We start from the raw sequence: 124861 nt of genomic DNA on the forward strand, positions 1-124861 counted from the left end.
ATCTTCAGTAAGTGACACAAGGAAGCAGAGGGTTATTTGTAATTCATCCCAGAAGCAGCAGTAGCCAGTGCTCAAGGTGGTGGTAGCTGTGTGGGAGATAGCTCTCAGAGCCCAGAGACTCTGGCTCCTTAATCAGGCTGCTCTTGGGACAGGTCTTGGCTGCCTAGTTTTTCTTGGCTCCTTCCTGCTTCCTGAGCCTGATTTTTGAGGCTTTCTGTCAATTTTGGGAGCTGCTTGATGTCATCCCAGTAAATTCCTCTTCTACTTAAGTGAACCAGAGTCCATTTCTGTTGTATACAATTAAGAACCCTAATTGGTACAAAGACCCATTGAAAACTGCAGTCAGAGGAAATGACATGATCAGAGCACTTTATGGGAGAGAAAAATAGAAAAATCTGATGGAGATAGATTGAAGAGGGAGAAAGAGGAATGAGAGAGGCCATTGGGAGGCTGTTGTGACGTTTGAAGTATGTGATAAACCATGATATTGATCTGGGATACTGTCTGAATGGAGTGGAAAAATGGGAAGATCTTGGACACTGATTGAATATGGAAAAGAGAAGAGAGAGGGAGAGTACACACTGACAGCAGTTTTGAGACTCAGTGACTAGGAAAGTGATTATGTTACAAAGAAAAATAAGTCAGGGAAAACTGGTTTGGAGGGAAAAGTCATTCATTCATTTATTCAACAAATATCAAATGCCCATTCTATGCCAGGCACAATGCTAGGCATTGAGAAGATAGCAATGAACAAAACAAAGTGTCAGTTCTTAAATTAACAAATACGTACATAAGATAATGAATCTGCATTAATGAAGCTTTAGTCTGTGGTCCCACAGACACACAGCAAAACATGTTCATCTAGCAACAGAACTTCAAAAAAGAATCTAGGAAAGAAGGCTGAGCCTGAAGACAGAGATTGGTAGTCATTCCTACAGACATTCATTTATTTATTCATTCATTCGCTTACATTTATTGAATGTATACTATGTACTCAGTACCATTCTTGGCATTAGAAATACAGCAAAAAACAAGACAGTCTCAGCTCTCGTGGAGTTTGTATTATAGAGTTGGGAGGCAGGCAGTAAAAAATACACAATATGTCAAATATATGATATATATTATGAAGAAAAATAAGGCAAGAGGAAGTTTGCTATTTTATATAAGCTGTTCTGCCAGGGCCCCTCTTATAAGGACATATTTAAGTGAAGTTCTGAATGAAGAGAGGGAATATCCATATGGTTATCTGGAGGAAACCTATTTCAGGCAGAGGGAATAAATGCAAAAGCCCTGAGGCAGGTCAGTGTTTGGTTTGTTTGAAGAATTTCCAGGATGCCAATGTGGCTGAAACAAAATGCAAGAGAAAGTAGTAAGAGATGAGATGAAGGAGGTAGCAGGGAGTCCATCTTGTAGGGCCTTGTAAGTCATTGTAAGTACTTTGGCTCTGGATCTGAGTGAGATAGAAGACTTTGGAGAATGTCAAGCATAGGAGTCACACTACATGACAGGCATCCTAAAAGGACCACTCAGGCTGCTGTGCATAAAATAGACTGGGAAGGGGGGTGAGGGCAGAAGTAGGGAGACCAGCTGGGAGGCAATTGTATTCAATCAAGGCAAAAGATGATGATGGCCTGGACCAGGATGGCAATGATGGAAGAGGTGGTATATGATCTGACTCTAGATATAAACTGATGGGTACCAACCAGACCTGCTGGTGAATTAGACGTGAGCTATCAGAGAAATAAAGGAGTCTGAGGATTCCAGGGTTTGGGGCGGGAATAGCCAGAAGAGGGAATAGCAGTTGTCATTTACTGAAGAGAGAGGATTGAGAAGTATATCTAAAGCTCCAAGAGTGAGTGAAACTGTTTTCAGCCTGCCTGCCTGCTTTCTTTTTGAATAATTTCACTCAAAAGCCATGATGTGGGGCCAAAAAAGATGAGGCATTCATGCAGGGGCAGAGGAAACACTGGGGCTGGCATTGGTTACCAGAGCCCAAGATGGAAGAAGATGATGTCTGCAAGGGGCATGGAGAGAGCAGTAGTAGTGAGGAGAACCAGTTACTTACAAAGAGATTACTCCAATAAGAAAAGAGAAGGAAGTTACAAAATGGAAAAGGAGAAAAATAAACCCTGTGGCATTGGATTGAGGTTGAAGGTGAACTCATTGTTTTCTACATAGAGAGATCAATAGAAGATAGATAAATGATAGATAGATGTAGATATAGACATAGATATATATGTGTACATAATAATACATATATTTTCTGGCACTATCCAGAGAGCAATGACACTCCAAGAAAAATAAGCACATCTAGCACCCAGATCTTGGCTTCTACATATCATTCTCCATTAAAAGAAACAACGGTCCCTTGGAGAAATGGCTCATTCCAGGAATGGGCAGAGAAAGTACAAGATGAGCCTGGAATATCTTGCTGTGCCAGAAAGTAAAGAAGTACTCAAAGAATTATGATGATAGAAGCCAGCTTGGCAGCTGGACCAAATCTGAGAAATTTTGAACATCAAAATAAATAATGAGGCAATGAGGAAGACACTCAACATCTGTAATATTGCTGCCAAAGATGCATAACTGAAATCTACTCATGATGACACAACAGATAAACCCAAATTGAGGCATTCTTCAATATAACTAGTCTGTGGTCTTCTAAATTGTCCTGGTCATGAAAGCAAAGGAAAGTCTTAGGAATCATCCCAGAAGGAAGGAGACTGGAAAGACATGGCAACTAAATGCAATGAATAATTCTGGACTACCTCCTTTTGTTACAAAGAACACCATTAGGCCAACTGATGAAAGTTCAGTAAGGGCTGGGAGTTGGATAGTACAAATGTATCAATGTTAATTTCCTGATTGTGTCCACTGTATTAGGTTATGAAGGAGAATGTCCTTATTTGTAGGAAATACATACTAAAGTTTTAGGGAGTAATGCGCCATCATGTAGGAAACTTATAAGTGGTTAAGGGAAGGGAGAAGTTCTTTGTACTATCATTGTAACTTTGCTGTACCTTTGAAATTATTTCAAAGGAAAAAGACCAGGAAAGAGTGAGTGGAATCCCTGAGGCAGTGGAGAGTGAGAGGCAGTGGAGTGGAGAGAGGAGGACCAGGCAACGCAACATCAGCCACTGACCAGGAGGGGTTGCATATGTCTAAGGAGAGGGCAGTGAATGATTTGCAGTGTTGCAAAAAGACTGCAGAGAATGAAGAATGAGAAAAAGCTATTGAACTATTTACAAATTTTCTGTGTCATTAATCATGGCAGCATCTTCAGTTATTTCATTCACAGACAACACTGGATGTGCATATGAGGGAAGCAACTAACAACTTCTTGGCTTCCCTGAGCCCTGAGATTCAGAGGTTGGAAACCTGCTCTCACTACAAACCATTACACTTTTAAAAAGAAAATCCCAATGATATAATCATATTAGCTCTTTTCAAGAGGCCAGATCTCCCAATTCGTAGTTTTAAAAGGGTTCTTTTTGAAATTTAGTGTATTCTAGTGATATAATTTGATGCTCACATTTTGGGTTAAAATATTCTGTATATGGAATTATTACTGTGCACAAGTAATACATTTCATTATGGACAAATGAAAAATGCAGACAGAGGACAAAAACAATTTGTTAACATTTTGATGCCTATTTTAGACTTTTAAAATGCAAATCACATCTATAAATTTTTATTGCAGTAAAAAAGGGACCCTTCCCTGTGCTATTTTGTATCTTGCATATACCCTCCTCCCCCAATGTAGAGCAAACACTTAGTCTCAGTAACTAAATATACTTCAATTGCCTCATTTTTAAGGACGCGGTGAGGAATTCCATTGAGCACATGGGCGGTGACTTATGTAACCATGTTCCTATTTTAGGACTTTTACGTTGGGCGTGGTGAGATTGTGCCGCAGAACCTGCGGACAACGCTCAGACTACTAGAGAAGATGGGAGGTCAGGGGACCGCTAGATCTCTGGGCACGGTTTTAAGTACACAGAGGGGAGAGGAATGAGGTTCAGCAAGGCCACGGCCAACAGAGAGCAAATAGCCCGTGGAGTCGGAGTTGGAATCCACGCGAAGCAGAGGGCGGTAGTACCCAAGGGCAAAGGGCACCTGGGGTAGAACCCGAGACTCACCAGCTGGAGCGAGACCCCAGGCCCGAGGCAGCGGCGCGCAGTCCAGGCACCAGAGCCGGTGCGCCACCGCTTAGCACCAACAGAGGGTGCTGTGTCCTCAGCAGTTAGCCGTGGGCGGCTCCCAGCTGCAGGCCAGATGTGGACAGCTGGACCGCAGGAGGCGCGAAGCTCTATCGAACCCCTGCAGACCGGCAGGCGGGTAGGGGGAGAGCAGAAAAAGGACGGCAGGGGGCAGGGTGGTGGCAGAACACTCCAACGTCGCTGCTTCTTGCAGACTCCCGATTGCCTTCCTTTGTGGGGCAGAAGGGGGGAGCCTCCCGCCCAGAGGGGGCGCCGTTTTCTGATTCCCAGAAAAGTGCAATATGGCCTGGCAGAGGCCCTGGGGCTGTCTCAGCAAGACAGAGTTGGGTCCACGGGGCGGGGGCGGGGCTCGGGGTCAGGAGTCTGCGGCGGGAAAGTGAGCCTGCCTTTAGGACCTTGAACTTTTTGAGTACCCAGCCCTTGAGTCCAGACGCTCCAACGCGCGCGCGCGCGCACACACACACACACACACTCAGATATCCTCCCAGCGCTCTTTCTGCCCTGGGTGCAGTGTGCTTTCGAGGAGTGAGAAACTGAGGCACAGCAGGATAGAGCACTGAGTAGACCCCTTCTCCCCATATTGTTTGGAGTGGAGAAGTTGGGCTGGAGGGCCACAGTCCGAAGCTCCAATTAAGGACCCTGGGGCCAGGGACATCCCCAGGGCCCCCACCCCCTTGACCTGCCTGCTGTCCCCCCACCCTCCGGCAGCTTCCCAGGCTCCGGCTCGGGCGTAATCAGCTGCTGCGCGCTGCCGTAATTGGCAGCGCAGACCCGGCCTGGCGGAGGACTCGCGGGCGGCACAGGGGCGGGCGAGGGGCTTAATTGCAGGGCTTTGGCCCACAGTCTGGCCTGCAGCTCCACCGGGGGGAAGGGACAGGCCCCTTAGCTCGGTAGGCCCAGCTTTGGAGGACGCCAAAAGGCCTTTGGGTTGGTAGTTGGGGATCCCTTCCCCGGAAACGGGATTGGGGGAAGGTTGAACCCCAGCAAGAGGGTGGGGAGCAGGATGCCTCGGGAGAGCTCAGGGTGGTGGGGGACAGATTCCAAACTCCCCACCCAAACCCCAGAAGCCCTGGTTCGTTTGGTCCGAGACTCCTCCCTCGTTCTGACCGCCCCCCCCGTTCCCCTTTCTGCCGCCCCCATCACGCCCCTTCTTGTATCCCCAGGTCGCTCCCACCCTGGGGAAGAATGTGCCCTCCTAGCGCACCCTTGCCATGGTAACGGCACACCCCCACCCCCGCGCACCGCAGCGGCCCGGCCGGGCCCCGCGGGCGGCGAGAAAAGGGGGGCGGGCGCCTCCCAGCCCCGAGGACACACCTCGGCTGCCCTGGTTGCCACAGCAACCGGAGGCGTTTCGAAGTGCGCAGCCGCGAAGTGGCAAAGGGCTCTCCTCAAGGTCCCTTACCCCTCTAACCCGCCCTGAGAGTCTCCGGAGAGAGATGCCTCTGCCCCGCTTCAACTTCAAGGACAGGTCCAGAGAGGAACCATGGGGTGTCCCAACTTCTGTGCGGGGCGATACTAGGGAGCAAAGGCAGCTGGAGGGCCCCAGAGAGCCTGGAACCTGAAAAGAGATCCCCCTGTCGCCAGCCCGTCCCCCTCCCCCAGCAGAGCCTGAGAGGGGCGCTGGCAGCAGGAAGCCGGGGAAGGGCCGGGAGGCGCTCAGGCCCCACAGCAGAGCGGTGATTACAGGGACCTGTCCCTCCCGCCCCCGGCTCCCACTCTCATTAAGTCATTTTTTCCCCTGTTGGAAAGTCCCCGTGCCTTGAGCGCAGGAGCTGGGGCGACCGCAGGCAGCTGCCGGCAACCACATTAGAAGGGGGGGGGGGTGCGAGGGGAGGAGGAAGCCGTGACTAGGGCCTGGCCATGCTCCAACTCGGAAGGCCCCCTGCCAGGGGCTAGCTGGGGGCCCATTAATTCGGGGAAAGATGGGGAGCTCCCGGATAGCCCTGACCTTGTTTCCCACCCGCCGGGACACTCTTGCAACTCCAAGTCTGCCTTTGAAAGCCTCTCCCGTCCTCTCTCTTTCTAAGCCTGGGACCTTGCGCAAGGATGCCTGTATTCTGATCCCACCTCCAACAGGCAGCCGCTCTCTGACCCTTAACCCCACCACTGCCTGCTGATCTGTCCACCACCCTCATTCTCTGTTAGTTCCCTCCCTCCTACTTCTTCCTCCTGCAAGGAAGTAACCTCGTGTCCATCAGGTGAAAGGTGTTGGTGGTGGGGGAGGTCCTCTAGTCCTCTGAATGATCTCTGGCTACCTTCTGTTCCCATTTCCAAATCTCACCCTTGATCCTTCCCAAACTATTGGCAAGTTCTTCCTGCCATCTAAACTCCACCCTCCCGCTTTATTTCAGCTTATATGTCCTATTTCCAATGAGCACATTGATGCCTGCCTCACCCTTCAGCCCAGTGCCTCTTGCGCCCCATTTCCCACTCCTCGTCACCTCCACATCTCCCTAATTTAGGGCCTTCACCCAGTCCCACACACCCCTTTTTAATTATGGGGTCCAGCTTTGGTCCCATCACTCTAGTCAGCTTCTAGCCCAGAGAGAGGATGGGGTGAGCAACACCCTACTTGCTCCTTCCCCAACTTTTCCTCCCCTCCTCTACAGGTCAGGTTAGGATATATCAGATCACCATGACTTGACTCACTAGAACATGTCCCCTCCCCTACAACTCAGTGTCCAGCCCCCTGCTCCTCCCTACCACCCACCCCTCCTTCTAGTGGCAGCATGCTCTACAGTTGCTGCTCCTACCTTATTATCCCAACCCTGATCCTCTATCTCTCATCTTCATTCTTCCCTCCCCCAGCTCTGTTCTCCTTAAGCCTGGAAGGCAGAGGAGGGTGAGGCCAAGGTTAATGCTGCAGTGGACGCACTGCTGGGTGTGTGAGCACCCCCCCACCTCAGGCCTCCAGTTCCCCCACAGCTCCTCTCCTTCTCCCTGGAAAGGGAGGGAGGAAGGGGGTGGAAAACCCAGCCCCCACAGCTCTCTCCTGGGTGAACAAGAGGAAAGGAATGAGGCAGGTGTGTCTGGCTGCTCCTGCCTACCCCTCCTCCTGGGGGACTCTCACCCGCCTGCCTGTGGGGCTGTCTTTTGGGGGATGGGGAGAGAAAACCCTGTCCTCTGCAGAGCAGCAGAGCTGAGCATTTGCAAGGGTCTGGTGTCTCAGACATGTCTGGGAGCTGTGGGATGCAAGCAATTGGAGAGCAGGGAGCTGAGGGCAAGCTAGTGGGGACAAATCTCCCAGCTGGTGGGCCTACAGGGCTGCATCACCATGACAGCCTCCTCTCCTTCTCACCCCTACCCAGGGATAAGGAGACATAGGATGGGGTAGGGAAATATGAGGGGATGGTGCGCAGGCCAGCAACTGAGGAAAGGAACAAGTCTTTGTCCTTGTCTGGTTCATCAAGAGGGGTGTCATTTGGCCATAAACTGAGAGAGCCAGCAGGATCCCTAGGTGGGAGCAGCAGGAGGCCTGGAGGAAGTAGGCGAAGTGTTCTTTCCCTGACACCCTGACCCCATGTCCCTCTCCACCACCCTTCTCCTTGAGGGTCTGTTCCAGAAAAACATCACATCTGAGGGCCAAGGAGAATACGATATTGAACCCAAACTGCCAGCTCAGCAATGTCCTTGTGAGGACATGAGAGTGGGGAGGGACTATTCACCTGCTAAGGGGCACCCTGATATGGGGATCTGGGGGCACAAGAGGCCTAGGAAGGATGTCTCTCCCCCGCCCCCAGACTTACTTATATACCCTGCCTCTCCTGCCTGCACTCAGAGAGACCAGAATCCAGACAGTGAGTCTCCGGGCCCTCCCCCGCCACCCTCTTCCCAGCCGCACCTCCTGGCCCCACCTGCTCCCTGGGGCGCTGGGCTGGGTTGAGCTGGGTCTTGCCCAGGATTACTCCTCTCAGAGTGCCTCCTGTCTCTGCCGACGGTTGCTGCTGGGCATGGCCACTCGTCCTGGCTTGTGGCAGAGGGCTCAGCCACAAGGTGGGCGGTTAGTGCTCTGGTACCAAGGGCTCCAGATCCAGCCCGTTCTTGACATCCCCACTGCCTTCATCCAGTCCAGGCCCCATCTCTGGTTTGGAAGATGGTTGTAGCCTCCTCAGTGGCCTTTCAGCTGTCATTTTGTCTCCCCCTTCAGCCAGTTCCCCATACAGCAATCCATGTGGGAATCAGACCATGACACACCCTTGCTTATGACTCTCTGAAAGTTCCCTTTTCTTGTAAAAAAATCCCCAACCCCTTACCTTGGCCTAAAAAGACATGTGATGTGACATTTGCCCTCCTTCTGGGCTCCTCTCCTGCTGATCTGCCCCTTGATTTCTTCACTCCAATCACAACGGCCTCTTTGCTGTTCCTCCAACTGGCAGAGATCTTTCTCACCGCAGAGCTTTTGCATTCACATGGCTTCTGCCTGGAAAGCTCTTACCCTCAATCTGCATGGCTCTCCTTCCCATGGTGCAGGTCTCACCATGAGTACCACAACTCAAAGGCCTTCCCTGATCAGTGGTTTCATCTGAGGGGCCCTGCTCCCCACAAATCACTGTCCACCCAGCAGCCTACTTTATTTTCTTCATAGCACAGAGCATTGTCTGTATCTGAAAGGACCTTGTTTGTGCATTTACTTGTTTATTGTCCATCCCCCCACAGCAAGAATGTAATCTCCAAGAGGGCAAGCGTTGTGTCTCTCTTATGCACATCTGTATCTCCAGTGCCTCTTATCCTCCCAGAGTGCCACAAAGAGTGCAAAATAAATATTTGTTAAATGAATGATGGGGGACATGATAAGGTAGAGGCCAGTGGGAGGATGTCCAGGGCCTTTATAGAATCACTTCAGCTCAATTACGTCCATTTTTTCCTTTAATTCTCTTCCCCCTGCCCATCAGCTTCCATTCATTCCCCTCCCCACTCCAGGGGAAGGGGGAAAGGATGAAGGAAACAAGCTAAGGGGCTGCCTGGCTGACACTTGTCCCAGGGTGTGGGGCAATCCCCAGCCCAACTGAGTGTCTGCGCTTGGGGCAGGGATGGGGGAGGCCAATAAGTCCTAGAGTCCACAGAGGTGAGGGGTGGGGTTCAGAAAGGCCTGGACTGTTCTGTGATTGCAGACCCTCAGAGCCAGGAGGGTCCTATAAGATCCTGTGGTCCAACTTCCTCTCCCAGGAGCCAAGGTGATGCTGCCTGGCCAAGATTTCCAGCCGCAGAGGGCCAGGCTCAAGGAAGGAACCTTGCTCAGGGCCCAGGGGACCCCGAGCCGCTCACTTGCAGACGCTGACCCACTCGGTGATGCGGCACTCCTCGCAGACCACGAAGCAGCACCAGTGGAAGCGGCAGTGGCAGCGTTCGCTGCGCGTCTGGCGCAGGATGTTGTGGCCGCGGCCACAGCACATGCTGCCGCAGCCATCCGGGCCCGAGCTGCTCTTGTTGCATAGGCGGCCTACGGTGCCTGCCGAGTCCAGGCGCGGCTCGCGCTCGCAGAAGTCGGGCGACTTCTCGAAGTAGACCAGGTCCGCGGGGCTGGCCCGGCGGCGCGGCCCCGGAGCGCCCGGGGCGGGCGAGGGTGCCCCCGCGGGGCCGGGCTCCAGCTGGCCTCCGTTGCGGTTGTGCGGCCGGATGAGCGTGGCGCGCTGGAAGCGGCTGCGCAGCAGCGCCCCCACGGCGCGGAACTCGGGCGTCACCTGCCAGCACGTCTTGAGCTGGCAGCTCCCTGACGTGCCGTGGCATTTGCACTTCCGCCGCATGTTCTCCATCACCGCCTGCGGAGGGAGGCACCGTGAGGGGTGACGCCTGGGGCCAGCCAGCTGCCCTTCTCCCGAGGCTGAGCCTGGCCTGTGAGAATCTCAGAGGCTTTTGGAACCCACTCCCATCGCGAAGCAGGGGACCCAGAGCCGGACAGTCAGGAGAACTCCTCTGCCTGCCCTTCTGCCTCTCCCACCAGCCTCCCACCGGGCCAGGCCCTGGGGGAATTCCCTCCTCTGGCTCTCCTCCTCTCCTGCCTGCCTTTCCAGCAGCTGCAGGGGGCCCTTGGGGCTGGAGTTCTTGCTTCCTGAGGGGGGATCCCAGATCATCAGGGAAATTCCCTATCCTTCTATCACTGGGGTAGGGCCCAGGAGCAGGTGGGTGCTGGCCCACCACATCCCAGCCCCAAAGCCTCTGGCCTCATTCCAGGCTGTGAGCGGGATTTGCAGAGAGTCTGAGAAAGCCCCTTTCTACACACCCCCCACCCTCTGGCCCTGCCAGCCTTTGTAGGGAGTCAAAAGAGAGGGGACAGGAGCTGAAGGGACTGCCCCTTCATAATGCTGGCTGGTGCTTAATTCTGCCCTATGCTGAATGCCAGGGTTCCTCCTAGGAAGTGAGCACCACCAGGAGCCAAAGCTCTACCTGAATACAGAATGGGACCCAGAGAGATCCAGGCTCTCTCAGCCCAGTGAAAGTGGGGAGAGTTCCCAGGCCTCCAAGGGAGGTGGTTATGGGAACACAGCTACCCACCTCTTGCCCAGCCTGAAACTTGCTCCTCCCAAAGAACCCCTTGGCATTATCCTCACCAGAGACCCCAGAAGAAGTTGGCCACATCCTCCTTTCCCTCACTCCACTGCAAAAAACACACCCTCGGACAGGGAGAGCAAGATCCAGGGCCCTTAAACCTAGGCAGTAGGACCCTAAGAGAGGGACACTGCCCCTCCAGGTCTGCAGCTTATATGTGCAGCCTGTGGTGTCAGCACCACGTGGGAACCAGCCCAAGCCTCCCCAGGCCAACAGCTCCAGAACATCTGCTTCCCACAGGCAGCAGCCATTAATTAGCCAGTTTAATGAGGAGGAGAAGGAGGAGGAGGAGGCACAGTTGGTATGGGCTGGGATGGGAGCAAAGCTTGGGAACAGAGCTGCTTGGACAGGGTAGGCTGGGTGGGAGCTGGACATGACCTGAGGGTGAGTGTGCCTCAGTTTACCCCACCTCTAAATCAAGATGGGAATTGCTGAATCAGCTTAGAGACTTTGTGAAGGAAGACAATGAAACAGGCACGGGCTAAGAGGCCAAGAGAAAGGGGAGTGAGATGGAGAAAGTGCCAACCAGAGTGAGAGGAAGCCAGGAACAAGGCCTGAGCAGGCTGGGCAGGGTCAAGAGAAGGGATGAGGATGGATGCGCAGGAAAGAAGGGTGCTGAGCTACCATAAGGGTTAGCATCAAAGAGGAGACTGACACTGTGAAACAAAAGAGTACAGGCTCAGAGCTCAACTACCCAAGGATGAATCCTGCCTCTACCACTTTCTCACTAATTGTATCACCTTGGGCAAGCTTCTTGGTCAATCTGTGCCTCAGTTTCCATATCTGAACATAAAGTTAATAATAGTGCCCACCTCATAGGTAGTTGTAAGGATTAAATGGGCTAATATGTAGGAAACTGCTCAGGACAGTACCTAATACATAGTAAGCACTCGATAAATGCAGGCTATTATATTACTTTCCTTTCTTCTTCTCCTGTTAATTTACTTAACTTATTTTTAATGAATGACCTTTGAGGTAGTATAAGCACTTGAGGGAAGGAGAGAAAGAAGGCAAGGGTAACCATGTCCACAGTGGCCCCTAGGAACCTCACTTAGCCCCCTTACTGCAGGGATCCCTCATTCTAGACTGCACAGAAAGGCTGGGAGAGATCACCCAGTCACCGAACATTAGAGTTGGGAATGGGTGATCTAGTTCAACCTTCTCGCACTAGAGAGGAGACAGGTGGCAGCACCAGGCCTACGGTACTGAGGTGCTGACTGCCACCTTCTCTGTGATCACCCTCATGCCAGAGGAATTGAGAGGAACAAGTTGCTTGGCAGGGAGTGTGCTCATCCGGGGATGCAAGGACTGTTTCATCCCTTCCCCAGGCCTACCCCAGTGCCTGGCACACAGTAGGTATTCATGAATGTTTGTTGACTGAATTAGGAGGGGCAGTAAGAAAGCTGCAGAGGTGGGGGAACAGTCCCCAGAAGAGAGGTAGGCCTGGGGGAGGGCGTGCCCTAGACAGAGGGATTTTGAGCAGCTCAGAGGGCGGGGCTCTTACCTGCCTCCCAACTCGGTTGTTGTGCAGCCTCATGCGCGCGTGGATGTCTTTGTGAGGCTCCCGGGAGTCTAGAAAGTCTTTAGAGAAGCGCTCCCCGAAGCCCACGTCGGGGCTGCAGCCGCCCCACTCCCAGGAGTCCTGCAGGCCGGGGCTGGCTGGGGGCAGGGCTGGGTGTTCTGGGACCCCGTGGCTCAGGCCTTTACCGCGCTGCAGCGCGTCCAGTTGCAGGCGGTGCAGCTTCCGACGGAAGGCCTCCTCATCTCCGCGCCTGGAGGCATCGCACCCACAGGCCTGCAGTTTGCCCAGGGCGCACGCATTGGACACCGCGTGCACCACGCCGGCTGCCGCGATGGCGTAGGCGAAAGCGCTCTCTCGGAAACCTGCGGTCAGAAACCCAGAAAACACAGACTCCGGAGGAGGCCCGACATACCATTTCCCTGCCCACCCTGCCCAACCTTCTTATCATACCAGGGAGAAACTAAGGCCCAGTGTGAGGGACGATCTGGTACAAGGGCACAGAGTCAAAGAAGGGCAGAAATCACGCCAGAAGCTGGTGTTCTGCACACAGGGTCTGGGGAGGCAGGTCTCTCTGATAGCCCTATTCCTGTTGCACTCCTCTCCTTTTCATTAGCGACACCTTTAGCAAGCTCAGAATTTGTGTTTATATCTCTCCTGTAGGGCAGAAAGTACCTGGTAAACACATTCTTTGTAAGATCAGGGACTTCATCGATTACCTCTCACAGTGATATCTGCAACTTTAAAATAAGCCTGCAGAAAGATGGCAAAATTTAATCCAAAGAATAAATTGTCAGTGATGGAATTCTAGAACTCAGGTGATGTCAATGAACAGAAGAGGAAGGAAGAGGAGACTGTTGGCTCCTAATGCACCCTGCCCCAAGATTGTGCGTCTGGTGTGTGCCCACTTTAGGCCCAGCACAGAACCCCAACCCCAATGGCCAGAAAAATGAATCTGCAGAGTTCCCCCTTCCTTGTCCACAGGACATCCCTGAAAACCACTCAAAAATGGACACCGCCCAGCCACCATGCCTGTGGTCTGTGTAGACCAGCTAAAGGGGTTGTTTGAGGGATGTTAGAAGTAAGTCCAGGGTCGTACCCCAGGTCCAGCATGCAGAAGTGTTGGACATTGAAAGGCAAGGGCAAACTAAGGCAAACACCTTCCACTAGGTGCCCAGGAGGCACGAAGACTCTCCCTAACCAAGCCACTCTCAGGGCCATGGCTGAGCTGGCCTGGCCGCTGACTTGTCCACACTGCCTTCCTGCCTGGTGCTCGAGCTGGTCTTCTGGTAATGACCTGGATCTGTGATAGGGGGAACCCTACTTGCAGGGGAGGGTCCAGTTTGGACCTTGGACCTTGCTTATTCTGTCTGAGAACGGACCAGTTAGAAGCAAATTCTGGTACAAGTCTCTGACCAGCCTTTGGACACCAGAGACAGGACAGGCAATGAAAGAAGCTGGGAGCAAGAATAGCCCCCACACAGGGAAGAAAATCCACGTGTGCCATGGGCCCCTGTGGGAGAAGCCCAGAACCTGGCCAGGAGGCTGATGGCTTTGGAGGAGTTTAGAAATTCAGAGGAAACAAAAACTCTGTGTCCTTTCACCATCAAAGACTGGGAAGACATGTTCTCAGAGGCCTCACAGACCCCAGAGAGCCAACCAGGACTGGACAGAGGCCCTAGCCCTAATCCTTAACACCACCCCTCCCAGCATCACAGAGCCCTGTCCTCCCCTCCCTGCCCAAGCCAAAAAAAAAAAAAAAAAAAAAAAAGACAAGCTGTTTAGCAGTTAAGAACTGTATCATTGAAGCCAGATTGCCTAGGTTCAAATTTTGGCTCTTCCACTTACTAAATGTTAATAGCTATGTGACCTTGGCCAAGTAACTAAACCTCCCTGGCCTCAGTTTCCTCATCTGTAAAACAAGGTGGTTATCTACCTCTGCCTCATTGTTCCAAGAATTAAGTATGTTAGTAAAAATTGTTTTCGAGACAGGGTCTCACTCTGTTGCCTGGGCCATAGCTCACTGCAACCTCAGACTCCTAGGCTCACATGATCCTCCTGCCTCAGCCTCCCCAGTAGTTGGGACTACAGACATGTGCCACCACTCTTGGCTAATTTTTCTTTTTTCTTTTTCTTTCTTTCTTTCTTTTCTTTTTCTTTTTTCTTTTTTTTTTTTTTTTTTCTGTAGAGACAGGGTCTTGCTGTGTTGCCCAGGTTGGTCACTAACTCCTGGCCTCAAGCAAACCTCCCCCCCACCACATCCCAAAGTGCTAGGATTAGAGGCACGAGCCACTGTGCCTGACCAAGTTAGTAAATTTAAAGTGCTTAGAATAGTGCCTTACTCATAGTAAGTACTACATGAACATTAGCTATTATTATGTTCTTCCTGCTGTCTGACTTCACTCACTCCTGCTGTGTTTCAAGCCATTGTTTTTTATTTCACCCTGATCAGAGACAGAGCTCAGAAGCTTGTGACCCATTCTAGCATAGATCACCTGGGCCACCAGAGGCCCATGACAGCAGACTCTTCCTCTCTATCTTTCCTTTCCAGCTCATGGTATCTCAGTACCTTTTTCCATAAGGAACCCAGCTATGAACAGACAGGAGAGGACAGGGATTGAGCTGGAGCCGTCACTGAGGATGCTGGGAATTGGCAGGAGCTGCAGAGGAGTAGAAACTGCTCTGGGGAAGTGGGGCCTAAGGGGCATGAGGGTGGACCTAAGTCCCTGGAAAGTACACCCTACCTTTATCCCTTTCCTTTTATCTGTGGAACTCTAAGCACTTCTCTTACTGCTGGGGGAATCTGCAGCCATGACAATACCCAGACCACCAGAAGCAGCCCTGGCCTCAGAAATCACCCCTCTCCCAACACACACACCACTGGAACCACCACCAAACACACATGCATTATGCAAAACGGGAAAGCCCAAGGTCACAGGGATTATGAAGCTGGACCCAGACCCCGCTCTTCCAGCTCCCAGGCCTGGCAACTTTCTGCTGAAGGACATTTGGCTCAAGGGAGTCCTACTGCTGAGAAAGAAACACAGGTAGCCCAATCTCTAGTTCCTATGGCCTTGTCCACACATGGCACTAGGAAGGAACAAGAGTCTGGTTCAGAGAGGTTGTGCAGGGCCAGCCACCATCCATCTTCCAGGCTCTGCCACATTCAAGGGTAGGTCTGGAGGAATCTGGAGAAATGTAGCCCACAGCCTGCGGAGAACACTGCTACCCCATGCAGCTAAGGACATATTCCCCTACACCACCCCATGGCCTCTGACAGCTGTCACAGCCACATGTAGAGGTGACCAGGCAGGGCCTGTGTGGCCACTCTCTGCTCCAAGCATCCAGGCCTCAGAGAAGTCCAGCCCACTGGGTCTGCCCCCAGTTCCCGTTCAGGGCCCCAGTTTCGGTCCTGGCCCCGACTGTCTGGGGCAGACGCAGGCACTGTGCCATCTGGCCAGCTGGAGGGGGAGAGGGGTGGGGCCATGGCCAGCTGGGCTGCCTGGAGCAGAAGGGGGGGGTCGTTAAGACGCACAATTAGCCGCCCTGCCTTTGATCTAGGACAGGGACTGCCAGCATCTAAGTGGAGTCAGCTGCTGCTACAGGCCTCAGCCAAACGGCCAGGAAGGGGCTGGAGGAGGAGGTTTGGAGGGCAGGGGAGTGTGGAGGAGAGAGGATTTGGGAGCCAGTGGGAACTAGGAGGGGTTAGAGAAGCTTGAGCCCTGCCCATTCAAGTCAAAGAGGGAGGGAAGGGGAGAGGTCTGGTCTCCATTCCCTCCACGCACATAATCTGTGCATGCTCGTGCCCTGAATGGAGAGAGACTAGTGCACATGTGGGAACACTTAGGTGTGACACTGAATGGAGAGCCACACATTTGCAAAAACAGGGGTAGGTGTTTGTGTGTTTATGTGTGTGTATGCACAGCAGTATCGTTTTTTGGAGAAATCCCCCATTGCACCAGCTCACCTCTCTGGGCACACGGTGGGAGTTCGTGTCGGTCTTGCAGCTTTAGAGAGTAAAGCAGGGGATTGGGTGCAGGCTCTAAAGTCAGCTGGCCTGAATTTGAGTCCTGGCTCTAGGGCTCAGTTTTAAGCTGTGTGACTAATGGCAAAGTACCCAACCTCTCTTAGCTTCATTTCTAAAATAAGGATAAGAATAGGACCTAGTGAAAGGGTACTGTTTGAGGATCCTAAAGCATAGATGAAGTGCTATAGAACTGTGACCAACACACAGCAGGTGCTTAATACATGCTGGCTAAATTATTGGATGTCATTAAAATAATAGGACCTTAGGTGATCCTGGGATATGAGTGCCTGTGCCTCATTTTCCCCATCTGATCACCACCCCAAGCCCCGAAGGTGAATGCAAAAGGTAGGTGAGAAGAATGAGCCAGGGCCTTGGAGAGCAGATCCTGGACACTCAGACTGCTGACTTCCCCGGGGCTGGGAGCCCAGCTGCAGGCTGCAGGGCCTCACACCCTCTTTTTCCATCCATTCCCAATGGGTCTGGGCCTTAGGGAGGCAGTACCAAACCATGTGGGAGCTCCTTGGACCTGCTTTGTGAATCTACTGCACTCCCCTCCATCAAGCCTCTCCCTGACCTCTCATCCCTCTTTCACTGCTCTGAGCCCAGCCCCCTGTAGCCCCGTCCTCAAATTTCCCTCCTGTCCCCACAACCTTAGAGAGAAGGAGAGGTTCTCTGTTCCTCATAGTGAAGAGCTCCCCTCTAACAGATGTTCTGCCCAGCACCTAACCCAGGCACCAACCATCTGGGTTCTCAGTACAAAAAGCTGGGGATAGCAGTGCTGTTGGCACTTAGGTCATTGCTGCCTCTGGGCTAGGTGAAGCAGCTAGCATGGGCTTGGGGCCCTCCCACAGCTTCTTCTGACCCTCTCTAGCCCTCTGGAGGCCCCTATCCCTGCTCCCACCCCAGCACCTCTCTCCTTGGCTAGGTAAAGCCCCGTTATCTACCTCACCTTCCAGGGTTTGTCCACTCCAGGTGCTCAAGTGCTGTTCTCCCACCTCCTTTATCAGAACCGCATCCCTCCAGCCCAACCCATCTCGGGGAAGGTGTCAGGACAATTAGATGACAGTAACAGCACTAAGGAAGACCACCTCCCCCACCCCCAGTAGTCTCTGAAATTTAAACATGGCATACATGTTTAAGAGATCCCCATTGGTAACCTGGGTCAGAAAAGAGGTCAGCATCCTGATAGTCCACTTGAGGGAAACAGAGGTCACCTGCCCCCACAATGGACAATCCATAGTTTGAAAAGAAGGGAGACTCCTCCTGGAAGGAACTAGACCAGTGGCTGCCTGCCACCAAGAGTAGCCTCATGGGATTCAGATTTAGCTAGGTCTCCAGGAGATAGGCTAAGACTGACCAGAAAATGACGCTGGAGGAAGGTGAACTGGGATGTAGGAGTGGGGGAGGGGTGTAGTGGTAGCCAGAGAAGGGGAATGGCAGATTTCTTTCCAGAAGCCTAGAGTCCCTTCTGAGGAGGAGAGGTAGAAATGAGGTGTGAGGTGTTGGGGTTGAGGGGAGCCAAAGCCACAGAAGTAGGCGTGTGTTCCAATGCCCAGGGAAGGAGCCCAGGCCGCTGCCAGAGCCCAGGAGCTGCTGTCCCAAACCTCCCCGCGCAGGGTGCCTCCCCGCCCTGGCTAGCCCCGGCAAGTCTCGCCCCTCCATCCCTAACCTCTCCCCCCACTCGTCCCCCCAGCTCACCTCCCGCTTATTAAACTGCAGGTGAACCCGAGAGCGCCTGGCGCCCAGCCAACCCCGCGCGGTTGCACCGCTCTGATCTCGCCCCCAAGTTTCAAAGACCCCAGGTCCTTCAGCAGGCCGCACGGGTCTGACCTGGCGCGCTAATCGGGACGCCTGGGTTCACTCAGTCCAAAAGGAAAAGGACCACAGGGGACGCCAGAGGAGAGGGATAAACAGCCTGACTTGCCTTGCCTAACCCCAAGCGGCAAGGGTGAAAACCTCAGCGACTACCCAAGTCCCCAGTGAGCGGAAACTGAAGCAAGGGCTGCTGAGTCCTCTCGGGGACCCGAGGGCCTCAGAGGGAAATGGGGCTGCGGGGAGCGCGGGTGACCTAGAAACCCGAGGGTGGGAGCGGGCGCGCAGCGGCGGTGAGCCCCGGCCCGGCCCGCCGGGGCATGAATGATGCAGAGGCCTGTCACTTCGTGTCAGCGCGCGCGGGCGGCGGGACAGGGAGGGGCGCTTGGTCCGAGCTGGGCAGGCGGGCGGCCGGGGCCCCGGCAGCCTCTCCTAGACGGCTTGAGGGGCGCGGGCTGCAGCGGGGAGAGCGGGGCGGGAGCGCGGGGCAGGGTGGGGGGCGCCCTCTCCGAGAGCCGCGCGGCTGGGGCCAGGAGCCGTCTGCCGCGGCCCGCGGGGATTAGTTCGCGGCTGCATGCCGCCACACGCGTCGGGCTGGGCTCGGCCCGGGTAGAAACAGCGCCCCGGGCGCGCGGGGGAGGGAGGAAGGAGCGCGCGGGGGCGGGGCGGGCGGCCTGTGGCTGGGCTGCGGGAGGCTGAAGTGGCCCCTGACTTGGGGGCCCACGGGATGCAACCGGGGTCCTGGTGAAAAGGGAAAGGCTCTGGCTTTCTGAGTTCTTTCCGAAGTTGGGGTACATTGGAGCCTGACTCCTCCAGAAGCCTCAGGACCCAAGGCTACAGGATATGGGTACCCCTCCGCCTCAACTGTCAACTGAGAATTGGACAAGTCCCAAAGACCCAGGGCCATGAGGTCACCGTCCCACTCAAGCAGCTGAAAGGAGGACAGATAGATACCCAGCTAGGGCCATCCAAGAGGCAGAGCCCCCATCTTTCCCAGAAGACCTGAGTCAAGGCCTAAGATACCAACCAGGCCAGGAGGTGGATGTGAGCAGAAGTGAGTGACAAAACCTCCTGCCCTCTTCAACCCAAGCCACTCTAGGGATTATCAAGGTGGGCCTGGGTCACCCAGAAGTTGGGGAGGGAGGACAGGGAGTGGGCTGTGGCTTCTCTGAGCTGTGAGGGGAAGAGGGGTTGACAGGGCTGTCAGGCCTGCTGGGCAGGAGCCGCGCACAACCGCACACCTGCACACAGGCACACACGCCCAGTGCCTCTGATTCAGAGATCGGTGTTTTCGGGGGCAGCAGAGGATGACACACAGGCTGGTGGTGTACCCCACCAGGAAGAGCTTCTGCAGAAGTACAGACATTTCACCTGCCCAGGCTTTCCCACCTGTACCATTTGGCAGAAAGCCCCCAAACCCTCCTGGTGCTGATTCTGGGTTCTTTCTCACAGGCTCTCCATCCTAAATGCAGTTTACTAAGTAGAGAGTAAATAGAAGGAGGTGACAGATATGGCTATTTCCTGGCCCTGAGACATGTGGTGTCAGTGATGGACCAGCATGACTCAGGAGTCCAGTTCTCAGGCATGGCATCTGCCGCCCTCGGCCCACACAGCCCAGCCTGGAGCCACATCTGCCCCATTCGTATGCCCCTGTGGCCTTTCTGAGATCAGAAAGAGGCAGGAGAGCAGCATGGCTGCAGATAGGCATATAGGAGGGGGTGCTGCCAGCTTGAGGGAGTGGGTTAGGGATGGCTGAGAATGGATTCTGGGATGGAGGTGCTGGATGGGGCAGGCAGGGGAGCAGGGTACAGGGGTGAGGGGTGCTACCTCTGCTGAAGATGGGACTCTCGTAGGGGATCTTATTGCGAGTCTCAAGACTAGAGCAGTTCCAGCGCTGGTCCCGGAACTGGTGTTGGCACTCGTGGATGGCGATCTGGATGCCCTGGATGGCTGAGGCGGCCACGTCAGGGTGACGCACACACACCTCCATTTGCCGCCGGCTCAGGCCTGGCAATGTCAGGCACACTGTGTTGGCGTTGAGCACGGGCTCCGGGGGCAGGCGGAGGCCCAGGATGTCGTTGGGTGCTGACCTGCAGGCATGTGGGGTGGGGTGGGTAACTGTTCTGGGGGGCCAGGAGGGCCTCATCTAACAACACGCTCTGCCCCAAAGGCCATAATCACTCTGTTCCAACTTCTGCTTCTGAAGGTTGGGCCCATCAGTACACTCCTAAACATTCTTCTTTCCTTGACCTCCTTACTATTATCCACTCCAAAACAACCCACCCAGCTGCACACCCACACACACAGGTAAACATGCAAAGGCACACACATCCGCTATGCCTGAGCACATAGTATTTCGTAAGTACATCCCCAGGCATAGATGCCCATGTACATAAGGTCCTCCAGGAGCCCAGTCCCAAATGCATGCTTCAGATAGTCATATTCACGCAGACACACATCTGCACACATTGTGGTGGACACACAGACCCAGGAACACTTAGACACATGCACACTGCATCAGACATAGTTGCAGACACACACAAAGACACATTTACACATATGTTCATCTTAGCATACATTGATCCATGAGATCTCACAGTCACACATGCGCACCCATATAAACTGCTGTTTACTGACAGCTTACTGGGATCATGGGCTCACTTGATCTTACACACACAGACACAGACACAGACACACACAGACACATACACACAGCTCTTCCAGCTGCAATTTCTCACTGACCCCACCTGGGCTACACCCTTCAAGCCCCCCAACCCCGGCTCCTGCCAGGAGGTGATCTGCAAGGTAGAGTGAGGCAGCTTGAGCTGACTCCTGGGGTGGGGGTGCATTCCCCCAGCTTGGCAACGGCTCCAGGTTGGCACTTGCTCCCCCCACATACAGCTCCCCTCCTAGTTGCCATCACTCTCCTGGGCACTGCCCTGACTCCCTGGACTACTCATATCCTGTCACCCGTCCAACTCCCTCCTGTGAGGGTGCTCACTGTCTTTCGTTTGGCACCAGCACTTTCCTGTGACCCTGTCCCTCCCTCTTTCTAGGGTCTTTTGCCCCAGCAGGAGCACCACAGTCCCTTGCGGCTGGCCCCCAGGGGGTCCCAGCTCTACAGGAGGCGGAGCATGAGGTGAGGGCTCACCTGGGCACGGCAGCAGCCAGCAGCAGTAGGAAGAACAGGAGCGCCCAGAGCTCGGGCCGCGGCTGGGGCCGGGGTCGGAGCCGCAGCCAGGGGCGAGGGTGGGCGCTGCCCATGGCGCGCGGGCCGTGACCGGCTGGAAGTGGGGGGCTCACAGCCCGATGGGACTGACGAGCCAGGGGCGGCGGCGCATGATCAACGGGGGTCGGGGCGGCTGCGACACACGGCTCCAACTCGGGTCAGGGCTCCCGGAGTAGACGGCGCCCGCCTCCCCGCTCCATGGGGCAGCGCCCCCGGGCACCGCCCTCGGGGGGGTGGGGTGGGGGGAGGGTGAAGAGCGGGCGAACCGGGCACCTCCTGGCACAGGGGTCCGGGGAATTTCCCGAGGCCCCCCTTCGACAACTCCCGGTGTCTCTCGAGGATAAGGGGGGCCCGGAGGTGCAACAAGCTGGGGACTTGAGGCCGGGGTGCTGGGGACCCCCCCCAGCGCAGCGCCGGGAGCCTGCACTTCCAAGGGCGCGCGAGGCGGGCTCGGGGGCGCGGCGCTGTCGGTGCCCGGCCCCACGGCCGGGAGAGTGAGTGACTGTCCCGCTCGGGGAGTTCTGCCGCCTCCCCTTCCCCCCCCCCCCATTTAGTGTCTCAGGGCTCTACCCTACGTGACGTCACGACTGAGGGGTGGAGGCGTGTACGCGTCCTGAGGCCACTGCGTCCGCTTGGGACTGGGGGTGGGAGCGGCTGTGCCAAGGGCGGGGAAGGAGAGGTGTTGGGGTCCTTGCGCGGGTATACGTGTTTGCGGGGCGCTAGTTTGTGCGGGGAAGGTGTATGTTACCATGAGGTGTGTGTGCCTGGCGGAGAAGCAGCTGCTGAGGAGCGCCCCCATCCCCCCACCCCAGCACACACACCTGCAGAGGCTGCAGGGGAGGGGCTGGCCCCTCTGTTTCGCCTTGCTCACCTGAAGAGGGACTTCCCCCCAGGCCTGCAGTGTGTGAGGCAGGTGTGGGGGCCTGTAAAGGGGTTTGACGGCCTTTGGCTCTTTCTCTCCTTTGCTGTGTGACCTTAAACAGGTGCCTCTTGGTCACTGAGACACGTTCTGTCATTTTGGGAAATGAGGTTAATAAAGCCCACTTAATCTAGTCAGTGAACCAATGAAGGCGAAAGTGTCAAGTCAGGCCTCCAGTAAATGCTTATTTGGTAGCAGAGCACCCTGGAGTGGCACACCCTGGGAAGGGGGGATTAGAGAGACTTTTAATCCTGGAAGAGATCATCTTATTTAGCCCCCTTTTATTTCACAAGAAAATACTGAGGCTCAGAGAGGGTCATGTCTTACTTAAGATCACACAGCAAATTAGTGGAAGAGCTGGAATTGAATCCAGTTCTCCTGCTCCCAGTGCAGCCAGTGCTGCTTGCTTGTGCCTGAGGATGCTCTGAGTCTTGTCTTGGCCCTGCGCTGGCCCCATCTGCACATGGTCCCCTATGAGTGCCCCAATAACAGCATCCTGGCTTAGGCCTACTCCTTTCTGGGATCCCTTCCCGTCCCCCGACCCCAGCTGAACACTGGGCCCCTCCTCAATGTGGAGCAAATGTGCTAGGCCCAGGCAAAGGCCTGAGAGCCAGAAGGAGAAATGTTCTGGCTTCTGTTTCTGGTTGTAACCTGGGCCTGATAGTGGATCCTACTCTTGCTGTGGCCTCAGCATCCTCTTCTGTAAAATGGGCACAAACCTCCCACTCTATACACACACATCCCTCCCACCCCAGTGCCCCGTCTCTCTGAAGAGAGCCCCTCCTGGCTTAGGGACAGAACTCCAACAGAGCCTCTGGGCTCAGAGACAAAAGGGGCCCATTCCTGGAATTGCCCATCTCTAGGGAATTGGAGGAGAAGGGTGGGGCCTTCCCTGTCCCCAGACTGTCAGGTGGTGGGGGCAGCCTGAACAACAGCAGGCTGACGGCATACTTCCCCCTCCTTTCCCCCATCTCTGCCGGCAGCCACCGCAGCTGTCAGGAATTAAGGGTTTGAGGCTGCTGGGGGTGGGGGTGGGGCAGTTGGGGGGAGCAGTCTGGCTGGACAGCAGGAAAACAGCCGGGGGCAGGAAGCAGACTGCGTCATCCAGAGTCTTATTTGACCCAAGCTGCCCCCTGCCCTCCCCACTCTCCCCGACCATGCTACAGGGACAGGGACAGCTTGGGACTAGAGTTTGGGAAGGGAATGGGTGGGGACAAGGTAGGATCAGACTCAGCACAGGAAGGAGGCAAGAACCCAGGATGGGAGAGGGCAGCAGCAGGCTGGAGAGTCTTGTTCTCACTGGCTGTTGGGGAAACTGAGGCCCAGAAAGGATTAGGAACAGGCCCAACATGACACAGAGAAAGGGTTCATAATCCAGTCATAGACCTCCTTGTTCCCTATCCAGTGCTCACATTAGCATTTCCCAGGCTTGAGGCATCATACATATTCCCTGGGGGAGGTCATTGTGGGAAATACTGATTCCAGGCCCCACGCAGCTGAATCAGCCTTTCTAGGAAGAAGGCCCAGGGTTCTGCATTTCTAACCAGTAACCCAAGTGATTTCGGTGGGGCCCACCTTTGAGGAACACTGCTAACCTGGTTGAGGAGCTAATTTTTTCTTTTGGCCTCCCTCTCAAGAGGGAGGGTCTCTTGGCTCCCCCACCTCCACTTTGCATAAAACATAGAGGTGCAATGGAGACAGAAAAGACCTTTTCTTTGAAAAACCCAGAAGGCAAATAATGATTCCCAAGGCTTGCATTCAGGCGTAGTTCTGGCCTGATGTCATGAGGGCCTAGGAGAGCCCAAGTCTGGGGCACTTCTCAGTCCAGGGAGCAGAGGGTATACATAGGTGCAGAGCCTTGGCATGTATGTGGATGAGGCCCAGAGGGCCCCAACCCCATATGACCCAAACCATGGCCAAGCCCCTATCAGCAGCCTCCAGTCCCCGCCCCAGCCCTGTCCCTGCTCTGGCCCTCAGCCCAGCCCCAGCCCCCGCAGCCGCCGCCTGAGACCACAATTACAGGGGCCACTGGGGTGGGGGAGCACCGGGGATGAAAGGCAGCTTGGAGAATGGTTCCAGCTGTGGCAGCTCTGGAGGAGGTCGCAGGGAAGGAAGGCCAGGGGAGGCACCAGGGTGGGAACAGGTGGGACCCTCACAGCCCTAGTCTAACCCAGTCCAGCCCTGGCTCAGTCCTGATGCTCAACTGAAGTTTGTCTTAGTGAAGAAGAGAGGGAGGGAGCCAAGACTGATAGGGGGCTCTTTGTCCCATTGTCCAGGCCCCAGGGACACCCCCCCAACAAGGTAAAGGAAAATAGCTTGCTGCTTCAGTCTCCGAAACTCCTAATATGTTTGGTCATTGAAGGGAAAGGGAGATGTTTGCTGAGCCCTTGGCCTCAGGCTGATCCTAGCCTTCCACCCAGCCTCCTCGCCCATCTGCCTGCATTCCTCCTGTTCCTGATGTGGTCACGCACACATCTGGGGTGGCTCTGTGCTCTTTTCCTCCATCTCCCTAGTTCCATATGTTGCCCACTACCCAGCCCGCAGGGGACCTTGATGGCTCAGACTGTGCCTGGGGCTGAGCAGCTGGCTGAGCAAGGGGCAGGTGATGGTGATGGGGCTGAGCTTTGCCTCCAACCCCTTCCCAGGCAGCAGCACGAGAACACAGGGCCATCTCTGAGCTCAAAGAGGACCAGGCTAATGGTCCCAATGGTGCCTGCTCTCATCCTTCATAGAAGGCAGTTCCCAGTCTCCTTTGGGGCTTGATCACAGAAGATGGACCATGCACAAGTGGCTAGCAGTTTAAAAAGTGAAATGAACTCTCACAATGTACTAAGATCAGACACCCCTATTTCATGACAGGAAGACTGAGGCTCAGACAGGTCAACTGACTTGGCTAAAATCAAGGCCTTTTTCACGGTACCATACTACTTCCTCTGGACTGCTTTTAACCTGCTTGGGGTGGTGTTAGTTCATGCCACTGCCCCAGTTTCCCTCTGTGGCATCATGGAGAAAGATATCCAGAATCACCCATCCCATCTTACCCCTGCAGGACCTGACAGTGGTAGCAACTGGGAGGCTGGCCTCCCAACCCTTTGCTGGGCCAGCCCAGAGGTCCCAGACAGTCTGGGACCCTGGAAACTTGATCCCAGTGATCCACAGGTCTCCTTGCTTCCTTCCAGTCACGCTGTCTGCTACCCACCACTCTCTGAGTTCCCCAGATGTCCTGCAGGTCCTGTCACTCCCTGTTAATATGGAAGCTGGGCTCTGCGTGCCCCCTGGTGGTCTCTGAGAGAAATGCAGGGTTTTTTTGTTTGTTTTTTAAAGGTCAGCACAGAGCTTTGGGGAAGGCAGACCGGTGAAGTTCCCTGCCCTCAGGGAACTTCATTTCTCTCTGTGTGGCCCACAGTGTAGCTCCACTCTCCACTCTACCCCTTGGTAAGTAAACAGAGTCTCCTTTGGTCAAGAGGTTCTGAGTCCAAATTCTTCATGACTTGCCCAAGGCCCAGGCATTTGACCTGAGGGAGCCAGGAGGAGGCAGGAAGGAAAACCCAGATGCCCCATCCTTCCCACTGCAACCTGACATTGTGGGGCATTGTGGGGGCGGGGCGGACGTACTGGACAGTAGGTTAAGCTCATCCAGGATGAGTTCCGCTTCCTTTCATTTCATTTGAAGAACTCTACTTTCCTTCCTGAGCCCCACCGCCCACTCCATTCTAGGAGACTGCCAATCCCAGTCATGGTTGTACATCTCCCTGCACACCATTATTGGTTCAGGGTTAGGCAAATGACCTAGCTGAATGAACTGGGGTCTTCCTTGGGCCTTCTGCTGGAGATAACTGGGAAGACCAGTCTTCTTATTTTGAATCAACAGCTCTAAGAACATAGGCATAGAGCTGTCACATGGAGAAAGTCTGCTGAGGAGAGAATGAGGACAGTATGCAAGGAGAGGCAGAGATATGCAGAAACAACAGATACCAGGGCAATGAGGCAAGGAGATGAGAGAGACCTGTGACATCATTTGAGCCCCTGATTTCAGCTGTACCTTAATGCAGATTTATCTCTGGACTTCCCAGGTATGAGAGCCATTCATTAATTCCCTTTGGTCTCTGCTAAAAGTTGGGTATCTTCATTTTCAATCAGGGTCTGCTCAACACCTGCAAAGCATCACCTCTCTGTACTCATTTTCACAGTAACTACCAATTATTAAACATAAATTTGACATAAATTATTATGTGTCAAATGCTATGTTAAGTGCTTGAATATCTCAAAAAAAAAAAAAGAAAAGAAAAGAAAAGAAAATCCTTCCAACAATCCTGTGAGGGTGTGGGATGGATTATAATGGCTGCAAATTCTTTGCCACTCCTTCCATGGAGAGGTGTTAGCTATTTCCCCTCCTTTTGAATTTTGGCTGGCTCTGTGACTTATTTCAACCAATAGAGAATGACAGTGATGCTATGTAACTTCCTGCATTGGACCTTAAAAAGAGGTTCTGCCTTCAAGCTTGGTACACTCTCTTTGAAAGTCAGTCTTATGTAAGGAGTCTGATTACCCTAAGGCCACCATGCTGTGAGGAAGCCCAAGCTAGACATATAGAGAGGACCAAGATCACTGGAGAGCTCTGAGGCCCAAGACAAACTCACTTCCTCTTCCTCTAAGAGTGATTAGAATGCTGTTTTGGACAGTCTTTGCAATGCTAATGGGGGTGAAGCTAATTTTGACAGTAACAAAATCTGGTGTTGTTAATAACATATTTCCATCACATTATACAGTTTATAAAGTGCTTTAATCCTATGGGCTTGCATGGCCTTAAAAGTCTACCCTTGAGTTCCCCAGGGGTCACAGAAACAGACACAATCCCCTAAATATTAAGACAAGGGTTCACCCCAGAGCTGAGCACACCACCAGAGACTTCTGGTCCCCTTTCCTGGACCCTCCCTTTCACTCTGTCCTTTTAATAAAGAGGAATCGCTATTTCTTTCCCAAATGCAGATCCAGGCCCCAGACGGGTGGCAAGAGTGAACAAGAGTGCCAAGGGAGGGTTTCCAGGAGAACCCAACCCAGTTAGAGAGCGATGGGACAGAGACCCAGTATAATGTCCCCGAGACCCTAGTTCCATCAAAACCACCTCCCTTTACACGCTGCTTCCGGAGCCTGGCCTTCTGGAAGCCCACAGGAGATCAGCCTCCTCCCAAACTGTGGGTCCAGTTCTATTGGTTTAAATATCTTTATTGATACTAAATTCACCCGCCTATCCCATGGCCAGCAGTTCTGAGGAGCCTCACATCCAGGGGCCTAGAGACTGGCTTTTTGGTTTCCACCTGGGGACCAAGGACAGGAAGGGCTGGTACAGTCTTCCTCAGAAACTCCCCCAGCGCCTTTCGGGGGCTGCCAGGCGCCCGTGGCCTTCGCGGGCAGCCGTACTTCTCAAGCCCCCTGCCGTTTCCAGAGGCCTGGGAGATGATGGCCTTCGGCAGGGAGAGGCCAGGCCGGCCAGCGCCCCCTGCTGGAGCCCTGAGGTCCCGCAGGTGCGAGAGGCGGCTCTGCGCAGTGAGTTTAGGGCCAGGACCGCGGGTCAGAGGCAAAGGCTGAGCTCCTTGCGCACGCGGCAGCGGTGGCACTGCACTACGCAGCACCAGTGGAAGCGGCACAGGCAGTTCTCCTCCAGCTGCACGCTCTCCTGGCGGTGCCCGCGGCCGCAGCACAACAGGTCGCAGCCGCTCAGGTCCGGGGCGCTGCTATTGCAGGCGCGGCCGCGAGTGCCCGGCGAGCCGGTGCGCCGGTTGGGGGCGCAGAAGTCCGGCGAGTCCGCCGCGTAGAGGAGGTCGGCGCGGCCCGGCGGCTTGAGAGTGCGGACGGCGGGCAGCAGGGCCTTGCCGTCGTTGGTACCCATGACGCGCGAGGCGCCATGGAAGCGCTCCAACAGCCGCGCGCCCACCTCGCGGAACGGGGGCAGCTTCTGCCAGCAGGTGCGCAGCGCGCATGAGCCGGACAGTCCGTGGCACTTGCACTCCGTGCGCGTATGGCTCCTCACGGCCTGCGGGCAGCAGAGGGGCGGGCGGATGGGGACACAGAACGGACAGAAAATACGATTGGGGGTGGTAGGTGAACAGAAGAGAGGAAAATGCAGACCAAAAAGAAAAAAAGAGCGCAAGGTGGGGAGCAGGAAATCAAGGAAGAGACAGTTCAGAAAGGAGGAGGAAGAATAAGGATGGAGGGGTAAGAGAAGTGAGGAGTGGGAGGACAGTATGTAGCGCAGAGATTCCAGGATCCAAAGACAGGGGGTGGGAGAGAAAGCAGAATGGACGGCAGGGGTGAGATTCTAGAGGAGGGGGAGAGGTGGCAGCTGTCGAAGCCTAGCCCTCCTGCCAGCCCAGCCCCCTCATTCCTGCCCCTCACGCCCCAGGCAGGGCTGAGCAGAGAGAGACGCAGAGCCAGCCGCCTGGGCGTCTGTCTACGCCACCCCTCCCCAACTCTCCTCAACAGGTATTTGGGCCTGTCTGGACATTCTTCTCTGGGCCCCTTCCCCCCAACCCCCCACCCGATGCCTCAGGCCCCAAACCCTAGAGGACACAGGGTGTGTGTGGTGGTGTCCCTAGAGGACCCTAGACCTGAGGTATAGGGTGCAGGAGGGCCTACTGGGAATGCACTACAGAGAAGGGAACCCAGAAACTCTCTCCCTTATTTGCTGTTCTTGTCTCAAGCTGGGGTCTAAGATTCACAACCCTACTAGAGATTTATGGGTTAGATCATCCAGGAAAATCATCCCTGGAAGCTCAGAGTCGGAGGGCCAACTTGACCTACAGACATGTGCCCCCCTTGCCCCCCACTTCTCTCCTGACTCCCTCCTGGAACCATCTCACCCAGTCAGGCTTCTTGCCCCTAAACAAGAGCTCCTGGGGTCCTCCTCATGTCAGAGGAGAGGGGAGAGGCTGCCATGGCTCTGGGTAGGTGACACTTGGTCAGGGGTTGCTGGGCAGCCAGTTGGCAAGTGTCCAGCAACAGTTATGGCTGTCCTGGCCTCTGCCTGACCCCAGGATTGGCTCCTTGTCCTTCACTCCTTTTCAAGCCCATTGTCCCTCAGCCTGTTCTAGCCCTTTCTAGGTCTCCCTCACTCCCCGTCTTCCCTACCTCCAGGCCCCAGACCTTTGTTCCAGCTTCTCTCCTATCTTTCATCTCCAGCCTTGCCTCCCTCTTCCCCTCCCCTGCCCCTCATCCCTCATCCGTCCCCTGCCCCTGCCCTGGCACCCCAAGCTTTGCTTAACCTGTCCTGTCTCAGAGCTATGTCCTCCCTTCCTTGGATCACTACACGCCCTCAGTGCTATTCCCTGAGTGTCCTCTCCCCACTCTGCCCACTGTACCATCCAGCATCAAGCCTTCCCAGACCCCCAAGTTACCCCTTTTCTATGCAGGCACCTCACCCCCCACATGCTCATCCAAGCTCCCAGCCAATCTAACGCGTGCCCCTCTGCCCATGCTCACTCCCACACACATTAACACACCCCTACACCTACACACCCGCACTCATGCCCACACTTCCACAGACACACCCCTACACACACCACACTCGCCCCCCACACACTTCCACTTTCCTGCCGGTACGCACCAGCCGGCCCGCCTCGTTGTTGTGCAGTTGCACCAACGCGCGGATGTCTCCGCGTCCCCGCTTGTGCCGCGCGTCCATAAAGAGCCTGGACTTCTCATCCCCGAAGTCCACGTCGTCGCCGCAGCCTCCCCATTCCCACGCGGCGCTGCCTTCCTGGGAGCCCGCGGGGCCGGGGGGCCCTGGGGTGCCGGGCAGGCCAGAGGGCCGGGGTGGGGCCCGCCCGCGAGGCGCCTGGCAGCCGCACTGCAGCAGCTCTCCCATGGAACAGGCCTGTGTGACCGCGTGGCTGGCGCCCGCCGCCGTAATCGCAAACACGAAGGCCGTCTCCCGAATGTCTGCGGGTGCAGGGAAGAGCAGTCAGCGCGCAGGACCACAGCTGAGGCCCAGGACCTGCGGTGGGCGGGGCGGTGTGGAGGCCTCAGGAAAGGCCTGGGAGACAGGGCCAGGCAGGGTGCCCAGCCCCCAGGGGGAGGTGGGTCTCAGGCAGCCTCCCCAAACCAGTTCCCATCTCCTCTGGTCCCCCAGCGAGAAGAAAGCAGCCCCACTCCCAGCCCCTCCCCACACTGACCCTGCTGCAGGATGCGGCCAAAGGCCTTGCTGTGGCTGGAGCAGTTCCAGCGGCGGAAGCGAAACTGGAACTGGCACTCTCGAACCCCGAGCCTGGCGCCCCGGGCTAGCTCTGCCACCACTTCAGGCTCAGCCTGGCACAACTCGGCCTGCCGGCCAGCCAGCCGCCGCGCCTTCCTGCAGATGCTGGTAGGGTCCATGACCAAGGGGCTGCCCACGGCCCTGCGGAGCAGAGAGCATCAGGTTAGGGGTGTAACACAAAAAAGGGGCTTGGGGTGGAGGGGACAAAGACCAGCTCCACTCAGCCCACAGCCAGGAGCTGTGACATGCCTCCCCACCCTACCCCCAACTGAGCTTGAGATTCCTTTCTGCTTTCTTACCATTCCCTGTCTGTGTCCCCTCTTAACAAGATTCTAGACTGAAAATTGCTATAGAGCAAGGAATCAGTCTTATCCTTCTGTGTACATCTTCATTAATAAATCCTTATAGGAATTTGACTCAAGGTGAAGGCAGCTGGCCAGGTAAGCCAAGGTTAAAATTCAATAGGCCTAGCCCAAAAGGGAGACAAGGAGAAAATTAGCAGACAAAAGAGCAAGAAGGCTGTGAAGGGAAAGAAAGCATGTGTCATAAGGAGACACCAAAGAAAAGTAGGCAGTGTCAGGGAAGGATCTGGTCCTAGTGGACCACAAACTGGATATGTGTCTGCTGAACAGATCTGATGAAAGTCAGGGCCAATTCCAGGGAGATAGAACGCCATGAGATATTAGCATGGCTAGGGAATGGAACCTCTGAGGAAAGTCACACACACCCCTCTGGCCCAAGTTTCTCCTATAAAATGGGAGGGCTGGACTTTGATCTCTAAGGTGGGCTCTCCCACCCTGATAGCCTCTGCTTCCCTTAACTGGGGAGCAGGAAGAAGGAGCTGGGGACCAAGTCTCTGAAGCATTATTGGGAAGTAGGGGACACTGACCCTTCTCCTGTTCCAGGGTCTGTGGGCTTCCCAGAGCAGGATGGCAGGGAGCCAAGCCCTGCACACTGGGGTGACATAACTGATTGGGGAAGGGGGACAGTGTTTGGCTTGGTGGGTGATGACCTCATGGGAAGTTCCACACACTTTCAGGAATTCTTCCACTCCTGGCCTTCACTCGGCCTTAGGAGAGAGCTGCCACATACCAGACCCCTGAAGGTTAAGTCAAGTAGGGATTCATACCTGGGGGGGAATTGCTTTAATCCGATTGCTTCTATTTGAACACTTAGCTGGCATCCCTGTCTTAGAGAATAAGTGAGCAAAGTACTTGAGAACCAGGACTAATTTAAGACCATCCAAAAACCCTTCTGCAGAGGGCAGAAAAAGGACCCTGGGTGGGGAGAGGAGGCACCAGGAGATAGAAATTGTAGAGGAGAATGGTGGTAGTAAATAGTGTCAAAGGTGAAGGTGACCTACTTTCTGGTTTTGTTTTAGTGCATATCCGCCCCACTGTCCCCATTTGCTCCACAAGCACAGGCTGCCCAGGCATGTTCTGGCCCCACAACAATGAGATGTAATGGTCTTAAATAGCAGCAAGAGGAATTTAGGTCTTAAGGTAGAACTCTCAACACCGAGGAGTAAGATGCTTAAAGAGGTGGTTGCAGAAAGATGTGTAAGCTCAGTCCTTTAAGGTCTACTACTACCCGCCGCCCCCCACACACACACAAACACACATGATCAGGTTGCTGTCATCATCCCTACCCAAGTAGCTCAGGAACCAGACATCTCTCCTCAGGGGAGAGACTTACAGCACAGACCTTCCCTCCATGTACTTAGGACCTGCTCAGCACCAGCTCCCACCCTTTCCCAACCTAGAGAATTAACAATGGAGGGAGCAGTGGAGAGTGGGCTGGGGTAGGTTCCCAATGGCCCGGTGACTTTGACAGTTGATCCGTCTCTCTGGATCTATCCATCTATCTATCCCAACTAATTACAAAAAGGATTTGAGGCAGCTTCCAGCGTGGTTGTCCAGTGTCAGTAGACATGAGCTCCTTGAGAGTTAAGTCTGTCTTATTTTCCTTTGACTCCCCTGGCAGATTTTTAGGTTCTTAATTCATACTTCCCCCCCAATTCTTATTATTAAAATTTGCCTATCATGAATTTTATGTTATACATGAATAATATTAATACATGTAGTACATTATACTGCAGTGAACACCATTTAGTACACATTTTTGAATGAATGAATGAGCCATCTGGGGAGAAGTTCCTCACTTGAGCCCAAGCCCTTGTCCACATGTTATTTCATGACTTCTAATTCATTTCCTCAGACATTTTTTTCCCCCATTAGGATTTGGAGGCAGAGAATAAGTCCTCTCTGCAGTTGTCCAGCTCATCCCATGGACTTGTATGTCTAGGACTCCACCTGGGAGTCTGGGGCTCTGCAAACTCATCCTCCCCACCCCTACTGCCCCTGCTGCTAAGTTCCTCAGTCCCCCTCCTCAACCCTGCCCTCTGCTAACTCCCTGCTTTCCCAAGGTTGACTGGCCTTATCTTCCCAAGGTTACTCTGCCCCATCCCTCTCCTCTCCCTCCTCCTCTTCTCCTAGGAAAGCAGGAAGGAGTGAGGACAAGCAAGGGAGAAAGGCGAAAATCTCCTGAAAATCTCCTGACCTCTGAAAATCTCCTGACCTTGTCTGCTTCCCAGGGGCTAGAGATAGGGGAGGAATCGTGAGGAGTAGGAAGAGCAGGGCCTGTCAGGAGGTGGGGCTGGGGTTGAGGGGCTGCCCAGAGCCAGTTTCTGGTCTGGGTCTGGCTCCCCAGGCTGGCTGGCTGCCTGGGAACTAGACTTGTTTACGAGCTGACCAGGAGGAGGATGGGCAGTAGTAGCAGCTAGAATCCCAAGGGACCAGCTCATTCCCTGCCCTCCTGTCCTCGCTCCCATCCTAAATACATAGGAAATAAAACTCCAGAAGGGGCATGGCAGGGGGCACTGGGCAAAACACCAAGCCTTGCTTCTGAACCCTGGTTTCCGTCAGCTCTGTGAGACCTGAGCCACTCTGGGCAAGTCAGTTTCCTTTCTGGGCTTCAGAAAAATGAGGAGTTAGCATGAGAGGCTCACATGGCCCCTCTGACTTTAACAGCTGACTCCACATCAAGAAATGATTCCTCCGCCTCCCCTCTCCTTTTACCTCCCTTCCTTTCTTTCTTTCACCTTCCTTAGAGAATGAACTCTGCACTTTTGCACTTCTGGGTCTGCATTGGCCTGGGATCAGCCCAGAGAAGATGTGCCCCTCTGGAGCCTGGAGCACAGCAGTGGTAGGGAATGCACAATATATAGGACCTAATCAAGCAGCCATTCCTGGGCATAGAAAAGCTGAGGCCAGACCTCAAAGAAATCAGCATGCGGACCAGAAGGGACAAGCTTAGTGTTGGTCATCCTAACTGGCTTGGCCTGCACCAAGATCTCCCTCCCAAGGACCATGATTGGTAGGATCAGTGGCATCAGGGGCCAGCTAGTTCCTACTGGCAACATCTGTAGACCTAAGCCCTGGAGGCCCTTTACCTTTCTGCCTCTGGATTCAGAGGGCCAAAGAGAATGCCAGGGATCATCCAGTCCAGCCCCACCCACTTCACCCTTGTTATACAGATGAACAAATATGAAAGGAGAGGTGACAGAGGCTGGCCACTTGGTGGAAGGATCTCCACTGTAAGAAAAGTAAGGTGATTATTTAAGACACCCAACAGGGCTGGAAGGAAAACACAGGTGGCCTCCCACACCATCCCCCACATAGCTCCTTACTTCTAGCAGGGATTCCTAACTGAATCCATCCCAGATCACACCACAAAGTTTCTGGACTCAGAGCCACCCCCTCTGCACCCCTAAGTCATCAAATCTTAGCCGGCATCTCTCCAAGCTCACCTCTGATCTCACTTGCCCTAAGGAGCCTCCTCTGGGTCCCAGCCTGCACCAACACCGCCATCACTCCAGGTGTCACTCCTTTGGCGAATGCTTGTTATCCTGCCAGTGGCATAATTAACTTTTCATGTTCGCTTGTCTTCTGTCTCCAATTAGGTGGAAAATTCATTAAAGACAAAAATCTCACAAGTGGGCATGATGTCATTAGCAGAGTACACTCAGGGCTTTTGTGGGATCCACCAGACTTGGGCTTGGATCTGGACTCTGCCATTTACTGGTTCTGTGATGCCGAATGAGTCCCTAGCATGTGGTGTTGGCACTTAGCATTTGTTGGCTGGATTATGAGACTTAACTTCCCGAGCCTCAGTTTTTTCAACTGTAAAATGGAAATAATACCTTCCTACCTCCAGGTTACATATGTAAAGGACCTGTCTGGCGGGTGGCCTTCGACAACTATTTTTTGTCTTCCTGCTCGCACTTTTACACATCTCTTAGACCTGCACAGTGCAGGACAAACAGGTGCATGCAGGCAGCATTGGTGGATTGCCGAGAACACCCTTTGCTCCAACTCTCCCTCCTCCTCCATCTGGCCCTGCTCATAGACCAGATGCACCCAGAGGACCCTCCCCGCTTTCCCAGCAGGCAGTCCTGGTGGATTATTGAGGCTGAAGGGGCCACAGGCCGTTTGGATACTCAGCCTTCTCTGAATGGTCTCATAGCTGTCCTCCCTCTATTTCCCCACCCCCACTCCCAAAGTCCCTAGACTGACCCCACCTCCCAGAAGCCAGCAGAGGGAGCCCTGAGCCCTGGGGCTGTGGGTGGGGGTTGCACGGGGGTGGAGGAGGTGGGTGGTGGAGAAGGGGCAGAAAAATGTTGCCTGACGGCTGCTGAGGCGGCTGGGCCCGGGCCTGTGCCCGGCCCGCCTGTCCTGTCCTGCTCTGTCTAACTCGGTAATTACTGCTCCCCCTCCCCCAGTCCCTACCCCCACCCCAACCACCACATCAAAGCTAGTGATGCCCCAGCCCCATTAACCCCTGCCTCCCCACTGCCCACCAGCCACCCCCATACTGCCCCTCCTCACTCCGGTCCAACTTGGTTCTGTATGTCCTTCCTTACACTTCTCTCCTCATCACTCTTGGGAGAGGCAGGGGCTTCCCCTCCTGGACAGACATTGCTGTGCATAGGGGCTTCCTACTGGCCAGGGCTGGGGGAGCAAAGGAATGGGTGGATGGGCCTCTTCTGGACGCCTTGAGCAGAGTCTGTCCTGAGCCCTCTGCTCTCTCAGGTTGGGGTGTGGGCACCCATGTGAGGGTGGGATGGGAGAGCAGGAGGGACCTGTGGAAGGCTCCATACCTCATCTCTGATTCCCCACCCCACACCGCACACAGGGATGAGTGCAGAGTCAGCCTCGGCTCTCAGCTTCCAACATTCTGGGTGGCCTTGGGCAAGTCACCTCCTGTCCCTGGACCTTGCTGTCTTCACTGAGTAGGTGAGAATATTAGACCAGGTGATCTCTAAGTCCTTTCTAGATCTAACTTCTGAATTAAACACAGGGCTCAGAGCTGGAGGAACTAGCCAAAGAGGCCAAGATGGAGAGCGGGAGAGGCCTCCCAGAGACCTTTGGCTCAGCTCCTCCTCAGGCAGTTCTGGGGAAGCCCCAGGTGGCACTCTGCCCAAGCAGGAAAGAGGGTGCAGGCTAGGGGGCGCTCCCCACCCATCCTCTGAGGACAGGCGCCTGCGGTCCCGAGTGCCTCCTGCTCTGGCTGGCGGAGCCCTGCTGCCAGCCTGCCCATGGCCTGGCCACCCGCCCTGCCCTCGTCTCATCCCCTCCACAGCTGCGTTTCTCCATCAAAGTGCACACTCTGGAATCCCCCTCGCTGGGCCTGGTGATCAAGCCTCCTACTGACCTCCCCCCACCAACTCCTGGCTTCTGATGAGGACGAAGAAGGAGGGGGCTGCACCCCCCAGGAAATGTCACAGTGCCAGGACTCTGGTGGGCTCGGGGCATGCTCTGGCTCGGATCAGGACAGCCTCCTTTTGCCCCTGCCCTTTTCTGCTCACAGCCCCATTGTCTCCCTCCAGGGGAAGCTGCCAAGGCGGGAGGCCTGGAGAGGGGAATGGATGGCCACCCCACCCCACCCTAGAGCTTGGCAGGGGCCAGCAACAGGACTGCTCCTGAAGAGTCAGGGGCCCCCAATAAAGACAGGATGAGAAAGGATGGCCAGGCCCAGCCTGGGGTGGGAGAGGTAGCTGAAAAACCTGGGTGTCACGAAGAAGCCTGGGACCTTTCCCTGCCTCCCTGTGGAGCCAGAGATGAGGCTGTCTTAGGCCTCTGGCTCCTGTTTCCTTTCCATAAGTGAAGGGGGAGGAGGGTGAAAGGCAAGATGGGATGGGGGCAGGGAGTGAGACTGGGTGGTATTTTCCCTAGTGGAACAACGGGAGGGCTAGTTTCTTTCATAAAAAATATAAAACAGAAAGAGGAAAGAGGAAGAGAGAAGACAGGAGATTGATTTGGCTATTCTATGAAAGTGAGCTATTTTCTACAGCCACTGATTGAAGGTATAAATAAAGATGGAACAGACATTGTAAAGAACTTCCTGGGGGCAGCGGGCAAGAGGAGAGCAGGGAGCAGAGTGGCGGGGTGGGGGAGCTGGTGACCAGGAAGCCATGGTCTCTCCCTCTCTGCCTCACTCCGAAGACAGGGTCTATCAGGGCCAGAGCATAGGCTGGCTGGCTGGGAGGCAGTAGGTTAGACAACATGACCTCAAGAGAGCCTGGCCAATGTCCTAGAATCTGTGATTCTGCGGTTCACAAAGATATGGTTACAGATGGAAAAGAGACAGATGGAGTGGCTGGAAGCAGAGTTGAGAAAGCATGCATTGCATTGCGGGAAGGCAGGGGAGTGTGAAAGAAGGTGGAAGGGAAACTTCTCAAGAACTTGAAGCCAGGTCCCGGAGCCAACTCCAGGATCCCCCTTTTCTGACCAGGACAGTTGAGTCACTCAGAGGTCCTGGGGTCTTCTCGGCTTTCAGCCTGGCTGCTGCTAGAATGTCACAGTGGGCTACAGTAGGCTGCTGCAGGCCTAGGTGTTTTCCTGGCCACTGCTGGAGCTCTGACCCAGCCAGGATTCCCTGAGAAGCAGGGAGAAGAGGGCCAGCAAGCAGGTGCTAAACATCAAGGAACAGCATGGAAGCCCCGGCCCAAAAGCTCCCAGCTGAAGTGATACCGAGGGGTGTGGGGAGAGTGGCAGGAAGCTCAGGCCAACAAGAATGCTTGGTCCAGCCCATCAACCTAAACCTGACCTTGGAGGGCAATGGTGGGGTGGCGTGGGGACAGGAGTGTAAGTAGAATGGAAGATTCTGAGAAAGGGAGTCTGGGCTCAGACCAAAGAGATGAAGTGTCAGGAATAGACAGAGGAGAGTGAGGGAGCCTAGGCAGACAGGAGAGGCACGTTCTGTCTGAGACACATCTGAGTGAGGCAGCCGCCGGACACCTTATCACCGCGGCCTCTCACTCTTCACCCTGCCCTCCCTGCAGCTGTGGCCATGAAGGCCTCTGTGTTCTCCCACACCTGCCCTCCTCCCCCACTCCCTGCTTCCCAGCTTCAGGGTCAGTCTCCAAGGGACCAGGCCTCTCTCCCTCAGCTCGGCTCCCACCCAGCAGTCCCTCCTGAACAAAGGAACCCCCACAGATACAACCCCCAGAAAGGGGAGTCAACCAGTTCAACAACACTCCACAAACCTATCTCCCTCCAGCACCTACGCTGTCCTGGGCCTGGAAGGTCCTAAAGACAAAGGCTCTGCCCTCCAGGAGCAGTGAACAGAGAGACTCAAAAGGAGATGGTTGTCAGTACAATGCAGTCACTAGCACAGTTGCCCAATGTATGAGGTAGAGTGGCAGCACAGAGAAGGCAACTGGAGGCAGGACAAAGTGACAGCTTCGTGGAGGAAGTGGTATTTTAACTGTAAGAATAACAATTTAGACAGATGAGGGAGGAAAGGGAATACGATGGCCATCAGGGAATGACTCTGTCCCCACACCTTGAAAAAGGGCAAAAGTAGGAAAGGTGTGTATGGGAGTGGCAGGAGAGAGATCTCTTTACAAAGTTTTGCTTGAGACCCTGAATTTTAAATTTAAATTAATCGCCCTTTTCACTCCTGGGGACCCCTAGCCAGAAGAAGCTGGGTTATGAAGAAGGCACCACATTTACTGAGTACTTCCTAACGTCAGATCATTTTGTAGATCGTCCCACCTAAACTTCCCAGCAAGCCTGCCAGGTAGAGAGGCTGTCATCCCTACTTTACAATTGAGACTGGGAGGCAGGGAGAGGAAGTGACTTGCCCAAGGTCACAGACATGTTAGATTTCATGTCTGTCTACTTCAAAGCTGCTACTACCGCGTGATACTGAGCCAGGATCAAGGATGTATGTTCCCTAGATGGAACCTGGGTCGTCCTCGATTTGCCCCCTCACTGACACCGGTGAGAGACGTCTCTCCGCATCACGGAGGAGGGAGGGATCGTGGCCCGCCGCTCCCTGTGAGGGCATCCTACTCCCTATCTCTCCAGAACAGAGGGATCTGTCTCTTCCAAATCCGGACAGTGGGGGAGGAGTGTAGGATAAGAATCCAGCCAATCACGTGCCGATATGCAAATAGATAAGCCCCTTTCTTCTTAGGATTGGCTGATCCGTCAGTGCTATTGTCCAAGTCCCTCCTCTCTAAACACTGAGCTATTCCAGGCGAGTGTTTGCGGCTCTGGAGACTGAGGGAAAAAAGTCTTCAGGATCTGGATCCCCAGGCTGTCCCCGCCGCGCACCCACCTACCCTGCCCTGCGCCTGCCCCACCCCCCAAGGCTAGAGCTCCCGCAACCTTCGCTGCCTAGCTAGGGCCAGGTCCAGAGGCCAGGTCCCATCCCTTGGCTGGCCAGCCCCTCTCCCTTTCACCAGGTCTCTCCCCGGTTCCCAGATCTCACCCCTGCACATTTTTTTCATTCATGACCCTCAAGTCTGGAAGGGCCTGGCGCCTGGGTCCCTTTCCTGCCTTTCTTCCTCTTCCTTGCTCCAGGAGGAGGAGATGGAGAAGCCAGGGTCCTGGCTCAGTTTCCCCTTTACATTCCCTTTCTCGCCACTACAGCCCACTCTGAAGAAGCCCGGAGAGAAGCCGGTGGGTTGCTAGGCAAAGTGGGGCGGGGAAGGGACAGCTGTTTGACCCTCTCTGTCTTGTGGCTCCCCAATTTGTTCCTCTCTTTTCCCCAAATCCAGACCCCTACCCTAAATCCAGGGCCCTCCTCACACATTCTTTTCTTCCGATATCTGCCTCCCGGGTAGCTCTTCCCTACCCACACTCCAATACCTTGGTAACCTGGATTGAGCACATAACCTGGAGGGGTGGGGGACGACACGAGGGGAGGAAAAACAATAGAATGTGCCGGGGGTTAAGAACATCTAAGTAGCAGTTCAGGAGTGCCCCGGGCCGAGGTCGGGAGGAGAGCCAGCCGCACGCGCCTCCGCCCCGCGCCCCAACACCGCTGCACTGAGGCTGGGGGCTCCGCGAGCAGGTAGAGCCCGGAGGCGGAGGGAGCGCGGTGCGGCATTCGCCAGCGGTCTCCAGGTCCCCACCCTAGAGTATCCACAGTCGCGCCGGGACGGCGGGACGCGGGACGCGGGACGCGGGACTCACCACCACAGTCCGCCGACGTGCGCCGGACACAAGAGCAGCAGCAGCAGCAGCCTGAGGCGGGAGGGCGCGGGCGGCAGCATCGTGACCGCTCTACGGCCGGCGGGAGTGGGCAGCGCGCGAGGCTGCTGGCGAACCGGCGTGCGCGAGGGCCCGGGCTTCAGGGCGAGCGCGACGACGGCGGCGTCCGGGAGGCGATGGCTCCGGCAGCGGCGGGGGGGCCCATCCCCGGCGAGGAGGGCGCGGCGGAGGCGGAGAGCGGACGGGGCAGCCAGCGCCTGTCTCTCCTGCGGAGCTCGCTCGGGAGAAGAAATCAGAGCTGGGGGCGGGGGTGGGAGGGGAGCGGGGCCGGGGCGGGGGCGGGGGACAGGGGGGCAAGGGGGTGGCAGTTGCGACAGTCAGGCGGCGGGACTCTCGGGAGCGAGCCGTGCGCCCCGGGGCGGCGGGCGAGGAGCGCAGCGGAGGGCGGGAGCGGGGTGCCGGGGCGGGGCCGGAGCGCTCGTGGCTGCGGGTCCAGCCCGCCTCGGCCCTCGCCTCGCCCCCTCACCTCTCGCCTCTCCGGGACTGCGAACCCCCGCCGCCCCCGGCCTCCCAGAGTCCGGGGCAAGGAAGGGCGGGGAAGAAGAGTGGAGAAGGGTAAGGTGGGGGGAGGAAGAGAAGCTGAGGAATGGGGGACGGGCTGGAAGGGAGACGTTTGACAGGTTTGTTGACTGTAAAGAGAGAAAACTTCCCAGGAATGAGGGAGTTGGGGGGGGTGCGGAGGGAGATGCTGGCGCGGGGGCAGGGAGAGGAAGGGGGCCTGGAGCGCGGGGTGCTCCGGTGAGGGGTGTCAAACTCCACCGCCCGACAGGCGGACCGTGGAGTAAGTAGTCAGTCACCTCTTGCCGCGTCCCACCTCTGTGCCACACGCCTTCCTCAGCGAGGCTGAGGAAGGGAGGAAGCCCTAGGCCTCGCTCTCGCCCCCCAGCAGTCCCGCCTCTTTGAGCCCACGTTTGGGGGCGGGGAGGGGGGAGATTAGACAGCAAGAGGAGCCTCTCAAGGGTCTGCGCTCTAGCGCTGCTCGCACGTGTCAGCGAGCGGGACGGCGGATGTTGCAAACTTGCACGAGATTGAGGGGTCAGAACTCGCTGCAGTTGGGCCTCGCGTGTCCACGAGTCTCTGCCTCAAGTTCCTCCCCCAACTTGGCCCCGGCAGAAGGGGTGGGAGAGCCAGCTGCAGGTGAGATGGCTTTATCTGATTTTCTAATGCCACAAAAATGTCTTTGATGCCCCTGGCCCCCTCCCCACGGGGGGAGATCAAAGGCCCCGTGGGGAGGAGGGACAGCTCCATTCATCACGCCAAGCGGCTGGCAGCGGGCAGCAGCCCCTGCTCCTCCCGCCGGGGCAGAGGCCTGGACAACGTGCCCCAGGGGTCCTGAGGGACAGGTGGTGTGGGACATTCCTAAGCTAAGGCCAGTCTCCCTACCACCACCATCTAGAGCTTGCATCAACCTTTAAGGATGTCCTGGAGTGGGGAGGACAGAGCCAGAAACTGAAGTCTATGCGGCAGAAACTTCAGGCACTCAGAAGAAAGCTACTGGTCCTTTGAGGGTGGGGGAGCACCTGAACGTGTGGACCAACATCAATGCCAAGAGAGACAAACACCCTGCTGAGCAGAGAGAAGATAAGATCCTGACTTCTCCAGGAGGTGGGGACAAGTGGATCAAGATGAGGCTGGGGGCCAGGTGGAGGTGACCCCAGGGGAAGAAGCGAATCTGGGGAAGGAAGGATGAGCAAGCAGAGACTAGAGAACTAGGGAAGTGTTGGCCTGGGCACCTGAGAAAGCACCTGGATTTTCTGGGAGCCCCATCTCAGGGTCCTGGTGTCCAGGCTGTTTCAGTTCAATCCCTTGTACTGGGTACAGAGAGTTCCAGTGAAGGGCCTGGGGCACCCTAGAGAAGGGGAGAGGGTGCTGTGGCTGAGGGAGATAGTGAGGGGTCCTGTTTCAGGTGGTGTCCTCTCCCCCTTTAGCTTTTAACAGTGTCCAAATGCCACACACAGCCCCACACCTAGTAATTTTGTACACAGTTGCTGTGTCTGCAGGACGATGCCAACTTTGGACACTGCACATTCAAAGACATACCCAGGTTGGGCATGCACTCCAGCCATATGGTGCCAAATGGGCAGCTGGAGGGCTCTTGGGGGTGCCTGGAGGCTACAGGTGGCCAATGACCGGCCTCCTGGGAGCCGCTGCCTAGGTTCCAAACCCCCTGCCCACCCCTGCCCCACCCAGCTACTGTTATTGCAGATTATGAAATGCTCTCCCTATCCTGCATTCTTCTCCGAGGCAAGAATTTTAATGTATTTGTCTTTGTCATCAGGGGACCTGGGCTCTGGGACCGCCCTGCCTCTGCCTGAGGAGGGAGCGCCCCAAATCTTGTCCCTGTTGCCTCCAAACCCCAACCTCTCTCTATTACCACCCCTCCCCCATGCCCTAGCCCTGCCCCTCGCCTCCCCCTCCTAAGACACTGTCTCTCTGTGGGGTGGATAAAAATGATGTTATTGAAACAACAGAATTGGGAGCAGTGGCAGGGAGCAGGGATCAGCTCAGGAAACTGGGGCGTTTGCCAAGAAGCCTTCTCCCCCGCAGGCGGCCTTTCTGCCCCCACCCCCACCTTTCCTACAAACACACACAGCTTGCCCCACCCCTCCTGCAGCACTCGCTCTGGCCAGATCTTGCAGAATCTTTTGCCATCCCTGGACTCCCCAAGCCTTCATTCTTCCCCCACAGAGTCTCATTCCACAATCAGCTGGCCAAGTAGTGCCTGCAGAACACTGGGGCAAGGGAGGGGTGGGCTAGAGTCTGTGGTGGGCAGGCCTCCTGAATCCCCAATTCTCAGGGCTTGGGTTCCAAAGGCAACTTGCTTCTGCCCACTCCCCTGGGTCCTCTCCACATCCCCACCTAGGGGTTGGCTGGCATCTGGGTAGAGCCAGAGCAGGACTCCTGTCCTTATGCCCCCTAAACCTTCCAAGAGTTGAGCTCAGATGTTCCTAAGGCTTCAACCCACTACTATCACCTTAGAAGACTTACTTACCAAGGAGCAGGGCTGGGGGGCCGAGAGACACAGACCATGGCACACAAAGAGATCAAGATGTGTGCAGACACATGCACACTCACACACACCAACAGCTGGATGCAAGCTTCCAGCTAACCCCACAGAAAACACAAGACACCCTGGTCTTGCCTGGACAATGCTGGGAAAGTTTCACCCACAGGTATGGACAGACACACAGATGGGCTGGCTCAGGCTGAGACACATGCCTGCCTCCCTGGAAATCACATACATGTGTATGCACACACACATACACACACACACACACAGCCTCTGCACTGACATGTGTGCAGAGGAACATTCGCAAGAGACTGAATTGGGAAGGCAGGGGCCCAGCATGAACGGGAAGGTGCGAATCTGACCCCACTCTCTGCCCTCTGGGCAGTGGGCTCCTCCACCCCTTCCTGCCTTGCTCCGCCTTAAGTCCTGGGAACCCATAAACACCACTTCTAGGCCCTGGTGCAAAACAGAGACAGAGAAGGAGAGACATGGGTGTCTGGCGGTGGGGCTGAGGAGGAAGGAGGGGCAGAGGTGGGGATTGAGGAGGGGAGAGGCAGCTGGAGAGAGATAACATCAGAATCGCTTTGGGCGAGAGCAGAGCCCTCTGTCTCTGCCGGATTCTCTCTTGCTGTCTTTCTGTGTATTTTCACGTCTCTCCCATGCCCATAATTCGGTCTCTTTTTGTCTGTCTCTAAATCACTTTCTCTGTTTTTTTGTTTCTCAGAATGACTGAAGCTGCAGGAGCCCAGGAATTTGGGCCTGTGACCCTTCCCCTCCCAATAACCTCCCTCTCTCCTCCCTCCCTACTCTCCTTTCTCCCTCCCTCTGTCCCAAGCTATGGGACCTAACTCCTATCCCTTCAGGGAGGGAACAGGCCTTGAGAATTCCTAAGAGCCCTGGGTTTCTGGGTCCCAGGAGAACAGAGAGAGGAAAGGCCAATCCCATAGAGGGATGGAGGGAAGGGAAAGATAGAAAGAGAGAGGAGAGAGGAGGGAGGCTCATTTTGCTCTGCCTTCTATGCCCCAGACAGCTCTACTCCAGCTCCCTCCAGCCCTCCTGAAGTCATGAGGATGTGCCTTTCCAGCCAGAAGGTTCCCAGCTTTAGCCAGAGTCTTATCCCTGCCTTGCGGGCTGGGGCTGAGTTCCCTGCGAGATGTCCTCTGGGCGTTTGTCCAAGGGTATCCCCCACCCCAGGCCCCAGTTCCCCACAGAGCCCACCTGCCTCAGGTCTTCCACATCTCTCAAGCCTGTCTATGCCCCCAGTCACCCCATCAGTCCAGGGAGAAAGAAAAGGGGGGTGGCGGGGGAGAGGGTGAATGAGGGGGCGGGGAACAAGGGCTGAGGAGGGAGGGGCTGCTGCTCGCCCACCACGACTGGGCTGGGGGAAAGCCAGGGAACATTTGTTTCCACTTAGCTCAGCCCCAGTGGGCCCGAGTGGGAGTGGTTGGCCCCAGGAGCCTCTCCAGCCAGCAGGACCCAGGCTGGCTCCTGCCCTAATCACCGTGGGGTGGGCAGAGGGCCCTGGCATGCTCTCAGGTGTTCTGGGGAGGAGCCTCTGCCCTATTCTCTCCTCACTGCTCCATTCTTCTCCAGGGACACCACCTACCCCCACCGCTCAGCTCTCACCTCTGAGCAAAGCAGGGCTCCTAAATCCAGGTCTCCAGACCCAGCCTCTCTCCTGATTGTGTTGTGTGTGCTGGCTCTCTCCCCCCAGGCAGTAGTCAGCGAATCTGTAATTGAACACCTACTGTATACCAGGCACCCAGCTGGATAGCAGGGACTCAATGGTGAGCAGAAGCAGACATCACCCTACCCTCATGGAACTGACAGTCTTAAATCATATCTTGTCTAGAACAAAAGGAAAGCCACAACCTTGCTTATGCTGGGGAGAGGAAGGGAGGAGTCTGGGGATTGACAAGGTCAGGGAGCGTGGGGAGGACTTCTCTGAGGAGGGAACACTACAACTGAGATATAAAAAATTAATTGAGGCTGAGCGCGGTGGCTCACGCCTGTAATCCTAGCACTCTGGGAGGCCGAGGCGGGTGGATCGCTCGAGGTCAGGAGTTCGAGACCAGCCTGAGCAAGAGTGAGACCCCATCTCTACTAAAAAATAGAAAGACATTATATGGACAACTAAAAATCTATATAGAAAAAATTAGCCGGGCATAGTGGTGAATGCCTGTAGTCCCAGCTACTCGGGAGGCTGAGGCAGTAGGATCGCTTAAGCCGAGGAGTCTGAGGTTGCTGTGAGCTAAGCTGATGCCACGGCACTCACTCTAGCCTGGGCAACAAAGTGAGACTCTGTCTCAACAAAATAAATAAATAAATAAATAAATAAAAAATAAAAAAAAATAAAAATAAAAAATAAAAATTAATTGGAGCTAACTGGGAAATATAGGTAGCACTTCAAGCAGAGGGAACAGCCTTTGTGAAAGTCCTGCAGGGAGGATGCAGGGCAGGGGTAAGGGGAGGGAGGTGCGGGAGGGAAGAGTGGGGAGCAAAAGGAGGTTGGAAGGAGATTGAAAAGACAGTGAAAAGAGAAGCCTGGTGAGAGATTAGGCTGGAGGAATTTGGCAGAATCAGACCAAGTGAGGCCTTACAGGCATGGAAGGGGATTTATTTTTCTTTTAAAAGCAATGGGAAAACTCTATAAGACAAATCCACTGCAAGAGGGAAGAAAAAGAGATAGAGGGAGATCTCCAGATTAAAGAAGATCTAACAGACATATAAATAAAAAACTGAAACAGATAAAGCTGAACTATGGCATTTAGGGATGCATGTTTGGATGACATGGAAAAGAACTGGATGCTCACCAATAAAGTCAGGATAGTTGCTCCGGGGGTGGGGAAGGAGGAAGTTCTATTTTGAGGGACACTTGGAGAGGGATGGCCGGCAAGGTTCCATCTCTTTTCATGGCAGTTCATTTCAAGGTGTTCAATTGTACATTTGTTTTATGCTCTTTTCTGTTTTCATTATTTTAACAATAAAAGTTTTTTTTAAAAAAAATAGCAATGGAAGCCACGGTGGAGATGTCACTGAGGTAGTGGGTGACATGGTTAGTTCTATACTCTGAAGAGGTGGCTCTGGCCATGGAGTGAAGATGGGATTGGAGAGGAACCAGGGTGGAAGCAGGAAGACCACTTAGGAGGCTCTGTGGTGGTCCAGGTGAAATGCAGTGTGGCTTTGACCTGAGTGAATGAAATGGTGGAGAAGACTGCTCTGACCAGTGTCAAACAAGTAGGGTCCAAAGGACTTGGTGATGGGTTGGAAGAGGGGGCGAGGATGCTGGTGTTGTCCTCCCAGCAAGGAACAGTGGAAGAGGACCAGCATTAGGCAAGGTTGGGTGAGCGAGGTTGGGACATGAACAAAAGATGCTTCTGAAACATTTGAGGGGAGCTGTCAGAGAGGCAGTTGGATATATGGGGCTGGAGCTCAGAGGGGAGGCCTGGGCTGAGTCATCTCCTGTAGGGTGTAATTAAGCTGAGATGGCCCAGGGCAGAGTACAAGCCGAGAGGGGCCTTGGGAAATGTAGGCTTTAATGGCTGCGTGAAGAGGAGGAGGCTGCAGAAGAGACAGAGAAGGGGCCACAGAGGCAGGAGGGGAAGAGCACTGTGGCTTCATAGAAGCCAAGGAAAGAAAGCACTTCAGGAAGAGGGAAGTGGGCAGCCATATCCAACACTAATTAGCTACAGCTCAGGCTAATTTTACCAAACCAAGACATGATCCACCATTTCCTTGCTGTAAAACTTCCATTGGCACACTTTTGCAAAATAAAGTCCATACTTCGCAGCATCAGGGTCCCTCCACAGTTTGGCTCTTGCTTGTCTTCCATTTTGTCTCCAGGAGAGCTCCAGGCTCTTGGTCAGACCCCAGAGCCTGGCCCCGGCCGCTCCCTCCCCTACACACTCTGTGCACACTCCACTCCCCAGCCAGCCCAGCCAAACCCCTACTTCTTGTGAGATCTCAGATACCTGCAGCTAGAGGCAACCCCTCCAATTCCCAATAACTATAGCACTTCAAACCCATGTTATAGGAAGCACAGCATCTACAGTGGATTTTGTTTGTGTATTTTTCCTCTACTTGCTTATAAGTGTTTTGGAGAGCACGAACTACATCCGGCCTGCAGTGGGCACTTCCATAGGCTTGGATTCTGTTGAAAGATACGTTGCAGGGCAGGGTAGGGCCTCCCCACCAAAACCAGGTCTTCTGAATTCAGGTGGGAAACCGGGGCCACAGGGGAGCCCACAGGATTTCTTGATATCCCCTCTCCTGGTGCACCCCTCCACCCCCCCACCCCCGCCCAACCACTAAGCCTTCTTACGGAACCTACGCACAGAGTCACAGCGCCATCTCCTGGCATCTCCTGGGACACTATTCCTCAAGAGAAAACGCTTTCTGAAAGGCTGTTTCCAAGACAAAGAACTGCAAATTAAAAACCAGGACCAGAAAGAACATCAACCTGTTAAACTAACAACATTTTGCAAGGTGTAAAACTCAAAACTGGCAGAAGTGTGTAGAAATGCCTGTGTATTGCAGATGAAGCTATAAATTTGACCAGGCTTTCTGGAGAGCATGCCAACAAAACTGATCACATACAATATTTTGTAGGATTTCACTTCTGGATGGATACCCAAAGGAAGTTATTCAAGAGAAAAAAAAAAAAACCTGACACTCTACATGAAAATAAATATAATTATAAACACATTTGTAATATAGTAGGGATGAGCTAGAAGCATCTGCCATGCCTAGCTGGCAGTACAGTGTAGTTAAACCAAGTATGACTTGACCATACAATAGAATATTATGCAGGCATCAAAATGACAAATATGTTCATTGTACTGAAACAAGAAACAGTTTTTATAAAATAATGCCAGATGACAAAAAGAGTACCCAAAATGTTATTTTTATAATAAACTCTATGAAGTAAGTGCTGTGTACAATAACAAGAATCAGTAGGGGATTAAAAATCCCATAAATAGTTGATATTATTAAATGGTGAAGAAGCACTTTGAGTTTTTTGTTTATTTACACTTTGGTTGATGCTTGTTTTTATTACAGAAATATTAGTTATTCAGTGAAAAGAAATCAAATGAGGGGGGAACTGATTAGGAAAATATCCAAAGCTCTTGGAGCTTGAGTCTGTCTGTTGGGGATGGTCATGATCAGAGATCTTCCCTAAGGTGTTTTCCCAAAGCACCTTCTACGTCCTAGCACAAAGCCTGGCCCATATTTGCTTCGTGAATGTCTATGGAGCCACTAAATGAAAATGATGCAGTGCCTGAAATATCTGCCGTCTTCCTCATTGCCATTCTGCTCTCAAAAAGCCTTCCTTTATTGCCCCTCAGCCTGTGTCTGTAAGTTATTTGCCCTGGTTCTATGAAGGCCAGATCATGCAGGGAGGCTGTCGCTGGACCCCACAGACTGACCATCCTAGCTACCTACATTCAGTGCCTCCACCAAAAATGAATCTAGGGCTGGCCAGAAGGTAGTTAGCAAGAGAACTCTCTCATTTTGGATTTATATCCAGAACTGTTTAATCAAAACTGGTTGCATGCCTCTTATGTCCTGGGCATATAAAATGGATGTGTCACAGGCTGCAGAAGCATATGTCCAGAAGCAGATGCTGAATTGGAGTTTGGTGTGCAAGAGGCTTATTTAACACCTGTTGATTGCCAGGGGAAGGAATCAGGACTGGGCAGACGAGCCTCTGCCAACGCAAGAGCCTTGAGTTCTGGAGGGAGTTTTGCGCTCCTGTGTCCCTTGCTGGGTTGACATGGCCAGGCCTTTGCATCACTCAGTCCTCAGCTATGTGGGCATCCTCTGCAGGGAAGGGTGTGTTCCCCAAAGGAGCTGACAGCTGGAGACCATCTATCACTGCAGCTGGTCACACTCCCTGCAGCTGGTCAGCACATCCTTCCTTGAAGGAGAACCTGGGCAGTACTCCAGGTTTACCATGGGACGTTTGGCAGATGAGGAAACTGAGGCCTAGATCAATACCACTGAGTGATATTATCATCCATCTTGTGTTCTTCTTGTACCATCCTCCCCAGCCTGCCTATCCCACAGTGGCTCAGCACCATCAAGAAGGACTCTCACGGAGAGGATGTTACTGCTGGCCTGTAAGTGATCAAAGAGAGCCCCAGGGTATGCAGCAGAGTCAATAGCATCAAAGGCAGGACCCAGACTGCTCCTTCTTACCCGCTCCCCCCACATCTCCAGGACTTATGGCCCACACAGTCCCTGAACCTCCTGTATGGCTGGGTACGGCACTTTGCCCATGCCTCTGTCACAGCACGGGCCACCCCACTGTACTCACATGTCCACTGTCTGCCTCCCTGCTGCACAGTGTAGCCCTCTCTAGTACAGACTCTGCCCCCATCATGGCTTGTTAACTATAGCTTTGCATCATTTAACTTTTAATTTCAGAAGGCAAGCAAGATCATATCTGTTGGCTTTGGAAATGGAGCGTGATCAAATTCGGCTCGACCACTTACGAACTGTGGGGTCTTGGGCAAGTAACTAGCGTGTCTGTGCCTCAATTTCCCATGAGGATAAGAATGCCTACCCCATAGAGCTGCAGTGAGGATTGCAGAGTATCGTGAAGGCACAGAGCAAGGTCAGTACTGAAAGATGCCAGTGCTGAAAAGATACTCTTTTATGAATAATGGTTATTTTTTAAGTGAAGAATTCAAAGTGAAGATCAAATCTTCTTGCACTAAATGAGGACACTGAGGACTCAAAGACAATTCCCGGGAACCCAGCGGCATCTATGGACCATCACCCAGGGGAAGGATTATGCATTTCCTTGGAACTTTAGGTTTAAAATGAGACGATTTAAGAAAAAATACTAAGCAAACAGTCGTCCAGGTGGTCCGTGGATATGACCAAACACATGAAGGGGCTCGACAACAGTGGTATTCAGGGACGCATGGCCTATGCCTAGGGCATTATTGAGCTCATCCGTGCTCGGAGGGGAGAAATGAAGCATCCCAGAGAGGGCAGCAGAGCCCACTGCCCCTGAGCACGGCACAGGACAGGTTCAGCTGAGCATTCTCCCCTTCCAATCAATCCAGGGGTCCCCTGCCTGACTCGGGGTTCCTGAGAGCTCCTGGAATGCATTGGAAGGCGTACCCTCCCAGCCGGCTGTCCCGTCTGGGGTCTTCTGTGCCTTCTCCATTCTTTCCAACAATGGTGTGCTGGAAACAGTGCTGGAAGAGGGTCGGAAGCCTCAAGTTCTTACCCAAGGAGATTATTTGCCTTGTGTTCTTGAGCAAGTCACTTCCCCACTTGCTGCCTCAGTTTCCCCATATGACAGTGAAGACTGCAAAGGGATGAGTAGGCCCAACTGTCCTTTAAGGATTGTAGTGAACCACGGAAGCCAGAAGAGGGCGCCAGACCCTAAGCAGCAGATTTGAGTCACTGGAAACCTTGCAGAGCGGGGGGCGGGGAGCGGCGGGGAGCGGGGGGCGGGGAGCGGGGAGGGGCGGGAAGCCACGATGAGACAGGAAAAGTCGCTTAAAGCGTCAGCCTGAGATCCTCAAGGGGCTGACTGGCGGGACGGAACTGCTCAAGGGAAGAGTTCTACTTAAGGATGGGGCGATCTTGTGGGGTCCCAGGCCTTATTCAGGGCAAGGCATTTTTTCTCCCTGGGCTAATAGCAGTTAGAGACCAATCCCTCGATATTCAAAAGCAACGGTTCCTTTCCAGCACCCCCTTACCTTGGAGACCTCTGCGGGGCCGGGGTGGGGGGAGTGAGGGGGTGGGAGGTTGTTGGGTGGGATTTGAACATGAGACTTCCTTTCTCTCTTTCTGCTTACAAAAAAGTTTTTAAATACCCCATGAGGAAAAGAAATCTAGCATCATGAAAAACTATGGAATTCTATAGAAGACGCAAATCCATCATTTTTACCTCTAAGTTCAAAATAAATTTGTAATTTCAAGATGTTTAAACAAGACTGTTCGTTGGGGCATTATTGGTAATAGCAAAACAAACAAACAAAAAATCCCCCCAAACTGGAAACGACCTGAATGTCCATCAATAGAGAAATAATTACACATATAGCAAATACCATAAACTGGTGTGTATACTGATGGGGTCAAGACATCCCGTTCATAAAGAAAACAAGAACAGCACATCCAGGATAAATCCCATAAATGGGTAAATTTCAGGGGGGGAAAAAGCACAAGAAACTGTTAGAGGTTACCTTGGGACTAAGGGAAAAAGAAGATTTACTTTTCAATTTTATGCTTCTCTGCATTGCTTTGGAATTTCCTAACAATGTACTATTATTTTTGAAGTGTCAACAGGGATTACTTGGTGGGCAGATTATGGGCCATTTTTTTATTTATGCTTCAAAAAGTTTATTAAACAAAAATATTTTGTTGTTTTGAATGAGTAATAGATTATCAGGCTCAAAAAATCAAGGCCATATAACCAAGTGCACATTAAGAAATCTTGCTCCCACCCTGTCCCCATCCATTATACTCTTACCACCCCTCCCCCAGCCCACCTCCCACCAGATCCTATGGGTAACCACTGTTTTTGTTTCGTGCATCCTTTCAGTGTTTCTTTGTGCAGGATCAAGTGAATATAAATGTATATTCTCTTTCCTCTTTCTCCTACAAAAGGTAGTATACAACTACACCTCTCTGCACTTCACTTTTTTCACCTACCAGTATGTCCTGAATATCTTTCTATATTGCTAAAGAGAATATCCTGAAGAAGATCAAACTGGGGCAAGGAGGTAAGGGGGTGAGTGAGAGAGAGAGAGAGAGAGAGAGAATGAGCGAGGACAAAGAAGGAGGGGCCCTTGAGGCAAAGTCACTATGCATGAAAGCCCCTGGTAGGGAGGGCTGTACTGGGCAGCAGAGCCGTGATGTTGGAGGATGCTGGAAATCCAGGTGGGAAGTAAGGCTGTGCTTGACTATCACTGTAACCTAGTCCTACCCCACCGCTGCCACCCCATCCCACCCCACCCAACCCCCACATGCCCTGACATTCTGGGAAAGAGAGAGCTGTGATACAAGGGAATGAAGGGGATTACTAGGACTGGCAGCTCAGTCATGGGAACCCTTTTTGAAATAGTTGATCTGAAGAAGGAGATGGAAAGTTTCTGTTGGCATAAGAGGGAGACAGAAGCCAGAAGTCTGCGTGATTAATGTATCAAAATCTACAGTTAATCAAAATCATTTCTTCTTCTTAGATAACACCAGTATTTTCAAATACTTTAACTCCGTTTTCCCCTGCCTCTAATTTATGTTACAGTTGACAATATTTTAATTCTTTAACTCCACAGGACATAATTTTTATTATTTTTTGCACGTAGAGTTCATTTAGATCTATCTACATTTTTAGGACTTGCCTTGCTCTTTAATTCTTCTTAGGTCTTCAGATCTACTATGGAAGATCATCTTTCTTCTTTCTGAAGCATGTACTCTAGAATTTCCTTCACTGAGGCGATAAACTCTCTGTTTTGTCATAAAATATGTTTTTTTATCCTCCTAGTAAATTTTCTCTTAGTTTAAAATTATAAGTTGAGTGTTACTTTCAGCAACTGAAGATATTCTACTGTTTTCTGGCTTCCATTTTCTGTTGAGAAGTCAGCTATTGGACTGCCATTTCTTCGAAAGTAATCCATCTTTTTTTTTTTTTTTTTTTTTTTTTGTCCAAGCTGCTTTCAAATTTTTTCTCTGTCTTTGGTTTCTGTAATTTTCACTGTGATGTTTCTATGTGTGGGTTTCTTCTCATTTATCCCCCCAGGGAGTCATAGGCTTCCTGAATCTAGACATTGTTATTTTTCATCAGTTTCAGAAAACCTCAACTAATATCTTTCAATAGTACTTCTACCCCATTCGCTCTCTACTCTTCTTCTGGGACTCTGTATAAATGTGTTTTAGATTTTCATACTCTAACTTCTATGCATATTACTCTCTTTCACAAGTCTTATATATTTTTTAATTCTTTGTATTGCACTCTAGGTAACTTCTTCTAACTTAATATTCAGTTTTCTTTTAAGCTGTATCTAATCTGGCATTAAGTTCATGTATTAAATTCATCTTTCACTTCTATATTTTCATTTCTAGTTCTGTTTACTTCTTTTTCTAATCTGTTATGCTTTTTTTTTGTGGTTTCCTATTCATTGGCTAAATCTGAGTCAGAGGTGTACTTCCTGGAACCCACAGTAGAGCCCCTCCAAAAATCACATGCTCTGAGATTGGAGGAATTGTGGTTCCCTGAAGATAACCTAAAGATCTGACAAAAGAGAAGTAAATAGATACTGGGTGGACGAAAGCAACATTTGTCTACTATTATACAATCCCAACCCCTCACAGGAAAAGGCTCATAATAGGGCCTTTGGGACAGATTAAATTGCATTAACAAGGTGCAGGTTCAGTCCAGATCCTTGGGACATTGGCACAGATACTGTTCTGTCCAGCCACACACAGACAAGATGGGAGCCATCGTGTCTGGGTGACTGACACAGGGGCTGCTGTTCCAGCTTCCCAACTGCTCTGGCATAGAGGACCCCATTTGTGATTTATCAGTAATGGGTCTCATCTGGGCTATTCTCTTGGCCTCCTCAAGCTGTTTTGCTCCCTCTGATATAAAAATAACACTTAAACAGGATCCCCAACCCCATGTCCTAGACAAATCAGCTCTCCAGAGATAGCAGCCAAATTCACCCTAAGGTTAGGGTGCAGGGTCCTTATTATACACCCAGTCTGCCAGTGAGCCAAGAAGTAGGGTTTCAAGAAATATGATACCATGGCCAGAGGCTAAAATCAATCACCCAAGGAGTATTTATTACCCAACTAAAGCCAGTACCTTCTGCTGATTCACCCTGCCAAGAGCATGGGTGGGGGCTGGGCTGGCAGCAAGAGCAGAGGTGGTAGCTCTGAGAGGCAAACGGCAGGCGCAGGGCAGGTGCAGGGCAGGGCCCTCCTGTAGATCTGGAAACTCACTGTGGTTCCCATGTTGAGCAGCACTGGTGTCTGCCCCAGCTGGAGTCCTCCTCCACTCCAGCCTTGACAGCAGCATGCAATGGCTGCTGAAGAGTCGGAGCTCCCCCGTGCCTGCCTGCTTGCCTGTAGAGCACTGGGAGCAGGTGGCAAGGTAATAATAACGGTAACCAGTTACTGAGTGTAGATTAACACGCCAGGCCTGTGCTTTCCATAACACTTAATGGTTAAGAACGTGGGCACTGGAGTCCAGAAACCCTGGGTTTGATTCTTGGCTCCATCTCACTAGCTTTGAGATTTTGATCAAATTACTTAATCTATTTATGCCTCTGTTTTCTCATCTGTAAAACTGTAATAATAAACGTCTTTACGTCATAGGGTTGCAAGGGATTATGTGGGACACTGCGTGTGATGTGCTGTGCACCATATCTGGTAGATAGTAAGCGCAGACATGAAGGGCTGTTGTCTACGTGTGTAATTCCCAATCCTGCCCTGATCCTGCAATGTAGATGTATTCATTACAGAGAAGCTTGGCTGCTATAACAAAGGTTCCATTTGTCAGTGGCTTAAACAAGACAGAAATTTATTTCTCCCTAATATAACAGTCCAGAGGTAGGCACACCAGGACAGGGGTGGGAGAGGTTCTGTCATTTTCAAACTGCATTTCCCACTGTTGGGATCAAATGGCTGCTGCAGCTCCCACCATCATATCATAATTCTAGTCTGTAGAAAAGGGTTCCCTTTCCTTCTAAGGGCACCCCTGTAAGTTGCATATAACATTGCTGCTCAAATCTCATCGGCCAAACTTAGTCACATGGCCATACTATCTGCAAAGGAAGCTGGGAAATATAATCTTGCACTCAGTTAAAATTGTGGGGATTTACCAGTAGAAGAAGATGGGGAGAATAGATACTGCTCTTCTAGAGCCCACCCATCTGGCCACCCCACACAAAGAACACATTTACCACCCCTCAAATGGAGGGAAGTCAGAGCTCTATCTGGGCACAGCGCCCAGCTCAGAGTCCAGGATATCTGAGGAATGGGCAGTCCCCTCTTCCAGGTAGATGGGTTCCTCATGCTCTAGTGACCTATAAATTAAAAGTCATGTCATCTGCCCCTTCTACACCCCATAGACGGCAGGTGGAAAATGAAAATGATAAACTCAATTAAACATCCACTCACAACAGAAAGGCTGGCAAACACCCAGCAGTGATGGTATCTTAGCAATGACTAAGTGCAGTTGGGCAGGGGTGGCTAAGTCCTTTCCTGGCAATGGAGTAGGTTATGGTCAGCACATCTGGGCACCCCTACTTCTACTCTCTGGGAAGATCTCCCCCTGTCCACCCTCCTATGTGGCCTCTGGCTTTACCTCCTGGGAAGTTATGCCTTCTCCAGTGTCCTCTGTGGCCACACTGGCTAGCACATGCTTCTTGCAGACCTTATAGCCTTCACAATACTCTTCCTGTTGGTGCAGATTTGGGGTACTGGGTATAATGGCAGTAGGGCGGGGTGTCAAACCAGGCTTTGCTGGTCCTGTTTATGGCTTCTTTGCCAACACAGCAAGCTCAAAACCTTATAAGACTTCTGATTGGTTCCTTGTGTGAGTATCCACAGCCAATGGTCTCATGTAGACCTTATTTTTATGCTCAAATATTCTGAACTTGGTGTTCTTCCTATTCCCCTCTCTCAAACTGGTAATGGCAATCTTGAGGCCAACTGAAAAAATATGCTTGGCTGTGAAGAGAACTCTCTTATTCTGTCCACTGAGCCAGGTCCCACTGTCCAGTGAGCAGGATGTGCTTGAGAAAGGCTGGGGACCCCAGGTGCAGCCCTTGCTGGGGCCACCCTCCCCATAGGCAGTGTAGGCACTTTGGGGGTTGATGGGAAATATGTTCAATAAATTCTGCAAGGAATCCAGCTGTCCATTACCGAGTGTCCACTCCAGGGCCAGGGGCCGGGATGAAAGAGGCTGGGAGGAGGAGAGGAAGGGAGGGGCAGGGTGAGGAGAGCTGGGTCAGCTGGGTCAGCTGGGTCAGCACTCCCAATTTGGACATTGACTCAGGCCCCAGGAATGCCAAGGAAGGGGGTGGGCAGCCACCAGAGCCCGGCTGGGATCCCATTGGCACCAGGGGAGGTAGGCACAGCACATACTGAAGGATGGGGGGCTGGGGCCCCTACACACCCAGATTTGTCTCCCAAGCACAGGTAGAAACAGGTGTCTCCCTCTGTGGACAAGTGCAGGGCCTGAGCACTCCCCACACCTTCCAGGTGATCCTCACAGCCCCCACCTGCTGGAACTACTCGCTCCACCTCCTCCACCTGAGAGAGGGACAGGCTCCTGGGACTCAAATGTGGACATCTGGACATGCTTTGGCTGCTCTCCGGGACTGCCCGCAAACCCCTTGCCTTATTCTCAGCCTCCGAGCTGGCTGCAACCTGTCTTTTCCAGCTCCAGCACCGCCTTCTACTGAAACTGGAACAAGGAAGAAAGTGAAGCTCAAACCTCCACCCCCTCATTTTCCTTCCTTTGGTACCTGACAAAGATGAGAAAGGCCCTTGGGTCAGGGAGCCTGGGACTCTCAGAGCCCGATTCCTCCTGCCTCCCATGTCCCACAATGCTCAAAGCCAGCCACCTTCTCCCATCACAGGACCCTTCTAGCTTGTCATCAGAACCCAGGAGGCAGCTGAGGACCAGGTGTCAAGGTTCTCAGGTGCACCCCCTCCCTTCCCGCCAGCCCCCAGGCTGCTGGGCCGGCACAGCTGAGCAGGCGGCCCCTCCCTCCGCTGTCTGACACCCAATCAGAGAGAAACCGATCCGGTGGGGCAGGGCGCCAGGGGCCGGGCCCAGAATAGTGCTGCCCCGCCACAGTGTCGCACACTTGCTCTCCGTTGGGCCAGGACTGGCCACATGGAGCCTGAGCTGGAACACACATTGTGCAGGGTATGTGGTCCCAGGGGGCTGGAGCTGGGGCAGCTGAGGCCAGAGGATTGTGAACACGCCGTGAGATCATGGGTGTGTGAGTGTGTTTCTCTGCAGATATCAGCATGTGGGTTCCTGGGCATGTATGTTGTGAGTGTGTGCAGTTCTGTGTGTGTCTGGGAAGGGTGGATATATGTGTTTCTGTGTGTGTGTATGGGTAGGGGTGTGTGTGTGTGTGTGTGTGTGTTTGTTTGTGTATGCAGTGAGAAGGGGGAATCTGGGGTTTGGGAACAGAAGGTATTCTCCCCACCCCTTCAGACATTCTTCTCCCCACAGACCCCCTCCTGGAGCAGCCTTGGGGGGCCTGAGCATCAAGGTAGGTAGACTGCCCCTCCCTGTAGCCTGGTCTCTTCTCCCACTTCCTTTGTCCCCCACTTTTCTGGGACCCCCAAGCCCTCCCAGCCTGGTTTTGTCTTTCTCTCCTTTTCCTTCTTTCTTCCTCATTGTTTCTTCTTCCTCTTTTTCCAGTTGTGTTTCCTTCACCTCCTCTTTCCTCTTTTCAGAAGGAAGGGGGAGTCTGGAGTCTGAGCTGGGACCCCAGTCCTGACCTTACCACTTACAAGCTGTGTGATTTGGCACAAATTGCTTAACCTCTCTGAATTTCTGGTCCCTCCCTAGTGAAACAGGGATTATGATAATACCTCCCTTATGAGGCTGCTATGAGTTTTGAATAGAAATATGTTGGAAAAAAGCCCACTGGAAGCTTGAAAAATGAATTATTATTAATAACATTTTCATCTATTTTGTTGTATTACTCCCTATTAACCAAACAGGCCCCATTCCCCCTTCCAGAGATGAGCTTCCTAGAGCAAGGGGACAGCACTTCATGGCCATCTCCAGCTGTGACCACCAGCTCAGAAAGAATCTGTGGGAAACAGAGGGCCAAGGCCTCAAGATGGACAAGGCAGGAGGCCATGGAGGAAGGGGAGCCGCCGGGTCCGGGTGAAGGTGAGGCCAAGGCCAGTTCTGGGGAGGTGAAGGGCAGGGCAGTGGGAAGTCCCAGAGCCTGGGGCCAGGCTCTGCCTTGGCTCCCTCCAAATCACAGAATTGGACTCAACCTTCATCTTGTGGCCTCGGTCTCCCCACATGGGAGAGAATAGCTGCACTGCAGAGCCAGAGTCCCAGCTTGGCCAACTCAGAAAGACAGGACGGAGCCACTATCTACAGTGACTCTTTGAGACTTGGCTTCCCCCGGCAAAATGGGGCCACAGCATCCTGGCTTTCCAAGGCTGCTGTGCGATCAACCGAGACAGCAGATGAAAAAGTGCTTTGGAAGGTGGAGTTACTGTCCTTTCCCCTCCTCCTCCCAACAGGTTCTCGAGCCAGGCCAGCTGCTGAGTCCACTGGGCTGGAGGCCACATTCCCCAAGGCCACACCCTTGGCCCAAGCTGCTGCCTTGGTCGGAGTGGGCACCCCGCCAACAGGGGACTTCCTCCCCTCTGACTGTGCAGCCTCAGCAGCGGGTTCCAGCACCGATGATGCAGAGCCGGCCACAGAGCTCCCGGCCACAGGGGCCTGGGGGTATGAGCTGGAAGGCCTGATAGAAGAGAGGCCGGCCCCATGCCCATCCCCACAGGTCCTGTTACCCAAGCTGGGCTGGGACGACGAGCTGCAGAAGCCCGGAGCCCAGGTCTACATGCGCTTCATGCAGGAGCACACCTGCTACGACGCCATGGCAACCAGCTCCAAGCTGGTCATCTTCGACACCACACTGGAGGTGAGCCCACAGTGCTGCCTACCCGAGCTCAGTGTCCACCCGCATAGTGCTGCAGCCACCACTCGCACCCTCCGAGATGCCCTACCAGGCCATGTCCCTCTGCAAATCCCCTTCAAGGACTCCTTCTTAGCACATGGAGACCAGTGGTGGGAGGGAGGGCTTCGGCTCTCTGTGAACACCCCTCTGTCATCGAAGCTCTGCCACTTAGTATCTGGAGGACCTCAGATCAGTCACTTTACCTCTCTCGTCTCGAAGACTGGGATCACCCTGCATGGTTCAGGGGATTCTTGGGACAATTCAGCAGAAAGTGGGGATGCTTTGCAAAGTATGAAGTATGTGTAAGACATTGCAGGGTCGCGTAGGACAAAGAGTAGGGGGCTCTTTTGGTAACAGAAAAATCGGATGAGCTCTAGTACCTGCTCTTCCATTAGGCTACGCTACAAAATGTCTATGATTCTATTCTTATCACCATTTTGTACAGCAGTGTTTCCCAAAGTGTGGGATACGTATCTTCCACGTACTCATTTTGATTCTAGTGGTTCATGAACAAATATGTTTATTTTAGTAGCTTTGTATTTATTTAATGTGTGTTAGAAAAATATAATCCGCATGTACAGCTAGTACTGTTAAGGATGAGGCATGCATAGATAGTTAAGGACAAGGCTCAAAATGAGTCAATAGAAAATTTATTTAGAGAAAAACTTATGTAAATTATGTAAACATGCAAATGGTGCATAAATAATTATACCTCTAGTATTTAGATTAGCAAAAACTATTGTGTCTGTGCACACACGACTTCCGAGTGGAAACACAAAGTCAGGGTTTCTCACACCCTGGTGTGCTCGGTGAGGGCGCTCTCAGTGCTTCTGGCCACAAGCAGCCTTATCTAAGTGGCAAATGTGCCCAACAATGGTCAAGCCTACTATGTGCCATGACACGAGGAAGGCAAGTTCGTGAGGAGGAGGACAAGGTCCCACAGAAGGACCCTGGCTGGGACAGCAGAGGGGATGGCAGGCAGGGGGGTGGGTGCTCACAGGGGGCAGTGGGAAAGCAGGGTACAGACCTCTTGGGACTCACCCTTGACTGTTCTCCCCTGTCCCTCAGATCAAGAAGGCCTTCTTTGCCTTGGTGGCCAATGGCGTGCGGGCAGCACCTCTGTGGGACAGCAAGAAGCAGAGCTTTGTGGGTGAGGAGAGGCTGGGGAGGTGGCAGAGGATGGAGAATGAGAAGGCAGGACCTTGAACTCTGAAATGCCACAAGCTTGAGGGACCCTCAGGCTGAGCTGAGCCAGGAGGGCCAGTGTGGCCCAGAGACCACTCCTGGGTCTTGGGGCAGCTGGCTGGGGGACCTGGGGCGCAGTCTCCCCACCTGTGGTATGGCCATGGCCGGCTGACCCCTTCTAGCTCTGCGGCTTTACGGTGCCATGTCGTTGGTGCTGGGTAGCAAATGAGGAAGGAAGAGAAAGAAATAAAGGGACTAGGGAGGGGAGGAGGGAAGAAGAGAGAAATTGAGGGGAACGTAAGAGGGAGAGCCCATTTCTCAGGCCTGGGAGCGGCTGCCCCAGCGTCCTCGTCCCACGGTCCCCACTGTTTCAGGGCACACATACTGGCAGGGCAGGGAGGGAGTCTGAGCCCTGGACCTGCCTCACCCAAAGGCCCCAGGCTGACGCTCCTCCCACCCCACAGGGATGCTGACCATCACGGACTTCATCCTGGTGCTGCATCGCTACTACAGGTCCCCGCTGGTGAGGAGCGGGCTGGGGGGCCTGTAGGCACCCAGACGGGCTGGGGCGGAGGGGAGTCTTCATGGAGCCTGGTGCCCGAGGGGCCCACGTGTGATTCCTGGAGTGCTGTCGATGTCTCTAGGTCCAGATCCATGAGATTGAAGAGCATAAGATCGAGACCTGGCGGGGTGAGCGGGGAGAGAGTACGGGAAAGGGGCTATGTGGGTGAGGGCGGGCCAAGGGCCTGAGGCACAGGACGGGCAGCAGTGGCTTCCTGGAGAGAGCAGGGGAGGGGTGATAGGGAGCCTCAGGGTGCCCGAGGGGAGGGAAGTAGTGTGGGTGCAAGGTGAGGCAGGCTGGCCAGCTCCCTTGGCCTGACCAACTCTGGTTTTTCTGCAGAGATCTACCTGCAAGGCTGCTTCAAGCCTCTGGTCTCCATCTCTCCCAATGACAAGTAAGCATCCCCACCCACCCACCTGGTCCTCTTCCTCCCACTGTCCCCTTCCCTAGTCTCACTCAGCACCAAACTCGTCCCTTCATCCCATGCAGCACACAGACAAGGCAGCCTTAGGGCCCTGTCCTCCTTTTTAGGGGACCGGGATGGAGGGTGTCTCTCCCCAGGCTGCCCCCAGGCTCATTACTCCCACCTCCACAGCCTGTTTGAAGCTGTCTACACCCTCATCAAGAACCGGATCCATCGCCTGCCCGTCTTGGACCCGGTCTCGGGCGACGTACTCCACATCCTCACACACAAGCGGCTGCTCAAGTTCCTGCACATCTTTGTGAGCCTGGGCCCCGGTGGGAGGAAGCGGGAGGTGACCAGAGGCGCTGGGAAGTCTCAACCCTAGGAGTGGAGAGGGAGGAGCTGGAAGTCCTCTGGGGGCTGCTGGACCCCTGATCGCCACCCATCCCCACCCCAACCAGGGTGCCCTGCTGCCCCGGCCCTCCTTCCTCTACCGCACCATCCAAGATCTGGGCATTGGCTCATTCCGAGACTTGGCGGTGGTGCTGGAGACAGCGCCCGTCCTCACCGCACTGGACATCTTTGTGGACCGGCGCGTGTCTGCGCTGCCTGTGGTCAACGAATGTGGTACCCAGGATGAGAGGCTCTGGCCGGGCTGGAACAGGGGAGGGCTTTGCGGGGAGGACATGGGGAGGGCAGGGGTCTGTGTGGCATCTGCTGGGGGCCCAGGGAGGAGTGGGGGTTAGAGGCCTCTGCCTGCTCTGAGACTTGGGCCAGTTGCTTAGCCTCCCTGTGCCTCAGTTTCCTCACTTGTGAAATGAGAATCTTAACACCCATCCTTCTGACTTCATAGGAGGATTTAAAAGATTATGCACAATAAATGGACATAGTGAGAGGAAGCAACAGAAGACCAGGTTTTTAGTTTTAGTTCATCCTCAAATGGGCCGTCGGACCTTGGGTCCCCAGCCAGACTTCAATTGCCTGCTCTAAAAAAGGATTAGAGGGACTGTGTGATTATTCCTTGGACAATGGCTGTAAAATATTTCAAAGCTAAAATCACCACAATGAAGCTAGATATCAAGAAGTGCTTTTAATTTATTTTTTGATTATGAAAAACTTCAAATGTATGAAAATGGTAGAAAAATTGTATAATGAGCCCCATATATCCATTGCTTGGATTAACTATTGTTAACGTATTGTCACAATCAGTTCATCTTTTTTTCCCGAAGTAATCCAAAGTAAATTACAGGTATCATATCATTTTACCCCAAACATTTCAGTTTGCATCTCTTAAAATAATTTTTTTCTATGCTAACTAACTAAACTATGAACAATGTAGACATGTTGTCTAATATCCAATCCTTATTTTCATTTCACCATTTCCTCAAGAATATATACTTTTTACGTTGATTTGTCCAAAATAGGATGCAATTGAAGTCCATATTTTGCATTTGTGTCTTTTGTCCCTTAAGTCTCTTTAAATCTAGAACAGTTCTATTCCCCCTTAATTTTTGTGACTTCGATGAGTTGAAAAGCCTGGGCGAGTTGTCCTGTACGATTTTCCATCTCCAGGTTTGTCTGTTTGCTCTCTAGAGCTGGCCTTTACCTCGTTCCTCTCTTCCTGTGTTTCCTGGAAACTGGAAATTAGATCTAAAGGCTTGATGAGATCCAACCTGTACATCTGAGGCTACAATATTTCATAGGCAATGCCATGTCACTCACACTGCATCTCCTCAGGAGGCACGATGTGAGGCTGTGTCACTCTCTGTGATGCTAAGTTTGATCCTGGGGTTCAGGTAGTGGCAGCTTGATGCCTTGTTTAAAGCCAGCAGCCGAAGGCCCTCTGCATAGCACCCTGGTTCTGATCTGAGCCTCTTCCCTATCTGTCTCTCCCTGCCCCTTACCTGCCACCCCCTGCAGGTCAGGTCGTGGGCCTCTACTCCCGCTTCGATGTGATTGTAAGTGTCTGCAGGGAGCGGGGGGCGCTGCAGGGAGGCTGAGGGTATGGGGACTGGTGGAGGGTATCTGTGGATAGGGGGACCTTGGCAAGTGTGCAGAGGTGATATCTGTGGGGTTGGTGCCTTGGCGAGGGAGTGAACTAAGAGTCATCCTTCTCTCCCTGTCCCAGCACCTGGCTGCCCAGCAAACCTACAACCACCTAGACATGAGTGTGGGAGAAGCCCTGAGGCAGAGGACAGTGTGTCTGGAGGGAGTCCTTTCCTGCCAGCCCCACGAGAGCTTGGGGGAAGTGATCGACAGGATTGCGCGGGAGCAGGTACCGGTGCCCTCCAGGCATGCCCCCAACACACATGGCCCAGTCTTTGTGCGCGGCTCCAGCCATCTCTGTACATCGGGCGCCTGGCCTGTCCTTCCATTTCAAGACCAACTCCTGGCATCCACACTGGTCTGGTGTGCACCTGGTCCTGTCCACAGGTCCCTTGTGCCAATGGCCACAGCCAGCTGATCCCTAGAGCGGTCACAGCCATCCCTAACTGGTTCCTAGCAGACACTCTCCTTCTCCCCCACTATGTCAGGGTGTTTCCTGGATTCTTGGTACCAACCTCACCAGCTGCCCTAGCCCCATGGCTCCGCCCCCTCACCGAACACTGTGGCCCCACAGGTACACCGGCTGGTGCTAGTGGACGAGACCCAACATCTCCTGGGTGTGGTCTCCCTTTCCGACATCCTTCAGGCGATTGTGCTCAGCCCTGCTGGCATCGATGCCCTCGGTGCCTGAGGATATCTGGGTCCTCACTCCCAGGCCACCTCCATACCCAGAAGCCAATGAAGGGAGCCGGGGGATCGGCCTTCATCTTCCTCTTCCCCCTTTGCTGGTACCATTCTGGTTCAGGTAGGCGTTGCCCTCGGCTAATCTAATCAGCCCCAGTCTTTCTGGGCTCCCAGATCTCAGATTGGGATGACCTGAGAATGAGAACAGGCCCAGTTCATAACTGAGCAGCCCCAAGAAAACAAGTATAGGACTCATAGGCCACCACTTTATCCCATTTTCAGCTGAGGTGACAGAAGCCCTCCTCGGAGGGGTGGACAGAGGCTGGCCTAAAAGCTAGGGTGGCGGTGTGACTTCAGGCTGTCGGGGAAGGTTTACCTGTTCCCTCCCAATTCAATTCTCACCTGCTGGGAATACCATTAGAAGGAAGCAAGCTGTATAAACCTTTGTCGCATGGGATGTCCATCCTCAGGAAGAACAAAGGTTTAAAGAAGGGAGCTTCTACCTACGTGCTCATCTCAGTAAATGTGACATGACCTCAGACTTCTGGTGGCATGTTTGCTAGGGGCTCGCAGAAGGATGGGGCACAAACTGCACCTGCTTGGTAGTGGATGGTCAGACTCCCCTGCTGGAAGGCAACCTCCCCTCGCTGTTTGGTCACCATCTTCCCGTCTCTCTTCCACACAGGCGTCTCCAGCCCTCCCTAGCTGCCCTGCCTTGCCCACACTCCCGGAAGCCCTCGGGTATGCCAGTGCACCGTGGGATGATGACAATAAGGAGAACAGCTGAGTCGACCCTGGAGGTCTCTGAACCAGAGGCACTGGGATTGCCCAAGTGCTCCGTGCCCACATGTACCCCTTTCCCCCACCTGGGTCAGGACTGGCCCCAGTGGGGCAGGGAGCCCACAGCTCACAGGCGTAGTCAGGGTTTCTGGAGTCCCCCTCGAGCCACCAGCTTGTTGGGAGTCCCAGCTGTTCTTCCCCACAACCTCGCCACTGCCCTCCTCCTCTCCCGGCTGAGTCACCACGCAGCAGCAATTATTTACAGAACTGCCTGCTGGAGTGAGGTCCTCCTTCTGTTCCGGTCCAGAAAACTCCTTAGCATTCACCTGTGCCTCGTGTCCTCAGTCCCCAACGATGGACAGACTTGTACAAAACAGAAAGAACAATCCATGAACTTGGACTTTATAGGTTTTACTGAAAAGAAGATACAGTCATTTAACCTGAACTTGTGGCAAGATCCCTGGGCTTCCTGAATTCAAACATATCAAGGAAATTTGACAAAGGCTGCAAATAGCATTTCTTTTGTGCATAGAGTGTTGCTCTACCAAAATATTTTTATCTTTCATTTGCAACAAAACCATAAAGAAAATATTGATTAATTACTTTTGTAGTAGGTACAACTCAGTCTACAAATTCTAATCTGTAAGAAACATTATTTTGCTAACACTGATGGTAATTTCTATTAGGAATCCCATTTCACCAGGTGATTAGAAATTAATATCGGTCACTTCGGGTGTCTCCCCCTCACCTTCCCCTGGGGTTCAGCTCAGTGGAAAGGGAAGGCTTTTTTTTTTTTTTTATCTCTTTACCCAGAGCCACGCCTAAGAAGCCTTGAGCAAGTGGATTCTGAAAGGGGAGGCTTTAAGTTTGTTCTCAGCCGTCATTATCCATCCATGCCTGCACCTGCTAAAACATCCCCGTCCCCATCTGCTCACCTGCTGGTCATGCTCCTTCATTCCCACAAAGCCTCTCTGGGCCTGCCTGTGCTTGGGGCATGCAGGGCGTTCTAGCTCCTAGCCTTGCACCCCCTGGGCTTCAGGAAGCTCCACGAGGCTGCTCTGGGCCCATCTGCTGAGCTGTACAGCCAGTGGCCTGCTCTGCCCCGCGGCTGGCTGTGTTCCTAGGCTCTAGCCAGGAAACATGGGGCCCAGGGCTCTTCTATAATCTCCAAACCTATGTGGAGTACTTGTCAGACTCCCCTCTCTCTTCAGACTCAGTCCCCTTCTCAGGTCCCTTTTCTCAAGGACCCCAGAAATGCCTACAGTCTCTTTGCACCCCAACCCCCACCAGCCTATAGAATCTTTTCCAGTGGGAAAGAGGGGTCCCTTGTTCTCTAACCCATCATATATTCTTCCAAATCCATTGTATGTGTCCTGAGTTCTTGCCACCCACCTTGAGGATGAGGCTTTTGAAATCCCAAAGCCAAGACTCACTTCGGCTATGTCACTCTTTCCCGTGGCAATGGGCACTGCAGGTCCAGCTGTCGGGGAGGGGGGGTGGGGGGGCGGTGGGCGGGGGAGGTCAGTATCTCTAAAATGTGATCCCGCCCCCTTTACTTCGCAGAGCTGCAAAGTGGAGACGTTTGTATTTGATTGGTCAGGCAGTAAATGAAGGTATTTTCTCACTAGACATTTTACCAAAACCCGAGGATCAAGGCTGGTTCTGCACTGGTCCTACCCAGGAAGGTCCAGGGACTAGGGCCCAAGGGGGAAGATGACATGGGAGTGATCATGGGGTCTGGGCCAAGGGAGGATTTTTCCAGTGACAGCACCCTTGGGGAGCCTGGGGCAGGTGACTCCAGCCGTAGCCGGCTCCAGGCAAGTGTAACAGGTCAGTCCTTTGAAGCTGTGCCTCTGGGTGGCTCCATGTGATACAGACCTTCAGCAGAAAAAGCAAAGGCTTCAGGCCAGCAGCCTGAGGAGGGCACTCTTGCTCCCCTGGGGTCTTCCTGAGAGCAGGTGTGTCTCTACCTGTCTGGGCACCATCCTAGGGACCTGGTAATTCTCCCCTTTGTGCCCTTCTGTGAGGGACCATCCCACCCTCACTGCCTCAGACCCTCCTCTGGTCACAGCTCGGCCCTCAGCCCCTGGCCCAGCCCTTCCAGCCATCATGGTGGCTGGACAAGGGGCCCAGAGCTGCCATGGGGGCAGCGACTGCCTCCACTCCAGCTCTGAATACTAGAAGCACCCTGTGTGCACCTGCCCTGCTGTCCCCTCTGTTCCTGACTCTGCCCTCCGCCCCTCCCCAAACTTCCGTGGCCTCTCTGAGGTGCCGCGGCCTCCTTCGCTTTCCCATCTCCCTCCTCACCGCCTGTCAGTAGCTCTCAGCCCTGGGTGTGCATCAGGATCACCGGGAAAGCTTTGTAAAGTGCAGATTCCAGGGCCCCATTCCTAGAGACACCAATTTCCTGATTTTCAGGTGGGAACTGGGCAACTGTATTTATTTTCTATAAAAACTAGAGACATGATTAATAACACATGATGAGCATGTAACCGTGCTGAGAAATAAGGATGCCTCATTCTCATAGTTAGTAAAATCATTCATCACATTAGTGGGTCTGTCTATTATTTACTCATGACTGAGGTCTGCAACAAGCACTGGCTAAGCATCGAAGGTGTCCAGTCCGTTACCATTTCACTGCTCTTCTCCCAAACAGCCTTAAATACGAACGTATTCAGTACAATGTCATGTAAGTCTCTTGCATTATAGCAATTGTTAAAGTTTTTGTTTGACATGCATATTAAAACTGGAGTCATAAATAGTGACCTGGAAATAGATTCCTATTACCAAGACAAAATGCATTCAGAGCTAAAACTTCCATAGCACGTGAGTGTGTAGACAGTCAGGCAACACTGAGTAGCCTCTGTATTTTTATTCACAAGGGGGCCACCTCATTGTTTAGGAAGACAAGGTGCTTTCTTAAAGTCATACCCAAAAATATGGATTCTAATTTGGCCAACAAATTCAAACTAGCTGGAGTAGGAGTAACCAGACGTGCCATTCTCAGTCGAAGCTATACCTGCCGTGCTGCATCAACGATCCTAAATCCACTATTCCTGTTTTTTCCCATAAAGGCAGGTCAGGGTGGACTATCAGGAGCCTCACTGTGACATCCCTTTACTGTGACTCTGGGGAACCCTGAGCCCCTGAGACTTTGAGACTCTGGAAGTGTGTCCCATCCCTGGCCACTGGTGGGCTCTGTGCCAACCCTCCACCAGGGTTGATGTTTTTCAGCCTCGAGAGAGAAAGCTGCAAGGGAAGGAGCCCACGCTGTGCCACAGCCCTCCCAGCGCTATTATGTGTTTGAATGAATCACTGTCAAGGAAAGTAACTTTTTCTTTTTTAATCGAGGGCATAATATCTGGCAATTTTTTTCTTTTTCTTTTCTTTTTTTGGCTTTTTCATTTACATTAAGTAAGTTTTGCCCAGGCATTGTGGTGGAATATAAACAGAGAGAGGTCATTTTCAACTCCTAAGTTAAACAGAAGACTTTCATGGACACTTATGGCAGATGTATTTTTCTGTAGGTATAGCATATAGCAATAAAAATCTTCTAAAAATTAAAAAAAAAAAAAAAACCCAAGTATAAGGAGAAGCCCTCTCTGGCCATGCTGTGTTTTGTTTTCCTCTGCTCTGGGTGGGAGTCTTTGATTCTCTTCTTCCGATTCCGTATCTGTGGGCTTTCCAGTAGCAGCTCCTGTGAGCAAGGTTAATATCTGTGTTAATGACAGTTAAGCCCTTACATCTGGTGTTTTGTCACTGACAGCGAAACCTTTCTCGGGGCAGCCTCTGAAGCCGAGCCTACACCTCACCGGAGTGCGAGGAAATACAGCTCGCTTTTTCATTCATCCTCGCAAGGACTTCATTGCTTCACCAATCTGCTTAGCTCCTTTCCCCTCTGTGTTTATAACTTCCTATTTGAGGTTGGATTTTAGGCCCTGTAGGGCAGCGCTGCCTCCGAATTCTGAGGCATCAGTGACCCTCAGGAATCTTCTGGAGTTATTGATTACATTGGCAGCTATTTCTACAATAATCTTACCAAACTGATCTTCGTGGGGTTTTTCTTTTTCCCACTTGAGATATAATTTACATACCATAAAATCTGCCCTTTCTAAATATACAATTCAGTGACATTTAGTATATTTACAAAGTTAGGCACTATTTAATTCCAGAATGTATTCATCACCCCGAAATCCTGGGGGGCCATTAACAGTCACGCCCCCTTTTCCCTTCCCTCACCCTTGGCAACTAGTAATTTACTTTCTGTCTGTATAGATTTGCCTATTCTGGACATTTTGTATGCATGGGATCATATAACATGTGGTCTTTTTTTTTTTTTTCTGGCTTCTTTACCTCAGCATAATGTTTTCAAGGTTCATCCATAAGGCAGCACGAATCAGTACTTCATTCCTTTTTGTTTTTAGACAGAGTATCACTCTGTTGCCCGGGCTAGAGTGCTGTGGCGTCAGCCTAGCTCACAGCAACCTCAAACTCCTGGGCTCAAGCGATCCTTCTGCCTCAGCCTCCCAAGTAGCTGGGACTACAGGCATGCACCACCATGCCCGGCTAATTTTTCTATATATATATTTTAGCTGTCCATATAATTCTCTTTCTATTTTTAGTAGAGACGGGGTCTCGCTCTTGCTCAGGCTGGTCTCGAACTCCTGAGCTCAAACGATCCTCCCGCCTCGGCCTCCCAGAGTGCTAGGATTACAAGCGTGAGCCACCACGCCCGGCCTAAATTCCTTTTTTATGGATGAATAATATCCCATGGTGTGGATAGACGAGCTCTTCATAGATTTTGATGTGAGATTAGCCTATAAGTTCATTAACTGAGCTGCAGACCATGAACACTGACACGCTGTTGCTACAAAACCCCAATCCAAGTCACATCACACACATCTCCCGCCACCCAACTCCCAGCACTCAGCACCGCGGTTCATGTGGCTTCGGCAGCTCATCCCAGCTGGTTTGAAGGAGAGAACACAGGGGAAGGCAGAAGTCCACGCTGGTTGACTTCGTGACAGAGATCTCGGCACCCTCTGAGCCCAGCCCCCATCCTCTGTATTTCATAGGCAGCTCTGGCCGGTGAACCCACTGCCCAGGTGGGGTCGAGAGCCCGCCCTGCTGATCAGGAGCTCCTCCCAGTCCCTCTAGTTGCCTCTTCTCAATGCAGAAAGCTCTGTGTCCTCCCCTCTTCTCTCCCTGCTATTCCAGTCTCGTTCGGCAAACATTTATTAAGCACCTCCCAGAGGCTAGACAGTTAGACACTGGGATCCAAAATTAGAGGAGCTTGATTTGTGCCCTCCAGGGGGTTGACAGCAGGTCAGGGAGACAGTGGGTCAGCAACAAGGTGGACATGCTGAGTGCTAAGTTCTGTAATGGGGGGAGGGGTAAGGAGGACACTAGAGGAAGTGCTCAGGATTGCTCAGAGAGGTCAGGGAGGGCTTTGCAGAGGCAGTGACATTCGAGCTGAATCCTAAGAAAGAGCAAGCTCTCTGGATGACATGACAGTTGGGGGAAGAGGGTGTTCCAAGAGTGGGGACAGTAAGTACTAAGTACTGAGGCTGGAAAGAACATAATGTGCTCAGGGAGACTCAAGGAACTCAGGTTCAGCTGTGGAAAGGGTCTCCACAGTCAGGGAGGGTGCCAGAGCACAATGAATCTTTACAAGCCGCAGTAAAGACTCTGGACTTGGCCTGAGGGCTGAGGGCAGCCTCTGAAGGATTTTAAACAGGGCAGTGACACAATTTTTAAAGTGGGTCAAAACTCTGATTCCCATAGGTGTAAGAACGTGAACTTTATTTTTTTCTGTAACTCAGCTGAAATGTACACCTGGGGTGGGGATTCACTGTGTTTCCAGGCGTGTGGTACGTTGCACTGGATCTTAGTGCAGCCCACTTTCCTTCTGGTGGTCTTCCTCAACAGCTGTGCCCAGACTCCCTTGCAGCTATTATTCCAGGTGGGACTTGGGTTCCACCTCCCGGATGTACGTGAGAGATTTGGAAGGTGGAAGTGAGGCAGAGGCTTCTGCTCTGCCTGCTGTCAGGGCAGTCAGGGGGCATTAGCAGAGGCCCCAGTCCAGTTACTACTGACTGCCTGGGTATTGAGGGCAGGATGGGGGTCATCTTTCTGTTTTTGCCAGCACAGGGCTAGTTGACATGAAGTCACTCCAGAGCCGGTAGTTATGGTGATAACATCTCGATTCTCATCCTGCTGATTGTGGCCAAGGTGGTGCTCCCCAAGGTGATTGGTGCCTGCTAGAGGTCAACTCTAGCCTAGTCTATCTGGGGCTTTTCCAACAGTTTTGTAGGGTGCCTGTGTTCTGTTGAAATAGGGTAGTTTCTATTATCTACCGCTGCAGCTTGACGGATACAGCACCACTCTCAGGCGCTCGGGAGTCACCCTGCAGCTCCTCCTCTGGCAGGGCCTCAGCCGGCGCCACGTGAAGCTAAGGCCTCTCTGTGAGGTCTGGGGAAGCACAGGGTGTTCTCAGCTTCCAAGGAGGGAGGCAGCTGTGTCTCCCACCATGATTCAGTGGGGAAAGAGCATTCCCCAAACACAGAAAGGGATTCAAAGGCTGGATAGTCAAAAAGAATAAGTTCTCCAATAGTTAATAAAAGTTCCTTTATTTAATATTGCGCCCAAGGACAGCAATGCGATAAAGGGGTGGCCATTTATATGAAAGGGAGTTGCTCGAAATAATAAAAGTGACAAAAGCTCAGGGTTCTGGGGAAGCACACTGAGTTCATCCAGCCTCTTCAATCTGGTAACCTCTTTCTCTCCCTCTTCATCTGAGACATGGCAGCGGCCTGGAACTACTGTGCCAGGGCTGGAGCCTCTGGGACAGCCCAGGAATGCAGGGGCCCAACTCAGCACTGTCTCTTCAGGAAACGCAGGCCCACCTTCTTACTGGGAACCAAGACGATGCGGGCCACACTCTTCACCTCCCCTGTCTCTGGGGCCAGGACCACCTGGTAGTGCTGGATCAGCTGGGAGGTCAAGAGCATGTGGGGTGGTTAGAGTCCCCCATCCACTGCCCCTCTGCACACTACTACTCTGTGCCTCCCTTTCTCGCCTCCCCAGGTCTCCTTCACCCCTTCCTGGCCCATACATCCCTCCAGCCTCTCCCGGCTCACCCTCGTGAGCAGTAGTTGCATCTCCAGCTCTGCAATCCTGCGGCCCAGGCAGGACCGGACCCCGTAGCCGAAGGGCACAGAGCCAAATGGGTGTGGGGTCTTGGAACTATCAGGCTGACCGTTCCTCAGCCAGCGGTGGGGCTGGAAGCTCTCGGGCTCAGAGAAGGTGCTGGGGTCTCGGCACACCACGTAGTGGCAGAACACAAACTGGGTCTGTCAAGGAAGAATGGACAGTGTGAATCCATCAGCTTGGGGCTGGAGGGCACCCCTGGGCACTCAGGTTCTCTAGCCCCACTCACGTTCTTGGGGAATAGGAAGCCGCCAACTTCAACTTCCTTTTCCATGATGACCCGGGAGTTTGTGGGGACCACAGGGTAGAGGCTGCAGGGAAAAGAAAGTCTAGGGTCTGCCTGTGGGTGCAAGGAGGGCAGCATGCCCACGCCTTCCCCACTTCTCCCATCTCACCCTGTCCTTAGCCCCAGCCTGCCGGTCCCCACTCCCATCCCCACCTCTGATTCCTCCCACACATAGATCCTGTGCTCCTGAGAACAGCATCCTACCGCAGAGTCTCCTTAAGCACAGCTTTGAGCAAGGGCATGTGGGCAAAGTCCTTGTACTGGGGCACCTGCCCAGCTGGCACCACGTCCACCACTTCCTCATGCAAGGCCGCCTGGATCTCTGGGTTCTTTGAGAGGTGGTACAGGGCCCACGTGAGCGTGTTGGATGTCTAGGAGGTAGAGGGAGAGATGAAGTGAGAAGGGATTTCTAGGAAACAGGCCGGTAGTGGGAGGGTGTATGAGTGAATGTGTGCAAAATGTGGGAGAGAATCAATTTGCCACAAGTATGGCAGGAAAAGGCACGAGGGTTCGTGGGACCTGTGTGCTAAACATGAACCCACGGTGGGATGAGGACCAACATGATGGAGGATAGCGTCTTAGCAATAGCAGGGGACTGTAGCAAAGAGAAACCCAACAGAACAAAAGCACTGGAAATAGGTCCCATACAGAAAGAAGGTGCTTGTGGGCAAGCTTCCAACTCTCCACTTAAATTCTAGCAAGAGAGAGCCAGACTAGATGTGAGACGAAACTTCCCAGCTGTCAGGGAGAGCGAGGAGGCTCCAGGGGGTGATGGAATCTCCCTTACAAGAGGACCATTCCCTGCCCACCTCAGCGGGGCTGGATGAGCCCTCTGTTTTCCTGCTAGTGCTGCATCCACGAAAAAGACGCAAGTACTTGGAGGGATTAAGGTCAGCACCAGGTGGGGGATAATGGGGAATTGGTTCAGGATGGGAGCTGGGAGCCCTGGTCTCCTCACTGCCCCCCTACACACCGTGTCCACTCCAGCAATGAGCAGCTCAGGCAGGCTGCCCAAGGCATCATGAGGACTAAGCTTCCCGCTGGTCAGCAGGGAGTGCAGGTAGCCAGACACCTGGACCCCATCTGGCCCCGCTGTCTGTAGTTGGGCCTCCACCTCCTTGAGTTTCTGATCAATCAGCTTCTTCCCTGTGAGGGCAATGGAGAACAAGAAAGGACAAAGTCAAAAGTCATGATCTTCAGGGACCAATAGCCATTCCAACAGCAGGTAGCGTGAGGGAGAAGGTCCTGGGAGAGACGGCTAATGCACAGACCTGGGAGCCACCTCCATCCTTCTTCCCTTGTCCCTAGGCCTCCTCACCAAAGGAGAAGATGATGTTCCAACCATCCAGGTACCATCTCCAGAAGGGCAGCAGGGGACGGGTCCACTTGGGAAGGAAGGTGGCATAGACTGAGTTCTGGAACATGGACCCAACAGATCTGACGAAGGTCGCCGTGTCCTTGGGGATGGATTGCTCCAGACAGCCCATACGTTTCTCAAACAGGATGTAGCAAATAGCTGGGTAGTGCACAGAGGCCATTACAGGAGGCAGAGATGGGGCACACAGAACCCAGGGGACTTGCAGAGGGGGGCCACCTCTGACCCATTCCCACATCCAGCCCCTCTCCCAGCAAGAGTACCTTCCAAGGCAAAGTAGTAGAAGAAGTGAGCCATGTCGGGCACATGGTCCCCCAAAGCGCTCTCTGCCCGAAGCTGGTCCAGTCGAATCATAAAGTCATCAACCACCTCATTGAGAGCATCCGTATAGAGCATAGCCTCAGTTGGCTTCAGCAACCGCTGGTTCAGAGCCTGGCGCAGCTTGTACCAATGCTGTCCCTCCCTGCAGGGACACGGAGGAGCAGCACACATGCAAGCCTCTGCTTGGCCCAGTGGGTCAAGGGCACCCGAACCCCACCAGGCAGATGCCTCAGGCCATAGCCCTGGGGTAGACGGTCAGGTGCCCACCCTGGGTGGGCAGAGATGCTCACCTGGGTGTGAACATGCTTCCCATAGAGGGGCTGAATGTTCAGGGCCTGCTCCCACCCTCAGCTGTCCCCCAAACCTGTTACTGTTCCTAAGCAAGCTAGGTACGAGTCCATTTTTTAAAGCTAGTTGCAGAGCAATAAGTACAGTGTGGCCCAATACCAAGAGGATGGGAGGAAATCCTACATATCCAAATGATACTTGCAGGCTTCTAGATAAAGTAAGGATGGGAGTAAAGGGGAAGGGAGACAATATTTTATTATTGGAATTGTTACAATAAGTATTAAGTTAGAATTTTAAAAACCAATAAAGTTTTAAAAAGAAAAATTATATTTTTTATTTTTAAAAATTATTTATTTAAATGAACTTCAGCATGCCCAGGAGTTCTCTTTATTATGTTGGGGGAAAGCTGCAAAAAGATAAACTAGGCTGGACACCATGGCTCACGCCTATAATCCTAGCACTTTGGGAGGCCGAGGCGGGAGAACTGCTTGAGGTCAGGAGTTTGAGACCAGCCTGAGCAAGAGTGAGATCCCGTGTCTGCTAAACATAGAAAAATTAGCCAGGTGTCATGGTGCGTGCCTACAGTCCCAGCTACACGGGAGGCTGAAGCAGGAGGATCTCTTGAGCCCACGAGTTTGAGGTTGCAGTGAGCTATGATGAGGCCACTGCACTCTACCCAGCTGGGACACAGTGAAACTCTGTCTCACAAAAAGAAAAAAAAAGATAAACTAAAAGCGTCACTGAAAAAAAAGAAAACCAAAATAGACCCATTTATTGGAACTTCAGGTTACAGGTGCTGCTCCAAGAGTAAAACTCTCCCAACAGGAGAAATTAGATTTGCAGAACTTAAATGAGAGCATTTCTGCGGGTTGCTAATATCTTGGGGAAACAATGCTTCATAAAGTGAGATTTTAAAATATATGTTAAAACAAAACAAAAAACCCACCAAACTTATCATGGGTTAGCACAATAGCTTTTAAATACACACATGTGATATATTCAGGAAATGGGCTTAAGAGTAGGAAAAAAATATATATCTAGATCACAAAGGAGTCTACATAATGTTCGGCTCCAATTCTCAATCTGAGCTGTCAAGTCAAAGGTGGCCTGGCCCAATGAAATTCTAGCACCTAAACCTTGCCCTCAGCGTCAGACGTCAAGTGAAAGTGGTCTTGAAGAACAGACATTCTCTACTCTGTTCTCAGAACTTTGAATAAAAGAATTATTATTTTAGTTCTGAAACTGTTTACCTGGAAAGGAACCAGGAAAAAGAAAGAAAAACATGCAATGGGAGAATGAATGTATGGGCATCAAAGACAGGTAAAATGAACACTGTTTGTTCACTTTCTTTCCAAAAGTGTCAAGGATGCAAAAAAGAACACCAAAGTGTCAAGGTCATAAGTTCTTAAGTTCCGGAATGAGAGAGATCTATTCCACCATTTGCTGGTTGTGTCATCCTTGACGAGTGATGTAAAACCTCTCTGGGCCTCGGTTTCTTCATCTATAAAACAGGGATAACAATACTGTCCAGTTCATGGGCTTGTAGTGAGGACAGAATGAAATAATGAAAATAAAGAGACTAGCCTGATGCCTGGCACATTATACATACATAGTGATGTTCATTGTTCTGGTGGCCACCACCACCACCAGCATCAATTTTAATCCCTTAAGAAGTGACTAAACCATAAATGTTGAGCAACTGGGAAGCTTGGGGAGCCATTTACTGTTTTTCCAGTTCTGTTAACATCCTAGAGCAAAAAGAAGGCTGTGACATACCCAGTTACACCCCATGGCATTGGGAGTGCTTTACTGCCAATGATTCCCAATTATCTACTGCTATTGGCACATGAGTAAATAATATACTCGGTTCGTCTTTCAATTTGTCACTGCCAAAGTAATTTTAACTTTTCTAGGCAAACTTCAAGGTTGGCACCTACATCTGTGTCTGTGTGTGGAGAGCGTACATGAAGGTTACAACCAACACAAGTGTACAATACATAATGTGGGACAATGTTTAAAAAATTAAATTGAGCCTTCCCAACTAATAAAGTAATGATTTTTAAACTACAAACAGGTATGTTCCATTATGATTTAACGTATTTTCAAACATAATGCAGAAAAACGGAACTAGAAAGGCCCTAGGGACACCTTGGAGATACCCTAATTCAAACCTCCTATTGTACAGATGAGAAACTGAAGGCCAAAGAAGCGAAAATTATTCATTTGTCCAAGGTCACACAATATATGAGGGGAAAAGCCAATGACTGCTCTCTGGGCTTCAGCTCATCCCAATGACTGCTCTCTAGATTGTCAGGCTCAGAGGATGCAGGGAGATCCCACTCTGTCCATTAAGCAAATGCCTGCCCTGTGCCCACTGTCTTTTGACATGGCCCTCTGGGGCCCTGTTCCATCCCTTCAGGCCCCAGCTCACGTGGTTAAGGGTCCATAGGCCAGACCATGCAGGTCCCGGTGCTCCTTCCATAGCTCCATGTCATTCCGTACTGGGTACTTTCCCTCCTGCCGCATCACTTGCTCCATGAGTGGGGCGCTGGCCAGGTTCACAAATGCCCGAGGTCCTATGTAGGATATCCACATGGGACCATACTTGGCCTTGTTCCGCACCTGCAGGGTTCAACAAAAGCTGAATAAGTGGGGCCTAGCTGGGCAGACGCTTCTGGGAGAGGAAATGGGATGGGGGCAGGATGGTCTGATGGCTACACCAGAACGAGTGGGCCAGGTAACGTACATTGTGTAGGAGGTAGGCACTGGGGTGGCCTGTGGTTCCAGGGGAAGAGTGTGGGGAGTTAGCTATGCTCCCAGCAAAAAATTGGGTCCCTTTGGCAGGGGTCATCACAAAGGATAAGGAAAATAATAGAATATAGAAATAAAAGAATGTACAGAAAAGAACGTATAGTTTTATAAAGTATAGATTTTATAAAAGTTGGGGATCAGGAGACCTCCAGCATTCCCATGAGCTGTGAGGCCCCGAGTGAAGTTTTACATCAGTATTTATTGGTACAGTGATCAGTTGCCATGGGTAACAGATTTACGTAATAACAGGTAGTTCGTTTTAGGTTAAAAGTCTCCCAGAAAGCTTCTATAGATCCCTTAATTAACTCTATCCATGTGAGCAAATGGTTGCAAAATCTTTCTAAGACAAACTCTAAGTTCTAAGATAAAACTATCACTTAGCAGAAAGGTAAAACAGAGATACAGTGGCTCTATATTTTTTTTAGCTAGTTTTTGTTGACTGAGACAGGTAGTCAGGAGTGAAGCAGAAACTGTTCCTTAGGCTAATTGCTTTTAGCCGCAGGTGTCTGTCTGTTGGGCGGGCACTCTTTGATCAGTTCTCATCCTGTGGCCTCATGTATGCCAAGCTTTGTCATACAGAAGTAGGCAAAACCCGACAGGCTTGAGATACAACGTCGTCTTGGAAAGCATTGCCACTGATCTATGAGATGCCCTCCTGAGGCGAGGCAGCTTTTGGAAGGCAGCTATGCTCACCACTATGCCACCAACGCCTCCTCGAAGCAGCTTTTGATATGTGAACTAACACGTTCACATATTCCTTCAGGGCAAAGCCCTGCAAAACTCCTGAAATCATTTCTGTCTCTATATTATAGGGGACCTTTCTATAGCGCAACATAAGAGCACTAAAAAAATGGGCACACGAGGAGCTAGAATATTGGGAGCAATGAGTTATCTGGTGGAATTGGGGGAATTGAGGTCCCTGAAGGAATGAGTGTTTGGTAAAATAGCATATGTGGCACACTGAGGTATGTTGAGGTTTGGGGCCCAGCATTTTAGGGAAACTGAGACCTTTAGTGAGGTGTGGTAGAAAGCCTATGGCTTCTTCTTTATGCTATTTAAATCTACAATAGCTTGCTGTCAATGAGACGAAGATAAATGTCTGTGTAACCAATAAGAAAAAAGAAATACGATTAGAAACTCCAGGAAAAACAAGAAGCTAGATGACAAATTCAGGGTCCAAATATGAAGTAAGCAATATGGTAGGAAATTTTTTTTTGAAAAATAAAAATCTTATTGGTTGTGTTAAGTAACGTAATTCTCAAATATTTTATTTAGACTATCTAAAGCATTTGACAATTGACATTCGTAGCATCCATGAAATTAATATTGCTACAATGTTTTTAAAGCTGTTGAAAATGAGGGAGAAAATGAATACATGTTGGTTTTGGTGGGGTAAAATGTAAAAAGAAGCCACAAATCCTGAGACTAAATATACTGTCTAAATTTACACCTACAGATGGAAAGAAAATAAAATATAGTGGTTTCCCAGGTACTTCATCTTTCATAATCTGTTACTGAAGAGCTTTTAAAAGGATTAGAATCTGTCCCAGCATAGAAATTAGGCCAAATGGCCTCAGTAAAAGAGACATGAAAATTACAGAGAAGAGGTCAATCATTCAAATTATAGAAGGAAACCTCACCCGACTCATAGTCCATAAAAATGCCAACCTTATTGGGTCTTACTATTGGCATTACAAATTGGATCCTCCTAGGACCAATGCAACCTCACTGCCCCAATGTATCGCCCAGTTGCCCAGACGCCACCCTGAACTAATGGCTAATCCTGCCAGTTCCTAGGAAGGCAGTCCTAAGAAACCCCGAACATCCGCGTCGGCCCGCTTCCCACTTCTGCCCTTCAGGGTCGCCGGCCAGTATGGTATGATTGCAAACAGCTGATTGCACACAGTGAATATGCCTATTTTCCTTGAAGGAAAACACATTGCTAGTGAGAGTCTAAATGACACATCCCTATGGAAGGACAATTTATTAATACTTACAAAAATTATAAACATTTATAAGCAAAGTATAGGACATCCACATAATAGCATACTATAATATATCTCCTTAAAAAAGAACAAAGAAATTCCTTTTGTACTAATATGGAAAGATATCCAAGATGGATTAAGTGAAAAAGTGTCAGACTTTTTGCCTAAGGAAGAGAGTCTAAATAAGAATATGTAGTATTTGTATTTGCTTTTATAGACAAACACTGCATGGACAGATACGGAACTAATTGCAGTGATTACTATGGGAGGGCGGGGGCACAGCAATGGGAGTCAGACTGCTTAATGTATATCATGTTATATGGTTTTGAGTTTTAACTGTGATAATGTATTACCTGTTCAAAAGGTTTAAGATACCTGTTTAAAAGGTATTACCTGTACCTTTTAAAATCTAAATGGAAAAAAAGAAATAATGTTTTCTATTTTTTTTTTTTTTTGTTGAGACAGAGTCTCACTTTGTTGCCCAGGCTAGAGTGAGTGCCGTGGCGTCAGCTTAGCTCACAGCAACCTCAAACTCCTGGGCTTAAGGGATCCTACTGCCTCAGCCTCCCGAGTAGCTGGGACTACAGGCATGCGCCACTATGCCCGGCTAATTTTTTTTCTATATAGATTTTTAGGTGTCCATATAATGTCTTTCTATTTTTAGTAGAGATGGGGTCTCGCTCAGGCTGGTCTCGAACTCCTGACCTTGAGCAATCCACCCGCCTCGGCCTCCCAGAGTGCTAGGATTACAGGCGTGAGCCACCGCGCCCGGCCGAAATAATGTTTTCTGAAAGAATAAGTCACTTGCCACTGATCAGATAATTCCAGAAAGCAGGAAAACCTTACTGAACTTCTGAATTGATACAAATACTCCTTAGATTTATAAGTGGGCCCTAGCCATATTCATTTTCCTTTGAATTAGTTTTGTTTGGTTTTCCTTAAAGTTTCCTTTATAAAAAATATTTACATACAGATCTATTTTTCTTTATTAAATTCCTTAGGAGACTTATCCTGAAAGTAGGTTTAATTTGTGCTCCTAGGTTAGTTTAAGACATTAATAATAATGATTGCACATATTCCCACAGAGCTGATCATAAACCGGATACTGTTCTAAGCACTTTACTTATATTGGCTCATTCAATCCTCATTACAGCTGTTTGGAGTAGATTTAACATTACCACGATTTTGCAGATGAGGAAACTGAGGCCCAAAGAAATTGCTCAAGGTCACATTACCACTAAGTGGCAAAGTCAGTGTTCAAACTCAGACCACCTGGCTAGAGGCCATGCTCTTAACCACTTACTGCACGGATCCCTGAGAATATGACTATGTCCTTGTAACTGGAAACAAACTTAAAGCCCTTTAAAAATATGTGCTGTTTTAAACTCACAATAACTATGCAATAACCCAGGGCTCCTCAACTGTGGCACTGTTAACACTTGGGGCTGGCTAATTCTACATTGTGGAAGACTGTCGTGTGCATGCAGATGTCTAGCAGCATTCCTGGCCTCTACCCACCAGTACTCTGCCGCCTCTGAGTTGTGACAACCAAAAATGTTTCCAGACAGTGCCTAAATGTCCCTCCTCGGGGCAGGGAGCAGCAGACAAAATCACCCCAGGTTGAGAACCACTACAATAAATCCAACCTCTTAATATGTCTCTTAATTCTTTAATTTTAGAGGACTCTTCTTAAGAAACAATATATCATTTTGAAGAAATATTTATCTGAAGTTTGGTTTCTTTTCATTCCATTAAGTTCAAGTAAAATTACATTTAATATATTAATAAAAATGTGAACAGTGGTTACCTCAGTGGTGGTAAACAACGCTTTACCGACAAACTTATTCTTCTTTTTACTGTGATTTGCTTTTCAAATTTTCCACCACGATCTTGGAATCAGAAAAAAAAAGACTAGATAAATAACCATTTGCTCGGGGCCCAGCTTCTTCCCTGGAATGCAGAGGGTCTGAAACCATTTCCTGGCTGGCAGTGTGGAGGTTTCTGGGGCATTTCTCCTTTCGCCTAGACCAGCCTTCCTCTTTCGTACTCTTCTTCTCAGTTAGTTTACTTGGTGGAACTTGACAAGGATCTACTTATGTAAGAGGTTATTTTAGAAAGACACCAGAACACTTGCTGAGAGATGTGTGCTGTGTCTGTGAGCCTACCATTAGGTCGTAACCCGAGCCAGTTAGAGAGTTCCAGCGTTCTCAGATGGGTCTTGTCTAAGAGCCACTTTGCAGAACAGAGATCATCTTTCAGGGTAAATGGGAGGGCTAGCCCCCACCTTGCAAAACTCCAAAGCCAGAGAGTGTTGAATCCATTCAACATTCATTTATTAAGCTCATATCCTGTTCTTCTTATACTGTTCTAGGGGCTACGGGTACAGCAGCAAGCACAGCATAAAAAACCTACCCTTAGAGAATTTACTTCTCAGTGCATGAGCCAGACAGTGGAGAATGTGATTACATATGCTCCTAAATTATTCTCTAATTAGTTTTTGGATATCTTGTCCCTTCAACTAGATTGAAAATCCTTGAGAGCAGAAACCACGCCATGCTTCTTTATGAACTCCCATATTGCTTGACACACTGCTTGGCACATTATAGACACACAATAAATATTTAACAGTTGTCAATGAATCAAGCAGAAAAATATAAGTTGCAGACAATGTAAAGAATATGAGAAAGACAGAGACAGACAAAGAAAAGAGGTAGGGAAGAGGACATACAGGAAACTGGTAACAGTGGCTCCTCTGGGGGTGGGCATTATTTTTAAGAACCTGGAAGAACAAGCTGAAATGGAAATTAAGAAAGTAAGTCCATTTACAATAATCGCTGTTATGAACTGACTGTTTATGTCCCCTCCAAACTCATATGTTGAAACCATAACCCGCAGTGTGGCTGTATTTGAAGATGGGGCCTCTAAGGAAGTAATTAAGGTTAAATAAGGTCATAAGGATAGAGCCCTGATCTGCTAGGATTAGTGTCCTTATAATAAGAGACACTCGAGAGCTTGCTCTCTCTCTACGGGCAAGCACCGAGGCAAGGCCACGTGAGGACACAGGGAGAAGGCAGCCGTCTACAAGCCAGGAAGAGAGCCCTCACCAAACCAACCGTGCTGGCACCCTAATGTCTGACTTCTAGCCTTCAGATCTGTGAGAAAATAAACTTCTGTTATTTAAACAATCTAGTCTGTAGTATATGGTAGACCAAGCAAACTAATACATACCATCCAAAAAAAAAAAAAAAAAACCTAGGAATAAATTTAACTAAGGAAGTGAAACACTTGCATACTGAGAACTATAAAACATTGCTAAAGGAAATTTTTTTTTTTTTTTTACAAAGAGTCTCACTCTGGTGCCCCGGCTAGAGTGCCGTGGCATCAGTCTGGATCACAGCAACCTCAAACTCCTGGGCTCAAGCAATTCTCCTGCCTCAGCCTCCCAAGTAGCTGGGACTACGGGCATGCACCACCATGTCCAGCTAATTTTTTCTATATATATTTTTAGTTGTCTATCTAACTTCTTTCTGTTTTTTTAGTACAGACAGGGTCTCACTCTTGCTCAGGCTGGTCTCGAACTCCTGAGCTCAAACAATCCACCTGCCTCAGCTTCCCAGAGTGCTAGTATTACAGGCGTGAGCCACCACACCTGGCCTGCTAAAGGAAATTAAAGACCTAAGTGGAAAGACATCCATGTTAATGTACTGGGAGACTTAATATTGTTAAAATGGCAGTACTCCCAAAGCAGTCTACAGATTCAATGTAATTCCCATAAAAATTCTAATGGGCTTTCTGCAGAAATGGAAATGCTGTTCTTCAAATCCATATGGAACTGCAAGGGGTCTTGAATAGCCAAAATAATATTGAAAAAGAAAAAAAGTTAGAGTACTCTCATTTTCTGATTTCCAAACTCACTACAAAGGTACAATAATTAAAACAGTATGGTACTGGCATAAAGACAGACATATAGACCAGTGGAATACAACTGGGAGTCCAGAAGTAAAACTGAACATCTGTGTCAATTGATTTTTGACAAGTGTGCCCAGACCATTCAGTGGGGAAGGAAAAGTCTTTTCAAAAGATGATACTGGGACAATTGAATAACCAAATGCAAAAGAATGACGTTGGACCCCTCCCACACTCCATATACAAAAGTTAACTCAAAGTGGATCAACAACCTTAATATAAGAGCTAAAACTGTAAAACTTTTGAATAAAACATAGGAGCAAATATTCATTACCTTGGATTTGGCAATGAATTCTTAGATTTGATACCAAAGGCAGGAATAATAAAAGAAAAAAAAATAGATAAATAGGACTTCATAAAAATTAAAAACTTTTGGGTAACAATAGACATTATTAAGAATGTGAAAAGACAACCTACAGAATGCGAGAAAATATTTGCAAATCATATATCTGATAAGGGTTTAATATCCAGAATATACAAAGAACTGTTACAACTCAACAACAAAAAGACAAACCCAATCTTAAAATAGGCAAAGAACTTGAGTAGACATTTCTCCGAAGAGGGTACACAAATGGCCAATAAGTACATGAAAAGATGTTCAACATCATTCATCATTACGGAAATGCACATCAAAGCCAGTTCACACCCACTCTAGACTTAAAAAGAAAAAAAAACAGAAAATAAAAAGTGTTGATGAGGGGCCAGGCGTGGTGGCTCACGCCTGTAATCCTAGCTCTCTGGGAGGCCGAGGTGGGTGGATCGTTCGAGATCAGGAGTTCGAAACCAGCCTGAGCAATAGCAAGGCCCTGCTTCTACTAAAAATAGAAAGAAATTAGCCAGACAACTAAAAATATATAGAAAAAATTAGCCAGGCATGGTGGCACATGCCTGTAGTCCCAGCTACTCGGGAGGCTGAGGCAGTAGGATTGCTTGAGCCCAGGAGTCTGAGGTTGCTGTGAGCTAGGCTGACGCCACGGCACTCACTCTAGCCCGGGCAACAGAGTGAGACTCTGTCTCAAAAAAAAAGAGTGTTGGTGAGGATGTGGAAATATTGGAACCCTGTTCATTGCTGGCAGGAATGTAAAGAGGGTGCAGCTGCTGTGGAAATGTGTGGCAGTTTCTGGAAGAGCTGAGCATAAATAGAATTACCACATGATCCAGCATTTCCACTCCTACGTATATAACCAAAAGTGAAAACATGTTCACACAGAGACTTGTACGTGAATGTTTACAGCAGCATTACTTATACCAGCCAGAAGGTGGAAACAACTCAAATGGCCATCAGTGAATGAATCGATAAATTGTGTATATACATACAATGCAATATTATTCAGCTATAAAAAGGAACAAACTACTGATTTATGCTACAACTTGGATGAACCTTGAAAACATTTGCTAAGTGAAAGGAGCTAGACACAAAAGATCACAGATTGTATAGTTCTTTTTATATGATTTTTCTTAATAGGCAAAGCCATTGATACAAAAAGATTAAATTTACCAGCGGGTGGTGGGACAGGGCAATGAGCAAGGATTAAGTAATGGGTATGGGGTGTTTTTCTGGAGTACTGAAAAATTGTTGATTTTTTTATGGATTTTTTTTGTTATTTCAAAATATTATGGGGGTTACAAGTGAGAACATGTGGTAAAGAACAGTATTATGGGGGTACAAATGTTTTTGCTTACAAGGATTGCTTTTGTAATGCTTGAGTCAGGGTTATAAGTATGCTGTCACCCAGATAGGGTTCATTGTACCTGTTAGGTAGATTTTTGCCCATCCCCTCCTCCCCCATCCCTCCTGATTGATTTCCGTTGAGTTATACTTCCCTCTGTGCACATGTGTGCTCACTGGTTCCAATTTAATAGTGAGTACATGTGGTGTTTGTTTTTCCATTCTTTAGATACTTCACTTAGGATAATGGTCTCCAGTTCCATCCAAATTGTTACAAAAGGCATCAAGTCATCCTTCATGGCTGGGTAGTATTCCATGGTATATACCACATTTTGTTAATCCACTCATGAATTGATGGGCATTTGGGTTGATTTCACATCTTTGCAATTATAAATTGTTCTGCAATAAACATTCAAGTGCAGGTGTCTTTTTGATAAAATGACTTCTTTTCCTTTGGGTACATACCTAGTAGTGGGATTGCTGGATTGAATGGTAGGTCTACTTTTAGTTCTTTGAGAAATCTTCATACTGTTTCCCATAGAGGCTGTACTAATTTGCAGTCCCACCAACAGAGCATAAGCGTTCCTGTGTCTCCACATTGACCCCAGCATCTGTTGTTTTTGGACTTTTTAATAAAAGCCATTCTAACTGGGGTAAGGTGATATCTCATTGTAGTTTTAATTTGCATTTCCCTGATGATTAGTGAGGTTGAACATTTTTCATACATTTATTGGCCATTTGTTTATCGTCTTTTGAAAAGCTTCAGTTCATGTCTTTTGCCCACTTTTTTTGTGGGGTTGTTTGATTTTTTTCTTGTTGATTTGCTTAAGTTCTTCGTAGATTCTGGTTATCAGCCCTTTATCAGATATATAGCTTGCAAATATTTTCTCCCATTCTGTAGGCTGGTTATCTATTTGCTCTGTTGATTATTTCCTTGGCTGTGCAGAAGCTTTTTAACTTGATCAGGTCCCATTTATTTATTTTTGTTGTTGCTGTGATTGCCATTGGGTTCTTCTTCATAAATTCTTTTGTCTAGGCTGACATCTAGAAGGGTTTTTCCAACATTTTCTTCTAGAATTCTTCTGGCTTCATGTCTTACATTTAAGTATTTTAACCATCTTGAATTAATTTTTGTGAGTGGTGTGAGATACGGATCCTGTTTCATTCTTCTGTATGTGGCTATCCAGTTGTCCCAGCACCATTTATTGAATAGGGATTCCTTCCCCCAGTGTATATTGTTGTCTGCTTTGTTAAAGATCAACTGGCTCTATGTGAAAAGTTTTGAAACTCCAGAGAGGTGATGGTTGCACAACATTGAGAATACACTAAATGCCATTGAATCATATACTTTAACATGGTTAATTGTATGTGATTTGAGTCTCACCTCAAAAAAATTTCCTGTTTAAGCTTAGAAGAAATTTGTAGTATTTTAAAACCTCCAGAGCCTCAGCAAGAACTCTGCTGTGGACAAAAGATTGTCCCCAGAAAAGAGAAAACAGGAAAGGATTGAGGAACCATTCTTGGTGGTTCCAAGGTTTCTTCTCATGAAGGTCAAGGAGAAAAGATGACCAAACCAGCCTTGCCTGTCCTGCATCAGGTCTCAGGCCTGGATTAAAAAGCAGGCTTGGAGGGGTGTTGGTTCACTTGTTTATCTGCTCTCTGAAGAACGCACTGGCAGAGTGTCTCTTTTCTACAGAAACTGGAGTAGTATTTTCTCCCAGCAACAAGCTGGTAGTGGGCAGCCTTCTGGAAGAGTGAACAGAAAAATGAAGCCTTCCTCACCTTTGACAAGCTGCCAGGACGTGGTTGCAAAAAGCAGCAGGAATCTGTGCATCCTGAGAATCAGTTCAAAGATCTACGAATGAGCAAGAAAAAGCCTTACAGTAAGTAAATGATGAATAATCGGCAGATAGAGGGAGCAAGGGTCACACAACGAAAGTAGTTTCTTGACATCTTAGACTAGTTCTAAATAACAGGGAATAGACAAATCAGCAAATGTTATTAAAGCAACTAGTTGATTATTTGGGAGGAGAATATATAATAGTTAGAACTCACATGCATGTTCGTTGCTGGCCTAAAGAGTGCCTTAAGTAGGAATTAGAAAGAAGTGCTCGCTCTGGGTGTGTGCAGCTGCAGCCCAGCCCCTGGCAAGCCAAGTGCAGGCTCCCTTCCTGCTCCTCACATGACCCCTTTGTCAGGCCCCCATGCACGGACCTCCCATCATGCACAGAAATTAATCCCAGATGGGATAAAGATTTTAAAAGAAACTACAAAAAGACAAGAAAAAAGTATGGATGAATACACTATTTAAAAACCCGTTAGAATAATAGACAAAAGCACAAAAATAGGGAATTTATGAAAGAAGAAATAAAAATAGTAAATCTATGTGGAAAATATATTCAGTCTCACAAATAAGGACATGCAGAATATATGTCACAGAGACATACTATTTTCAACTGTGGTATTTACAGAGCTTTTTTTTTTTTTTTTTAATGGGAATGCCCCTTGTCTTGCAAAACTACTTACTGCCTTTGTAACTTTCCTGGAGGAGGACAATTCAGCAGTCAATGCACATCAAAGCCCTGACAAAATACTTTATCACAACAATTGCAGTTTAGGAGTTTTATTCTAAGGAAATAATTGAGGATGTACACAAGTATTTAGTAGTAGATATATTTATCAAAGCTTTATATGATACATAAAAAAATCTAAATATATAACAATAGGATTCAGTAAATTCTGATGCAGCCATACAATGGAACACTATTCAGCCATTAAAAATTATTATAGAAGTGTGTTTATGGGGCCGAGCTGGGAGGATCGCTTGAGCTCAGGAGTTCAAGACCAGCCTGAGCAAGAATGAGACCTCTTCTCTACTAAAAATAGAAAAATTAGCTAGGTATCATGGCACATGCCTATAGTCCCAGCTACTTGGGAGGCTGAGGCAGGAGGATCCCTTGAGCCCAGGAGTTTGAGGCTGAAGCGAGCTACAATGACGCCACTGCACTCTACCCAGGGCAAGAGAGTGAAACTCTGTCTCAAAAAAAAAAAAAGAAGGAAACTGAATCCCCCTCCTCACTCCCCCCCTTAAAAAACAAAGAAATGTGTTCATTGAAAAAGATATTCATATTTTATTTTCCAGTAAACTTGGAAAGTTACAAAAGAGTGTATGGTATGCTTTCATTTTTAGAAAAACATATATGTAGATGATACATGGGGAAAGCAGACAAAGCCTACTTCTAACAAGATCATGGGCATATTTGTGAAATTTGTGTATTTCACAAATGCTTATTAAGCACCTGTGGGTACTAGGCACTGTGCTACGTGCTGGGTGTTGGGATTATGGAAGATCTGAATTTTCTTCTTTTGTTTCTTTATATTTTCTGATTTCTCTCCAATAAGCATTGTATTACTTCTGCAAGTTATTTCAACTAAGTGGCATTTTCTCATAAATGTGGTATGTAATCACAAAATAAGCATGTAACTCATATTTATGTGATTTTTGTTTAAAACAAAGGTAATTTTTATAGGGAAAAAAAGTGCCTGGCTCACTGTCATGCATTTTTATCTCAGTTCAGTCTTCCTCAGCCGGCAGTATCAGATGAGGGGTCAGGGGACTGCTTGGCTGGAGACTTTGTCTAGTTCCAGCTCAACACTACCAGGCTGCGTGACTTTGCCATAGCACCCTTAACACCCTCCACATATTCATATACACAAGGGCTTGGACCCAGCCTTGCCTGAGCCTTGACCCTGGATTGCCCTGAGATCTTCCCAGAACTTAGAAGAATGGGAGGCCTATAAGGAGCTGCTACGAGGCCACCTCCCACTTCCCACTCGCCACCCTGTCCCCCACTGGGCTGGGAGGTGTCATGAGACTTCTCATCACCTCCCAGGTTCTGGGCTTTCTGCCCTGCCCCACTCAGAAAAGGGCTGCAGAACATAAAACCCCTTAGCTGCAGTCTGGCAGGGGCTTCTCAACAAGGGGGGTACCCCGCAATTTGCGTTGCAGTCATCTGTCCCCTTGTGTTTTGTTGTTGTCTTTTTGGATGTGTGGGACAAAGATCTTGGAGAACTGGCACCTTTGGCTTCTTCTTTTCACTGTGTAAGTGATAAACTGTCTAAATCTAAAAGTGGCTCCTTGTATCTTTAGCAGACGCATCTTGGCCTTGCCTTGTCTGCTATGTGTGAATTTGACATATTTGGTTCCGAGCGTGGCACTGGTAAAGTTACAATGCTCTTTCTGAGGACAAGGGCCCAGGAGAGCCAGGTTAGGAGAGAACACAGATTCCAGGGAGCTGGCAGCGCACGCTCTGGCTTAAGTGGGTGGGCAGTGGAGTGGGCGGGGGCCCTCCCACCAGAGGATTGTGCAAGCCAGGGTAGGAGGCATAAGACTCCCGCAGTCTCATGGGGCAGAGGAATAGGCGTTTTCCCACAGTCCTATCTATTCTATTAATATCAATAAACCTTTGGAGATCAAGCAGCTACAGGTATCATTGAAACCAGCCCCTTGATTGTGCGTGAAGTTGCTAAACGTGCGTTTGCTGAAGCCGAGTGAGCAGCCACTTGACGCTGAAAGCAAGTGGAGAGCTGCGCTTGCTGGTGGGGCTGCTCCCACCCCTCTGCCCAGGGATTCCGGGAGCTTCCAGTTACTGTGTAACTCCTGGAGTGCCTGTGTTAAAACCTTTTGGTCTTTGTTTCTGTAAAAAAGCGATTACTAGTTTGAGGAAAGAATTTGCAGTGAAGCAAGAACAAACGCAAAACTGATTGTGTGGGTTGAGAGGCCCATGAACGGATCCCTCCTGTGTACTGTTGCAAAATGCGTTAATCAGCATGGAAATGTGTTCAGAAAGTGTTAGGAAAGTGCCTCTGATCATTGTGTACTGATATCTTGTTGGTTAGCAAGTTGAAAGTCTCAGGAGGAGTGACTAGTAAAGCCGCAAAGGATTGGGATGGGGTGCTGCTTGCCAAGCAAACAGTCCCCAAACAATGTAGGTGGAGTCACAACACTGAACCCCTGCTGACAAAGAGAAGCCGCTGTGGTTCACCAGATAAAAACACAAAAGTTGTACCTGCAAAACAGGCCACACCACGGGGGTTTTTGCCACACCTGCTCCTGACAGATTGACTACACATGGGGTTTTTAACCCCTTCCTCCCCGGGCTGATAAGGTCACAACGCCGTTTTGGACAAAAGACAGCGAGACCCATGAGGCTGACTAGCAAGGTATGGAACAGGATCCCACAGGCAGGGGCAGACCTGGTTGCTGGTGGGTTTAGTGACAAGAGGGACAGGGGGGTCTTTGACCACTGATGGGTTGTGTTGGTGTCTCGAGTTGAAGGGGGAGGGTCTGATAAAGTTAGGAGAAGCGGTCTGTGGTTCCTCACCCTTCTTTGTCACTGGGAAAGCAACACTGGTTCGCTCAGACCCATGGCTGTGACCACTGGTAAAATACTCCCTGTCATTAAGGGCATTCAGTCCCTCAGGGACGCACTGAGGACCCCTCTTACATCCTGGCCGTGAGCACTTCTGCTGATGACATGAGCATGGAGGAAGAGCACAGATGAGGGCCAGTGGCAGTAGGTCTTTATATCCATAAAGAAACAGCGGTCTACCTGAGATGGGTTTCCATCCTCTGACAAGTCCCCTTGATGACAACTATGACTTCCCTTGAGGCTGCTGTAAACCCAGCCTGGATTTGTAATGGAAAACATGAGTACCCAAATGATGAACTAGTCATTTAGGGTCAGACTGATCAGTTTGTTCAATGGGCACCACCAGGCTTATGGGGATGACTAAATCTTCTCTTGCATCCCAGAGATAGAATCTGGAAAACACAGGCCAACATACATGCCCTTCAGGCTAAGAAGGGTCTTCTGAGTTGAACTGTGACCCCTTCAAATTCATATGTTGAAGTATTGTTTGGGGTTTTTTGGTTTTTTGTTTTTTTTTTTTTTGAGACAGAGTCTCACTCTGTTGCCCTGGTAGAGTGCAGTGGCATGATCATAGCTCAATGCAGCCTCCAACTCCTAGGCTCAAGGGATCCTCCTGCCTCAGCCTCCTAAGTAGTTGTGACTACAGGCATGTACCATCACACCTGGATAACTTTTCAATTTTTTGTAGGGCCAGGGCTCTCACTATTTCCCAGACTGGAACTCCTGGGCTCAAGTAATTCTTCCACCCCGACCTCCCAAAGTGCTAGGATTACAGGCATGAGCCACCATGCCCAGCCTTGTATGTTGAAGTTTTAACCCCCAGTACATCAGAATGTGACCTTTTTTGGAGATAGGTCTTTATAGACACAGTCAAGTTAAAATTTGGTCATTAGGGTGGGCCCTAATCTGATATGACCGGTGTCCTCATAAAAGGGGGAAATTTGGAGACAGACACACATTCATGCAGAGAGAATGCCATGTGGACGTGAAGACAGCCACCCACATCCAAGAAGAGAGGCCTGAAACAGATCCTCCCTTCATAGCCCTCAGAAAGAACCCAACCAGCCAACACTTTGATTTTGAACTTTTAGCCTCCAGAACTGTGAGACAATAAATCTCTGTTGTTTAAGCCACTCTGTTTGTGGTACAGTAGTCACATGTTCTCTTCAGTTTTGCTTTCCTCAGGCAACCTTGGTCCTAAGACATTAAGTGGAAAATTCCAGAAATAAAAAGTTCATAAGTTTTAAAGTGAGTGCTATTCTGAGCAATGTCGACCGAAATTAAGGCTGCTGAGGCAGAAATAATTTGATAAATGTTCATTGGAAGCCAAATGTGAGGATTAACCCAGGAAGACGCACCAACAAAGTTGGGAATATTCTGGAGTCTGTTACAAGTTGGAAGCTTTTACAGGAAAGTTTAGGAGAAGGGAAAGGGACTCCTGATACCGGGTGTGTCCTTCTTCAGTGGTGGGTACAATGCAAAGGTTACAATCACTGGACACAGATTGCAACATTCAGGCTAAAATGTCTACACCCAAGACAATCAGGCCAGGTGTGGTGGCTCATGCCTGTAATCCTAGCACTCTGGGAGACCAAGGCAGGAGGATGCTTGAGGTCAGGAGTTTGAGACCAGCCTGAGCAAGAGCAAGATCCTGTCTCTACTAAAAATAGAAAACTTAGCTGGTCACTGTGGCTTAGGAGCTGAGGCAGGAGGATCGCTTGAGCCCAGGAGTTAGAGGTTGTAGTGAGCTAGGCTGACGCCACCGTACTCTACTCATGATGACCGAGTGAGACTCTGTTCCCTCCCCCAGAAAAAGACAATCAGTAAAACTTCATAACTCAGAAATACATCAGCATTCTTTTCAATGTCAGTAGGTCATATATTAATCAGTATATCAACAATTTGAGGAACTCACAGTAAGGTTCTTTACTGGGGGGCAGGATGCCACCGTGAATCACAAGAATTCCTTAAGGCTCGTTAATTTGGAAGCCTGTTTACTGTTCAAGTAAACTGCCAAATGTGACCTGTAGGCTACCAGTAATGTGATAAAATCTCACACCATCCTGCCCCATCTTGCACAGGATGTGAGTCATCCTTTCAATGTCTCCATGCTGTAAAAGCTACCCTCCGGTTAGTCACTTAGTGGCCATCTCAGTTATCAGATTCACTGTCACAGTACTACAGTGCTTGCCTTCTAGTAACCTTTATTTTACTTAATAATATCCCTAAAGCACAAAAGTAATGACACTGGCAATGCAGATACCCTGTAAATATCTCAATGAGATATCTGAAAAGAGATGCCATAAAGTGCTCCTTTAGGTGAAAAGATGAAAGTTCTCAACTTAATAGGGAAAGAAAGGCCGGGTGTGGTGGCTCACACCTGTAATCCCAGCACTTTGGGAGGCCGAGGCAAGAGGATCGCTTGAGCCCAAGAGTTCGAGGCTGTAGTGAGCTATGATTGTGCCACTGTACTGCAGCTGGGGTGACAAATGGAAAAGGCATTTAATTTGTGGGCAGAACACCTGACCAGAAATGTCTTCAGATTTATGGCAACATGTTGCACCAGAGAGCATTGAGCTACAAAAACTTCAGCAAGGAATCCCCTTAAATAGGGACACCAGCCATTTACTGAAAGCAAGGGATGGTGACACAGATTCAGGAATACAGGTCAATAATAGCCTAATAAGTGACAATGCCCACTTCATCACAAGAAAAAGGGTGAGCACAGGAAAGTAAGGTGTGTTTTTTTAAGGGACAGTCTTGCTCTGTCGCCCAGGCTGGAGAGCAGAGGCATGATCATGGCTCACTGCTGCCTCGAACTCCTCTGCTCCAGTGCCCTCCTGCCTCAGCCTCCCAAGTGGCTGGGACTATAGGTGCGCACCACCACACCCAGCTACAGTGAAATATTTTGGCGGCGGCGGGGGGAGACACCACGTTCACATAACTTTTATTACAGTATATTGTTATAAATATTCTATTTTATTATTAGTTGTTAATCTCTTATTGTGCCTAATTTATAAATTAAACTTTATCATAGGAATGTATGTATAGGAAAAAGCATATATAGAGTTTGGTACTATCTGCGGTTTCAGGCATCCGCTGGGGGTCTTGAAATGTATGACCCGTGGATAAGGGGGGACTACTATACTTTGTTATGGCAGCCTGAGCAAATTAATATACAGAGACTAGGAGACCAACTGACGGTCCAGACTTGTCTTAGCCTGTTTGAGCTGCTATAACAGAATACCATAGGCTGGGTGGCTTATACACAACAAATACTTATTTCTCACAGTTCTGGAGACTGGCAAGTCCAAGATCAAGGTGCCAGCAGATTCAGTGTATAATAGGGGCCCACTTTCTGGTTCATAGATGGTGCCTTCTGGCTGTGTCTTCACATGGTGAAAGGGGCAAGGAACCTCTCTTGGGGCCTCTTCAATAAGGGCATTAATCCCGTTCATAAGGGTCCAGCTCTCATAAACTAATCACCTCCCAAAGGCTCCACTTCCTTATACCATCACATTGAGGATTAAATTTCAACATGTGAATTTTGGGGGGACATAAATATTCAGTATATAGGACCATATGGACCTGGCAAATATGGCCAGGGGGTCCCCAAAGAGGAGATTGATGATTTGCCCAGGAGGGAAATTCTCTTTTGCTATCGAGCCATGAGAGGGACAAAAAATTTAAAGCTCCAGGTTTTAACAACGTGAATCCCCAGTCAGCTTCGGCATTTACTGTGGCAACGGGGGGCGGGGGGGGGGGGGGGACCAAGAGGACCTGGACCCCTTGCTGAGGTCTGTGCTATTTGGACTGGTGCTGATCCAGTGCCTTCCTGCCACCTCTTTAGCTAGATCTTACCCCCTTCAAGATGACCAGGACTAGCGCAGAGGCCCAGAAGCCTCATGCACTGGCCAAGGAGTATTGGGGACTTGATGGCAACCAAGGTTGTCAAATCTTTGCAGCCTTTTTGGACACCGGGGCACAAGTCACTGAGGTACCAAGAAATTACCCATGGGAATGGTCAAAAAATTACTTTAAAAGTCACTCTCAGATTGAGCAATGGACTGATGTGATTTTGTAGGTGCATTAATCAGTCTTTTCCAGAGAAACAGAAACTATAGGATGTATGTATAAATAGAGATTTATTTTATGTAATTGGCTTGCGTGATTTTGGGGGCTGGCAAGTCTAAAATCTGCAGGACAGGCCGGCAGGCTGGAAGCTCCAGCGGAAGTCAGTGCTGCAATCTTGAGTCTGAAGGCAGTTGGGAGGCAGAATTCCTTCCTCTTCTGGAGACTTCAGTCTTTTCACTTAAGACCTTCAGCTGATTGGATGAGGCCCACCCACATTATGGAAGGTAAACTACTTTACTCAAAGTCTACCCATTTAAATGTTAATCACATCTAAAAAATATCTTCACAGCAACATCTAGACTGGTGTTTGATCAAACAACTGGGTGCCATCACCTAGCTAAGTTGACATAAAATAAATGATCACAGCAGATGAGCCTTTCTCAGTCAATACAATGTGTTGTGGAAATGGTTGTGTTAAGTCCATGTAATACTTCTCTTGATTGTAAGGGTTGTCCCTAATGGGGGAGTGCCACAATTAGAACAGTGGCAGGGGGTCAAGTGGGCCACCAGGAGCCCACCCAGTTCTCTCAGCTCAGGCCTGCAGTATCAGTAAAGCAGTACAGGATGCTAGGGACAGAGGTGGTGGGAGAAAAGATCACTGCCTTGATCCAACTTACGTAAGGAAACTAGCCAGCAAGCCGTACAGACTCCCCTTCCACGAGGGCCAGTCAGCCCTAATGAGCATCTTGTGCTACATGTGTCAGTAACTAGCAATTATGCAGAATGGGGCCTGTGGCAAAAAATGTCACCGCTAGGCAACTGCCATCTAGGCTGTTGAACACGGAGCTTGCCTGACATCGCCACCCAGAATACCCCTCTGGGAGACAATTACTGGCTTGTTATTGAGCACTGGTGGACACTGAGAGGCTGACAAAGCAAAGTGTTGTTATGGCCTGACGTCCTTATCATGGGATGGGCAGAGATGAGAACACCAGCGAAATGGGTATTGCCTAACAGGCACCCCTCACTAAGTGCAAGTGGCATGTCCAGGAAAGAAGTAAAATAGTTAAGTCCCCTCCAGATGTGCTGATTCAGATGCAGGGTCTATGCCAGCATCTCGGGTTTCTTGGGAGCTTCGGTGCACTGAGATTCTTGACGATGCCGGGCCTGGTTCATGGCTGGATCAGCCAAGCTAAAGGCCTGTGGGGGGTACTGGGCTGCTGCTGTGTGTCCCCAGCAAAAACTGTTCGAAACTTGCGTGAGAAAGAGAGCTCTGTTCAATGGACAGAGTTGTGAGTTGTGGCACCAGCCCTAGAAAAGACCGCCCCAAATGCACCTTGTTACAGTCTCGCTGATTGATGGCGGTGTGGGCTGGTGCCTGGCAGTGGGACGACTGGATGAGCAAGTCTCAGCCTCTTCAGGGATGAACACATGGCAGCAGATCAGACAAGACCCACGCTCCTATTTCTGATGCAAGTGGATGCCTGTGGAAAAAGTCTCCTTAAGATACACAACAATGAAATCAACAAACTGGTCAGACCATAGCCACACGGATACACCGTCGCACAGGGAAGGCATGGCAATCCATGCACAATTCAAGACTAGGCCCCAAACAAGGCCTAGTGATTCCAGCGCATGAGGCCAACAAAGCCTGTCAAATATGCCCAGACTGCCAACTACACAGGCCAGTGTAAGGGAAACATTGAGGCACATAGTGAAGGATCCTGGACCCGATATAACCTGCCAAATAGATTATATAGGTCCTCTACCATCCTCTCAAGGGTACCACTGGGCATTGGCTGCAGCAGGCACCTTTTAAAGGTATGGCACTGCCATCTCCATCCACAGAGCAGCTGGGGGACAACTATTCAAGGGCCCTTAGATGACTATGCTACACACTGAGATTCCCTAAAACCATCCAGTCAGACAATGGTGCCACCTTTATAGCAAGAAGTACCCAGCAATGGGCAGCTACCCACGTTGGCTGGATCTTTCATGCCCCATACCATCCACAGGCGGCAGGTACCATGGACAGATGGAACAGAGAAACTGAAGAAGGTAACTGGATGATCAAGGCTTAGCTCCCATTGGTCACGTGCTTAAGAAAGTTGGTTTGGACTGTAAATGTGGCAATTCACTAGAAGGGTAGCTCCCTTGAAACACAGTTTTTAATTATGAGATTGAGGAGGTGGGAAGAGGCCCTGATTGGCTGTAAGAGACCCAAAGCACATAATGAATTATTCTACCATTTTTCTTCTCATGCCTACTCCTTGGGAAACCAGGCTACTGGAATTTCCAAGTAACAAGAAGGGTCAGGAAGTGAATGACTCTAACTTGGTGCTTCTTTTGCCACCAGCTATGCTTGCTGGTCTTGGGCAGTCATGGACAGTGATGATAATGATTATAGTAACAATGTCTAAGATGGTCTCTGTATGGCCCACGCATCAGGGGGTGGGAGATGTTGTAGGATGGTACAAGGTATATGAGGAAGAAACTACTGAGCCACCTGGGGACAGAGCAGAGCACACGTGTGGGTAGGACATGAGGAGGACTGGGGAAAAGGGTGAAGTGATGGCTGTAGGGACTGGTCATGCTAATTACATGGCTGTGGAAGGAGAACAACACTGTGGTTTGCAGGACATTAGGGCCAACCCCAGGGAGTCAGGGGTGGAGGAAGGGACTATCGCTCTCTCTCAGTTCTCATCTACAGGACATCTAACCCACACTGCTGCCACCACCCTCAACTTGACCACTGGCCAACAAGGAATCTGAATCTAAGAACTCTTAGAAGCTTTCCAACTGCCACAGGCTTCAGAAAAGATCAGCCTCCATTAAAGACTATAGGACAAGATTAACTTTCTGGACATTGATTTGGTCTCTTTGGTCTCATCCTGTTGTTGCCAGCCTCTTTTGTACATTTGTCACAGGCTGCTCCAAACTCTTCAGCACAGGTGGTAATAGACAATGGCATTGCCCTGAACTTCCCATGGGCCAACTGAGGGGTTGTGTGCAGCTGCCAACAGCTGTAGTTACACTCCAGATGGGAAGCCTGGCAGCGATCTGTCCTCTAAGTAGGCCTTATTAACCTCAGGGGTCATAATTGTATACAGTTTTATCTGATATTGCCTAAGACAAAAGATTTGGTACAAGCCTCTATCAGTAAATTTAATTAAAGTATCTGGGGAGGAGGGGAAGGGTAAAAACCTACCTAACAAGTACAATGAACACTATTTGGGTGACAAGCACACTTACAGCCCTGACTAAAGCATTATAAAAGCTATCCATGTAACAAAAACGTTTGTGGCCAGACGTGGTAGCTCATACCTGTAATCCTAGCACTCTGGGAGGCTGAGGTGAGAGAATCACTTGAGCTCAGGAGTTCAAGACCAGCCTGAGCAAGAGCAAGACCCCGTCTCTACTAAAAAAAAAAAAAAAAGAAAAATTAGCCAGGCATGGTGGCATGCACCTGTAGTCCCAGCTACTTGGGAGGCTGAGGCAGGAGGATTGCTTGAACCCAGGAGTTTGAGGTTGCAAGGAGCTATGATGATGCCACAGCACTCTACCCCAGGCAACAGAGTGAGAACCTGTCTCAAAAAATAAAAACCCAAAACATTTGTACCCCCTTAATATTTCAAAATAAAAAAAATCAGAGTATCCGATAGGGGTAGCCTGTGCTCCTAAGAATTGGTGGAGCTGTAAGGGAATGTCCCCAACCTGGTAACCTTGCATGCGGCCGTGCATACAAAGACTTGAACCACAGCTGATGAGTTCTGGCAGAACACTGTGATCCTCCTGGAACATGAAAGAATGGCTGTTATGAAGCCACTTCTCACTCACCTTCCTAAGTCGCCTGGGAGGCTGTCATGAGATAAAGTTTCATGGCCTCACTCCTGGGTTCGGATGAGAAATAAGCTTTCTGTCCCAGCCTCCTAAGAAAAGAGTTGCAGAATATACAACCCCTCAGCAGCATCTTCCATTGCAGTCATCTGCCCTCTTGTATTTTGATGTTTCCTTTTGGTATATGGGACAAGGATCTCGGGGAGCTGGCACCTCTGGCTTGTTCTTCTTTTCACTGTCTATGTAATTAATAAACTGTCTAAATCTAAAAGTGGCTATTTTACCTTTACTAGTTGAATCTGTCAGGCCTTGGCTTTGCCTTAGATGTGTGAGCTTACATTTCTTTCCTCTACATCAAAAGTCCTGACATTTTTAATTAAAAAAATTAGTTCCTCATTGGTTAAAAAAGGAATTATATTACTATGAATATTTCATTGCAAAGGTGCAGTGGCCAGCCCAGATGTTAAGGGTGGATAACCCAAGGCAGCTCCAGCAGCCATTAAGTAGAGTATAGGTATGGTGCCTGGAAGGGGCTAATCCACATCCAAGGCAAGGAGTCATGAACTGGGGTGTGCACAGGCTGGAAGTCAGGGAGGGGAGCTGAAATCCTATGCCATAGGTTGCACATACACTCAATTTTTGCTGTAGAAATTGCCACAGCCTTCAGATTTTCAGAGTTGGGAATTCAAACAAATTTAAGAAAGTCAGCTCCTAGTCCAGGATACCTTGAAAACTCAAAAAATTACACCGAGCCAAGAAGTGGAAACAACACAAATATCATCCATCAACGGATGAATGAATACACAAATTGTGGTATATCTCTACAACAGAATATTATTCAGCCATAAAAGGGAATGAGATACCGATACGTGCTACAACATTAAGGCTGAGCATGGCGGCTCACGCCTGTAATCCTAGCACTCTGGAAGGCCAAGGCAGGAGGATGGCTTAAGCTCAGGAGTTCGAGACCAACCTCAGCAAGAGTGAGACCTGTCTCTACAAAGAAATAGAGAAATTAGCCGGGTGTGGCGGCACACACCTGTAGTCCCAGCTATTCAGGAGGCTGAGGCAAGAGGATTGCTTGAGCCCAGGAGTTGGAGGTTCCAGTGAGCTATGACAATGCCACTGCATTCTAGCCAGGTGACAGAGAGAGACCCTGTCTCAAAAAACAAAATAAAAACATGCTACAACGTTGAGGAACCTTACAAACATTATGCTAAGTGAAAGAAGCCTGTCACAAAGAGCACATACTGAATGATTCCATTCATATGCAATGTCCATAACAGGCAAAGCCACAGAGACAGAAAGTAGATTAGTGACCACCAGGGGCCCGGGGAGATGAGAGAATGAGGGTGACTGCTAAAGGATACCAGGTTTCTTTCTAGAGTGATGGTTGTATAACTCTACAAATATACCAAAAACCATGTAATTGTTAAATGGGTGAATTGTATGGTGTACGATTAGATCTCCATAAAGCTGTTACCAAAAAAAAAAAAAAAAAAAAAAAAAAAAAAAAACCCAGAACATTAAAACCACCTGACATACACCCCTGCCCGGTATCATACTGCATTTTGATGTTCCGTTCTCCTATTTAGAGGCCATTAAGTTTACCAACAAGCAGGCTCCTTAGGGAGACTCTCACGCATAGCAAAACAACACAAAAGCTAATAGCCCTGAGGACAAAAGTGAATTCACAAACGCCAAGCACTGTTTTCGCTGGCTCAACAAACCAGCTCTAAGAGCTGGCAGCTTCCAGCTGGATAAACAGGAGAGACTAACTTCAGGCATAGGCCACTCTTTTATCTGTGCTGACAGATGTCAGAGAGAAGGCCCATTAAGGGTCAAGGGTGAAGAGAAACCCAGCCGGGATAGCCCTGTGCCAGTGCAGCCAAAGTGGCATCAGGAATCAACCCCAACCCTTCACACAAGTGACAGGAGGCGCTAAATAATTAGCAGCATTCCCAGGTTCTCCTTGTTCGGCACCTTGTCTTTAATGATCGCTTCCAAGATCCGACCAAGCCAGTGGCACCATTTGGCCTCATGGTGAGCAGGAGTACTTATATTTTTTATTATGAATATTTTGATGTTGAAAATTCAAGAAAATAACATTATAGGCCGGGCGTGGTGGCTCACGCCTGTAATCCTAGTACTCTGGGCCTAGTACACCGAGGCCGGTGGATTGTTTGAGCTCAGGAGTTCGAGGCCAGCCTGAACAAGAGCGAGACCACGTCTCTACTAAAAATAGAAAGAAATTATATGGACAGCTAAAAATATGTATAGAAAAAATTAGCCGGGCATGGTGGTGCATGCCTGTAGTCCCAGCTATCCGGGAGGCTGAGGCAGGAGGATCCCTTGAGCCCAAGAGTTTGAGGTTGCTGTGAGCTCGGCTGACACCACCACGGCACTCTAGCCCGGGCGACAGAGCAAGACTCTGTCTCAAAAAAAAAAAAAAAAGAAAATAACATTACAAACACCCACGTACCCCACCCTTCAGAATTAAGAAATATTCATATGTGTCATATTTGCTTCAAAGATTTTTTTACATGAAAAATGTCAGCTATAAACTCCCTTCTTACCCTTCCCCAGTCCCTCGCTCCCCCTCCCCAGAGCAACCACTACCCTGAAATTGAAGTGAAGCCTTCTGTCAATGTTATATATAATTTTAATATACACATACAAAGGTATGTATGTATCCAATGGTAACCCGTAGTATTTTTGTGTGGTTTCTAATTTATAAAAATGATATACTATTGTACATATCATTCTGTATTCAACTCTGCTTTTGAGTTATCCATATTGATACATAAACAGCTTGCGCGTTCATGCTGACTGTTGTATAGTATTTCATTACACGAATATATCACTATTTCTTTACCCTGTTGATGGGCATTTAACATGTTTCTGAATTTTTGATTTTACAAACAAAGCTGCAAAAGGACATTTTTGTGGATGTGTGCAGCCGTTACTTTAATAATCAGAAAGATGTCTGTTTTAATCCAACCTAGAGAAACAATAGGATGAGAGTAGAGGAAGATCCTAGAGTGATCTAAGAAAAGCCTTTGCCTGGGATGCCCTCAGGAAACCACAAGCGCCCTCATCCCCCACGCCCAGCTCCCGCAACATCCAGAGGCGAACCTCAGGGAGCTGAGCGTACCTCTGTCTACACGTCAGACTTAGCTGGAGAGAACAAGGACAACAGGCGGGGGAATGAGGAGTGGATGATCAGCGAGGGACACAGTGCTGAGAGAGAAAGTAGAGGAGGATATCAAAAGTGAGGACCCAGAGCCAAAGAGGGGTACCGACTAGGAAGGGGTATCAAAAGACCCCAAAATATTATGTTGGACAGGATGCATTTGGTAAGCCATCCTTTTATCTCCTGCTCTTGGTTCTCTTGCTGTTGTTGTTTTTTAAAATTGCAAAATGTAATAAATACATGCACACTGTTAAAATTCAGAGTTCAAAAGGGTATGCAATGAAAAGTAATTCTTCCTCCTAACTCTCACCTCCAGAGCCCAAAGCCCCTTCAGAAGCAACCATTGTCACCAATTTTTTGTGTGTCCTCCCAGATATTTTATGCATATACCAACATATATATAGATGCATACATACCCTACACTCTTTCATTTTTTTAAATTTCTAACCTTTTTTTTTTTTGAGATGGAGCCTGTGTCACCCAGACTAGAGTGCAGTGGTGTCATCATAGCTCACTGCAACCTCAAACTTCTGGGCTCGAGCTATCTTCCTGCATTAGTCTCCCAAGTAGCTAGGACTACAGGCATGAGCTAATTTTTTCTATTTTTTGTAGAGATGGGGGTCTTGCTTTTGCTCTTGCTAGTCTGGAAATCCTGGGCTCAAGTGATCCTCCCACCTTGGCCTTCCAAAGTGCTTAGGATTACAGGCATGAGCCACTGTGCCCGGCCCCATACTCTTTCTTTATCCACAAAAGATGGCATATTACATAGTTTTACATCTTACTTTCTTCCCATCTCTTAGCAAGCAATTCGTATTAACACAATAGATCTATCCCTACTCTTTTTAATGGTTGCATAAAAATACATCGTATGAATGTACCATAATTTAATTAGTCTGCTACTAGGGGATATTTAAGTCATTCTAATCTTCCCCAACCACAAATAATGCTACCTTCAATATTCCTGAAAATTTGTTTGACCACAGTAGTTTATCTGTAAGATAAAACTCAGGCAGTGCAGTTGCTAAATTAGTATCACATACATTTTTGGCCTTAATACATAGTTTCGCAGTTTCTATCCCTGAGGCTTGAGAGCAATACACCCAGTTCTGCCACAGCCTCAATGACAACCTACAGATGTCTGCTAGATGACACTGAAAAACACTCAAGCCCAGTCACAGTAACTGGAGGATAATCTCTGGAAGGCTTGACGGCAAACATGAGTGCTAGGGAAGAAAATCCATCTAATCAAAGGTGTTAGCCAAACTGAAGAAAGAATGTGTTAACAGAATGAGGGTGGTCTTTACAAAATCCATAAGAGGGGAGTCAAACAGCAAGAATTTGGCAACATTTTGTCTTCCATTATCCAAGGGAGAGAGATACTTAACCTAATGGAGAGGCACCAGAGAAGCACATTCCATCAGGTTTCTCCAAGGCCTAGAGGGAATTTCCTTCCATAAAATTCCACTCCTTGGTTCTGGGTCCTAGCACACCAAGCAGTCCAGCAATGTAGTCACTAATTTCTCTCCCTAAGTACCTGAATCTCAGGACATGGGTTTAGTGGATTAAAGATGGCCACAGATTCTTTGATATGCCTCCCATTAAGAGGTGAGGTCTATATCTTCTCTAGAATCTCAGTGGCTCTCTAACTGCTTTGATGAGTGGAATACAGTGGACATGATGCTGGGCCAGTTTCCAGGCCCAGGCCTTAGGAAAAGAGCAACTTTCACTTTCTGTCTCTTAGAACATTCAATCTGGGGGAAGCCAGCACCAGGTAAGAAGTCTGATTATCCTACAACTACCATGCTGTGAGGAAGCCCAAGCAGCCACAGAAGGAGAGAGAGAATATCAGCTGTTCTGGCCAAACCCAGCCCAGGCACCAAATCTGCCACTGAAGAAGCTATCTTGGCCGTTCCAGCCCCAGCAGACGTGACAAGCCAGCCAAAACCAGATTCGAGGCCCAGGCATATGGCCCCCATGTGAGCAATCCTAGCCATCTTCAGCCATTCAAGCTGAAACCCTACTCTGTCATGGGGCAGAAATAAGCCATTTCCACTGTGCTCTGCCCGAATTCCTGACCTTGAAATTATGAATAGAACAAAATGTGTGTTGCTTTAATCCACCATGATTTGGGTTAGTTTGTTATGCAGCAACAGATAACTGTGTGATGGAGTATTATGATCCTTGGGAGGTCTGATCTCCCGTCTTAGTTTGTTTTATGCTGCTATAACAGAATACCTGAGGCTGGGTAATTTATAAAAGACAGAGACTTATTTCTTACAGTTCTGGAGGTCCAAGGTCAAGAAACACGTATCTGGTGAGGGCCTTCTTGCTGCATCATCCCATGGTGGAAGGCAGAAAGGCAAGAACACATGCGGTGGGTGTGTGTGGGGCTAAACTCATCCTTTTATCAGGAAGCTACACCCTCAATAACTAACCCCCTCCAGCTATACCACTCACAGCTCCTCCCCTGTGCCTAAGACTGTGCCTGACATGGGGTGGGAGTGCGGCGGGGGACAGAGGTGGGAAAAACATAGGCAGCCCTCAGAGCTTCACAGCACAATCTCCAAGCCTTATAAACAGATGAGGACAAGAAACATGATGCATGAAATGACAAATATGTGCGCAGGGCATTGGGGGGCACAGGTAGTCCCCAGTTCAGGTAGTCCACAATAATAGCTACAGAATAGATATCTCATCATTCTCAGGATCACTATCCTTGAAAGGTGTAAATTTAATATAAATTTATGTATCACTTTAACATGTTCAAATTTCATTTTTCTAGCACTCTTGACATTATTTTCATTAGGAAAGAAAAAGTCACTGGCATTTATGGAATAGTACAACTTTTACATGTTTCTGTTCCTACCCCACCCCCTTAAGCCCTAAGCTGATTTTGTTATTTGTATGTGTGCTAATGCAGTTTTTGACAAGTGAGGGGACAGGGGACATTGTGGTTGGCTGCCCCTGCACCCATTCCTCCTCCCCTTTGTGTGGTAGCCACCTGGTTTGGGTGGGAGGGACCCCAACCCCAACTTTAGGAGTGAGCCTGCATGCAGCTAAGCTACTTAGGGTATGACCATCTCCTCCTGGCCACCATGATGGGGTCAGGGGTAGGCAGTTGACCCAGGCCAAGCCAGTCAAACAACTTCTACAAGACAGCAGAGCCCAGAGAGCTACAGAAAAACAAAGATGTTGCTTTGGTAACTTCATAAATCTCTAAAGCAAATTACATCTAAAGGACATTCAACTTTGGGAGTTTTACTTTCTATAAGATAACAAAGCTAGCTGCTTTATAGTTTCAGCCAGTCTAAGTGGCCACCAAACAAATTCTAACTGATACAAAGTGAGCAGGTCACTGAAACATACCCTCTTCCTCAATAGGGCTATTAACTGGGTCTTATAGATGTGCAACACTCCACTCTTTATTAACTCACATTGGCCACGTGTAGTGGGAAAGACTAATAATGGATTTCCCATGGGACAACCCAGGGACCTAAGATGTGACCCAAGATGTTTGGGATACAAGGACTGAGACCAGGGGCCTCCTCTAAATCCCAGCCCTAGGCTCACCTTTCAAAGGCCACACATTCCTAGCTTTCTCCTGCTTCCTCTTCCTCCTCCTAAAGCCATCTAGAATGTCTTTGGTAGTTGCTACTCTAGAGCTAATCCTGAGCAAATCTCCCCCTGAGAAATCCTGGTCTTCACCCTTGGGGCATTCATTGGGCCCCTTACATTTGTAAAGGTTAAATCAAGCACGGGAAGTTAACAAGACTCCGGTTTCTTGGCTAGAGGAGCTGGGGCCACAGGGAGTGATTTTTTAACCATCTCTCAAGATGCACCTGCCCCTCCAAGGCTCAGAATCGTGAGCCCAACAGGGAAGGTCCCAGGAAACCCTGTCCCACCTGGGCAAGTAAAGAGGATGCAGCCCTGGTTGTGGCCAGTTTTGCCCTTCACACCCTCATAGTCATTTCCCCCCTCATCCTCAACCCCCAGCCTGGCTTTCTGTGGAATGTGGCTCCAATCTTCTCCATCCTGCATGCTGCCACACTGAGCATTCGTCACCTGAGACCCTCTGCGCCTCTCCTACCACATATGCCACAACCTGGACAGTGGTTCTCACAGGCCATCTTCACTCACCCCCTGACTGCTCAAGAGCCCACCCCAGTCCCTCCGAGGAACCTGGCCCTTAGCCTGGCCTTGAAGGCTGTTCTCAAGGGCCTGCCCTGTCCCCAGTCCCCACAGCTCCTCTTCAGCTTGTCTCCTCCACAGCACAGACACCAGGCCTCCAGACGGTTGGCCAACCCAACCCAAGGCCTGCTTCCTCCTCCTATCAGTGACTGATAGGACAGCCAAATTCCCTGCAGAGGGCACCAGTGGATCAAAGGCCCCATCCTTCCCCCAACCTTAGAGCCGCTTCTTCCGCCAGAGTCCTCTCTCTGAAGTTAACTCTTTATTGATCTATTCACTTCTTTGTCCTCCATCTTCCTCAAAGGAGCATATAAGCCCCATGAGGGCAGCGGCAGGAGCCTCATCTCATGGAATCCCAGCACTTGGAACCATGCCTAGGACGTAGTAGGTGCATGAATATTTGTTGAGCATCATTAGAAAGACAGAGGCCACATGAATCCCTTTGGTCCATTTCCTAAAACCTCTCCAACTTAACAAACATTGGTCAACATTGGGTTTCTGCCAGTCTCTGTCAGCTGGCAGAGGGCTATCCATCCATTCCTGCCTCATCTCTGTGTTCTATTGGGTAAGTCCTTCCTATTGGACATTGATGTTTTGATAACAAAAATGCAGCCTCTCCTTACTGTCTATGATTTTGCTTTCACTCCCTGAGAAGCAATATTGGGGCTTTTCCCACACCAAGGGGAAAAGCTTGCAAATTTTTACGAGGCCTCTGTACTCCTGAAGTTATTTCCTTTGGAAGCAGTTTGTAGTAGCCAATATCGCCACAGAATTAAATACCGATTCTGTGCCGTCTGTCAGCTTATACACACGCATCTGCGCATCTGCCGTTCTCTTCCTAAGACAGCGCCCTCCTCTCCCAACCTCTGTCCACTTTAAGTCCAGTCTCCAAGTCACCTCGTCCCTGGTGTCCTCCTGATTCATACCACTCATTGTCCTGTTCATTTCAGCCCTAGGGTTCTGTCAGCACTTTGCGCATTGTCCCTACAGATTTCCAATTTATGGCCATAGACTCGGTGAGTCCCCAGTTCAGTGCCTGTATCTTTCACTTTTTGTCCACCAGCCCCTCCATCTCCAGCCTCTCTGTCCCTGCGCCCACCCCGGTCTCCGGGTCGAGAGGCTCCCGCTGGGTTACCTGGAGCCGGTGCAGGCGCAGAGCATAGCCTTGCACGAACAGCTGAAATAAGAAGCGCAGCTGCCCAACAGTTGGAAGCTCCTCTGGGTTTCGTAGTCGCCGCCTGCCGCCAGGCCCGGCCACAGGAGCCTCTGCTGCCTTATCCGAGGGGAGGGCGGCAGGGATAGCGGCCTTGGTTCTGGCCCCGAGTGGGCAGAGGCCACGGCCGGCCGCTCGCATCCCCAGCAGCGCCCACCTCAGCCTGGCGCAGCCCAGCGCAGCCATGGGTCGTAACTCGTCTCTGATCGGAGCGCGGAGCACCTAGACCAACGCTGGGGGACAGCAGGGCAGGGGCGGGTTTAAAGGCCGGGGTGGCTCGGGGCGGGTCCAGACAAGCCTCTTCCTGGTCACTTTTCTACGCAGCCCTCACTCCCTCCAAAGCAGGATCTAACGAACACACAGGAGCCACCTTCTCCAGCGGGAAGCCACCTGCGCGGGGAAAGGGAGGAGATGGACAGGGTGACTTCGCGGGGGAGACCCACAGCGCTCCGACCAAGGCGGCCACCGCCACCGACTCCCCATCCCGCGCTCCTGCGGACTCTCAAGAACTTTTTTTTTTTTTTTTTGTCTGAACTCTGGGCGGGCGGGAATGCAGCAAAGTTCTCGGAAGCCCAGACAGTTTCCAAGACCCGGAGGCCCCACCCAGGGAGACCCGGCCTGCCGGATCGCCACCCGAAAGCGCCATAGCCCCCGCCCCCGTGGATCTCGCGTCCCTGCTGCTGAGGCCAAACTGCCCGCTGACTTTTCCTAAGAGCCTCCCGGACTGATCCCGGAGTCCGAGGGCTGAGCGAGGCCACAGGCATCTAATTCCTGGAAAGGTGAAGCTGAACGAACAAATTTAAGGATTAGTGGTTTGGGGGGTTTGCTTTGTTTTTTTAAATGCAGTTCTCCCCTACACACCCCTTCCTGCCCAGTCTGCTAAGGCAGGATATTTAAACTGCAGGTTGAGACCAGATTTAGTGGGTTGTGATCAGAGTTATTTTTAATAAAATGAAAAGAATAAAATAGTACAGAAAATTCATTGCAAGAAGAAATAGTATTGTCTCATGAATCCTTTGTTTCACGTATATTTAAAGTATAGGCCTGGCGCGGTGGCTCACGCCTATAATCCTAGCACTCTGGGAGGCTGAGGTGGGAGGATGGCTCGAGATCAGGAGTTTGAGACCAGACTGAGCAAGAACAAGACCCCGTCTCTACTAAAAATAGAAAGAAATTAGCTGGACAACTAAAAATATACATAGAAAAAATTAGCCGGGCATGGTGTCACATGCCTATAGTCCCAGCTACTCGGGAGGCTGAGGCAGTAGGATTGCTTAAGCCCAGGAGTTTGAGGTTGCTGTGAGCTGGGCTGACGCCACCGCACTCACTCTAGTCCAGGCAACAGAGAGAGACTCTGTCTCAAAAAACAAAACAAAACAAAACAAACAACAAAGTGTAGTTTTTAAAAAGTTAAAAACATGACTCATGCAAATATAAAATAAACACAGGTTCAGAGATTATCCAACCCATGAATGAAGGACCCAGCTGGATGGTAAATCTGGTTCTAAGAGCATTGGAAGAATGAGTTATCTGTAGGCAGCCAGTGGGGAAAAGAGCACCTTAAATTCAAACAATTAGACTGACAGCTGAGTGGCCAGGTGTGGATTTCTTTTTATTTATCCTAGGGTGCCTAGTTTCTTGAATCTGTGGCTAAATGTCTTTCATCAGTTTGGAGAGTTTTTTCACCATTATCTATTCAAACATTACTTCTCCCCATTCTTTCTCCTCTCCTAGGACTTCTAGAATTTGGGTGCCTTTCAAGTAGCTAGTTTACAGGTAGCTTAATATCTTGAACAGTATTTCACTATGTTGCTTGGGCTGGTCTTGAACTCCTGGCCTCCAGGAATCCTCCCAAGGTGCTGGGATTACAGGTATAAGCCACCAAAGGCCTGCTTTTATCTCTGACAGTTGCCTGAAGACACTAGCAATACAGGAGCACCTGAGTACAATTTCAGGCGTGAGATGTGAGGTGCTTTGAAGCTGAGCTGCAGTTCGTTAGAGGGCTAGTGTATTTCTGGTCCTTAATCCTTTTAGCTTCCAACCCAAAGTTCAGACATGAGAGATCATGGACTCCAGCTTTTCTTCCCCCAGCCATGTGAGGGTCTATCACTCAGCTTCTCAGCTTCCTCTTCTGAAAATGGGAAATACCATTAATAAGAAAGTGGTCCTAAATGACTAGTTTACCTCTGGAGTTCTGCCTTCCAGTTTTTGCCAGCTGTAACTCAAAGCAACACACTCTAATCTTGCAATGACAAGGCCCTGAGGTATGTTGGAAGTTGTATATCAACATGTATAGAGCTCTATCATTCTTTTTTAAAGCCACAAATGGACCAGGTGTGGTGGCTCACACCTATAATTCTAGCACTCTGGGAGGCTGAAACAGGAGGATCGCTTGAGCCCAGGTGTTTGAGGTTGCTGTGAGCTAGGCAAATAAAAAAAAACAAAAAAACGCTAAACCCGGCCTGGCGCGGTGGCTCACGCCTGTAATCCTAGCACTCTGGGAGGCCGAGGCGGGTGGATCGCTCAAGGTCAGGAGTTCGAGACCAGCCTGAGCAAGAGCGAGACCCCGTCTCTACTAAAAATAGAAAGAAATTATATGGACAACTAAATATATATATATAGAAAAAAAAAATTAGCCGGGCATAGTGGCACATGCCTGTAGTCCCAGCTACTTGGGAGGCTGAGGCAGGAGGATCGCTTGAGCCCAGGAGTTTGAGGTTGCTGTGAGCTAGGCTGACGCCACGGCACTCACTCTAGCCTGGGCAACAAAGTGAGACTCTGTCTCAAAAAAAAAAAAAAACAAAAAAAAAACGCTAAACCCACACATTGTTTCAATGCACAGATTAACCATAATTTATTTCATCAGTATCCTACTGATTTACATTTACGTTGTTTCCAATATTTTCTTTTCTTTTTTTTTTTTTTTGAGACAGAGTCTCACTCTATTGCCCTGGCGAGAGTGAGTGCCGTGGCATCAGCCTAGCTCACAGCAACCTCAAACTCCTGGGCTTAAGCGATCCTACTGCCTCAGCCTCCCGAGTAGCTGGGACTACAGGCATGCGCCACCATGCCCTGCTAATTTTTTCTATATATATTTTTAGTTGTCCAGCTAATTTCTTTCTATTTTTAGTAGAGACAGGGTCTCGCTCTTGCTCAGGCTGGTCTCGAACTCCTGACTTCGAGCAATCCTCCCGCCTCGGCCTCCCATAGTGCTAGGACTACAAGCGTGAGCCACCGCACCTGGCCCTCCAATATTTTCTTTATCTATACAAATGATGCTGCAATAAATATCTTTCTATGTTTGTAATTTCACCCATGTGCAAATATGTGTGTGCAATAAATCCCTAGTAGAATTGCTGGTTCAAAAGACAGATGCATTTAAAAGTGTGGAAGCTCTGTAGCAGTTTGCATGCCCTTGAGCCATGTTTGAGAGTTTGTGTCCCTATACTCTCCACTACATAATGGTATCAAACTTTTGATCTTTGCCAATCTTATAGGTAAGAAATGTTTCTTATAATGTAGTTTTGATTTGCCTTCGTCTTATTGTATGTAAAGTTGAACATTTTTGTATATGTTTAAGAGCCATTTTAATTTCCCTTCTATGAATTCCATCATGTTTTCATTTTATTTTATTCATTTATTTTTAAAGTTTTCTTCAAATTATAAAAACAATTTTTGCTATTTAAAGATTCTTTTGTTGGGTAAGAAAACCCCCCCAGCTACATGGTATTCTGAGAGATACTTTGAAGTCAAAATAGCTTAGAATGACTGAAAATACAGGAATGACTAAAGAGATACCAAACAAATGCACTAAAAATAAAATAGGAGGCAGGCATAGTAGCTCACACCTATAATCCCAGTACTTTGGGAGGCTGAGGCCAGGAGTTTAAGACCAGCCTAAGCAACATAGTGAGACCCCATCTCCACAAAAAATTAAAAAATTAGCTGGGTGTGGTGGTGTGTGCCTAATGTACTACTAGCTACTGGGGAGGCTGGGGCAGGAGGATTGCCTGAGCCTAGGAGTTTGAGGTTGCAGTGAGCTGTGATGATGCCACTGCACTCTAACCTGGGCAACAGAGCGAGACCCTGTCTCCAAAATTAATTAATTAATTAATAAAGTAAAATAAAATAGAAATGAAATATTAAAATCAAACTAAATCCAAGGCAATTAAATACTTCAAATTTACAAAAGCTACCATCCATCAAGAATATATAATAGTCATGAACCTTTATGTACCTAACAACAGATCTTCAAAATATAAAACAGAAGCTGTTAGAAATACAAGAAAATTTGAAAAATCCACAAATCCATAATATTTTTGGGATACCTAAATGTGCTTCTCTCAGAATTTAACAAATCAAGTAGAAATCAAGTAAAAATAATTAAGGCTATAGAGGATTTTAAAATGAAATTAATAAATTAATAAACAGAGACTAAATATTTTTCAAAAATACACATGGAACATTCAGAAAAATAAACAAGTACTAGACCATCAAAAATATTTCAATAACTCTAAAAGGCACAATATATACACTCTCATCACAATGTAATAACATTATAATTGTATAATTATAGTTTAACAACAAAAGAATGACCCCTTTCAAAACACAAAAATACCCAACTTTTTTTTTTTTTTTTTTTTTTTGAGACAAAGTCTTGCTCTGTTGTCCAGGCTAGACTGCCTTGGCATCAGCCTAGCTCATAGCAACCTCAAACTCCTGGGCTCAAGCGGTCCTCTTGCCTCAGCCTCCCAAGTAACTGGGACTACAGGTGCTGGCCATCATGCCCAGCTAATTTTTTGTTTCTATTTTAAGTTGGCCAGCTAATTTTTTCTATTTTTAGTAGAGACAGGATCTCGCTCTTGCTTAGGCTGCTCTTGACTCCTGACCTCAAATGATCCTCCTACTTTGGCCTCCCAGAGTGCTAGGATTATAGGCGTGAGCCACCGTGCCTGGCCCCAACTATTTACATGTAAATAAAAACACCTTTCTATATGACTTTTAGATTAAAAAGGAAATCCAAATGGAAATTATAAACTGTTTAGAAATGAATGGTAACAACAGAAACAATGGATTGAATCTTGTTGGGAATGGCCAAAATAATATCGGGTAAAAATGTATAGCATTTAGTGTGTTTATTAGGAAATAAGAAAGCTTCATTAAGCAGCCAATTCTAAAAAACAAAAAAGGTTAAAAAATATAAAATACCAAGAAAATGCACCCAGAGAGGGGGAAAAAAGCATTTCCTTTTTCACAAAAAGATTCCAAAGGAAGGCAAGCTGCTGGCATTTGTCCCTTAGGCCAGTCTCCTTACAATTCCACAAACAAGTGACAAGGAAACAGCCCTCAAACAGTGAAAAACTGTCCTGGCATTATCAGTTAGGCCTTAGGGTCACCAGGAGCCGGTCTGGCACTCACAGCTTGGCCTTGGTGTTCTCCTGTTCAACATAACCCATTTCACAGAACACCAACGTCAGACAAGAACACAGTCCTAGTCAGCTTGGGCTGCTATAAAATAAAATACCACAAACTAAGGTGGCTTAAGTGAAATGTATTATACAGAATGGTGTCACTCTGGTTCAGAGCACTAAAATGGAGTCAGGAAGCCATTCTAAGAAGGACCGCCTACATGACCTGCAACTTTGCACAACCAGGACTTGCCTGGCATTTTTGAACTGGGCCAAACTGCCATGACCACAACATCCTGGAAAACAGCTAAATTTGGCCAGAACCGCAACTCTTAAACTGCAACAAGCACTGAACCATGGACTCATATTAGGCCAGTTTTCTCCACCAGTGATAATTCTTTCAAAAACACTTGTGTAATCACCCTCAGCGTCCTTTTAAAAATCTCTGCTTCCCTTTCCTTCCTCAAAGCACAGTTTGGTTTCCAGCCAAATCTGTGTCTCCCAAATTGCAATTCCTAAGACTCCAATAAACATTTTGTCTTACAAAAAAAAAAAAAAAAGAACAAGAAAATAATCCGTAATCTTGCAGAATGTATATAAAGTAACAAAGTGAAAGACTCCACTCTATCTTTTCCACTTACATCCCCTCAAAATGAAGCACTGTTCATAGTTCAGTGCATATTCTTCCACTTCCATATTATTCCATATTTTTATAAACCTTTTCCCACTTACAGGTAAAAAAAAATCATGTTGATACTCTAATGTGAATCCCATTAAATATTATAAAGGTCAATGGTGTTTAAAAATATGGTTATTGACCATTTCTATTTCTTCTATGAATTCCTTAGTCATACCCTTTGATTATTTTTCAATTGGATCGTTTGTCTTTTCTAATTGTTTTGCTGGTGTTCTTTTTCTGTTTAAGGAGATTCACCTTTGTTTGTTATATGTATTACATTATATTACATTATAACATACTAACATCCTGGTAGTTTGTCCCCTATCTCTCCACTGTATTTAGGGTGCCTTTTGTTAATTTTTCTGTGGTCCAATCTGGCATTTTTCTTTTATGGTTTCTGGGTTTCATATCTTGCTTGGGACTATCCCAAGATTATTAGGGGGAAAAATCTCCTAAATTTCACTTTATCTTTGAAAGTTTCATTTTTTACATGCTACATTTTTTCACAGTTAGCAATTCAATCCATCTGGACTTTATTTTTGTTTTTGGTGTGACCTAGAGTCTTCTCTTAGCCAAATCACATCTAATTATTCCACTATCATTTATTAAATAATAGCTCAGGAGTTTGCTGGGTTGGTGTCCCCATCTCCTTCCTATCTTGGGAGGAGCATTCTTTAAATTACAGGACTTAGCAGGAGATCCATTTCACTCCAGAACATTTTTTTGGTGCCATGTTGCTCTCAGCATCTGGCTCTGGGTCATCCTCTGATGCTGAATGACTGCCTGGAGCTCAGGGTCTCAGTCCTCCCGAGGTCACCCTCCATCTTCACTGGAGGCCAGGAGGAAATGGGAAGCAACAGACCCTTCCGGCCCCTTGCCACTCCACCTCTTTAGTGTTCCTAAGACCCACACACCAGACAGCATGTGTTTCTTTACCAAAAGGTTAGGACACTTTCAGAAGCAATCACTGGGAGGAGCAAACATGTTAACTGTTACTCTCCCTTCAGGTTGCACAATGGTAGCAGCTGGTGGCCTTGACCTTCAGGACTTTGTGCTTCAGATGCTTCCTTGATAGCTTTTCTAGCCAGGTTCTCCAGCACTTTGGTTTTCTCCGTGTCCCCCTTATATCCTCCTCAATTGTCTAGATGGAGAAATTCCACCTCCCTTATTCAGGAAAACCCTGCTTCTTCTCCATCGAAGGAGCCTTCCAATGAGGTTCTGAGTCTTAGTGTGACAGCCTCACTGGACCCTGAGTTTCAGCCAACAGTCCCATGGCACCGAAGGCATGGGCATCTGGCTCCCGGGAGATGTGGATGAGGAACCTCAGTTCTTGTTTAATTTATAATATCCCCACCTGAGAGCCCAGCAGCATGGCTGCTGGGAAGGCCCTCCACCGGCTGACATGTACAGTGTCTCACCCTAGATAAAGCCTGTGGTCTTTCCCTTAAAGCCTGTGCAGTCTAAACCCACATCAAAGTAAAAATATTTCCTCCCAAAATTAACAGAATCACTGAGTATCAATTATTTTGCTAAAGAGCAAACAAAGCAGCTGCCTTCTTTCCTCCTTTTCTTGGGGCATGTGGGAGAGCTGCTGGCATCCCATTAGGTCTACACTAGCTCTTAACAGCTGCACTCTGATGCCCGGGGAAAGGTCCCTGCCTCAGGTCAATAACTGTCCTCTGATGAGGGGTGGGATGGCAAGGCCAGTTCTTCCACACAATGTTTCATAATGCCTAAAACTTTGCTGCAATTCTAATATGTATTTGGATCTATTTCTGTAATCTCCATCCCAGGGATCAAAAATCCAATAGCTTTTTTTTATTATTATTTTCTTAAAGTGTCACTCAGTCACCTAGGCTGGAGTGCAGTGGCATCATCGTAGCTCACTGCAACCTCAAATTCCTGAGCTAGAGCAATCCTCTTGTCTCAGCTTCCCAAGTAGTTGGGACTACAGATGCGCACAGCCATGCCTAGCTAATTTTTCTATTTTTGTGGTCTCGCTCTTGCTCAGGCTGGTCTGGAACTCCTGGCCTCAAGCAATCCTCCTGCCACCTCCCAGAGTGGTAGGTTTACAGGCACGAACCACCGTACCCTCCCCGTCAAAAAACCCAAAAACTTTAAGTGAAGCAGATGTTCCACGGTGGGCAGATCTATGTAAACCTACCCCCAAAGTCCGAGGAAGCTGAGAAGCCAAAGAGGCTGATGTATCCAGTTTCTCAGAAAGAAATATTGGCTGGGCGCAGTGGCTCACACCTGTAATCCTAGCACTCTGGGAGGCCGAGGCGGGAGGATAGCTCGAGGTCAGGAGTTCGAGACCAGCCTGAGCAAGAGCGAGACCCCCGTCTCTACTAAAAAAATAGAAAGAAATTATCTGGACAACTAAAAATATACACAGAAGAAATTAGCTGGGCATGGTGGTGCATGTCTGTAGTCCCAGCTACTCAAGAGGCTGAGGCAGAAGGATTGCTTAAGCCCAGGAGTTTGAGGTTGCTGTGAGCCAGCTGACGCCATGGCACTCTAGCCCAGGCAACAAAACGAGACTCTGTCTCAAAAAAAGAAAGAAAGAAAGAAAGAAAGAAAGAGAAATATTTAACAGAACAGAAGCCATGTCCCCATGGCCACAACAAGGTTGGATTCCCACCATGACCATGACCTGCCCACCCGTCCCCCCACCCCCGGGCTTATATGCCACAGGGAAGGAGTGCGTAAGACAATTGAAGTCGACTCCTCAGGAAGAGGCAAGAATGCTGTGTGAATCTGCCTAGGACAGGATTTATAATAACAGTAAAATAGAAATCTAGAGGCATTCCAAGAACCAGGGTTACTAATCAGAAGTCAACACGGTGGATCAGCATCCGAGGTGGAGTTGCTTTAGCCTCCACAGCCGACGTGTCCAGAAACCAGAATAAGGGAGTGGAGGGAAAGCCCCAGGCCGGCTGGCAGCCAGCTCTAGCCATATGGGAATGCAGGCCTGGTGGTGCTAGAGCTCCAGATTTTCAAAGAGAAGCCAGACATCAGAATTTTCATGAGACAATATCTGATAATCTTCTAAAAAATTTTAATCAGCTCAAACACAACCTGTGTGTGCCAGTTTTTACCCTCTGTTGTAAGATGTTCCACTTTTCTTTCTGCCTGTTCTTTTGCCAGGGCAATACTTGTTTGAAATACTGCCCCTTTATAAAAAGACTTCTTTTTTGCATTAATTTATTTGAATACTGCAGTCTCCCTGAATAGGTCATTACTCTTCTCCTCCAGATAAGGAAAATGAAGTTCAGAGAAGTAAATAGCAGAGCCAGATTTTGAACCCAGATCTCCAGGTACTGGGTTCAACGTTCTTTCTACCAGATTTGAAGTGAGAGGGGAAGGAGGAGACAGTAGGAACATTTCTACTGCAGAAATGGGAAGTTGAGAGGAGCCTGTTACCCTGATAACCAGGGGCGGGGTGACGGGCCATAAGAAGGTAGAATCTATTGCCTGAGGCTATATCACGGTGTGTGCCTGGAGCCAAACAGTGTTCTCCAGCCCCAGTGACTTCAGCATCTCTGGAGATGGCAGCTCATTGTTATGCCAACCAGGGCTACTGTGCCAGTCTCCCTAGAAATAACCTCAAGGGTATGTACTGTCCTCCTGAATCTGGCAGATTCTTATTTGGAATTCCATTTTATATCAGAAAGTTATTATTGGTAAAGTTAGGGATACTTGCTGCTACTGTATAATAGAGATTTGTCTGTTCTTGTCCTGGGTTCCTGAAATGGAGCTTCTAGACCCTGGGAATTTCCTGACTGATAAGAGTGTGTTTGTTACTCATGGTGGGCACCAAGAGATTTTCAGGACATAAGGGCTGGCCATGCTGGAAAGACAAATCACATGATTAGAGGATTGGGGCTTTAAGCTGGGTGATACCAGCTCAAGCCCCGGGAAGGGAGGGGGTTGGAGACTGGGTTCAAACACATGGCCAATTATTGTACCAGTCATGCCTACATAATGAAATTCCAATAAAAACTGGGGACACCAAAGCTCAGTTGAGCTTCCAGGTTGGTGAACACATGGATGTGGATTTTGCATGTGAGAAAGCTCCTGTGGAAGGAATTCCTGTGCCGCCCAGGAGCAAGTTCTGTTACCAAAAACTTGGCACTTGTCCCTGAGGCTGCATCAGAAGAATGGGAACAAATGGTTTGAGGAGAAAGAAAGAGAAGTTTTATTAATTTGCCAGCAAATGAGGAGGATAGAAGACTCTCACCTTAGAAAAAAAACCATCGTCCTAACCATAAGCAGAAATACAGAGCTTTTAAAGGGATGGGGGAGTTCAGCTTCAGGGTACAGTTGTTTAACTATAGTTGATGGTCCTAATGGACCCCATGTCCGACAAAGACAATCTCGTGACCTGTGCCCCTGCCCAGACGATTCCCTTGAGCCATCTCCTGTGGACACTCCTCTGCCCCTCTGATTACGGGCCTAGGGCAGGGATGTAGGTTATAATTCCCGAAGAGTGTGGTGGGCCGGGGCGCGGTTAAAGAGACAGCTTGTAAAACGTTTTACCCTTTTTTCAGGCCGTTCCCTCTGTTACAGTACCCTTGTAAGCAACCTCTCATAAGCTCCTCTAACACATCAAGCTGGACTTGTGTGAATCATTCTTTGGTCTCTCGGTTCCCTCCCAGTTTGGGTTAGTTTTTCTATGCTATCCTGGGACTTTGCTGAAACACTGGGCGAGAGGGAGCCTCTGAGGCTTCCCTTCCAGGGAGCAGGTACAGGGCCTTTCTGTTCGCAGATTCTCAAAGTCATCGGGGGAGTAGAAGCACAGGACACAGGCCCCCATTTCAAGGACACACATCAGCCTAGAAGGAGGAGAAAGAATAGAGGAAGAAGAGGAAGGGAGAAGAAAGAACTAACATTTAAGGGCTTACTACTATGTGCAAGCCACGTTCTGAGCATGTTCTTAACATTAACTCATTTGCTTCCTGCAATACCTCTAAGAGTTAATAACATTATTATTCTAATATTTTAGAATAAAAAGCAGAAGGACAGAGATTAAAAGTAATTTGTCCGCCTTCCCAAAAATAATTTGCCCAAGTCACATAGCTAGGAAGGTCAGAGCCAGCCAGAAACTGGGAGTCCCAGTGATTATGAATGCTCTCTGCTAGCTTTCTCTTAGTAGGCCACTGCTCTGTTGCCTCCACTTTCACTACATAGGGCAACTTTTACTCTTCAAAGCAGGGAAACCTGGCTCTTGGTAATCAAATATTTTTTTTTTTCTAAATATTTCAACACACGTCTGAACACCAGCTTTTACAATGCAAATATTTGACTGTTTTTGTACTCTGCTAGGTCATCCTTTCCCTAAAGGGAATGAGATGAAACATTCCAACCACTGCTTCCTTAATGGGGGTGAGCCACTTGATTAAAAGGGAATACTTGGAGGTGTTGCTATACTCTGAATACTTGAGTGGGACACCCTATCTTGAAACAAAAAAATTCATTGTGTCTGGGCGCGGTGGCTCATGCCTGTAATCCTAGCACTCTGGGAGGCCAAGGTGGGAGGATCACTTGAGGTCAGGAGTTTGAGACCAGCCTGAGCAAGAGCGAGGCCCTGTCTCCAGTAAAAATAGAAAAAAATTAGCCAGTCAACTAAAAATAGAAACAAAAAATTAGCCAGGCGCGGTGGCTCACAGCTGTAGTCCCAGCTACTCGGGAGGTTGAGGCAGGAGGATCACTTGAGCCTAGGAGTTTGAGGTTGCTGTGAGCTAGGCTGATGCCACAACACTCACTCTAGCCAGGGCAACAGAGTGAGACTCTATCTAAAAAAAAAAGGAATTCATTGAAACAAGAGGTAGCATGATATCCTGAAAAAGAGTATGTGTATTATTAAAATGCTCACCATGTTAAGAAGAAACAAAAACAAGTTACAAAACCATTTCAACAGTTGCGCGCTCTCTCTCTCTCTCTCTCACACACACACACACACACACACACACACAATTGGAAAGATACATACCAGAATTAATAATGATGATAAATTACATGTGACTTTTATTTTCTTCTCTATACTTTTTGGCCTGTTATCCTAATTTGTTAATAAAAACCCACAAATTACTTTATAATAAGAAAAAAATGTTCACAACAGAAAAGAACACAGGCTTTATGGACAAGAAGCTATATGACATAGGTTCTAATCCTGGCTTTGCTACTTACTTGCTGTGAAACTTTGGGCAATAAGAATAATACACACTGGTTGGTCTGAGTGCAGTGGTGTTCGCAACTAATTGATCACAGCCAGTTACAGATTCCTTTGTTCCTTCTCCACTCCCACTGCTTCACTTGACCAGCCTTAAAAAAAAAATAATACATACCAACTGTACAGGGCTGTGGTGAGAATAAAAGTTAATATAAGTGAAGTTCCTCACTTAATAAGATTATTACTGTAATGCACCAGGTGTCTTGTTTAATCTATAACCAGTTCTTTGGTTTTACTGCTTTTAAGAAATGGAGGCCAGGCACAGTGGTTCATGCCTGTAATCCTAGAACTCTGGGAGTTAAAGGCGGGACGATCATTTGAGGTCAGGAGTTCAAGACCAGCCTGAGCAAGAGCGAGACCCCATCTCTAGTAAAAAATAGAAAGAAATTATCTGGACAACTAAAAATATATAGAAAAAATTATCTGGGTATGGTGGTACATGCCTGTAGTCCCAGCTACTCGGAAGGCTGAGGCAGAAGGATTGCTTGAGCTCAGGAGTTTGAGGTTGCTGGGAGCTAGGCTGATGACATGGCACTCTAGCCAGGGTGAAAGAGTGAGACTCTTTCGCCAAAAAAAAAAAAAAAAAGAAAAAGAAAAAGAAATGGATATAAAGTATTGGTTCAGGAGTGTACAGCCTGAAATTCTGCATTTCTAACAAGCTCCTAGGTAACTGACATGACATCTGGCCCACAGATCACATTTTGGTTAGCAAGGGTCTGGAAGACCCAAGACAATGGGGAGAAAGAACTTACAACGACTGCTATAGGTATTTTCATGCTGGGAGCATTCGGCAATTCTGAGAATAGGCAGGAGGTGGAAAGTCTAGGCTTTACTGTCAAGGAGAGCCACTCAGGGGGACAGAGGAACAACAAAAAAAATTGGCAGAAATATGGGGGACCTCAAGCACATAGGCAGTTTTCCCCTCAGGACATTTGTCAAATTCTGGGGTTGCACAAAATGGAAGACTGAAAATCTCAGGGGAAAAGCCTCCGAAAAGCAGAGTAGAGCTTTCTGGAGCCTTGCTATATATATAGAATGAAAATGTAAGGCCGGGTGCGGTGGCTCACGCCTGTAATCCTAGCACTCTGAGAGGCTGAGGCGGGAGGATTGTTTGACCTCAGGAGTTCAAGACCAGTCTGAGCAAGAGCAAGACCTCGTCTCTACTAAAAATATAAAACAATTAGCCAGGCATGGTGGCGTGTACCTGTAGTGCTAGCTACCTGGGAGGCTGAGGCAGAAGGATTGCTTTAGCCCAGGAGTTGGAGGTTACAATGAGCTAGGCTGACACCACTGCACTCTACCCAGGGCAACAGAGTGAGACTCTGTCTGAAGGTCTCAACAAAAAAACAAAAGGCAACTGAGCACTCCTCTTCACAACCCCCTACCCTTTAAAAAAAAAATTAAACAAACAAAATTGTCAGAACCAATGTTGTCAGAACTACGGAAAACAATCAAAGGTTTATAGCAACCAAGCAAATGCTGAATTAAGAAAAAGGCAACTTAAAATGGTATCAAAACATTGTGGCATTTTTTTCTTGTCCTTGTCCGATTCTTTCCCCAGCCATATGGCCATCTTTTTTTCTTTCTTTCTTTCTTTTTTTTTTTTTTGAAACAAAGTCTTACTCTGTGTTGCCCAGGCTAGAGTGCCGTGTAATCAGCCTAGCTCACAGTAACCTCAAACTCTTGGGCTCAAGCAATCCTCCTGCCTCAGCCTCCTGAGTAGCTGGGACTACAGGCATGCACCACCATACCCGGCTAAATTTTTCTATATATTTTTAGTTGTCCAGATAATTTCTTTCTATTTTTTAGTAGAGACGGGGTCTTGCTCTTGCTCAGGCTGGTCTCGAACTCCTGACCTCGAGTGATCCTCCCGCCTCGGCCTCCCAGAGTGCTAGGATTACAGGCGTGCGTGAGCCACTGCACCCGGCCCATATGGCCGTCTTGAAGACAGCAGCCTGCATTCCCAGCATGGGACCCTTGTTTCTGGTTCAGGAGGGAGGAGAGCAGATCTTATTCATAAATTACTGTGTTTGTCTGCTCTCACCTGTCTCAGGGCTACCCAAAGAATTGATGCAAGGTGCTCACCTTTTTTTTGACTATCGTGTAACCAACTTAGGGCAGAAAAGAGGCAGGCCTTGCTCAAAAACATTTCAAGGCAAAGTTGCAGGCTAAAAAAATCAACATACAAAAATCAGTTGTGTGTCTATACACCAGCAATGAACAATCCACACAAGAAATTAAGAAAACAATTCCATTTACAATAGCATCAAAATAAATGAAACACTTAGGAATAAATTAAATCAAGGAGGCACAAGACTTGTACACTGAAAACTATAAAACATTGCTGAGAGAAAGAAATAAAACATTGCTGAAAGAAGACCCAAATAAATGGAAAGACACCTATGTTCATGTCTTGGAAGACTTAATATTAAAATGACAATATTACCCAAAGCTATATTTGGATTCAATGCAATCCCTATCAAAATCACAATAATATATTTTTTGCAGAAATGGAAAAACCCATCCTAAAATCCATATAGTATTTAAGAGGACCAAGAATAGCCAAAATACTCTTGAAAAAGAATACAGTCAGAAGTCTCATACTTCCTAATTTCAAAACTTACTACAAAGCTCCAGTAATCAAAATAGCGTGGTACTGACAATGAGAATAGACATATAGACTAATGGAGTAGAATTGAGGGCCCAGAAATAAATCTTCATATTGATGATCCATTGATTTTTGACAAGGGTGCCAAAACCTTTGAATGGGGAAAGAATGATCTCTTCAACAAATGGTGCTAGAAAAACTGGATGTCCACATGCAAAAGAATGAAGTTGAACCCTTACCTTACATCATATACAAAAATTAATTCAAAATGGCTGAATGACCTAAATTTAAGAGCCTAATCTATAAAACTCTTAGAAGAAAACATAGGGGAAAATCTGCATGACTTTGGATTTGGCAATGTTTTCCCAAATATAACATCAAAAGCATAGGCAACAACAACAAAAAATTTAACTGGACTTCACAAAAATTAAAAACTTTTGGGTATCAAAGGACACTCTAAAGAGAGCAAAAGACAACCTACAGAGTTAGAAAAAATATTTGCAAATCATATGTTTGATAAGGTATTAACATTCAGAATATGGAAGAGCTATTACAATTTGGCAACAAAAGCCAAACAACCCAGTTTAAAAATAAGCAAAGGACTTAAAGATATTTTTCCAAAGAGTATATACAAATGGTCAATAAGCACACAAAAAGATGTTCATTGTTGGTCATTAAGGGAGTGAATTCAAAACTACAATGTAATACCACTTCACAGACACTGGGATGGCTTTAATTAAAAACAACTACAGGCCAGGCGCGGTGGCTCACGCCTGTAATCCTAGCACTCTGGGAGGCCGAGGTGGGCGGATCGTTTGAGCTCAGGAGTTCGAGACCAGCCTGAGCAAGAGCGAGACCCCATCTCTACTAAAAATAGAAAGAAATTATATGGACAGCTAAAAATATATATAGAAAAAATTAGCCGGGCATGGTGGTGCATGCCTGTAGTCCCAGCTACTCGGGAGGCTGAGACAGGAGGATCGCTTGAGCTCAGGAGTTTGAGGTTGCTGTGAGCTAGGCTGATGCCACGGCACTCACTCTAGCCTGGGCAACAGAGTGAGACTCTGTCTCAAAAAAAAAAAAAAAAGAAAAACCAACTACAGGCTGGGCATGGTGACTCAAGCCTGTAATCCTAGCACTCTGGGAGGCTGAGGTGGGAGGATCACTTGAGATCAGGAGTTTGAGACAAGCCTCAGCAAGATCGAGACCCTCTCTTTACTAAAAAAAATATAAAGAAATTAGCCAGGCAACTAAAAATATAAAAAATTAGCTAGATGTGGTGGCACATGCCTGTAGTCCCAGCTACTCAGAAAGCTGAGGCTGGAGGATCACTTGAGCCCAGGAGTTTGGGGTAGCTGTGAGCTAAGCTGACGCCACAGCACTCTAGCCCAGGTGACAGAGCGAGACTCTATCTCAAAAACAAAATGAAACAAAACAAAACAACAACAACAACAAAAACAACTACAACTACAAAAAACCCTGAAAATAACAGGTGTTGACGAGGATGTGAAGAACTTGCAACCGTCATACATTGCTGGTGGGAGTAATGCAAAATGGTACAGCCACTATAGAAAGTTTGACAGATCCTCAAAAAGTTAAATTTATAATTACCATGTGCTATGGTTTGAATATTTGTCTCCTCCAAAACTCATGGTGACATTTAGTTACCCTTGTAACAGTATTAAGAGGTGGTACCTTTAAGAGAATGGACTAATGCTGTAACCAGGAGTGTGTTTACTCTCTCTCGCCCTCTCTTGGCCCTTCTGCCATGTGATCCCTTCTGCCAAGTTCTGTCATAGCAAGAAGTCCCTTGTCAGATCCCAGCACCTTGATATTGGACTTCCCAGCTTCTAGGAATGTGAGGCAATAAATTTCTGTTTATTATCCAGTTCCAGGTATTCTGATATAGCAGCACAAAACAGACTAAGACACAATGTGACCGAACACTTCCAATCCTAGATATATAATGAGGTCTGTCCGGAAAGTATTGTAACAAAGTAGTTGCCCCTCCTCCCATAGATATGGAAGTGTAAAATGGGGAATATGAACAGAGAGAATGGCCTGGAGAAAAATAGCAAAAATATTTAATGTCTCTGTAAAACTTCCCCCACTGTTTTTGGGAACTGGGGCCTGGCCTGCATCGCTGCATTGGGCAGGGAGAATGTCTTTTGTTCTTTGTGTCACAGGAGAGAGCTCAGCCATCCCAGGCCAGCAGCCTCCCAGGTGAGCCCAGGTGGGCAGAGGTCACAGGCTTTGTCTTTGCCAGAGATGGGACAATTAGAATCATTAACACAGTAGCCTATAACTGGGGCCCTCCCTTTAAAAGCTCTGTATTTCTGCTTATGTGCAGGGGGATTTTGAGATGATAGAGTCCATCATTTTTCCTCCTTTGTCGGCAAAGTAATAAACATCTCTTTCCTTCTCATCAAACCACTTTTCTCGTTCTTCTGATGTGACCTCATAGACAAGTGCTGTGCTTTCAGTAACAGTGTACCGTCATGGAATATGAAAAATAGAGGCATTTATAAAAGAAGATGCAAGAAACATTGTACGTGGGACAATGGCACCTCAGTCCCCTTCAAAGTAGGCACATTGGGACCTCACACAGTTCTCCCAGTGTCTCTTAACCTAACCTGTGTACGTTCAACATCTTCAGGTGTTCTGCTTGTCACAGGCCTTCCAAAACTTGGATCGCTTTCAACAGACTCTCGATCATCTTTGAAGCCATTGTGCCACACTTTTATTTGTGCTGCTGTCATTGGGTCATCCCCAAAAGCCTTCTGAATCATCCAAATAGCTTCCACAGAGCAATGTTCAAGTTTAACACAAAATTTGATGCAGATACATTGCTCTACTTGCTCATTTTGAATGTGATGGCCACACAGTACAGATGCTCACTCAATAGCATCTTGTACCCACTGACAAGTATAGTGAGGGCCTCATTGTTCATGCATGTGCATTCCAGTCCACTCTCCTTGGCTGCCAGGTTACATTGATGTCGTGCAAACTGTTCTTGTTATATTAACAATGGCTCATCCCTTCTGGACGGAACTCATCGTATACCCAGAAGTATATAGAATTCAAAAGAAGGGCTCAAACAGATACTTGGATGCCAATGTTCATAGCAGTATTCTTTATAATAGCCAAAAGGTGGAAACTACCTAAATGTCTGTCAATGAAGAATAGATAAACAAAAGATGGGTGTTGGGGTAGCTTAGAAATGTTAGGGTGACCTAGGCATATTGCTGGCATAAGAACGTCTGTGGATGTGACACTCTGCATAGGTGTGGCTGTTTTCCAAATAGTAAGGACATTCCAAGGGCAGGAGGAACTGAAAACTGCTTCTCACCTGGGGTGGAAAACTGCTCCAGGGCTGCAATCAGGGACGTCCAACCTGCTGGAAATCTAGCCTGGCCGCAATCCCCAATTGATGTTCTTGTTTAGCTTTTGGCTAGAAATAGCTTTGCTGAGATTATTGTGCACCTGAGTGTCTTAATCTTTATAAATAATCTTTAAAGTTTGCCTGTGGGATATCTTTAGGATATGTAATCTTTATGGAAATCTATAGAACATAGTTTGCCTGTGGGATGTCTTTAGGACATGTTTGTTTGTTTGATTTACGATGATCTTTTGTTCTTG

General features: G+C 49.2%; 4 protein-coding genes across 4 annotated transcripts; 1 reads left to right on the forward strand and 3 right to left on the reverse strand.

Moving 5' to 3' along the window:
- Positions 1-8838: 8838 nt before the first annotated feature.
- WNT10A (Wnt family member 10A) lies at positions 8839-21531 on the reverse strand. Its single transcript, XM_069466966.1, has 4 exons — positions 21276-21531; positions 19952-20214; positions 12271-12650; positions 8839-9979 (listed from the first exon to the last, which is right to left on the reverse strand). The coding sequence occupies exons 1-4, from the start codon at positions 21386-21388 to the stop codon at positions 9482-9484; spliced, it is 1254 nt and encodes a 417-aa protein (XP_069323067.1). The 5' UTR covers positions 21389-21531; the 3' UTR covers positions 8839-9481.
- Positions 21532-27483: 5952 nt separating this feature from the next.
- WNT6 (Wnt family member 6) lies at positions 27484-40315 on the reverse strand. The gene is made up of 4 exons (XM_069466972.1): positions 40009-40315; positions 30444-30664; positions 29876-30210; positions 27484-28306 (listed from the first exon to the last, which is right to left on the reverse strand). The coding sequence occupies exons 1-4, from the start codon at positions 40086-40088 to the stop codon at positions 27845-27847; spliced, it is 1098 nt and encodes a 365-aa protein (XP_069323073.1). The 5' UTR covers positions 40089-40315; the 3' UTR covers positions 27484-27844.
- A 16648-nt stretch (positions 40316-56963) lies between these two features.
- On the forward strand, positions 56964-63675 carry PRKAG3 (protein kinase AMP-activated non-catalytic subunit gamma 3). The gene is made up of 13 exons (XM_069466978.1): positions 56964-56996; positions 57312-57351; positions 57828-57983; positions 58349-58752; positions 59857-59938; positions 60438-60496; positions 60618-60663; positions 60875-60929; positions 61131-61257; positions 61400-61565; positions 62859-62896; positions 63067-63213; positions 63559-63675. Exons 1-13 carry the CDS (start codon positions 56964-56966, stop codon positions 63673-63675), a joined length of 1470 nt encoding a protein of 489 aa, XP_069323079.1.
- A 7378-nt stretch (positions 63676-71053) lies between these two features.
- On the reverse strand, positions 71054-106583 carry CYP27A1 (cytochrome P450 family 27 subfamily A member 1). Its single transcript, XM_069466987.1, has 9 exons — positions 106218-106583; positions 76359-76549; positions 73582-73781; positions 73262-73459; positions 72917-73089; positions 72148-72314; positions 71887-71968; positions 71588-71800; positions 71054-71440 (listed from the first exon to the last, which is right to left on the reverse strand). The coding sequence occupies exons 1-9, from the start codon at positions 106479-106481 to the stop codon at positions 71321-71323; spliced, it is 1608 nt and encodes a 535-aa protein (XP_069323088.1). The 5' UTR covers positions 106482-106583; the 3' UTR covers positions 71054-71320.
- Positions 106584-124861: the final 18278 nt, after the last annotated feature.

This window comes from Eulemur rufifrons, chromosome 1, assembly GCF_041146395.1.
Source record: "Eulemur rufifrons isolate Redbay chromosome 1, OSU_ERuf_1, whole genome shotgun sequence".
Lineage (NCBI taxonomy): Eukaryota > Metazoa > Chordata > Mammalia > Primates > Lemuridae > Eulemur > Eulemur rufifrons.

What these genes read in the sequence shown, in the direction of transcription:
- WNT10A (XM_069466966.1), bottom strand. Translation starts at nt 21,388, where the DNA reads ATGGGCAGCGCCCACCCTCGCCCCTGGCTGCGGCTCCGACCCCGGCCC. An exon ending in GAGTCCCATCTTCAGCAGAG is followed by an intron (nt 12,651 to 19,951) that starts GTAGCACCCCTC and finishes TTCTGACCGCAG; the next exon opens with GTTTCCGAGAGAGCGCTTTC. An exon ending in ACAACCGAGTTGGGAGGCAG is followed by an intron (nt 9,980 to 12,270) that starts GTAAGAGCCCCG and finishes CTCCCTCCGCAG; the next exon opens with GCGGTGATGGAGAACATGCG.
- WNT6 (XM_069466972.1), bottom strand. Translation starts at nt 40,088, where the DNA reads ATGCTGCCGCCCGCGCCCTCCCGCCTCAGGCTGCTGCTGCTGCTGCTC. An exon ending in CACGTCGGCGGACTGTGGTG is followed by an intron (nt 30,665 to 40,008) that starts GTGAGTCCCGCG and finishes TCTGCTCCGCAG; the next exon opens with GGCCGTGGGCAGCCCCTTGG. An exon ending in ACAACGAGGCGGGCCGGCTG is followed by an intron (nt 28,307 to 29,875) that starts GTGCGTACCGGC and finishes TGCTGCCCGCAG; the next exon opens with GCCGTGAGGAGCCATACGCG.
- PRKAG3 (XM_069466978.1), top strand. Translation starts at nt 56,964, where the DNA reads ATGGAGCCTGAGCTGGAACACACATTGTGCAGG. An exon ending in GCCGCCGGGTCCGGGTGAAG is followed by an intron (nt 57,984 to 58,348) that starts GTGAGGCCAAGG and finishes TCCTCCCAACAG; the next exon opens with GTTCTCGAGCCAGGCCAGCT. An exon ending in ACTCCCGCTTCGATGTGATT is followed by an intron (nt 62,897 to 63,066) that starts GTAAGTGTCTGC and finishes TCCCTGTCCCAG; the next exon opens with CACCTGGCTGCCCAGCAAAC.
- CYP27A1 (XM_069466987.1), bottom strand. Translation starts at nt 106,481, where the DNA reads ATGGCTGCGCTGGGCTGCGCCAGGCTGAGGTGGGCGCTGCTGGGGATG. An exon ending in GTGCTTAAGGAGACTCTGCG is followed by an intron (nt 71,969 to 72,147) that starts GTAGGATGCTGT and finishes TTTTCCCTGCAG; the next exon opens with CCTCTACCCTGTGGTCCCCA. An exon ending in TGCAACTACTGCTCACGAGG is followed by an intron (nt 71,441 to 71,587) that starts GTGAGCCGGGAG and finishes TTGACCTCCCAG; the next exon opens with CTGATCCAGCACTACCAGGT.